The following is a 108,789-nucleotide window of genomic DNA, read 5'->3' on the forward strand; positions in this document are numbered from 1 at the left end:
GCGGGATTTTGAAGTTTTGAGCAGCAGAAAGTGTCTTCAACTGATATTGCTTGAGTTGGCAGTTTCAAAACTCGAAGATAGAGTTGAAGACAATTTGACATATCAGGTAGGAGAGAGGTTTCTTGAGAAAATGTTTCAGAAGACATTCATCTTACTGGAAACTAAGGAGATAGTAGTGGTAGAGGATGGAATGGTCGAGTATCCATTGGTCAGGAAAGTGAAATAGAGCAACCCAGGTCATATTCCCCTCTCCGGAAAGCTTGAAACACTGGTTTCCTGGGAAGCTGATAATGTCCCTGGGTAGGGCCAGCAAATGGGTAACAATTGCACCAACAAACACAAGGTGGCTCCGGCTTGGGTACATATTAGTGATGGTACATATTAGGTGATATTTGCAATTTAGTTAGAACTGCATTAATGACAGGAATTTGGTAGTTCGAGGGGTGGATACTACCTTTTGGAGTTCAACCTGAAGCTCCTGGTCGTATGGCTGTCTACCATGTATTTGGATGTTCGGACATAAGGGAGGGAAGCCAATTTCAGTTCTTCATCTAAGAATCAAAACCCAAAGGTGTAGGTAGTAATCTCTGAATAATTCCCAAAGACACAGGCTGGGTTAGATTAGGAAACTCAAAACACACATAGTTAAAACAGTGATCAGGAAGAGGGTTTTATTTTAATTAGGCATTGACACTAGATTCATGGGAGATATTCCCCAAGGATGGACTGCATCTGACTAAGCTAATGAAATGGGGAAGAGCAATTGAGAAGGAAGTGGAGTGCATGGAAACAAGTTAGAAGATAGAAATAAATGAGATAGCTATATCAATAAAGAATTTAGCAAACTTTAGCATGCATAAGGAATAAAGAGTGTAGAGGAGAAAATTGAATTGACCAGTTATAAGTAGGAAAAATACAAATAAAAAGGTGCTAATTATTTTATCAGATACTGATTTGTTGACTATCCCTACATACCCTTTGAGGACAGTTAAGAATCAACCACATTGATGTGGTTCCGGAATCACATGTAGGCCAGACCAAGTAAGGACAACAGAAGAGCATTAATAAACCAGGTGGATTTTTATGACAATCGACGATGGTTACCATTATTGAGAGTTTTATGTTACAGATTTTTCAAAAAATAATTACTTAATTGAATTTTAATTCCACCAGCTGCCCTGGTGGAGTGTATCCCAGAGCATTAGCCTGGGCCTATGGAATACTAGTCCAGTGATGATATTACCACTGCACCATGGTCTTCATCTGATATGTTGCCACATGTAAAAAAAAAAGGAAAATAAGTAATTATAAATATAAACAAAATTAAATAACATTCCATTGTGGTAATATTCATACTGTGCAAAATGAACTTGATGAAAATGTTGATTAAACAGCATTACCAGAAACTTGACTAAACTGTGCAAGACTGGAATGCAAATCTATCAGATTATAAGGGACAGACTAGGTAAGTGAGGAGGAGATGAGGCAAATTTGGTGAAGGAGAAAATATGTGGTAGAGATTACACAAAAATAGGTTTAGACAAAGTCAATGTTATTAGAGTGAAACGTTAAAGAAATTGGTGCATTAGTGGGGTTGTACTACAGATTCCATTAATAAGGGGAGGAAAAGGTAACCTGTAGATAGATATTGTTCTCAGGAATTTTGATTACAATCATGATCCCAGACCAGACCCCAACAGTGGCTAGGATACTGGACCAAAACCCCAAAATTTTAGTTTATTGGTAAAACTGCGGAAAGAATGATTTGCTCCAGGAGTGATTGATGAAGAAACAAGGCTTTGGTATTCATAAAACAAAACTTTATCATGAATAACTTATTTAATTTCACACCCGAAAATAATAGTCTACAATTGCCCCTTAAACAACAAGAAAAGGAACATACAGATCTCAATCTATCTTACTGAAGGATAATTGTGGACTCAGTGTCAGGCAGATCAGAATTCAACTCCTCTCTCTAGTTTCTCCACAAAACCTGCCCCTCTAAAGCCTTTCAAAATGTCTCTTTCCATTCCCTGGTTCCACCCAGCAATGATCTCATCTCCTCAAGCTCAAAAACAAATTATCTCTGCCGGCTGCTAAGCACATTAACTATCTAGAGACTTTTCCAGTCAGACCACAGTCCATTAGTCCCGACTGAAAAGCACATTCCTTTGTCAATGTCACCTTCTGACTGCTAAAAGCACCCAGGCTCCGCAAAACCGAATTCTGTTTTTTAAAAAAACATGACCGCTGCAGTCAAACACACTCTAACCCCAGGCTTTTAACCCTTAAACTGCCCAATACTTAGAACCCAATATTCTTAAAGTCGTCCGGTTGTCACATTTACTACCTCATTAATTGGGATGGGGAGGGAGTAAATAAAGAAGACAATAGGATCCTTAAAATGTTCACAAGATTCTTTCCTCAAGCAGCGTGCTCAAAGGTAATGGGATTTCATTTTATGAGTAATTAAACAATTGTTAGATGAATACATGTAGATGAGCAGCTTGGGGCTAGTGACCACAATATGATAAAGGCTGAAAATGTTAGTACAAGAACAAGAGAACCACACTGAATTAGGTCAGATTAGAGAAATACATGAACATAATAATTAAGAGCATGAGTAGGCAGTACAGCTTGTCGAGCCTCTCCGCAATTTAATATGATCTTGGGCTTCAACTCCATTTTCCCGCCTGTTCCATATATCCCTTAATTCCACATGCTACCAAAAATCTGTCAATTCCAACCTTAAATATGTTCAGCAATGGAGTGTCATGATCAGAAGACACAAAGGGAAATATATATGTCTATATCATCCTGGCTATTCAATGAATGTTTTTTTAAATGGACAAACGGCTGGACTGATAAAATGGCTGCAGCTGACTGCATGATGGCAGCTCTGGACGTTTCTGAGCAGTTTCAAAATGAACAAAGGACATGTCAAGCTTCTGGAATGATGCATTCCTTGCATTGCATAAACATTTCAGCCATGCCAACACAAAGGATAATAGACAATATGTCTGCACTAGCCAGCTTTAGACAAAGACAGAGCTATTTGTGACTCCTCAGGTGAGATTTTCTGGACATTTTTGCCGGTGGGATCTTCCAATCCTGCTGATGGCGACCCTCCACCACAGGTTCCCTGGTGCCCGAGAGCACAAACAACGGGAAACCCTGTTGACCGCGATGGGACTGGATGATCCCGCCACCGGCCAATGGGGGGTTGCCTCCATCACCACACAACATGCCATGGAGGGGGTTCAGAAAGTTCTGCCCCTCATCTCCAAAGTTGTGCTAATGGCTCTACAGTTACCTGCTCATCACACAATGCGTTTTAACAAGGGGCAAGGGGCATCCATCCTATCAAGCCCCTTCGGAATTTTGTAAGTTTCAATGTAATCACCTCTAATTCTTCTAAACTCCAGAGAATTTAAACTCACTTTACTGGACCTCTCATTATAGGGGCGATTTTCAGCCCGCAATCGCAGTCAGAGAGAAAGGGACATGGGTGGAAAATCTGGAGAGACTCGGGAAAACATGATTCTCTCTGGAGAGATCGTGTTTCCCTATTTTCCTTGTTGGCGATGTCACAAAGTTTACACCTACAAAGGGTGGGAACCTCATTTTAATGGATTTTAATGCATTTATATCTTATTAATGGACATCCCTGCCACATGATTTCTCCTCATTAGATATTCATACCTCACTGACGCAACGTCACCTTGGCAAGGTTTACCACTATATATGAGATATGATATTAAAAATAAACCTCAAACAAACACCGACCCATATAACTGTCATAAGTGCTGATCAAATGAAGGAATGTTAAATTGCTTTTGCACAATGTAATATGTAGCTTTTATTTTGCAACCAACAAATTTTTAATAGTTTAAAATATAGAGTAAAGGCACATTGCAATGCACATTTATTTTTCCGCTCTACTATGTGAAAAATGCATTTTGTCTTTAGTGTTCAATAATTTATTTTTAACTTTTCCTTTTCATTCATAGCGAGCTTCATTTATGAACAAATTTTTCTGATCAATTTCCCAATATTCCACATAGTATTTACATAGAATGACAATCGGAGCATAAAATATGACGGTTTCTTACATTGAACATCACTGAGTTCTAGATTGCTTATATTTTCCAATGGATGTATCCGTAAACTTAAACTGTCAGATTCAAGGTGCGTCATTACTTTTATCCTTTAGGGATCTGCAAAGGTCAACCCTAATTGTATTAGCCTCAGAAAAGTACATTTCTGTCAAAACATGAATTGGCTCTACAGTTCTCGAAAGTAACACTGACTATCTTGCCAAGTTACACAAATACAAAGTACCTCTATGTCTGAGATATAAGGTTATACTGGTGATTGCACTCATCAGAAGTGTGGGCTCATTGGCAGGGATCAAACTGTCAAATGGAAAACAGATGTATTTCCTCACACCTAGCAAAATGTTAAATAGTCCTTTGTGCGTGGGCTGTTATTTTCAACAAAACATTAGTTAAAAGGAGAAGTATTAAATATATGTTTTATTCAGCTTCATCAGTGACACTTATTCCTCATGAAGTCAGGAGTAACAAATCCGCTTTTGCATGCTTACCTGACTTAGCTTGGTCTCCTTGTCATCCTAGAAAGAAAGGAAACCTTGTCCATAGCATATTACAGCAAATGAAGTAGATCTGAAGTTTAGTCACAGCAGCAATTTGCATTTCTATAGCACATTTAACATTGTGAAACTTTCCATGGTGATTCACAGGAGAAATATCAACCCAAAATTTGACACTGAGCCATGTTACGAGGTATAAGGACAAATGATCAAAAGCTTGGTCAACGACTAAGGATTGAAGAGAGTCTTAATAGTAAGCATAGGAACAGAGACTTTTGGAAAGCAAATTCCAGAGCTTGGAGCCTATAAGCAGCTGAAGATGCATTTACCAATGGCATAACGTTGAAATCTTGAATGTGCAAGAAGCCAGAATTTGAAGAGCACTGAAGTCTTGATGGTTTGCAGGCATGGGAGAGGTTACAGAGATAGAGACATGAAAGCTCATGGAGGGACTTGAAAAGGAATTATCATGATTGTGTAGCAGCCACGTTGTACACAGCTAGATTCCACAGGCAGTAATGCGATCATCAAGATTTTCAAAAATATTCTTTCATTTGTGGGTGTTGCAGCCTCGGCCAGCATTTATTGGCCATCACTAATTGCCCTTGAGAAGATGGTGGTGAACAGCCTTTTTGAACCACTGCAGTCATTATGGTGCAAGTGGGGGCAGGTTTACCTCAGTTGGCTGGACAGTTGGTTTGTGATGTAGAGTGAGGCCAACATCGGCTGACGTTATTCATAAAGGCCCCGCCTTCTCAACCTTGCCCCTCGCCTGAGATGTGGTCATCCTCAGGGTAAATCAGCTCCCCTCTCCCCACCCCCACCCCAAAGGGGAAAGCAGCCTATGGCCATCTGGGACTATGGCAACTTTACTTATAACCACAGTGCTGTTAGGGAGGGAGTTCCAGCATTTTGACCCAGTGACAGTGAAGGAACGGCGATATAGTTCCAAGTCAGGATGGTGCATGGCTTGGATGGGAAATTGCAGCTGGCAGTGTTCCCTTGCGTCTGCTGCCTTTGTCCTTCCAGGTGATAGAGGTCATGAGTTTGGAAAGTACTATTGACGGAGCCTTGGTGAGTTGCTGAAATGCATCTTGAAGATGGTGGACACTGCCGCCAATGCGCATCAGTATGGAGAGAATGCATGATGAAGGTGGTGAATGGGGTGTCAATCAAATGTGTTGCTTTGTCCTGGATAGCACAGAGCTTCTCAAGTGTTTTTGGAGCTGCACTCATCCAGGCAAGTGGAGAGTATTCCATCACACTCCTGACTTGTGCCTTGTAGATGGTGAGCAGGACTTGGGGAGTCAGGAGGTGAGTTACTCTCTGCAGAATTCCCAGCCTCTGACCTACTTTTGTAGCCACAGTATTTATATGACTAGTGCAGTTCAGTTTCTGGTCAATGGTCACCCTCAGGATGTTGATAGTGGCGTATTCAGTAATGGTAATTGCATTGTAGGGAATATGGTCAGATCCTCTCTTGTTGCAGATGGTCATTGCCTGGTACTTGTGTGGCTCAAATGTTACTTGCCACAAATCAGTTCAAGCCTAAATATTGTCCAGATCTTGTTGTGTATGTACATGAGCTGCTTCAAGTGGGGTTACTGGGTTACGGGGATAGGGTGGAGGCATGAGCTTAAGTAGGGTGCTCTTTCCAACGGTTGGTGCAGACTCGATGGGCCAAATGGCCTCCTTCTGCACTGTAAATTCTATGATGTATGATCATTGGGCCAAGGACAAACCCCTGAATTAACTAGCTGAGGATAAATTTTAGCGAGGACACTTAAGAACCGTCTTACCTATCTTCGTCAGTGCCATGGGATTTTTTTGCATCCACAAACCGGACAAATTCATTTGATAACCTCGTCCAACCATGACACATTTAACTATTCTGCTCTCCCTCAGTACTATTTTGGAGCGGTCAGCCTTGATTATGTGCTCAAATGCCTGACATGGCCTGTGATCAAGAAATAACAATTTTCTCCCTTCCTAGTCTGTTAACAATTACTGGATAATGGTTCTGTGGCTATTGTCCACTCTGCAGTATAGTGCCCATTATTCACATCTGAATACAGCTGAAAATGGGGTGATCACAAAACTTAAAACATTTTAACTCCAGTGTCTAATCCACCACCTTTAAGTAACCCGTGACTGAAAATGACATCAAAAAAAGACTATACAAAACTGTTTACTGGACACATTCGTCAATTCCTTAGTAAGTTAAAAGAAAAAAATATTCAACACATGAGCTCAATACTCTTCGCAGTAGACACCCATGCATGATTTCAGAAAGGTTGGCTGGATAGCAAAAAGACTCAAACGCTGGTCAATCTTCCCTGCCCTAATTGAAGGGCAGTGAGGCCAGTTGTCATGTCCATAAGACCAGAAGACCATAAAACATAGGAGCAGAATTAGGCCATTTGGCCCATCAGATCTGCTCCGCCATTCAATCATGGCTGATGTGTTTCTCCTGCCTTTTACCCATAACCCCGATCCCCTTATTAATCAAGATCATACCTATCTCTGTACCTATTAAGATCAGCTCACTCAATGTTCACCAGAGACCAAATCTATGGCCAGAATTTTGAGCTGCTCGAGCAGGCATTTTCCTAATCCGGGAGCATGTGAAATTGTGCCAGAAGAGGTCAGGTATGCGTCCTGATGTCATTGTGCACTCAACTATTTTGATCGGAGGGTGTGCGCGAGAGTTGGGAGCACGCCCACTGACCATCAAGCAGGCAATGTAGCCCATGAAGAGGCCAACTGAATGTGATTTTATGTGACCCGTCTGCTTTTACAGTTGTCGTGCGGGCCGATTGGCTCGGCAGCCATTACATTTTAGCTTCAACCTCAGTCCAGGGCAGGATAAACTGTCCGGGCTGAAATAAAATGTGAAAAGGTGTCTGACGACTGAGGTCTGTATTTGAATGTGCTGCCAAAATGCGCTTTGCATAGTTTCTTCATCGCAATTTACTTTGTACAGGTTTGTAGCTCCCTGAGGCAGCTCCACAATGACTGCCCCCCTGAAGGAGCACAGTAGAAATGTCAGGTCGCACCCACCCTTTTCTCAGTGCCCGCCCTCCCCCGCAGCGCTGAATCTTTCCCAGCGCATCATCCACGCTGGCAGGCAGCCAGCCTAAAATCGTGCTCCAGGTGAAAGATTCAGGCTTATGAATCAGTGATTCAGTGAGTAATTTTGCACACCCATCAGAGGGAACTTATCATAGAATCATAGAAGTTTACAGCATGGAAACAGGCCCTTCGGCCCAACCAGTCCATGCCGCCCAGTGTTTACCATTAAGCTAGTCCCAGTTGCCCGCACTTGGCCCATAACCCTCTATACCCATCTTACCCATGTAACTATCTAAATGTTTTTTAAAAGACACAATTGTACTCGCCTCTACTACTACCTCTGGCAGCCCATTCCAGACACTAACTACCCTCTGAGTGAAGAAATTGCCCCTCTGGGCCCTTCTGAATCTCTCCCCTCTCACCTTAAACCTATGCCCTCTAGTTTTAGACTCCCCTACCTTTGGGAAAAGATGTTGACTATCTACCTTATCTATGCCCCTCATTATTTAATGAGTGAACTCTGCTCCATTCTGTGAAGTTACATACTAATGACCTATCAGTTGTTCATGGTCAATGATTGGCAGCCACTTGGCCAGTGTAAAGTTCCAGGTGAGTGACCACACGGAAGCGTTGACTAAGAAAACTCAATATTTATTTTACTTACTATGATACAATTCCTACTCCCTGAAAGGTCTCCCGCGTCTTTCCCACACTCGGGCCGGGGTATTTATGTCCCATTGTGCCCTTAGCTTAAGGATGTAGCTCCACCTCTTCATCTGGGAAGATCATATTCATTTGAGCAGTGATGATTCTGTCTGAACATAAGCGGATGAAGCATTTTCTTTCTGCAACACTCTCCACTTGCACACTTCAGCCAAGAATTGCAGAAATCAATTTATCTGGCTCCTACCATCAGTCCACCCTCAATCTCAGTCCTCTGGTCGGAAATTCCACGATTCCTGTTTTATTAGATGCTTATATTTGACATGGAGCTAAAAAAAGCTCTTACTTTTCCATGTATGAATATTTTCCATCATGTTACATGTCTGGGTTGTAACTGGTGGGAGGGATTGCCTTTTACTCAGGTTTTGAACACAGAATAAAACAACACGTTTGATCAGACATAGGGGGCGGGATTCTCCGTCGGTTGCGCCAGAATTGGGAAACACGATTGGGTGGAGAATTTGGCGTTGACCGAAAGTCGAGGTTGGCACTGGGCGCCAAACAGAATTCCATGTTCCGGTCCCTCAACAGCAGCGTGAATGTGTTCTACACACCACGTCAGCATGGGCGTGCAAATGGTACAGTAAAGGCCGTTGGCATATCAATAACGGGCCTGAACTGGCATTTTTCAGGCCTTCCACGATGCTCCACCTCCACCAGAAGGAATTACCGATAGTGAGGTTCTCTTGTGGTATTTCAAATCGGGAAACAGGTGCCATGGCTGCTGAGGGTGTGGGAGAGGATGCAATCAGTGTCCAACATTGCTATAGTGTGCTGACGGTTGTGCCACTGGCGGGGGAAGTAGCTGTGGCTAGGAGGTGAACAGTGGGGTCAAGGTGGCCGAGCACTGGCCGAGCACGGACCACCATTGCCGCAGCCTGTAAGGCAGCCATGCGGCTGCGCACACTGCTGACTGCACACTGGGAACTTAGCGCCACAGGTGGTATGTGTGGCCCGCCCCAAGCCACTTCCCCAGGTACCCTCTGGCTCCTGCCGACCCATCAGCAGTATAGGTGCCTCCAGCGCAACCAGTGCAATCATCTTGATTGGGATCAGGGTCGGGCATGCTTTGGAATTGCGCAAGTTCTACATGGTGCCAGTGCTAACCGATTAACAGGATCAGAATCACTCAGGGTCTGGCACCGCTTTCGTCCACATAGAACATTTCGCCCCGGCGCCAGAACTTAGTCCCTCAAACGGAGATCCCTGCCCAGGAACTCTGCTCAGCACACACCTGGACATTTCAATTTCACAACTACTTCAAGGTTCTTGGATGAGGCTCTAACAAAATGATATGATAAATCATGTTTGTTAGAAGTTAATCAAATGGGCAGGAAGAGAGTCTGAAGGTTAATGGAGAAACAAAATAGGTTTTCTTCAAAAGGTTAGAAATTCATCTTGGATATTCCTGCAGAATTTGAATGCACTGTTCTGTAAATCAATTAATACATTCTGCTGCCTGAGGATAATAGTCATCTAGGCAGGCAAAGCAATATATTACACCACATGTAAATGTTGGAATATCTGTATAATTCAGGCACTTACAACAGAATTAGAAATAATATCAGTTGCCATTACACAGTAACGTATTGGACTTAAACAATGTTTAAACTACCTGATCCAAGTTGAGGTTGTTTCCTCCACCCGTAATAGTCACAGGTTGGAATTCTCCCATCGTTACGATTCAATTTTCCCACCTGCAGCCATGGCAGTGGGTCTTGCAGCGGCGTGGGGTGGTTACAATGGGAAATCGCATTGATAATCGGCGGGAAGATAGATGCCCGTCACCAGTGAAAGGCGCGCGGCCAAGAAGCACGTGGCTGGCGAACCGGAGAATCCTACCCATAATCTCACGTGCATGCCCTGTTTCTTCTTTAATCACCTTTTCCACCATCCACCAAACATATTCTTAAAAGTAATAAACTCTCTGTTGCCACCCTAACTCTAGTATTGCTTTCTAAATCATCATAACTCTGGGTCTGAAAAAAACTATACCCCCCTCCACCTACAGTCCCATCACTGAAAACAGTGTTTGGGCCAGCGCTGCCCTATTCTGTCAGAGTGGGCAGCACGGTAGCACAGTGGTTAGCACAGTTGCTTCACAACTCCAGAGTCCCAGATTCAATTCACGACTTAGGTCACTGTCTGTGCGGAGTCTGCACGCTCTCCCCGTGTCTGCGTGGGTTTCCTCCCGGTGCTCCGGTTTCCTCCCACAGTCGAAAGATGTGCAGGTTAGGTGGATTGGCCATGCTAAATTGCCCTTAGTGTCCAAAACAAAGGTTAGGTGGGGTTACTGGGTTGCGGGGATAGGATGGAGGTGTGGGCTTCTGCACTATAAATTCTGCACTATAAATTCTATGAGGGGACCTCAAAACTGCGTTCAGTACTCCAACTATAGTTTTCATAGGGCTTTGTATTTAGATCACTATTGTACGTTGACATTTAGATTGTATGTTTCATGACATGTAAAACAATGTTTCATTTGTATGTTATGGTCTTTATACATTTAAAGAACTGCTTTCAATATCTTATGAATATAAACATCCTTTGCTCTTTCAACTCATTAAGCTATCCCCCATTCAAAGTATAATAACTTTCCTCTTACTAAAGTCTACTATCTCACATTTACGCGCATTGACTTCTATTTGCCACTTTTTGCCCATTCCATCATCTTATGAATATCCCCTTGCAACTTCCTTTGCTCTTCAGAATTATTATATCTCCTATTTTAACATTGTCTGTAAGTTTGCACATCAACTCCCTGTAGTCCAAATCAATATTATTGATGTAGACACTGAACTCAGGTCCGAACCCTGTGGGACCTCACTAACAGCCACACTGATAAATTGTTCTTGAATCCTACTTCTATTTCATTGCATCTAATCAGTTGTAAACCAATTTTATATCCACTTAATTTTCTTCCTGCAAAGTACTTTGTCAAAGCTTTTCTGAAAGCTGTCGTTATAATCCCCATGGAAATTGATAACTTTTAAGAAGATGTAACTTTCCCAGCAGCTGACGGAAATAATCACAGGACAAGATTTCATATTTTCAGAATTTTACTGTAACAAGCAAATTAAGCACTGACGAAACATTCCTTAGCCAGCAATAAAAACACTACTACGAAAAAGGTATTTTCACCCATTAACGAATTAAAACAACAAAAAGTCCGACACCATGGGCTGATTTCTCCATGTCATGACGCCAGAAATGTGAACCGCAATTGGGTGGGGAATCAGGCATCCGGCCAAAATCGAGCTTCGTGCCTGAATTGACGCCGGGCACGAACCTCGACTTTGACCACATGCCCAATTCTCCGCCCAATTGCGTACCTCGTTGGTGGCGAAAATCAGGTTTGCACCCCGCGCATGTGGGGGCATGCAAAACCAGCATTTGCGCGCATTTAAATATGATTGGACACAGTATGCTCTGCCTTTCCGCGAAGCTCCGCTCCGCTCAGGCGGAGATCACACGGGCATGGATTGCTTAAGTATTTACAAATGGGGACTGGTGCACCATGGCTGCAAGGGGAAATAGCGGAAGGCAAAAAAGCCCACTGAAAAACCCTTGGAAACTGAGTTGGGCTTACTGGGAGGTGGTTGCCCAGGCTGCGGGAAGTAGCTGGTAGTGACTTGGTGCCAAGTCCATGGACTTGGAGTGGTCCCCTCAGGATCGGAGTGGTCTGGCTCAGACCACCATTGCAGCATCTGTCTTTTAAATGCAACGCTTTGGTGCTGCTTACAGGCTCCTGGCTGCTCACACTGCTGACCGCTGTCTGTGTCCTTTAAATGCTCAGAAAACCACTGGTCATCTGGGAGCCTACCCAGTCTGCCCCTCTGGACACCCTCATACCCCAGCTGTATCATCATGGGTCAAGCTCAATCAGGAGTTCAACAGGTGTTGGCACTCCTCACATTGCAGAGGAAGCAGGGGATCAGCAGGGCTCATCCCAACCAGAGGACACCTGCACTGTAAGCTATGGAACCCTCTCTGGTTCTCTGCCCCTCTCAGGGCAGAGGCCTCACCAGTGACCCAACTCTCTGAATCACCAGATACCTCCTCCTGGTGAGACTGGCAGTGCTGACAGCTCTGCCACCACCTCCCAGGCAGTGTTCAGGAGGGCAGGCTTGAGTGTGCGGCCCACGCTGGGGAAGAGGGTATTTCTCCACTCCTCACTGGCATAGAGCTGTGGGTCCAGCTTGGGCTCCCAAACTCGTTGGGGGGGGGGGGGGCAGGTCTTCGCAACCCTGAATCAAACACCGGCCCCACCCATCCCTTTCTCAGAATGGTCTGATCCCCACCCCGCTCAAGCGCATCTCCTGCAAAAAAGCGACGTCCGCCTTCAAACTCCTCAAATGCGTGAACACACATTTAACCGGCCCATTCAACCCCCTCACATTCCACGTAACCAGTCTGGTTGGGGGGGGGGGCATCATGCCCCCTTCCGCTGCCGATCAGATATACCCCCTAATTTGGGCCAGCCGCCGACCCACGACATGCAACCTTCCAGGCCTTCACTCAGAAGTCAACCGATATTGATCTCTTCCTTACTGCGCCACACGCCCCACACCTTCCTTCTGGCAGCCCCCCACCTCACTTCCGCTCACTAACCCACCCAGCGCTGCCATAGTGGCCCCTGGCCAAGGCCTGCATTCACCCTTTCTCACTCCAGTTACCCTCTCCCCGCACCACTGGCCCAGTCGTCAACCCCTAAAGTGTATCAAACGGCACACTCACTGCCCCCTCCCCCGCCAAGATCTGCCCCGGAATAACCCCCACCAAACACTTTAGAAAACGCACCAAACTCTTCCAAAGTTCAATGTCTTCACACTCCTCCCAGTCCATTGTCCCTCATAAAATCCATCGCCTCCTCTTCAAAATAGAGCTCCTGCTTCTGGAAAGTCACCCACAGGCGGGCCGGATACAATCCCTCAAACTTCACTCCCTTTTTGAAGAGGGTTCCGTAATCTGATTAAATCTGGCCCTCCTTTTTGCCAGCCCCCAACCCAGGTCCTGGTACACCCACAGCACGTTCCCTTCACAGGTACATTTCTTGGTCTGCCTCACCCATCAAAGTATCTTCTCCTTGTCCAGAAAGCGATGCAACCGCACCACCAGTGGCCATTGATGGCTCGCCCACCTGCGGCCTCTTCCTCGGCGCCCTGTGCACTTGGTTCACCTCCAGGGGATGGATGAAGGCCCCCACCCCCACCAATTTCTCCAGCATCCTTGCCACATACATAGCATCCTCCGCATCTTCGATACCTTCAGGCATCCCACCAATCCTTAGATTTTGCCTCCTGGAGTGATTCGCCAGATCCTCCACCTTCTCCCCCAGCCTCTTCTGGGTCTCCCACATCAATCCACCTCTGCCACCAATGGGGTCAACTGTTCCTTGTGCTTCCCCACCACCTCCTCCACTTTCTGGATCGTCTGACCCCGGGACTCCAGTCTCTGCTCCACTCGCTCAATCTCAGCGGTTCCTTCACCTTGGTTAGGTCTTCTAGGACCCCTTTCCTCTGTTGTTGAAAGTTATTATTCAGGAACTCAACCAAATGTTCCGGTGACCACTGGGCAGGCAGCGCAGCCCCCTTGTCATCTGCCATCTTTTCCTGTGGCGCACCATGAAGACTCTCCTGCTCCAGCTGCCCTATCTTCCTTGCACCACTCCTTGTCCACAGGTCCATCCACCAACCACACCAGAGGAGTGTAACCTTCCCCAGGCACTCTTGTACCCTTTGCTCTCAAGTACCCTTTGAGCAAAGAAATGTGCCTTGACCAGGAGCCACCAAATGTGCAACCACTCACTCTATGGTGACCACCGGAAGTCACCATTTGCCTGTCCTGCCTTGCTTACAGCATTCTGCTTGGTGGTTAATGCAAAAACAGTCTTTCCCTCTGCTTGGCACAGCAGCAGCTTTTTCAGTCTTTTGCTCCAGGTCGGTATGTCTCTGTTCAGAGATACCAGCTGCCCCTGCAGAATTAATGCTATTAGTCCATTAGCTGAAGCCATACAGCTTATATATTTACATATAGAGAGGAATAATCTGAATGTTGGGCGTGATATAAAACAACATTGAAACAGTCAATGTCATATACCTTCAGGCCCTTTATCATCATCATCTTTATTACCTCGTCACTTGTTCTTTATCAATTTTGGAGTATGATAAGAATGCCAAATATGTATTTTTCAAACTTCTTCTTTCACATGGCTGGGTCCAGAGTAATAACTATAATTATACATCAAGGTGATCAAGCCAGGTTATTACGTCAGGAGTGGCAGTGTGTATCACTGTAAAACCTCCCTCATATTTATGAGTGGGACGTGTTCCATGGTCTGGTCTGGTCAGTCACACAGGAGTGGTAAACATTTTCCATTTGTTGTTCAAACCCAGAGATGCAGACATAATAAACTTCAGTAGTGACCCGGTTATGTCTTCCTTGAGATTCATAAACTGTTGAAAATTCCCTTTCCCAGGTTATACTATTTGACCACTCCATTTGATTACAGTATATATTTTATGCGTTATATATTTTTAGAGCTGGAACATGAAGAAAGCCCACATTTACAAATGCAGTTTTTTTTTTTGCATTAACAGTGCACCTCAATCAATATTTAGAAGTGACATTACTTGGTCGGGGGGGGGGGGGGGGGGGGGTTCACAGTGAAACTCTGGATGCTGCCAGACTTCCCGTTGAAGGAAGTTCAATCCAGCTGCCTGACACTCCCATTGATTTGATGTCAAATAATTAATTTTTTAAAAAACATATCTGAAAGTGATTTGAGGAATGCCAAAGCATTAACCAGTTCAATAAGTTGGATTGACAAAAGACAGAAACTGGATCAGTAGAAGGCTTGGAACAATGAATTATCTTTGTCTTTCTCTGCCTTTCTCAATACATTTGCTCACATAATATAACTGAGTGCATTTATCGTCAGAAATACTGAACCCTCACTTACCCTAAACCTCACACCCTCCTGAATTGTGGCTGTTACTGTATCTCGGTCTTCTCCTATACCCATTTCAATAGTGACTCACAAACACCTCTTCACATAAATCGGCTTGAAGCTTCACGTTATACCCAATACTACATTAGTTTTAATCACATTCAACCCGAAATTAAGCCTGGAGACCAAGACCCACACCTTGACATGAAAAGACTGCCGATTCTTGAACATAACATGGCAATAAAAAAACAGGGTTAAAAAAGATTTCGAAATGATACTATTTTACCAATGGTTTAATTTACAACGTTGTTGCAATAAAATTCAACATGGAAAAGGGGGGTTAAAATCAGCTAAACTTCAAATAGTTTCATAGCTTGAGAGTTATTTGCGTCACAGAAAGTATTGTTGTAACAAGTGATTCTGTACAGTCGCATAATCGTTAACTTTTTTCTGAGATGTCCTGTCAATGCAGTTGTTCATTTTTCCAAGCTTTCTTGGGACTGTAGCTCATTAGACAAAGCACTGACTCTGGGAGGGAGGAGGTGGAAACGTCACTGCTGACATTGAATCCTGCTCATGGGGTTTTAGCCTCTGCGAAATCCGCTGGGTGTCCATCAGTCCCCGAAGTCCTGCAGCTTCCTCTCCACCTGCATCAACCTTGTGGCATCAACTTGCCCCGTCTCCAAGACTGACACCTGGCCCCTTTCGAACCAGCCGCCCAGCCAGAGGGACTTCTCAGAGATCATTTAAAACGGTGCAAAGCCCTGGACCAGAGAGCAGACACACACAACACACACACACACCACTGGGAAACTCCAGCCTGCTAGCAAGACCCGCAAAGTGAGACTGAGGAGCAAGAGATGAAGGTGAGTGAGCTTTTCTGTGTGGTCTGTGTGATTCAGTGTTCGTGAGGGGTGGGATTCATTTAAACCGGCGAGAATGATTCTCTACTTGGATAGCGAGGATCTGGAGAGAACATGTACATCTGATGGCCCCACCACAGGAAGTTGGAGCAGTTCGTGACTGAAGAATAGTTTATTTAGACTGTACTTTAAAAAAAACGTTTTTCGTAGTTAAGTCAAAAAAGAGACGTTCTTTAAAATTATTTTGATAGAACAGTGTGGAAAGTAATGTGGTGTTTACTAAGCTTTATTCCTCCCCTCCCCCCCTTTTCTTGTGCAGGGTCTGGGGACTATCACAGCTGATGTACTCTTGCTATTCCTCCTCTCTTCAGTCTTCGTGCAGTCCAGGAGCGCCCCACAGGTACAGAGCTGATTGTTAAGAGTCATTGCAAATCAGTTCGTTCTCACCTTCACATTTCATATTCCAGTCTCTGCAAAAAAAAATTAAAAGCCAGAAAATATTGCTGACAAAGCTTCTGCTTCCTGTTTGGTTAGGATCGCTTCCAGAGACGGAACTGGACACCCCAGGCGATGTTATACTTAAAAGGCGCACGTAAGTTAACCTAACACTTCACCCCGGCTCAGTGTCCAGCACACCAGGCGGTGCTTTACTCGTCAATATTAGTTAAACGGGGATTGGGATGTTTCCATTTGTTCCTGATTTCTACCCTAAGGATAGACGGCGAGATGAGATCTAAAGAGATGAACAGGAACGTATTTATAACGACCTGGGTAATTGAGCGATTGCATCGTTCTAAATAACTGCTTCATATTGAATAATGCTGCACATTAGTCAGAGGGCGTCAGAATCGATGGTTTTGGTTTATGCAATTAGGTGAGGTGATCACATTGTTTCCAGAATACCTGATAAATGGGAATGTGCAGTTTATTAACTCTACCCTGCACACGCACTTATTTACAATAAATCCTTATCAACTTCCTGTAAGCAACCATTGATTTTAGGTCACTTTTGGGGGTGGGGGGGTGGCTGCCGAGTACAAATTGGGACTACGTCCCTGACCACAGTTGGAACGTAATTCATTGACTGTGAAGTGGTTTGGGGCCGGAAAGGCGCTATAAGAATTCAAGACTCGAGTTGCACTTATCTTCACTGAATGGGAAAGGGGGAAGGAAGCGGTGGGTGTGGGCGTCGGGTAACAGGGAGAGCCAAGTCTTCACGTTTCCCTGTAGCAATTACCCAGTCTAAACTCGTGGCTGTAGTAGAAGCTTTCACAAATCACAGAACCCACTGCTTTTTTTTCGCTGCCAATATCCCAGCCAGAGTCCCACTTGTGAGTTTGTAGAGACACACCAGGGAATGAGAACATGGAATTTCATTTCACACTTGCCTTCAATTATTCTTCCAGAGGGACGTCGTTTCATTGCGGACGATGGAAATGATGGAGACCTCTTTGAAAAAATAGATATTGGTAAGAGAATTGGTGTTTGTTCACGTTGGCAATGCAGTGACGCGGCTCACTATCCTTTCAATCCTGCAAGTGCATAATCGTTCTTGTTTTTCATCAGGAACCAGAAGCCAAAACACCAACCCATTAACCCTCTCAGAAGCAACGGCTATGCTCCTGGCGTCCAGCAGACGGGCACAAGAAGAAGGCAAGTGTTTCTGCAAATGACCTACAAGTTCATTTGTATAATGGATTATCACCAATTACAAAACTGTTGGATATATGAACATAGCAGGGAGAGGTGAGGCAAGACCAGTCGGTAATTCACTGGATTGTGTCATCTGATAATAATGATCATCTTATTAGTGTCACAAGTAGGCTTACACGGGCAGCAAGGTAGCACAGTGGTTAGCACTGTTGCTTCACAGCACCAGGGACCTGGGTTCGATTCCTGGCTTGGCTCACTGTCTGTACAGAGTCTGCACGTTCTCCCTGTGTGTGTGGGTTTCCTCCGGGTGCTCCGGTTTCCTCCCTCAAGTCCCGAAAGACATGCGTGTTAGATGAATTGGACATTCTGAATTCTCTCTCAGTGTACTCGAACAGGCGCCGGAGTGTAGCGAGTAGGGGCTTTTCACAGTTACTTCACTGCAGTGTTAATGTAAGCCTGCTTGTGACAATAATAAAAGATTCTTATTAACACTGCAATGAAGTTACTGTGAAAATCCCCTAGTCGCCACACTCTGTTGTCTGTTCAGGTACACAGAGGGAGAATTCAGAATGTCCAATTCACCTAACAAGCACGTCTTTTCGGACTCCTGTACTATGCTAGCCAACCTCTTCTAGGGAGATTCATTCCTGGAGAGTTTCCGTATCGTAACAAAGCCTGATTCTGTTTAATCACAGTCCAGTTCGTTACGGTGTCCCTACGAGAGTTATAAATTCTAAATTAAGTCATCAAATCTGATACTGAAATAATCCCATATTCTGCTCTTTATGAAATTAATTTAGTTAGAGACTCACTGCAGTGATCAGCCAAATGGGATCAAGTTTAAGTCAATGTTTGTAGCGGAGTGTATTTAATGTTCACTTAATGATGTGCTATGATTTAGAATTACTCCTGAACTTCAATATGTGAATTAGAATCATAGAACCATAGAATCCATACAGTGCAGAAGGAGGCCATTTGGCCCATCGAGTCTGCACCGACCCACTGAAAGAGCATCCTACCTATGCCAAATCCCCCGTCCTATCCCCATAACCTAGCCTGTACATCCTTGGACACTAAGGGTAATTTAGCATTGCCAATCCACCTAACCTGCACATCTTTGGACTGCAGGTGGAAACTGGAGCACCGGAGGATACCCACGCAGACGCAGAAAGAAAGTGCAAGCTCCACACATCACCCAGGCCAGAATTGAACCCAGGTCCCTGGCACGGTGAGGCAGCAGTGCCAACCACTGTGCCTCCATGCGCCAATAGAATTTCTGATAGAAATAGGTCTGTACGTCAACAAAAGACCCAACTAAGACCGTGTGAAACTGTGGAGTATATTCATCCATTCCACACTCCCAGATGGATCTGGAGAATTGCCCTAAAGGTTGCGATTCTTATCTCGACCCAGCATTCCCTACAAGTGGAGATCCATGTTTAGTTGATTTGGAGGGTTTCCCTAAAATACAGAGAGGTGGTGACTCATACTGAGATTTTGTCCCTCCACTGCCGATAGTCCTCCAGTGTTACACTTTCATATGTTCCCCGTGGTTCAGTACTGGGACCGCTGTTGTTTAGATATAAATGAATCACTTTGATTTGGGAGTATAGGGCACAATTACAAACCGGCTGCATTTGCTGCCAGTGTAATACAGGGGCCGCATTCATCAGATGTGCAATCCCTGTGTCATCACTGCCAGCAATGGCATTGGTAGCTGCCTGCATCAAAGAAAAGGACCATTTGTAATTTTGAGCAATGTAAAGATATTTAAACAAGAGCACCATCGATAAAATGTGGGTTGTTTTCACCGTGTTTAAAGATTCCAGTTTTCACAGACGTGCTGAGGGGTGGGGGCAGTGGGTGAAGTGGTGAGCACAGTTGCAAGTGGGGTCACCAGCAGCATCAACAAGTGTGTGGCGAGCGTCCAACGGGTGCACAATGATGATGTCAGTAGGCAATTGAACCTCTGGCCATGGCGTTGAGAGACTCCAGGAAATGGAGAGGGGTGATTAGAGGGGGAGAAGAACACCGAGTCTCATTATATGCGGATGACCTATTGTTATACGTGTCGGACCCAGCGGGGGGAATGATAGAGGTTATGCGAATTTTGAGGGGGTTCGGGGATTTCTCGGGGTATAGGCTAAACATGGGGAAGAGTGAATTATTTGTGATACATCCAGGGGACCAGAGTAGAGAGATAGAAGGCTTGCCTCTAAGGAAAGTGGAAAGAAACTTCCGATACCTGGGGATTCAGATCGCTAGGAGTTGGGGAACCTTGCACAGACTTAATCTGACACGGTTGGTAGAACAAATGGAGGAGGACTTCAAGAGGTGGGACATGCAGCCTCTATCGCTGGCGGGCAGGGTGCAAGCAATTAAGATGATGGTCCTCCCGAGGTTCTTATTTGTATTTCAATGTCTCCCTATACTAATCACTCAGACCTTTTTTAATAAAATAGACAGGAGCATCACGAGCTTCGTGTGGGCAGGGAAAGTTCCGAGAGTAAGGAGGGGGTTCCTTCAGCGTAGTAGGGACAGAGGAGGATTGGCACTACCGAACTTGGGCGATTACTATTGGGCCGCCAATGTGGCAATGATACGTAAATGGATGATGGAGGGTGAGGGAGCGGCGTGGGAAAGACTGGAGAGAAAGTCCTGTAAAGGGACGAGTTTAGAGGCGCTGGTGACGGCGCCGCTACCGATCTCACCTAAAAGATTTACCACGAACCCGGTGGTGGCGGCAACATTGAATATCTGGGGACAGTGGAGGCGACAGAGAGGGGTGCGGGGAGCCCTGGTGGGGTCCCCAATCAGGAACAACCATAGGTTCGCCCCAGGAAGAATGGATGGAGGATTTCAGAGCTGGTTCCAGTTGGGAATTAGGAGGGTGGGAGATTTATTTATAGATGGGACTTTTGCGAGCTTGGGAGCATTGGAGGAAAAGTATAAGTTGCCCCGGGGAAATTTCTTGAGATATATGCAGGTGAGGGCATTTACTAGACAACAGGTGAGGGAATTTCCTATTCTCCCGACACAGGGGATACAGGACAGGGTGCTTTCAGGGGTGTGGGTCGGAGAGGGCAAGGTGTCAGAGATTTACCGAGAGATGAGGGAAGAGGGGGAGGAGTCGGTGGGCGAACTAAAAGGAAAGTGGGAAGAAGAACTAGGGGAGGAGATAGAGGAGGGTATGTGGGTTGATGCCCTAAGCAGGGTAAATTCCTCTTCCTCATGCGCCAGGCTTAGCCTGATTCAATTTAAGGTGCTGCATAGAGCACACATAACGGGAGCAAGATTGAGCAGGTTCTTTGGAGTGGAGGACAAATGTGGGAGGTGTGGTGGGAGCCCGGCAAACCACGCACATATGTTTTGGGCATGCCCGGCACTGGAAGGGTATTGGAAGGGAGTGACGGGAGTGATTTCGCGGGTGGTGAAGGCCCGGGTCAAACCAGGCTGGGGGTTAGCTCTATTTGGAGTTGCGGAAGAGCCGGGAGTGCAGGAGGCGAAAGAGGCCGACGTTGTGGCCTTTGCGTCCCTAGTAGCCCGGCGCAGGATCCTACTCATGTGGAAGGAGGCGAAACCCCCCGGACTGGAGGCCTGGGTAAATGATATGGCGGGGTTCATTAAACTGGAGCAGATAAAGTTTGCCCTGAGAGGATCGGCTCAAGGGTTCACCAGGCGGTGGCAGCCATTTCTCGACTACCTAGGGGAACGTTAGAGGGAAGACAGATGACCAGCAGCAGCAACCCAGGGGGATGGGGGGGAGGGGGGGGGGTTAGTTTAGGTCAAAGATAAAGGGGTTTTGTTACTTGTGTATTGTTTAAAATTTCTGTATTGTTATTGTTGCGTTTGCTTTGTAAGAGGGGAAAAATTGTTGTTTGGGAAAAAATTTTCAATAAAACATTTATAAAAAAAAAAAAAATGATGATGTCAGTGGCACTATGCATGCGCCTATTGGCAGAGTGGGTGCCAACTTCCTGTTCTGGAGCTCATTGATTACGTCAGCAGCACTGACCTTTTCCAGTGCGGTGGCAGGATGGGATTCTCCGTTTCTGAGACTAAGTGTTGACGCCGACGCAGAATTTGTGGAGTTCCATGACAGCAAAACAGCCGCTGCACCTGGACTGATTCCACTAAGTCAAGGGGCTAAGACCGGCACCACGTGGAACACAATCGGTTTCAATTGGAAACGGTGCCAGATTCACGATTGACAGTCAGGAGGCTGACAAGCTGCAGCTGTAAATAAATACTTCACTCCCCACACACACCATCCCAGCCAACAAGATGGCAGCAAGACGCACGGCCACAAGATTCACCGACGCTGAGCTGGAGACTCTCTTGGACGTGGTGGCGGCGAGGTGGATGACCCTGTACCCCGGCCCGGGAAGGAGTCTGCTAGCCCGCCGACTCCATTCGCTGTGACTGGGCGCAGGTGGCAGAGGCGGCCAGGACCATGGGCAACATTATCCAGACTGGCCAGCAGTGCCAAATAAAACTGTACAACCTGCTCAGGGCGGCCAGGATGAGTGGGCAGCACTGTGCCCCTGGCACTAACCCCTGTCCCACACACCCATAACCTGACACCCCCCCCGCACCACATGCCGGCACCCATATCAGCTGCCATGGCTGGGTGCCCTGGCCACTGAGGCCACCAGCTACCCACCCCCTGGGATGCATGCGCCGGACTAACACTGGCATTTTCTGTTTCCCCCCCCCCAACCCCCACAGGAGAAGGCCGCGCACAATCGCTGGGAGCGGGAGAAGACAGGAAGGGGTCCGCCGGACCTGTGGCCTCTAACCGTGGCAGAGCAGAGCGCCCTGGATGTGGTCGGCGGCCCAGATGAAACGAAAGTCGCCGAGGTGGGGTTCGGCCGTGAGCAAGAAAGTGAGACCCCGCTTAGTTGCGGTTCCCCATGCCACATGTGTCAACCCCCCCACACCGCCCCAATCCTACACCACCTTCACCCTACACCACGCCCACCCCCGCACCCTACACCACCCCCACCCTCACCACCCCCCACCCACATGCTCACCTCCACCACGTGGTCTAATCAAGCATCTTGCTTTGTGTCTAGCAGGAGTTGCTGGAGATGGGGTGGGTCCATCTGGCATCGCCTGCCCCCAGCCAGTGCCACAGCCGGAGCCCGCCCCAGAGCAGAGCAGTGACGAAAGCAGCTTAGATTGCAGCCCTCCTCCCAAGACTCAGGAGACCCCCGGGCTCGGGTCTGAGGATGGCACTGATGTTCCGTCACAGCTGTCTCCAACACCCTCCCCCATCCCAGGGACACTCACCTCTGTTGGGCACTTTAGTGAAGAGGCTCCTGGGATATTAACTGGTGCGCACCACACAGCTGATCTGGTACAGCGGGTGGAGGTAGGAACACCTGAGGGGGCGGATGGTCGGAGGGCAGGCCGACACCAGGAACTAGCTGCCGTCCAGACAGATTTTGGGCTTCTGGAACGGACGGTCCCATCGATTGTGGAGATGCATTCGCAGAGCCAGGGGCCACATGAGGGGATGCCGGTGAGCATCCAGCACCTGCAGGCGCAGTTGAAGGAGTCCAACCGTGTTCAGCAGCAGGAGCTGATGCCGACCATGCGTGCCACCCAGGCCAACACCGCACGGGTGGCATCCGCGGTGGAGGCATTGGGGGCTATGGATCAGCCTGTCGAAAACCTGCGCTCACAGACCTGTCCCATGGAGTAGCCTGGGAGCCATTGGACACCCTGAGGGAGGGGGAGGTGATGGGGCCCATGCCAGTGACTCCTGCAGGGGACGTGCCAGAACTCCGCAGGACCTCGGACTCCCACCCCCTCCTGACCCTGGTGCATCTGCTGGGCAGTGGGCAGAACAGGGTGGCACCACACCACCTTGGGCAGCCGGGCCCATCCAGTCCTGGTCGCCCCAGAAGACGCCAGCCAATGGGGACCCAGGTCGTAGGGCGGGAGTCACAGCAGGCCACCTCCATTCCTGCTGTACTGTCTGGAGACAAACCTGGACATAATGTTCGGTCAGAAAATTAGATACCAGTTAAGTTGGCACGGGTGCAGGGCACAGTTTAGTTATGGGGCTAGGGCACGTATATGTATATATTTGTGCACATTAAACACCTGTTACCACTGTTACAAACTGCCTCGGTGCTCTGTCAGATGGGTGTGAGGCGTGAGCTGGTCTTGGCTGGTCAGAGAGAGTGAGGGGAAAATGGGCGCTCATTGTGGGTGGCCTGTGCTCCCCACCCTCCCACCCCCAACCATCCCCACCACCGTCACCCCAGGGGTCCGATGGGACCGTGTGATGGAATGGCCAGCTCGCACACTGGGACCACCCAGGTGGACGGTGGAAAATGTTACCTTGAGCAGGAGTCAGATGTTGTCATACGATGAGGAGCACCAGAGCTCATCGCAGAGCAGGTTGTCATCATCCTCTGTCCCATGGACCATACCCACTGTTACTGCCCATAACGCCATAGTGCGGCAGGTATGTATCACGGAGGGAGTTGTAGGTGGGGGGGATGGCCGGGGGTGGGGGGGGGGGGGGGGGGTGGGGGGGGATGCAGTGTCTGTGCCCCTGGCAAGTCTCCCTAGTTGGTGAATCTGGAGGTAATCAGAGCGTCCCGTGCATGTTGGCCCTGGCACACACGTCGTGTGACCTTCCGTGCTTGCCTGGGATCCAAGTCCTGCCCATCCTCCCCTTCCCCCGCATCCTCCTTATCGGACGAGGCCTGGTGTTCCTCCTCCAGCACATCAATCTTCTGCTGCGTGATGTTGTGGAGGACGCAGCAGGCCGCCATGTTGCAGGCGACCCTCTCGGAATCATACTGGAGGGCCCCTCCAGAGCGGACCAGGCACCTGAACTGCATCTTCAGGAGGCCGAAGCACCGCACGATCACACCCCTGGTCGCTGAATGGGAGTCATTATAGCGGGTCTCCGCATCGGTCTGTGGCCTCCGGATCGCTGTCATCAGCCACGGCCGCAGTGGATAACTCCTGTCACCCAGGAGCCAACCCTCCCAGCCAGGGGGGCATCTCGAATATGTCCAGAATCGACAAGTGTGCCAGGATGAAGGTGTCGTGCACACTGCCCAGGTATCGGGCACAGACGTGCATGATGCACAGCCGATGGCCACATATGAGCTGCACATTCATCGAGTGGACTTTCAGTTTGTATAGAACGGCCTGTCATCTGCAGATGCTCGTAGGGGGACATGCATCCCTTCGATCACCCCCTGGACCGGGGGCATCTTGCCGAAAGCGGCGAACCCCACTGATCAGGCATCCTGGTGGGCTCGGTCCACATTGAATTGGATGTATTGAGCTGCCTGAACATATCGGGCCTCCATGATGGCACGGAGCACCTGTGCACCGAGGACTGATCCCATACAGGTGCCCACTCGGTGCCTGGAAGGATCCCGTGGCGTAAAGCCTCAGGACAACCGTCACCTTGACGGCCACTGGGAGCAGGTGTCCTCCCGCATACCCCTGCGGTGCCAGGTGTGCTATCATCTGGCAGATATGTTGCGCTCTCTCTCTGCTCAGCCGGAGTCTTCGACAGCATGACTGTTCCGTCAGGTCCTCCAATGACGGCCGCTGCCCATACACACAGGGTCTCATGCAGCACCTCCTTGGCACTGATGCGCAATCAATTGCACTCAAGACGAAATGATTTCATAACTGAAGGCTTTAATCTACTAGAACCTGTTCCCCAGCAGCTTCGATACAGAAAGTGAAGGCTGCTGGGACGGCACCGTCTCTTATACTCCGCCTTCAGTGTGGAGCTACGTAATACCGCCAATGGTAGACTCCTGGGTCTAACCAATGGTCATCAGCCTCTCGGGTACCGCAATACCTGGTACTACCACAGGCACCTCTTCCTCCTCGGCCTGTTGGGCAGCTGGCTCTCCATCCTGGGTGGCTGCCGCCTGTTCCTCTGCAGCACGCTCTGCTGCAGCACGCTCCACTATTGCCCGCTCTGTTGCTGCAGCTTCCTCCTCCTCGAGCAGCATCCGCTCATACAGCCACAGGGCATCCCCCAGGGCTGCAGCGACAGCAGGAAAGCCACCATTGCTGGTTAAATTCCTATATCCATTGTCTGCAGGGGGTGAAAGGTCGATATGTTAACATGGTGCGTATCCCCGAGCCCAAACAGGTCCAACAGCCTACACGATGGCCCCAGTTGGCACTGCGGATTCTACCCTTATGTGTGTGTGTCCCCCCCCTCCCATCCCTGGCTCTGTCGATGCCCGGCACCATGGGGGCCTCTGGCCCTGGCGCCCTTCCCTGATGCCAGGGGTACAGTCGACTGGCTACTGTGGCCGTTGCCCTGAGTGGGCCACCAGCGGGTGGCGGTCGGGTGGAGGGGTATGATGGACGGTGGGGTGGGGGAGTCGGGGACCCATACGGCCGGTGTCACTCTGCAGAACCAGGGACCAAGATGGGTGGTCAGTGGGGTGCGCAGCAAAATGGCTGCTTTACAGGCTGCGGTACTAGTGGTCCATGACTGGACACTGTTCCTCCATCTCCCCCCACCTACCCCGGCCCTGCAGCGCCGCCCCAACCCGGCCAGAGTTTGGCCTGGCAGCCCACAGTCGCTGTTGTGTCGTACCTCCTCTCTCTCTCCCTCCTCAGCCACGAGGCCGGTTTCACAATTTTTTAAAGTACAAGTGAACCTCGCCGTCGGGAGCTCGGCCCCGAGGCTGGAAGAGAAGAATCGGAGAGGCCTCCGGAGAACACGGGGTCGGAGCAGCTAATGACATGCAAACGGTATTTACTGTACGTGTGTTCCGGAATGCATTGATGCTGCTGTCGAGGGGACGGAGAATTGCGATTTGGTGTTTAATCGCCGCCTGCCGTGATTTTGGCAACCAATTCTCCGCCCAATCACGATTTGTGATTTTGGCGTCAGCCACTGGAGAATCACGCCCATAGTGTTTCAAAATTTATAGATAACCTGAAACTTAAAGTACAGAAAATAGTAAGATGTGAGAATACCAATATCCGAAATAGGAGCAGGAGAAGGCCATTCGGCCCTTCAAGCCTGCTGTGTCATTCAGTAAGATCATGGCTGATCTAATTGTAACCATAACCCCACCATCCTGCCTAACCCGCGATAACCTTTCACCCATTTGTTAATCAAGAATTTATCTACCTCTGCCTTAAAAATATTCAAAGTCTTGGCTTCCACTGCCTTTTGAGGACGAGAGTTCCAGAGACTCACGACTGTCTGGGAGAAAAATGTCCTCTTCAGCTCCATCTTAAATGTGTTATCCCTTATTTCTAAACAGTGACTCACTAGTTCTAGATTCTCCCACAAGAGGGAATATCCTCTCCACACCCACCCTGTCAATACCCCTCAGGATCGTATGTGTAGTATTTATATATAGTCAAAGTCTACAAGAGGACACTGACATGCGAGTGGAATCAGAGTCACAGAGCACAGAAAAGGCCATTCAGCCCATCGGGTCTGCGCTAATCAAAAACAACCACCTACCTATTCTAACCCCATTTTCCAGCACTTGGTCCACCTTGCAAACCTTGGGATCACAAGTGCACATCTAAATACTTCTTAAATGTTCTGAGATTCTCTGCCTCCACCACCCATTCAGGCAAACTCCCACCACCCTCTGGCTGAAAAAGATTTTCTTCTCATCCCCTCTAAACCTCCTGCCCCTTACCTGTAATCTATGCACGATGGTCATTGGTCCCTCCACCATGGAAAAATGTTTCTTCCTGTCTACTCTATCTATGCCCCTCAAAATTTTATACATCTCAATCATGTACCCCTCAGTCTCCTCTGCTCCAAGGAAAACAACCCCTGTCTATCCAATACCTCTTCATAACTAAAACGTTCCAGCCCAGGCAACACCCTGGTAAATCCCCTCTGGACCCTTTCAAGCGCTATCACATCCTTCCTGTAATGTGGATTCCAGAACTACACACATTATTCTAGCTGTGGCCTAACCAACTTTTTAAATAGTTCCAGCATAACCTCCCTGCTCTTAATCTCTATGCCTCGACTAATAAAGGCAACTGTACCATATGCCTACTTAACCACTGTACTTACATGACATGGTACCTCAAGGATGAAATTCAATGAAGAGACATATGAAGTGATGCATGTTGATAGGAAGATTGAGGAAAGGCGATGCTACTTAAATGGCACCATTTTAAGGGAGATGGAAGAACAGAGAGCTGGGACTGTGTGCGCACAATTCTCTGACTGGAGTAGGATGGGCTAACAATGCAGTTGGTAAAAGCATATGGGACCTTGGGCTTTATTATAGAGGCAGATTACAAAAACCTGGAAATTATGCTAATTCTGAATAGAGCACTATTTTAGCCCCAGCTGGAGATTGTGCCCAATTCTGCGTGTAACACATTGGAAAGGATGGTGACAGCTGTGGAGAGGGTACAGAAAACGTTTAATTGGGTTAAAGATATGGGTTCAACAGCTACTTTTAAAAAGGGAAAAGGGAGGAAAAAAGATGTTGGGATATGGAGAAGGAGCCAGTGAATGGATTGACTGATTTTCTCATTAGAAGAAGCAGTCCATACCCTCCTTCAATGCTGTACTATTCCAGACTTTAATGTGCAGTCTTTCCCATCCCCAATTTGCTTTACTTCATTTGCTCTATTGCGAATACGTATGTTATATCTTTACTAAAATAATGTTTTTATCCGGCATGGGACATGGGGTTCGCAGGCTCTGCCAGCATTTATTGCCCATCCCTAATTGCCCTTTAGGGGGCGGTTAACAGTCAATCACATTTCTGTGGGGACTGGAGTCACATGTAGGCCAAACTAGGTAAGAACATTAGTGAACCAGATGGGTTTTTATGACAATCGACATTGGTTTCATGGTCATCATTAGATTTTTAATTCCAGATTTTTTATTGAAATCAAATTTCGCCATCTACAATGGCAGCATTTGAATCTGGGTCCCCAGAGCATTACTCTGGGTCTCCGGTTTACTAGTCTAGTGACAGTACCACTATGCCACACCTCTTGTAATCACAGCAATTTATTATTTTACGGGATTAATTAAAAAAAATCTTTTATAACTAGCAATCAAGAATATTCAAGGTTTCGGAGATGGTGATAAAATTCTGTTTGACAAAGTCAAGGTCAAGATCATTCAATTAAGCAACAAGGATACTGTTTACTTCCCAGTTGCGAGAGGGAAGAAATGTGAGGACGGACAGCCAATGAGAGGATCATGGGATGGTGGTTAGGGGATAAAGTTGGAGGCATGAGGCCTTCAGGTATGTTAAATTAGAATTGGCACCTTACTTTGCCTGTGCTAATTGAGTTGAACGCTGACTCATATAAATTGTTATTTATACGTAATTTTTTTAAATTACAGGTGAGAATGAGGAAAGTGCACAGCCGTATTTTTGGCAAGGAAACCCAAATTGGAGAAAATTACTCTTCTAAACTTTTGACTCACTTCTACAAACCTGGATTCCTCCAGCCACCGACTAGATTTCATCTATGTGCAATGTGACTCTGTAGCAAGTGGTTACACAGAAGTATGTTTGTAAGTTATTGATTATATTGTACATGGGAATGCATTATATCCTTTTCATAACCTGTTTGAAATGTAGAATTATTTAATGAATTAAAAGTCCTTTAGCTTCCTGAATGCTAATCTTTGCTGTTGAGTATTAGGACTTTCAAAATTACATTTCCAGTTCAAATTTACTTAAATTTGAATGTAGTATCTGGACTCAAAATAGAAAAAATAAATGACTTGGTTCCTCCTCAGGTGATCAGCATTTTTAATACTGTTTCAAATGACACAAATCATTGGTCAAAATATGGAACATGGTTTTGTACAATAAAGAAAACCTGACAACGTACACACAGACTACCATTGTGATACAGCTGCAGTACAAAAACTAAAATACGTGTACGGGTAGCTTTTAGAACAACCTATTTTTTGGCACGTTTCCTCACTGACAAACTAACTTCACAACTCTCTTTGCTGTGTAACATGTGTCCTTAGGCTAAAACTGCAAGTTTACATCAGCTGTTTAGCACAGGGCTAAATCGCTGGTTTTGAAAGCAGACCAAGGCAGGCCAGCAGCACGGTTCAATTCCCGTAACAGCCTCCCCGAACAGGCGCCGGAATGTGGCGACTAGGGGCTTTTCACAGTAACTTCATTGAAGCCTACTTGTGACAATAAGCGATTTTCATTTCATTTCATTTCATTTAATCCTTTCATGAACTCAAGATAATACATATGAACATTTGAAACTGGAGCAGGAATAGACCATTCTACTCATGACACAGTGGTTAGCACCGTTGCTTCACAGTGCCTGGGACCCGGATTCAATTCCAGCCTTGGGTGACTGTGGAGTTTGCACTTTCCCTCAGTGTCTGCATGGGTTTCCCCTGGGTGCTCCGGTTTCCTCCCACAGTCCAAAGATGTGCGAGTTAGTTGGATTGGCTATGCTAAATTGCCCCTTAGTGTCCAAAGATGTGCAAGTTAGATGGGGTCCTGGGGTTGCGGGTATAGGGTGGGATAAGTGGGCCTAAGTAGGATACCCTTTCAGAGGGTTGGTGCAACCTCAATGGGCTGAATGCCCTTGTTCTACACTATAGGAATTCTACTCAGCCCCTCGAGCCTGCTCTGCCATTCAATAAGATCATAGCTGATCTGATTGTGGCCTCAACTTTGTATTCCCACCCACCCTCTTTCTTTTGTTGCAAAAGCCTTTTGCAGTTGCTGCCGTTATTAGAAGCGTGAACACTTCTAGGACACAGGAAAAAGGGCACACGAGTTAAATGGCAAATCATCTGTTTTTGTTGTTGGCTGAGAGAGGAGTACTTTCAGGAAGTTAGGTAATTATTTTTAAGTGTTGGTTGGCCAGCTCCTCTGTCCTTGTTTGAGTTAGACATTGAATCCTGTACATGAAAATGAAATGAAAATCGCTTATTGTCACAAGGAGGCTTCAAATGAAGTTACTGTGTAAAGCCCCTAGTCGCCACATTCCGGCACCTGTTCGGGGAGGCTGGTACGGGAATTGAACCGTGCTGCTGGCCTGCCTTGGCCTGCTTTCAAAGCCAGCGATTTAGCCCAGTGTGCTAAACCAGCCCCTCATTGACCAGAAAGGGCAGATATAAGGCCCTTGGATCTACATTAGAGTGTTAGACTATGTGCCCATATCGCTCCAATGGAACGCGAACATAACAATCTCGAGAAGCACCTATTGATGCCCATAAAAAATGATCAAATACTCTTAACAACAGACATAACTGTGAAACATGCAATTAACATTGACATTATTCATAATAAACGCAACAGCTTCAATATTTCATGACACTTATTGCACAGTTGTGAGTTACATCTGTGAATCTTGTAATATAAACTAGTTATCCAGTTCAAGTCTTAAAGTCCTGTGCTTGGACTTAATAGTAGATAAACCAAATGGTTTCTGCATGTATGCTTAGTAACAGCAATATTGATTTAACTGGGGACTTTCGTGGCGGCTAAGGTATGAGTGGCGGTGTTTTTGGACCTTTTCCCCGGTTCACGGGTAGACTTTTTAATGGAAAAAGGTACAGGAGGGGTGGAAGAAGAGTTTGCTCCACCAGTGGATGAATTCATGGACCAGAAGTGGTTTTCGGCGAAAGGAGCTGTTGGAGCGAGAAATATTGCCTGCGGCATAGGGGAAGACGGCGGAGGGTAAGGGACCGGCTCTACCCTACCATCTCAGTGGTCTATGGAGCAGCTGGTGGACTTCTTGAACGAGGAGTTCACCCAGCAGAGAAAGGAAACTCTGGAGGACCTGGGCAGGATGGTGGATCCGATTAAGTGGGGATCGCCATGTAGAGATGAAGTTGGAGTCGCAAAGCCAGGTGATCCAGAAGGTGGAGGTTACGGTGGGGGAGCATGAAGAGCAGCTTACCTCATTGGCAGCTGAGATGGGGGTGATGAGAGAAACCCAATAGCGGCTTCAGGAGAAGGAGGAAGATCTGGGCAACCGGTCCCGGAGACAGAAACTGAGGATCGTGGGGCTGCCGGAGTGCAGTGAAGGAGCAGATGCTGTCTCGTATATGGCCAAGATGTTCGAGAAGTTGCTGGGGGAGGGCGTCTTTTATTGGCTCCTGGAGGTGGACTGGGCGCACAAGGCTTTGCTGAGGAAGCCGCAGAGTAACGAGCCGCCGAGGGCGATGGTGGAGTGGTCGCACCGGTTTCTGGACAAGGAGCGGATCCTGAGGTGGGCCAGGCAGACAAGGCGATGTGCCTGGGAGGGCAGTGAACTCCGACCATACGAGGACCTGAGTGCGGAGCTGGCCAAGAGTAGAGCGGGCTTTAATAAAGTGAAGGCTGCCCTCTTTAAGAAGGGGGTGAAATTTGGGATACTGGACCCGGCTTGCCTCTGGGTGACCAACAATAGCTGAGAATTTTACTTTGGGACGCTGGAGGAAGCGATGGACTTTTTGAGGGACAATGGACTGGCAGAAGATGAAGTACATTGAACTTTGGAGGAGGTGTTCTTTTATCTTTGGGGCCTTTGTCCTGTGTTTTTCTGTGGGAGATGGGTGGTTGCTCTTTTCTTTGTTTTGGGTTTTTGAATGTTGGTGTTGTTGTTTGCACCAGGGGTTTGAGCGGGGTGGAGGGGAATCAGTGGGGGATAGGATGCTAGGCGCCATGGGCGGGGGCTGCCAGACTTGCTGGGCGGGCTAGTTCATGGAAGGCGCAGTGGGGGGGGGGGGGGGGGGTGAACAGTTGGTTAGAGTGTGGACGGGGTTGGGATTGTTGTTTTGTGGGGGTGGGGGAACTGTTGACGGGGAAGGGGCTTTTGAATGTGGTATGAATAGGGTTGACAATGGTGGACATCCGAGGGCGGTCTGAGGGGGTGCGGGACGTGGGCTGATTGGCCGGGAGGAGGAGGTGGCGGCAAGGTGCTCCCCGACCAGGCTGATACATGGAATGTGAGAGGGCTGAATGGGCCAGTCAAGAGGGCTCACGTGTTCGCGCATCTGAGGAGCCTACAGACGGGTGTGGTATTTTACAGGAAACGCACCTGAAAGATGGGGACCAGGCTAGGCTCAGGAAATGGTGGATAGGGCAGGTATTTCACTCAGGAATGGATTTGAAGATGGGGGGGGGTAGCGGTCTTGATAAATAAACAGGTAGCTTTTGAAGTGGGGAGCAGTGGCAGAGGCTCAGGAAATGGGGTTGTTGAGGGAGCGGCAGAAACTCAAGATGGAATTTGGGCTGAACCGGTAAGGCGGTAGGGTAGTGGAGGAGAACTAAAGGAACTCTATGAATATGAGGAAAAGGCGGGTAGGATGTTGACACATCAATTGAGGAAGCAGGAGGCAGTGAGGGAGATTGGAAAGGTGAAGGATGGTGGGGGGAAGTAAACACGGTCCTGGACACGGTGGGGTGAATGGGGTGTTTGGGGATTTTTATAATTCTGTGTGAGTTTGGGCAGGGGTTTGTGGATTGGGTCCGGCTGTTGTACTGGGCACCGGTAGCGAGTGTGTAAATGAACTGGGTGAGTTCGGAATATTTCACGCTGCATCAGCGGAAGAGGCAGGGATGTCCACTATCCCCATAGCTCTTTGCTTTGGTACAGAGCCATAGGCAATTGCGCTGAGAGTGTCAAGGGACTGGCAGTGGATAGTACTCGGGGGGGGGGGGGGGGGGGGGGGGGCGCATAAGGCCTCGCTGTATGCGGACAATCTGCTGCTCTACATTTCAAACCCTTTGGAAGGTATTGGGGGAATTATGGGCATATTGGAGAGATTTGGGCGGTTTTCAGGATATAAATTGAATATGGGGAAAAGCGATTTAAGCAGGTGGGCGAAGAAGCGGCTGAGAGGGTTGTTGTTTAGAGTGGTGTGATCCAGAATCTTCCAATCTTTGCCCCCAAGGCTTTTATTAGGAGGGTGAATGCGCTGAGTTTGGGGTTTGTTTGGGTGAGTAAGGCCCTGCAGGTGAAGGAGGGGCTACTGGAACGGGGTCCGGTGGGTGGAGGGGGGTGGTTCCACCAACCAAATTTAATGAATTACTATTGAGTGACAAATATAGCCATGGTGAGGAAGTGGGTAGTGGGGAGGGGTCGGTATGGGAGCGGATGGAGGCAGTCTCTTGCAAACTCTTGAGTTTGGATGGAGCGTTCTGGGGGTGGCAACGGATAGGGATTGAGCGGTTTGGGGATCTATTCATTGGGGGCAACTTCTCGAGCTTGGAAGGGTTGGTGAAGGAGTTTGAGTTGCTTGCTGGGAATGGATTCCGGTATTTGCAGGTGAGGGAAGTTGTCTGAAAGCAGGTACCGTCCTTTCCTCACCTGCTGCCCCAGGGGCTGCAGGACAAGGTGGTGTCAAGAGCAGGGGTAGTGTGGTGGTATGTATTAGGGATATTACGGTACCCAGTGATGCCGAGAGGCTATTGGTGGACAGACACTGGGTCCTGAATGGATCTGCCGCCTACTGGCTCCACCCAGTAAGGCGGAGTATAAGAACCCGGGTTCTCCCAGCAGCTGCATTCTGTAACCGAGCTGCTGGGGAACAAGTCTGCGTAATAAAGCCATCGATTGACTTCATCTCTTCTCGCCTCGTTAGTGATTGATTGTGCTACAACTTTTTACACACACTTTAAAGGACTATGGAGTTCCGGAACGCCCCGGAGTGTCTGCGAATCAGCCCCCACGCGGCAAATTCAGCGGCCACTTTTAAACACTGGCTAGCGTGTTTTGAGGGATACCTCCGAATGGCCCCCAGCAGACCTACAGAAGACCAGAAAATGCAGGTCCTGCATTCCAGGGTGAGTTCGGAAATCTACACGCTCATGGAAGACGCGGAGGATTTCCTGACGGTGCTCACCATGCTGAGAGGGATCTACATTCGGCCCGTCAATCAGGTCTACGCACGCCACCAACTCGCGATGAGACGGCAAGTCCCCGGGAATCGCTGGACGAGGTCTACAGCGCACTGCTAATACTGGGAAGGAGCTGCAACTGCTCACCGTTGACGGCTAACGAATATACGGAACTCCTAATCCGGGATGCTTTCGTAGCAGGTATGACCTCATCCCAAATTCGCCAGCGACTGCTGGAAAGAGACTCACTGGAGCTCACGGAGGCACGGGCCCTTGCGGCCTCGCTCGATGTGGCATCGCAGAATGCCCGCGCTTATGCCCCCGACCGCACGGTAGCCCCTTGGGCTCCGTGGACCCCCGCCGCGACCGACTCCCCGGCACCCCCCATCCCGCCACAAGCCTGCGCGCGGCCAGAGCACCAGACCACCCGGGAGGGGCCCCACTGCTACCTTTGCGGGCAATCGAAACACCCCTGCAGCGCTGCCCGGCCCGCTCGGCCATCTGTAAAAGTTGCGGCACGAAGGGGCACTATTCAGCGGTGTGCCAGTCCCGGGGGGTTGCCGCAATCTCCGGGGGAGAACTGGGACCACAGACTCAACCCTCCCAACGATCCCTGTGTGGCCAACGGGTGCCGCCATTTTGGGTCCCGGACTCCATGCAGGGGGGATGGGCGCCGCCATCTTGTGCTTCGCCGGCCACGTGGGATTCATGGGCGCCACCATTTTGTCTTCCCCCAACCGCGTGTGATCCGTGGACGCCGCCATCGTGGCTGGCAGCCAAGGACCCCAACATGAACGTCCCCAACGGCAGAAAACGCCCCGATGCAGCAACCGCAACTGGCTTTGGTGACCCTGGACCAGTCGCGGCCCCAGACGCTCCAAACGGCAACGACAACGGTGGTGGTTAACGGGTGCGAAACACCATGCCTGATCGACTCTGGGAGCACGGAAAGTTTTATCCATCCGGATACGGTAAGACACTGTTTTCTTTCAATCCACCCGAGTACCCAAAAGATTTTTCTGGCAGCGGATTCCCATTCCGTAGAAATCAAAGGGTTCTGAATCGCGAACCTAATGGTGCAGGGGAGAGTTTAAGAATTACCGACTGTATGTCCTTCCCCACCTCTGCGCTCCCACTCTCCTGGGGTTAGATTTTCAGTGTAACCTTCAGAGTTTAACGTTCCAATTCGGCGGCCCTATACCCCCACTTATTATCTGCGGCCTCACGACCCTCAAGATTGAACCACCTTCCCTGTTTGCGAACCTCACCCCGGATTGCAAACCTGTCGCCACTAGGAGCAGACAGTACAGCGCCCAGGACCGAACATTTATCCGGTCAGAAGTCCAGCGGCTGCTGAAGGAAGGCATAATCCAGGCCAGCAATAGTCCCTGGAGAGCTCAGGTGGTCGTCGTAAAGACCGGGGAGAAGCAGAGGATGGTCATAGACCATAGTCAAACCATCAATAGGTACACGCAGCTGGATGCGTACCCTCTCCCCCGCATATCCAACATGGTCAATCGGATTGCACAGTACAAGGTCTTTTCCACCGTGGACCTGAAGTCTGCATATCACCAGCTCCCCATCCGCCTGAGCGACCGCAAGTACAGCCTTCGAAGCAGACGGGCGGCTCTACCACTTTTTAAGGGTTCCATTCGGCGTCACTAACGGAGTCTCGGTCTTCCAACGGGAGATGGACCGAATGGTTGACCAGCACGGTTTACGGGCCATGTTCCCATACCTCGACAACGTCACCACCTGCAGCCATGACCAACAGGACCACGACGCCAACCTCCGCAAATACCTCCAGACCGCTAACGTCTTGAACCTCACCTACAACAGGGAAAAATGTGTGTTTAGCACCGACCGTCTAGCCATCCTTGGCTACGTAGTGTGTAATGGAGTGATAGGCCCCGACCGTGAACGCATGCGCCCCCTTATGGAGTTCCCCCTCCCTCACTGTTCCAAAGCCCTGAAATGTTGCATGGGCTTTTTCTCTTATTATGCCCAGTGGGTCCCCAACTACGCAGACAAGGCCTGCCCGCTAATTCAGTCCACTACCTTCCCCATGTCGACAAAGGCCCGCCAGGCCTTCAGCCGCATCAAAGCGGATATCGCAAAGGCCACGATGCACGCAATCGACGAGTCCCTCCCCTTCCAAGTCGAGAGCGACGCATCCGACGTAGCTCTGCCGGCCACTCTCAACCAAGCGGGCAGACCCGTGTCCTTTTTCTCCCATACCCTCCATGCTTCAGAGATCCGCCACTTCTCAGTGGAAAAGGAAGCCCAGGCCATAGTTGAAGCTGTGCGGCATTGGAGGCATTACCTGGCCGGGAGGCGATTCACTCTCCTCACTGACCAACGGTCGGTAGCCTTCATGTTCGATAATGCTCAGCGGGGCAAGATCAAGAACGACACGATCTTGCGGTGGAGGAAAGAACTCTCCACATATGAGATCTTGTATCGTCCCGGAAAGCTGAATGAGCCGTCTGATGCCCTATCCCCGTGGCACATGTGCCAACGCACAAGTGGACCATCTCCGAACCCTCCACAAGGACCTCTGCCACCCGGGGGTCACTCGGTTCTACCACTTCGTGAAGACCTGCAATCTTCCCTACTCTGTGGATGAGGTCCGAACAGCCACCAGGAACTGCCAAATCTGCGCAGAGTGCAAGCCGCACTTTTTCAGGCCAGATAGAGCGCACCTGATAAAGGCCCTTTGAGCGCCTCAGTCTGGACTTCAAAGGCCCCCTCCCCTCCACCGATCGCAACACGTACTTCCTAAACGTGGTTGACGAATACTCCCATTTTCCTTTTGCCATCCCGTGCCCCAACATGACCGCGGCCACAGTCATTAAAGCCCTCTGCACCATCTTTACCCCGCCTACATCCATAGCGATAGGGGGTCCTCCTTCATGAGCGCCGAACAGCGTCAATTCCTGCTCAGCAAGGGCATCGCCTCGAGCAGGACGACCAGTTACAACTCCCTGGGGAACGGTCAGGTAGAGAGGGAGAACGGAATGGTCTGGAAGACTGTCCTACTGGCCCTATGGTCCAGAAGTCTCCCAGTTTCCTATTGGCAGGAAGTCCTCCCGGATGCCCTCCACTCCACCCGGTCGCTGCTGTGTACCACAACTAATCAAATGCCTCACGAGCGCCTCCTTGTCTTCCCTAGGAAGTCCTCCTCCGGAACGTCACTTCTGACCTGGCTGGCAGCCCCGGGACCCATCTTGCTCCGAAAGCATGTGCGGGCGCACAAATCGGACCCGTTGGTCGAGAGGGTTCATCTCCTCTATGGGAACCCTCAATACGCCTACATGGCATACCCTGACGGCTGACAGGACAAGGTCTTCCTGCGGGACCTGACGCCTGCCGGAGCTCCCCACACCCCCCACACCAATCACCCCCTCCCTCCCGCCGACGCGCCCCACAGCCGCTCCCTTCCCAGGTGGATCGGTCCTCCTCCCGTGCCCACCCAGGAGTAGTGAAACAGGAACAAACGTCGCGACGCTCCCAGAGACGACAGTGCCCGAGCCAGCGCCTTCACCACCACCGGGGCTGAGACGATCAGCAAGGACGCCCAGGGCACCTATTCGAATCTGCGTGACAAAGCAAGATCTGTAAATAAGTCAGTGGCCCAGTAAAAGCAGCATTGTAAATAGTTAACAGTTGATATTGATGCATAGCCACTGTGTTAATGGAATCCCAGTACCGACCTTGTAAACCCCTACCACCATGCGACCCACCACCCCGCCTTGTTCTTTTTTAACAAGGGGTGAATGTGGTGGAATGTATTAGGGGTATTACGGTACCCAGTGATGCCGAGAGGCTGTTGGTGGACAGACACTGGGTCCTGATTGGATTTGCCTCCTACAAGCTCCACCCATTAAGGCGGAGTATAAGAACCCGAGTTCTCCCAGCAGCCACATTCTGTAACCGAGCTGCTGGGGAACAAGTCTGCGTAATAAAGCCATCGATTGACTTCATCTCTTCTCGCCTCGTGAGTGATTGATTGTGCTACAGGTAGGTCAGGATAAAATGTCAGAAATTTACAAGGAGTTGATGGATTTGGAGCCCTGAAATGGGTAGTGAAACGTAAGTGGGAGGAAGTGTTGGGGAGGGTGGTGGAGGCTGGGGTGTGGGAGGAGGTTTTGAGGAGAGTAAATTAATCCTCGGCGTGCGCTAAGCTTAGCCTTATTCAGTTCAAGGTGGTTCACAGGGCACATATGACTGTGGCCAGGATGAGCAGGTTTTTTGAAGGGGTGGAGGATGGGTGTGGCCGTTGTGCGGGTGGGCCCACAAATCATGTCCATATGTATTGGGCTTGTCCGAAGTTTGGGGGAATCTATCAGGGGTTTGCTGACGTTACGACGGAGGTTTTGAAGGTGAAAGTGGTTTAGAGTCCAGAAGTGGCGATATTTGGAATGTCAGGAGACCCGGGAGTATAGGGGGCGAGAGAGGCCGATGTCTTGGCCTTTGCCTCTTTGGTAGCCCAGGGACGGATCTTATTAGAATGGAGGGACTCGGGGCCACCAAAACCGGGGTGTGGGGGGGGGGGGGGGGGGTGTGAGTGACCTGGCAGAGTTTCTTAGGCTGGAAAAGATAGAGTTCCCCATGAGAGGGTCTGTGGAGGGGTTTGACCGGAGATGGCAGCCGTTCATCAACTTCTTTGAGACAAGTTTAAGGTGTCAGCAGTGGGGAGAAGATGGGGATGGGAGGTAAAATGGGGAGGTGGGGGAGCGGGAGGCGGGATGTTAGGTATTTAGTGGATTTGGTTATTTGCAGCCCTGTTGGCTTATTTGTTTTGCGGTTGTGTTTGATGAGTAAATATATAAATGCCTCAATTAAATATTTTTCAAAAAAAATATTGATTTTAACTGATCAGTATTAAAGTTGCCAATGTCAGATTCAGCTAATGTTAGCAATCGTCATAAATCTGCTGGTGCAGATTCATACATGGTCTCCAAATTCTGATTCAGACCAGAGACACAGCTAATATAAATACGGAACAGGGTTCAGGAATTCCAAAACATTAATTTGCTGTCACTGAACGTTCTACGTCAATGTTATGGGAATCCATTAACTATAATTAAACTAAAAAAAAAAAATGAGGACACTTCAGTATAGCCAGCGGTGCTTTACAGTTCATTCAGGGTGTTCAAGTTGTTGTGCTAACATATACGTTTTACATGCATGTTGTAGTCTGGGCCTATGTATAATGATGGGAGAGGCTCCAACGTTGTTTCCATCAATTATGCTAAGCAGGAATCTCTTACCAGTCTTACTCCCTGCCATTAACGTGCATTGGAAGGATTTTGCAGGTTGATAGTCAGCCTGTTTGGCCACATTATGAATGAGCCTTTCTTAGCCATCAAGGCCAGAGGTGGGACTCGAACTCAGAGCTTCTGGTTCCGAGGCAAGAATGCTACCCACTGCACCACAAGACCTGTGCTCTTTACTGTGTAAAAACAGCAATGAGATGGAACTACTACATTGGCATATTAAATGATGCATGCAAATTAAATTGACAGTCAGTCATTGTGACTGCTTCTGTGCTGAAACCTGTATATGCAAAATAGATCAATTAATACTGCAAATATAGAACAGTGCCCATTAAGCACAGTCTGTGTGCACCATCTGTATGTTAATCTGATTCCTACTAAATCACCTTTGAATTTTTGTAGTCGGTCAAATTCCTCGAAATGGGAAACTACCAGCACCACTGATTACATGGCTCATTGAGATCCTTATTGTCATTTGCATTGCCCAAAAGTACAGTAGCGCATTTGAAATCAAACTTTGGAATAGGTACCTGGAGCTTTTGACTATCACTGAAGCTGAAGGCTAGGAATGTGTTCAAGACATCTGCCTCACTAACTCATGACTGAGTACATTTCACCTTTTACCCTTCACTGACAGACACGGTGATTTCACGATAATCTTCATTCTATACAAACCTGCATTGCAAGTGCAGGAAATGATTTCTTTGTTAAGTACATTTTACAGCAATAAAGCTTAGAATTGTCTTTCTGTTCAATGCTGACACAGGAGGATATAAGCAAGGGCTTTCAGGACTTTTTAGATGAAGACAATCGTCAGGAAACAGAAAGCTTCCTAACTCTACAGTTATTGGCACACAAACTAATCCAACTACTGGGTTATTTAATTTGTTTAAGCTAGATCTTGGAACTTAATTTACTTTAAACATGGTGGCTAACTATCCTGAATGTTAAGGGATTGTCCCTTATTTTGACCATTTGGGAAACTGATCCTGGGAATCTCCAAAGTTAGTTTGAGCGATTTGAGCATATCAGCAAGTGAGTGAGTCAGCGAACAGCGAGATCATGATATTGTGACTCAACAAGATAAATTATCAGTTTTAGTTGATTTTAACACCAACCCTGCCCCTTAGGGCAGCACAATGGCATAATGGTTAACACGGTTGCCTCAATGGCAGGAACTCGGGTTCAATTTCAGCTTTGCGTGACTATCTGTATGGAGGTTGCACGTTCTCCCAGTATCTGCATGCATGGGTTTCCTACAGGTGCTTCAGTTTCCTCCCACGGTCCGAAGATATGCAGGTGAGGTGGACTGGCTGTGTTAAAATTGCCCCTTAGTGTCCAAAAAGGTTAGGTGGGGTTATGGGGATATGGCAGAGAGTGGAACTGGGGAGGGGGGGGGGGGGGGGGGGTGCTCCTTTGGCGTATCGGTGCAGACTCAATGGACCAAATGGCCTCCTTCTGGACTATAGGGATTCGATGATTCATTATTATGATCTCAAGACCCCGACCCCACGTCACCTCTCATGTCAAAACCCTCCGAGTCTCATGTTTACCAAGCCACACTCTCCACCCCACACTCTATAGCCCCACGGTTAAGGTGTCCCTTATTTTATTTCCTAAGAGTTGGTCACACTGACCACATCAAATAGCAGCAGCATTATATGCTATTTAAGAAAATTAATTTGTAGCATTTAAGCAATAATTCTAAAAACAAGGGGCAATATTAAATGTATGTGATTGGGGGACACGTCCACCGGCTAAACAGTCTGCGTCGCCTCATTTTGGGAAGGCCCATTAGTCAGGCTCTGAACACGACAGCCCTAAAGTGGGCACACTCACACCTAATTGGCTCAGTGACCATCCTCCTGCGCAGCTAAATGCCCCCACAAAATTCTGCCCAATGTGTGGGAACTTCGTAAAGAAGATTGCATTGTGCAAGAGCTATTGGAAAAAGTTTTTGACAAAGCAGATAGCACACAGTTGATACATCATTCATGCAAGGTCTGTAAACACACCCTTTAGTACTTTTATGCGATGGTAAAGATCTTAACATTGAACACCGTCTTATTTCAGACACTGAACACATCATTAGATTTGCTCTACTGTGCAATATAGTACAGCCAAATTACACTAGTATAGTATTCTCTACATTCCTACATCACTTCTCCTGTGTTTCAAGAGAGTTGGTCGATTTATGCCAACAAGCAGCAAATTAGAGGATTTAGTAATAACTATATTGTGACTGACAAGAGGCAGATGAGTAACATCTTCATCCTATTATTCTGATTCCAGAGGGGAGAGGGCAATGTGCTAACTCACTGCAACATCCTGTCCTAAGTGTTGATTTTAAGATTCCTCACCTCTCCCAGATTGGTTTCAGCACTGGAGGCCACTCAGCCAGTCGTGTCCATGCCAGATCTCCGCAAGGATATCTGAGCGGGTCCCACTCCCCTTTCTTTTCCCCCATAGCCTTTTATTTTTTTCTTGAAAGGAGACACACACACAGCTTTTGGAGTTGAGGTGTATGATTTATCTGTTCTTCTGGTGACAGCTGGGTTGGAATGCTTTTTAAAAAATATCTCTGTCTGCAGGACCTGGATAGTCAAAATCAGCAGACAAGAGTTCAAAATTTAGGAAATTTGGATGGAGAGCACAAGAACAAGAGGGCGAGCGCAAGAGTGAGAACACCGCTCAGTGTTTTGCACCTTTAGAATCTCAGTTGCTAGTTTGGTTCTGTAGAAAACAACAGTTGTTTAAGCACACAAAGGGTAGCTTGCTGGTGTATGATGAGCTCTCCAGCTACCCAGTGTACAGTTCTGGTCGCCTCATTTTAGGAAGGATGTGGAAACTATGGAAAAGGTGCAAAGAAGATTTACCAGGATGTTGCCTGGAATGGAGAGTAGGTCTTACGAGGAAAGGTTGAGGGTGCTAGGCCTTTTCTCATTAGAACGGAGAAGGATGAGGGGCGACTTGATAGAGGTTTATAAGATGATCAGGGGAATAGATAGAGTAGACAGTCAGAGACTTTTTCCCCGGGTGGAACAAACCATTACAAGGGGACATAAATTTAAGGTGAAAGGTGGAAGATATAGGAGCGATATCAGAGGTAGGTTCTTTACCCAGAGAGTAGTGGGGGCATGGAATGCACTGCCTGTGGAAGTAGTTGAGTCGGAAACATTAGGGACCTTCAAGCAGCTATTAGATAGGTACATGGATTATGGTAAAATGATATAGTGTAGATTTATTTGTTCTTAAGGGCAGCACGGTAGCATTGTGGATAGCACAATTGCTTCACAGCTCCAGGGTCCCAGGTTCGATTCCGGCTTGGGTCACTGTCTGTGTGGAGTCTGCACGTCCTCCCCGTGTCTGCGTGGGTTTCCTCCGGGTGCTCCGGTTTCCTCCCACAGTCCAAAGATGTGCGGGTTAGGTGAATTGGCCAATGATAAATTGCCCTTAATGTCCAAAATTGCCCTTGGTGTTGGGTGGAGGTGTTGAGTTTGGGTAGGGTGCTCTTTCCAAGAGCCGGTGCAGACTCAAAGGGCCGAATGGCCTCCTTCTGCACTGTAAATTCAATGATAATCTATGATTAATCTAGGACAAAGGTTCGGCACAACATTGTGGGCCGAAGGGCCTGTTCTGTGCTGTATTTTCTATGTTCTATGTACCCAGTGACCCAAATATAGTCGTAGCTGGTGTATTCTGGTTGTAAATGGAATAGATTGTGGCTGGGAATTCCTCTCTCATCCAGGGTACTACTGTCCAAGTGATTATGCCTAATGGTTTGTCTCCTCCCAGTTGAGTACCCAGGTGATTGTCCGGATGCTTTGATAATGGGATAGGTGATGGGACCCTTTCAAGGCCAATGTTCTGGTGCAGCTTTGCACCCAGGTTATCTCAATTGCAATGGTTTTGGGATGTCGAATGTACGGTAATGCAAATATGCAGCCATCCTTGATTGATCCCAAGTCACTGGAATGTGGCTTTAGTCTATGTTTTATGAATTAGGGGTTTCCAGCCAGTAAATTCAAAAACATTTTTGATATAAAAGCATGATTTCACAAAACTATGTAAATGAATCATTTTGTTCTCTAAACTAATTGAATTATAAATTTGAAAAAGAGAATAAATTATCATAAAATCATGAGTTTGAAAGAAATAGGTTTAACAAAAGTAGAAATATACCACAATAAAAGCACTAGAACATAAATGACTTGTTGGACTGAAATACTTTACTTGGGTTTTTAAGAACAATTTGTCATTAACGTTTATCATTTTGTTTTGGTGACTTGTACAATACTGTTTTCCTACATTTTCTCACCAAGGTGAAATATATTTCACAACTTTCAAGTGGAAATGCCCCAGCTAGAGAATAATTCTTAAGTTTTTTTTAAAAAGTGCAAGGTTCTCATCTCCATGGACAGTAGTATCTGCAATATTATGAAGGAGCTCATTTCAAATGGGCTTTCCTCCTTTTGTTATCAGTGGTAAGAAGGATACGCACTATTTCACAAGAGTCCGCGAAAGAAACGTCACAGGGATAAACTCTTTGATGAGATCGGTAAAAGTGTATGGGCAGATGGCTTCCAATGAACAGGGTAACAAATACACCCCCATAGGTGATTAACAATATTAGCAAAGAATAAAAGCAGTGTTCTGCATCACAGGAGTACAAATTACAATCTTGTCACATTTTAGGAGGACCAGACATGTCAAAAAATATCAAGGTAAGCTCCAACCTCAACAATAAACATGTCAAATGCTGCAGGTCCTTTGTTGCATTGGGGACCAATGTCACTGTGTATACAATAACCAGAGGCAACATGGATTGAACCTGCCACTCTTACATCTGTTTTCCATCATAAAAGTATTACAACCATAAATCTCCCAAACGGTACAGTTAGCCATCTACTCAGTTATGGTATTCTTCATCTGACTGGTTCTTTCCAATAGGAATAGGACCAGGAAAAAAGGGTGCTTTAATGTTTCTTCGATCCTTTTCAGCCTCTTCATCCTCGTTGTACCGCTCATCGTCATCCTCCTCTTCATCGTCACTCTGATGTGGGCTTGAATGCAAGGACACAGAAGGGGATGGGGGCACTGATGCTGGTCTGGGATACTTGAAACCCTCAATCTGGTGTGAAAAAATTAGTTCATGGCGTTATTATTTTAAAAAGGTGAAGTCTACAGAAGAGTTTTTGTAATGTTGCCTTAAATATAAATTCAAATAAACACAACAGTACAAAACAGATGGACTTACCAATGGTGGTACAATTGCGTCCAATTGGAATTTTTCTGGAAAGGCTTTGCTGAGTGCAAGATGGCGGGCATACATGTAGTACTGAATATCAGAAGGAACAAAAAATTAATTAACTAATGCAAAATGTAGTAAATATTCTGAAACCTAATACCAGAGGTTATTTTAACACAAGACCCTGCTCCCATGCCCACATGTCTGTCCTTGGCCTGCTGCAATGTTCCAGTGGAGCTCAACGCAAACAGGAGGAACAACATCTCATCTTCTGATTAGGCACGCTACAGCCTTCCGGTCTCAACATAGAATTCAACAAATTTAGATGATTAGCTCTATCCCACCTCGACCCATTTGTTTTCATCCCATTTCATTTTAACTGTCTTTTACCATTTCCTTCTTTCTTGTCTTTCTTTATATATATTTACCCCAACCCATCTTATCCACCTTTCCTTACCCTTTCTCGCCATTGCTTCTCCTCCCTCCCACATCTACATAAGTCACAGTTTACCCTCTGATGTTTGTTTCTATGTTAAGCCTTTCACATCTTTTGTTCTCTCTGGGGACTGCCATTCACACTCTTTCCCCTTGGTTTCTGTGGCTATTAGCACCCAGTTTCTCTGGGTTCTGTGGCTATGACTCATCTTTCATTCTCACTCCACAGTATAAATATTTCCCACTTCCTATGTCTTTTAGCTTTGACAAACGGTAATCTGGACTCGAAACATTAGCTCTTTTCTCTCCCTACAGATTCTGCCAGACCTGCTGAGATTTTCCAGCATCTTCTCTTTGGTTTCAGATTCCAGTACCCTCAGTAATTTGCTTTTACCATTGGTGCTTGTACGTGTTGAGTTATCGTGTATCGAACTGAGCTATATTACCGGAACCGATGAGAATCTGAAAATATTTTACAAAAATCTCGCAGTAACAGGCAAGGTGGTAATGACTACCTTTGACATCAAGGCAGCATTTGATCGAGTATGGCATCAAGGAGCCCTAGCAAAATTGGAGTCAATGGGAATCGGGGGAGTATTCTCAGCTGGTTGGAGTCATACCTGGCACAAGGAAAGAAGGCTGTGGTTGTTAGAGGTCAGTCATTCTCAGTTCCAGGACATCACTGAAGGAGTTCTTCAGGGTAGTGTCCTGAGCCCAAACATCTCCAGCTGCTTTATCAATGACCTTCCTTTCATCAGAAGGTCAGAACACCACATGGACTGCAGCGGTTCAAGAAGGCAGCTCACCACCTCCCCAAGTGCAATTAGGGATGGGCAATCAATGCTGGCCTAGCCAGTGATGCCCATATCCCATGAAGTAATAAAAATAAACAAATTGGTGGGCTTCTAATGGATCAACTGTTTAGTTTTGAAAGCCGATTGATAAAGTTAGAAACATTTCAGAAGTTCAGAGTTATTTTTTTTCTCTTCCCAGCGTATTAGCTTCTTCATTCAGAAATTAAACCATCAAACCAATCTCCACTCCATTTTTGAACATGCCAGAGGAGCACTCCAACCTCCCCCCTCCAAGCTCAATAATGTCCCCTCCACTTTCCACAACCTTGAACTGATGTCCTGTGGTCTGGTATACCTGAAAGCATGATTTCAGATTTTCACTCTCCCTGTGCTCTTAAGAATTTTATCCACCTTACGAAACATCTCTTTTCAATATTATCAAGGCGTTTGTTGGGACTCTTCCCTCATATCAGGGATCCTCGACATTAATTGATGCCCCGGAGACAGTGATTAGTAATGTCAGCAGTGCTTCAGCTGTTGCCTGATCAGGACATCATACAACTTTGGCATAAATCCCTTGGGAAGTGAAGCAGTTATAAGATAACCAAATCCATTCAATTGGTCAACATTCATCTCTTTAAACTTTCCCATTGCCAAGTTATATCTCACCCGTGGAGATTCACTTGTCATTGATCAAATTGCAAAAAAGAGCACCCTTTTGAAGACCTCAGCTAAATCTCTGGACTTCATTATGCTCACTATTTTTGAATTTAGTTATCTGACAAGGAGACTACAATTTTCATTTATTTAAGCCACAGTGGCTTAGGAATATGTGGGCCCCCAATGAATACATTTCCATCTAATCTTCCTCCTCTACAATATCAGCGTTCCTTAAAGTTATCGCGTGCTTCTGTGTCTTGGGCCCGTCATTAATTTACATTAATATCCCAGGCAGGCATCAACTTCATTTTCTAAAGGAGTCTCTCTTGCTATATTTTGAACATATTTACACATTAGATTAAGGTTACTGCTTTCTTAGATTACCTGGGGTAGCACCGTCTCAGCAAAGTTTTGCAGCTGACCAGGCAAATGCTATTCTTGCTGAACCCATGTTGGTTAATCTTTATTATTTTCATACAGGAAGTCCTCCATTTTGTTTCTACTTATGAATCCCATTAGGCTTATGAATAATGTGCCTGGAGTTGAGGGGAATGGCTCTGTAACCCTCTTGAGCATGGGAATAATCTTTGCTCGTTTCCAATCTATCAGAAACCTCCCCAATTTTCGTCGACTCCCTTAGAATGATTTATAGTGATTCATTAATCTATTTTCCCTGTCCTCAAGTACCACGTGATCTATTAGTTTTCAATCACATCAGTTCATGCAAAATAACTGCATCACTGAAACCCCAAAGTAGCCCCATTGGCTGCCTGTACTTACTCTGGACAGGTATCTCCAGTCTAGTAGCTCCGAAAGCCTTTCAGTTCGATTTCTCTGGATAATTCTCTGGCGACGTGACTGCTTGCAGAATCCAAACATGAACTGGGTCAACTGATTGCAGGATTCATCTAGAGATCGGAATCTACGATCAACTATGTAAATCCCTGGACACAACGATAACACAAGAGTTAAAAGAAAGCACAAGATAAATGTAGTGTTCCTTGTGGGTGCAGCATTTCATTTATAGAATTTACCATAGGCTGTTGGATCTGCCACATGTTCCTGCATAAAACAACCAAAACCAGAGAGGTTGGTGGTCACACTGGGAATTCCCATCACTGTGCACTCGGCTACAAAAACAAACAGCATAGAACCATTAGGGTAACACACACTGTTTAATACTAGTCAAGATTTAAATATCTTACAAGCACATACTATGCAAGAAAAAAAAAAAAAACTTGCAGGTATATATGCTAAAGGGCACTTTCCTCCTTTTTACACTTCCACCGGTTAGCTCCCCAGCCACACAAATTTCCTCCCCAATCACCTGCAATTAATAAAAGTCTTTTTGTTTCCCCCAGAGAATGTTTCCCAGAGAAAGACCATCAGGGAGAACAGACAGACAGACATACATTACTCTGGAGTTCAGTGACAGACTTGTGTGGTTAAGTGCGGCAGCCATCTTACAGACTAGCTTCCACACACGAGACAACACATTGGCCATAATGCCAGGAGAGTTCACTGCTCTTCTGTGTGTCATGTGAGTGTCCCTTTAAGAGAGGTCATTTTGTCTTATCACAAGGCTTCAGTGATGTCATTTTGTGGGTGGTGCTGGGCTGTGGCTGTGAGGTCAGAGGGGGTTTCAGTTTGACTGCTGTGGACTCAAAAGGAGAAAGGAATGTTTTTCCCTGTATTTCTGTGTTTTCATTTTAAAGAGCTGTTCCAGTAAAGAGCACATTAGTTGTGTCTAACTTAAAAGATATAGCTGTTTTCCAGAAAGAGCTTGAACCTTCTGTTTGAGACTGGATCATAAGTCCAGGAATAGGACCAGTCCAGAACTAGTCAAGCGAGAATACAGTGTGCTGGGCCACGCCCTTAAAATTGGATTTTTGGTTTATTGGATTTTGTTATTGAATTGGAACAGTTAAGGGGGAATTCGTTAAGTGTTATACATAGATTACTGTAGCTATGTGGTGTCTTTATGTTTGTAATTGATAAAAATTCTTGCCGTATTTATATATATATATATTATATAAAATGTCTAGGAAGTGTGATGAATCACACCTGCAGCGAAGGCTTTTGAGCTCATCCTAGCCAAATTCAACATAAAAGGTTGTAGGTCAGGTGAACTTCATAATACACTTGGAGTTTCTAAACCCTGGCCAATAACATGTGACTAATGTAATGGGAATGTTAAATATCCACCTGAATCACAAGAGAGGCAGGGGGCTTCAGTTTACCATCTCACGCGCAAGGACCTTTGGAAGTGCAGTAAACTCTCTATGGTGGAGTGTCAAAGTTAGCAGGTCAAGTTTTGGACTGAGAACTGAAGACACAACTTTCTGATTCACAGGCAGCAGTACCACTAACGGAGCCAGGCAACCCAAGTATAAATGTGAAAATAAAGTTGATACAGATAGAATAAAAGAAAGTTTGAACGGTTGGAATAATCTACTACTTATAGTTCCGGAGTCAAAATACATTAGGGAGCTCAATATGAGGAGTGCTGGGCAAGTACAAGCAAAACAAGATTTGTTCGGATGACTGGCCCTTGACTTTGGTTGTGATCCCCGGAACATATTTTGTTAAGCTGGTTATTCACTAGGTGATTGTGATAAACCACGGTATTGCATTATATGGCATTGTATTGTATTGTGCATGCCTGGGCTTGTCCAGGCTGGCTCCGCCTGTGGCTCCTCTCCTCGGGCTTCTGTATAAAGGTGGCAAGTCTCCGTCTCCGACCCAGTTCGGGTCCAGAGGCAGGAGGCTTGATGTTTAGTGTATTAAAGCCTCAGTTACATTCATCACTCGTTGTGTGTTATTGATGGTGTATCAGTGATTACAAGGGATAATTATATATACACACACATATTCCACAATCTTTTTATTCATGGGATGTGAAGGGAGCTGGGATGGGAAAATGATACAAAGAAGAGCGAGATTGCTTACCTTGTAAGATTATTCATCCGATGACAGAAACCCTTCACACATCATTAGAAAACAATTAATCCTGATTGGATCTGGGCAACCTGCATCTTTTTGACCGTGACATAATTGGAATCACAATTCAGGGACAGGTTAAAATAGCTGTGTACCAGTTAATGTTTCACTACCATATAAACTGGGGCTTCTGCAGAGCAGCGCTGAATGTAGCCTGCCTATACCAGACAAGGTGGTCGAGTACAAAATGGGATTCAACGGTGTAAATAGGATGCAATTAGAAGAGCGATTGGGCAGTGCACCTTGCACCTTCACCTAGTTCAAGCAGAAAATGAGGATGAAAAGGCTTTCACCAATAGCCCTTTCCTTGTGAACATTAAGCACCACTGCACTCTAGAATAAAGAACAAAATGTGCTTCAAGCCAAATTCTCAGCTCCAGCCTTTGAAAGGCAGTTCTGAGGCAAGGTTGCAATTAGTAAACACTTCTCGCTCCCCTAATAACGTCATTTTCCCACTGCTAGGAGTAATTTCTGGCATTAATACTGTCCAGCCTACAGTCCTACCATTGGCTAGTTTTCCTACATAACAACGGTGACTACACTACAACAGTGATTGAATTTCAAAACGTACAGAGTTAAAGAAAAGTGCTATGTAAATGGAAGTTCATTCTCCACTTCCCCCTCAGTGAAATGGCTATTTAAACACTTTCTTCCTGTACTTATCTTCTGCTCAGGCTTTTCCAATCTTTGAAAAACAAAAACCTCTTAAGTGATTGAAGAGAAAAGAAACACAAGGGTGACACTTACCAGGAGTATATCCCCAAGGTTCATAATAAGATGGAAAAACACCAAGATGGCAACCTCGAACAAACTCTTCATAATCCATAGGCAAGAGGGGGCTGGTGGATGACAGAAACTCAGGATGGAAAACAATCTAGATAATCGAAAAGCAATAGGATTTTGAAACAACGCAATTATTTGCTTCAGAAAGTATTTCTGAAAATAGTCACACATGGCAGTAGGTTTAGAGGTACTTTTATATAGTGTCACAGCAATGTTAATGTCACAGTATTTCATCAGTTGGGTCCTGGACTGACTCAGAAAGACCTCCAGCTTCACATCACTTGAGGTTGACTACAACAGTGAAGTGCAGAGCAAGGGGCCAGAGACACATGAATCAATGCAAGAGATTTTGAAGAGAGAGCAAGATAGTTTTTTGAGGCTGTAAAATTAATTGTGAATTCCTGTGAAAGTAGAGTTTACAGCAGAAACTATGTCAATAGACCAGCTGTATTGGTAAACGGATGATGGAAAGGAGATCAAGGGGGCTATGGGAACAGAGTGTGTAAATAGCATTAGGACTTCTTGCTCACTTGAGGGCAAACATGGTCATGGATTTGAAAGGTCAAATGAACAGTGTGTGTGTTGTAACTTCAATGCACGACACCATTTAAAACTTACATGGATAAGAAGCAGCCCCCCCCCCATCCCCATTGACAATGGACAACGTTCAGCTGATCAGTTAGAAGGCAGGACTAGAAACTTTTGAATAATGCATGAATTTGAATGAGGTTTTTAAGATGAGCTGATGGTTTGAGAGTCACCGTTACAGGCATGTTCCAGTACTCAATCCCAAGCAGCACACACAACGAACAAGATTCTATAACACAGCTTTTTCTAAACTTTCCTGTTACATAACGCAAGTGGCACAAACGCCAACTCAATGGGATAACGTTAGACAGTGCAGACTCCATACAGACAATGACCCAAGCCAGGAATCAAACCTGGGACCCTGGAACTGTGAAGCACCAAGGCTACCCAGTGGAACTAGCAGGAGATGGCCAGAGACTCAAATAGGCAGTGTACCTACTGGACAGGATCTCACAACAGAAGCTGCTCAGGAGAGTCCAGGGCAGGTCAGTGCAGTGCTTGTGTTAGTTCTGTACAGAGCTCCAGAGTCTCTGGCCAACAGCCTACAAAGAAGCTTAACTCGGGAACAAAGCAGTATAAAGATGATTTCTTTCTTCACATATGATTTTGTCAATTATGCCATGTCCATGTGTGTTATATGCAGGGAAATACTGACAAATTAAATGAGTATTTTGAAAGAAAAGTGTGGGTTAAAAATTCCTTATTGAGGTTGAGACCCCAGAGTCAGTTATTAACTTAGAGCTGACTCCAAATTAAAAGACTACGGGCTGGATTCTTCAGCCTCGCCCGCCGCAAGAACGCCACGGGTGAGAGGCTGACCACAGTGAAATCCATTGACCTCGGGTGGGAATCGCTGGTCACCGGATGGATGCGGCTGGAAAATCCCGCCCTACACTTCCGTACTCGACTGTGATACCACATTAAAAACAAGTCAAAAGCCCATGAGTCTGTCAACATTCTGGTGTAGCATCTCCCAGGAGTAACCAGTGCAGAGTAAAACAAGCATTTTTTTGCGATGGCTCACGCCAACCTACATGTGGAAGATTGGAATTTCCGTTTGCATAAAGATGAAATGGCACAAAGGAACTGGCCGATGTCTGCATTGGATATATGCATTGCCCTCTCCTCGTTTGTGCCTGATTCAAGTGAGATTGTGAGGACCAAGCAGGCTCCCCTTTCAGATAAGTAAATGAGGCGTATGTCACGAAGGTCAGCTAGCATGGGTTGCAAAAGTTAACCAGATGTTTTTAAAACACTGTCCTATCCTATATTGGGTTCAATGACCTGTATCTGTGCCGTACATCCTATCCTTTGTAATTCAATCTATCTCTGTGTATTTACGTACTGGGAGGGCAATATTCAGGGCTGTTTTTGAGCAGTTAGTTTTTTCAAAGTCAATTTGGTTTTGCTAGTTTTCTGGGTTGGCAGATGTGATATAGTTGTTTCTGTTCAGAGATTGACAGCTGTAGAGTAACTGCACATTTAACTAATCCCCTGTATAAAACAAAGAACTGATTAATGACACCAAGCACGGATACGAGATAAACAGATTATTTTCTCCGCTGAGCCAAAGATTTAGAAAATTGTCAAATATTTGCTGATCCATATGCAAGAATTCAAATTACAAACCAGGTCAATTTATAATCTCATTATGGAATTAGTCATGTAGTATTTCTGAAAATGCCTAAATAATTTGAAGCTCAGTGGAAGCACAACACAACCAATAGCTGAAACTCCCTATTCCCTAATGCAACAATTCTAATCTAACTGAAAGGCCACAATGTTTAATTGCTCCTGTCCTGCAGAATCATGGTTGGATGAGTAAGAAACTAACAGTCCAGCCATCTGCATTCATTAAAACAACATGATGTGGAGATGCCGTCATTAAAACAACAGTTCACTTTTATTAAAATAATTAATATCCTTATTCCACCTCATTAAGATACCAATCACCTATTTTGGTTGCGTATTCAAATGTATCTCTTCCCCTCTACTGGGCACTTCACAGACTGAGGATTATACCACTGGATATTATAGTTATATTGACCTAACTCTAATGATACTTGTCCCAATCAATGGAGCCAAGAACATCACAATGAATGAATGGATATGATGTGTAAAGCAATGATGGGGAACACCAGCAGACAGCATGCTTGATCAAGTGTAAATACATTAACATTCGTAATAGCAGGATTAAAAAAACTTATTGCAGAAACTTTTTTGAGTCACGCTGAAAAAGTGATTAACCCTTTCTGAAAGGTGAACGTTGTGGGATGCTGAACTTTCTATATGTGGGTGGTGACTTCTTTTATAACACTACAGAAAACATCACTGTCCAATACAGAGTTTGGTCAGTTTCCCTGCCATTGGATTCAATATTCAGGCCTCTCCACCAGCAACATTTTCTATTTACTTCCTGCTGTTGGATAATGCCATTTCATTTTGAAGACATAGGGCGACAGGGTGGCACAGGGCTTAGCACTGCTGCTTCACAGCACGAGAACCCAGGTGCAATTCCGGCCTTGGGTGACTGCCTGTGTGGAGTTGCATGTTTTCTTCGTGTCTGCCAGAGTTTCCTCTGGGTGCTCCGATTTCCTCCCTCAGTCCGAATATGTGCGGGTTAGGTGGATTGACCATGCTAAATTGCCCCTTAGTGTCCAAAGATGTGCAGGTTAAGTGGGATTACGTATAGGGCAGGGAATGGGCCGCTCTTCCAGAGGGCCTGTGTAGACCCGCTGGGCCGAATGGCCTCCTTCCGCACTGTAGGGATTCTATGAAAAACAGAGGGCATCTGCTTTGTTGATATCCTAAAACAGCTTTTTGCCCACCAGGCTGCATTGAGCCATGAAACATCAAAACAAGGCTGATAAGCACTAACAAAAACAGAAAATACTGGACTCTCACAGCAGGTCTGACAGCGTCTGTGGAGATGCGAATCTGAGAAGCAAGCACAAATTGCAGGTTCAGTAATCGATGCATTCGCACCTGTGAGCAGAAAGTAAAGTGCATACCTTGACCCGGTCAGCCCGATTGTTGAACAGCCCAATTCGTCTGATGGTGCTGAGGATGGGGTCATTGCTGTCATCGAGCATGTTGTGCGTGGTCACCGGAGGCAGTGTTTGGCGCTGAGGTCGGTTAGAACAAAACTCTAATCAGTGGCTGCAGTAACAGAAATGCTAAACAATGGCTCAATGCAGCCTGGTGGGCAAAAAGCTGTTTTAGGATATCAACAAAGCAGATGGTAAATCGCATCTTAGAAGGACCCACCTCAACCTAAATCATGCCAAGACATTAGGATATCTCACTAGAATCAGCATTCAGAATATAAATTGACTCATTGATGGCGGCATCAACTCCAAATCATTAGCATCAAAAATGGTTCTAAACAGGAATGGCACTCATTTGCATTGAAGATGGAAATATATTCAAACAGTTTAGGATGGGACAAGTAGTAATATTTTATTTCTCCCTTCATTTTCAGAAAAAGTCCCCTTCTAGCACAGCTGAAATTTTCAAGACAGAACAACGGATTAATGTTTGATAACTTTACCCAAGGGTTAAAAAGTGGGTCTAAGGGAGGTGGTGGCACAGTGGTATTGTCGCTGGACTAGTAATCCAGAAACCCAGGATAATGATCTGAATCCCAGCACGGCAGATGATGGAATTTAAACTCAATAAAATATCTGGAATTAAAAGTCTAATGATGACTTGAAACCATTGTTGATTGCTGTAAAAACCCATCTGGTTCACTAAATGTCCTTTAGGGAAGGGAATCTGCCGTCCTTGCCTGGTCTGGCCTACGTGTGACTCCAGACCCACAGGTCTGCCCCTCAAGGGCAATTAGGAACGGGCAACAAATGCTGGCACAGCCTGCAAGCCCATATCCCATGAACAAATAAAAAAAAAGATAGAGCTGAGATGCAGATTAGTCATGATCTAATTGAATGGTGGAACAGGTTTACAGGGCTGAATGGCCTACACTTTGCAGGCGGAGTGCCTTTATTTAATCTAAATATGCAAAGTAGTGTAAATAATCAAAATATAGGCTTGATTAGTGCTTTGCGGTGTTAAAGGAAGGAACAATCAGAGCTGCAATTTTAAAACATTTATTTTAATGCATGTGCATTTGTTGCATTGATTAACTCAATATAAACTGCTGGATCTAAAATAATAGCCAAACCCCATCCATACGACTCTTCCTTTCCACTGAGAATATCCACTGAATAGGTCTCAAAAAAGGTATCAATTCCTCCCTTGAAAACTACAAATTATAAAAAGCCTTGCATTTATACAATGCCTTCATGACTCAAGGATGTTGCAGACACTTCAGCCAATGAATAACTTGTTAAAATAATGTTCAATCTGTATGCAGATGAAAAGATTATTCTACTCCTAAGTATACCTGAGTTGCATAGATGGCTCTTTTCATTATGGTCAAGTCATCGCGATCAAAGATCTTGTTCATATCTGGAGTTTCCCCTCTGAAAATATACAGAATAATTGGTTAAGAGCATTAAACCACCATGACAGAAATGGAACAGATCGAAGCCATTTTGGGGAACTGTTGCAATATAGCACAAAATTACCCAATCCCTATGTTTGTAATCTCTGGACAAAGAAAGATTTATGGCACAGAATAAGGCCATTTGACGCATCATGTCCACACGAGTTTAGTCACCTTTTTTGCAAATTATTAAAAGCATCTTCTGGTAATTGATCATATTCCTTTATAGGTTTCACAAAAGCTCACTGCAGAGCAGAAAAGACACACTAGTCTCTATTCATTAACATAATAATAATAATCTTTATTGTCACAAGTAGACGTACATTAACATTGAAATGAAGTTACTGTGAAAAGCCCCTAGTCGCCACATTCCGGCGCCTGTTCGGGTACACAAAGGGAGAATTCAGAATGTCCAAATGACCTAGCAGCACGCCTTTAGGGACTTGTGGGAAGAAAATGGAGCACCCGGGGGAAACCCATGCAGACACGTGGAGAATGTGCAGACAATGACCCAAGCCGGGAATCGAACTTGGGACCCTGGAGCTGTAAAGCAACAGTGCTAACCACTGTGCTACCGTACCGCCCATGATCTAATCCCAGTTTCCCCTACACAACATAAGCAAGTTTGAAAATGGCAATGACTGCAAATAAATCCGGCAATAGGTATTTGTAGATATAAAACGGTTCAATACAATTTGAAAACCTTCTCTCCCAACAGATGCTACCAGATCTGCAACGACATCTCCCTCCGTAACACTCTGGTCCATGTCTCCTTCATGCCCATAGAATCCCTATGGTGCAGAAGGACACCATTTGGCCCGTGGAGTCTGCACAAACCCTCCAAAAGAGCACCCTACCCATGTTCACTCCACCCCGCCTCTCCCCGTAACCACACCTAACCTGCACATCCCTGCACAATTAAGGGGTATTTTAGCATGGCCAATCCACTTACCTGCACATAGTTGGACTGTGGGAGAAAGGCAGAGCATCTGGAGGAAAGCCCGCAGATACGGGGAGAATGTACAAGCTCCACGAAGTCACCCAAGTCGGGAATTGAATCCAGGATGCAGCAGTGCTAACCACCGTGTCGCTCCCTTCATCCCTTTCACATGGAACCTTCTCATACAATCGCAGAAGAGGCAACATCTGCCCCTTTACCTCCTCCCTCCTCAACATTCAAGGCCCCAAACACTCCTTCCGGGTTAAGCAGCCTTTCACTTGCACCTCCTTCAATTTGGTCTACTATCTGCTGCTCCCAATTCAGTTTCCTCTAAATTGGGAGATTAAACGCAGACTGAGTGACTGCTTTGTGGAGCTCCTTCGCTCAGTCTGCAAGCATGACCCCAACCTTCCTTTTAACTCAGCACCTCTTAAACCAGTTTTTTAAAAACAATCCCATACATATAGTGCCTCAAACCAAACCCCTCCCCCACTACCTGTCTTTTGTTCTTAAAGTTGCAACTTTTTGTTGCAATCTCTTACAGCTCTAACACATTCTCCCTTTCAGTTCTGATGAAGAGTCAAAGGACTCAAAATGTTAACTCTGCTTTCTCTCCTAATAGATGCTGCCAGACCTGCTGAGTTTTTCCATCATCCTCTGTTCTTGCTGCAATACAACTTGCCCCAGCATTGCTCTATTCATTTGTACTACATGTTCAAAAGGAAAATTCCATTTATAGCAAAGAGTATTGAAAAGGATAATACATGTGTATTTTCAATTTTATGCTAAAGCAGTTGAGTAACTTACTTTAACAATGCTTCATAAAGTCGCTTTCCAAATTTCTCCTTGACTAAATGGGCAGTATCCCTGTGGGGGGAAATAATGAAATGAATTGTGGATGAGTGAGCATTGCCAGTACACAACAAAGTAGATAAGGCAAGGGAATTTATTGTACAGCCAGGACCAGTACGTAATGTTGGGCCACTGGGCTAGCTACATTCCACTTGCAAGTTGCTGATATTGATGGCTTTTAAGAAGCCCAATGGCTCCTTCAGGTGTAAAGGCATATGGGTAAATTTAAAGGTTTCAATCTAGTAAACAGCTCGAATTGACTAGTAGAGGTATCAGTGAATAAAGTTCAGGGGTCTTGGTCAGAAAAAATAGATATTTGCAAATAGTGCCTTCTCCATTTAATTCTCAGATCCATAATCCCATGTGAAGCTCTTGAACTCCTGTCCCTTTTAGTTCCACACTCAATTTAAGATTTGTAAATTTTGAGCATCAATTGGTCATTCCGACAAATGTCTGCCAACTGTGAAGTTGTTGAGAGAATACTTTATCCAACAATTTTGCTAAATTTGCTTTGAGGTCACTGTTTATCTATTAGGCTGCCCAACGCATCAGCCATGTGCAACTCAAGTGGGTGTGCAGGCTACCTAACTGGGGATAAGAGGGTGCGGACAATTACAACCAATGCAAATCCTGTCATCAAATATCCACTATCATTCTTTATAGTAGGACTCAATGGATTGTAAGCAGGAACGCAAATCCTTGGTTCACGGTCTTCTTTCCTTTGCTAAGAACATTGTAGTCTCAACAGCTTTCCTGATTGAGATCAGCAACTTTACCACAGATTAACAATGGAATTTGAGCTTTCCTGTGGCTCACTTTTATACTGATGGGTGATTTTAACAACTAAAGCACAGGGAAATAGATATATATCACACTGTATATATATTGCACTGTCCAAGTCAAATTAGCAAATTCCGGTCCAATAAGTCCTACTCTTGCACCTTCAATTAGGGATGATTGACAGCTCAGATTTGTACAAATCCCAGGAATCAACAAGGTGAGCCTGAGTTTGCATTATTCAAGTGCAACTAGAAGGTCATGGTACACACTTGTTTCTATGAAAAGGAGCTCAATGTCATTCCTAAACTGCTTCTAGATGGATTTCAATTGTGTTTTAAGTATTGTGCTGATTCAGTCTTGGTGCCATTTAGCTGCCATGCAAATGGCCAAATTAGGCCAAACAGTTTTTGCATTGGTCTCCATGTCTTATTCCCACAGGAGAGTGGAATGCATCATGTGGTCATAATGAACAGTGCACCGTTAACTGGGAGCTAATTACAAGGTTGGACATGGAGATCCAACAGAAGTTTCAGCTCATAGGCGATTGAGTCTGCTTATGGGAACTACCTTCTCATTGTGAAGATGTGACAAAAAAATCCAGGAAAAATCCGAACTGCAACATTCTACTCAACGTCTTTGGTGTCTAATCAATTATATTTTAAATATGGTTTTTACATGGCTGTGCCTTCAACTACCAAAGCTCTGGGTTTTTTTCCCTAATTGCCTCTACTTTTCTTCCTTCCTTCAAGACCACGTGTCCAAGACCAAGACCATGCGAGGGTTTCCTCCGGGTGCTCCAGTTGTTTCCTCCGGGTGCTCCAGTTTCCTCCCTCGGTCCAAAGATGTGCAGGCTAGGTGTATTGGTCACGCTAAATTGTCCCATAGTGTCCAAAAGGTTAGGTAGGATCATGGCGATAGGATGGGGATGTGGGCCTAGGTAGAATGCTCATTCCAAGGGGTTGCAGACTCGATGAGCCGAATGGCCTCCTTCCGCACTAAAGGAATTCTATGATTCTATTGATTCGAAAGCATCCTTTAAAATCAACCACTGTGTCTCTTTGTCCAAATCTTTGGCCATCGGCCCCAAGAACTCCTTATGTGGCTTGATGTCTCATTTTGCTTTATAATAATCCTGTGAAGCACCTTGGGATGTTTTGTTATGTTAAAGGTGCTACTTAAATTGAAGTTGTTGTGTGAAACAAAACTAAAGCTCGACAAAGTAATACCGAGATCATCGAGCAGCTGAACTGGATACCAGTAGTCAATAGGCAGATGATGGAATTTAGGAGTCTTGACCAACTTTTTCCAGCAGAAGAATTCATTAAATGTTCTACAGAAATATCATACAAGCTAAAGCAAAGCCTGGGTGGCTTAAAATCCAGCATATAGCCAACAGCAGAGGGGAGGGATGACATGCTGTCAAGCGAAATGGACCAGCTTTGACTTTCCATCTAACAACTGGGGAGAGGGATCAGGTTTGATATTTTTTCTCTGAACCAGCCAAGCCAATTGTGAATAATAACACTACTCAATCTTAATGCAGCATTTTCCAAGGAACCCATATTCAGGGAGAAATAGAAACCTACTAGCCAAGCCCTCAGCAGGGCAAGAAAATTAAGGAAATAAATTGTCAAACTTCTTGGAAGTTATTTTCCATCCTGCCAGCCCCATTTTCCGGTGTAGCGCGCCCCCGCCGACATGAGGATTCTCCGTTTCCACAGCTGCCAATGGCGTTTCCCATTGTAGGCCAACCCACACCATCGGGAAACGTGTGGGCGCACTTCCAGCAGGGCGGAGGATCCCACCAACGGAGAATCCCACAAATTATATTTTTAAAAATTTGTTCTTGGGATGCAGGCATCACTGGCTTGTTGCCCATCCCTAATTACCTTTGAACTGAATAGTTTTCTAGGGTCATTTCAGTGGGGGGGGGGGGGGGGGGGGGGGGGGGGCAGGTCAGGTAAGGGCAGCAGATTTCCTTCCCTGAAGAACATTTGTGAATCAGATGGATTTTTACAACAATCGGCAATGGTTTCATGGTCAACATTAGGCTTTTAATTCCAGTTTTTAAAAAAAAATTGCATTCAAATTTCGCCATCTGCCATGGTGCGATTTGAACCTGGAACAGCAGAGCATTATCCTGGGTCGCTGGATTACTAATCCAGTGACAATACCACAGAGCCACCATCTCCTTGCAGTACAGACAAGTCAAAGGAAACACTCGGAAGGCCAGTTGGAAAGTCTGCAGTGAGGGGCAGCCCAGAATCTCGGTGGAAAAGTCAAGGTAGAAGGCCAGATATCAATAATTGTGAGCAATAAAATATCACGTTTTTATCCCACTAAAGAAAGAGTGTGGTGTGGTTAGTCATTCTGCATGCAATATGAATGCATGGAATTATTATTTTGTTCAAACACGTGGTTTATTAAAAATATAGCAGCTTCTCAATTTTACCTTAATTTCCTCTTACCAGAGTGTCAATTCTTCCTGGTCACACGGTTGCGCATGGAAGGTTATGATATGTTTGGGAGAGCTGCCAAGTGTGAAGGACACAAAATTCACCAGTACCGATGCCGATTTGTAACAGCAGCCATGGAGTGGTGATGTGCTGATTCTTTGGTCATGATGGGAGTGTTGAATCGTTTATTTTTTGTAGGCCATTAAATGTGGACATAGTTTGGCAATTTATATAAATTTTGTGGTAATTATTTTGTATCAACTGTGTGACACAGGCAGGTTTCATTTGTGGTGCAAATGGCATATTAAAAAAAAGCATCTGCAAGTTTATTGCAGAGTTGCTATGGATACGTCTCAGGATGGTGATGGACACTGAGGGCACAGAGTTTGAATACTTTCCATCGATTGTCAGTGACTCGTAGGAGACTAGAACCAGTTGTGCTGCAATCTCACGCAACATTTATTTGCGCACAAGTTCAGTGACGCTATTACTGCAAAATGAAACTCTTCCTATTTTTATTGGAAGAATCGGCATTGAGCATTCAAGACAGGTATAAGCTGCGCAACCTAAAAGCAGTCTCAGCAAAGCATAGTGGCAGAGAGGCCATTCAACCCTTCGTGCCCGTGCTGGCTCTCTGCAATAGCAACTCATCAAGTACCATTCCTCCTCCTTTTCCCTACAGCCCTGCAAAACCTTTTGATGTTCAAATTATCTTATGAAAGCCACGATTAAATTCGCCCCCATCATACTCTTCGGGCAATGCATTCCAAATTCACTCATTGTGCTGAAGACACTTTTTTTGTTACCGTTGCTTCTTTTGCGTATCATCTCAAAGTTCTCGATACTTCCACCAATGGGAACAGTTTCTCCCATTCTACTATGCCCAGGCCCCTGGCAATTTTGAAAACCAGTAATAAAGTTATACCTCACAGCATCCCCAATTGCATCAGTTAAGACATTTGTTTTGCTTCCTGTCCCACTCCACAACCTTCCTTTCTCATGGCATTAATTGGTAATCACTTATGGATGGCTGCCAAGTTTAGGATGCTTTCGCGTTGCAGGCCCACAGCCTAGAGAATAGGATTCAGGCTGCGCAGGCTTGCTTTACTTCAGACCATTAAAGAGAGACTTTCATTCCATCAATCTGGGTTGCTCTTGAACCAGTGAACAAGTATCCAACTTAATACACCACCCCTGGCAGCACGGTGGCACAGTGGTTAGCACTGCCGCCTCACAGCACCAAGCATCCGGGTTTGCTTCCAGCCTTAGATTACTGTCGATGGGGAGTTTGTACGCTCTCCCAGTGTGGGTTTCGTCCGGGTGCTCCAGTTTCCTCCCACAGCCAAAAAAAGTGCAGGTTAGGTGGATTGGCCATGCTAAATTGCCCTTTTGTGTTCAAAAGGTTAGGTGGTGTTACGGGTTAGGGCATGAGCATCGGCCTAGGTAGGGTGCTCTTTCAGAGGGTTGCTGTTGATCTGATGAGCCAAATGGCCTTCTTCTGCACTGCAGGGATTTTATATACTTCCTCCACTGATATCCATTCCAATTTGTTATGTTAAGAACAACTATGAAGTGGCAGCATGGTGGCGCAGTGGGTTAGCCCTGCTGCCTCACGGCGCCAAGGTCCCAGGTTCGATCCCAGCTCTGGGTCACTGTCCGTGTGGAGTTTGCACGTTCTCCCAGTGTTTGCGTGGGTTTCGCCCCCACAACCCAAAAGATGTGCAGGGTAGGTGGATTGGCCACGCTAAATTACCCCTTAATTGGAAAAAAATGAATTGGATATTCTAAATTTAAATTTAAAAAGCAAAAAAAAAAGAACTATGAATCAGTATATGAATCAATATACAGCCTTGAAAATTGAATAAAGTTGCAAGCGGAATGATTTAGTTTAGTAAAGTTGGAAATCTCTCGAGGGCACCATGCTGACAGACTGTGTGCCAAGTTCTCAAGTGCTACAGAGAATTCAAAATCACAACAGAAAAGATCGATATACCATAGCTGTTTTCTGACTGCCTGCCCCTTCAGTGTTTCAACATTAAAGTTGTGTGTTTTTGCCGGCATTATGAAAAACACCACAACTGTTACATCACTCTTGTGAACCTAGCAAAGAGAGGGAAACACTGCATTTAAAATTAACATTCTCCACACACACGCACACAAAAAAAATCCTTCTACGGTATGATAGTCACATTATTTGAATCGCTCACTGTCCATTTATCAAATGCTAGTATTTTCAGTGACCATCATCTGCCATGTAGTTCAATAATAATAGACAATACAATGTTACACATTTTTAAAACATGCTCAAATGCAGAGGAAGGTTCAATAATATTGGAGGGAACAATTAACTTTGATGAAGCCCTCACTTGCTGAGGTAACCTTTTAAAAAAAACCTTCATTGGAAAATAAGTAACTTGCAATTAGAAGTGGTTTTCATGATCTCAAGCTGATCACTGCAAAGCATTTTACAGCAGTTTCTCCCCTCAAGTGTAATAAGGTTGTGGGTTCCCCATCAATAGAAGTTGCACACAGGTTGAGATTTTCTGGTCCCACCCACTGCCAGCATCTTCCGGTCCCAAAGGTCAGTGGACTTTTGGCTGGCCTGCTGCGTTGCCTTGTGGTGGGACCCCGCCAAAATGAGGTGGGAAAACCCCCACCATTGTGTTAGATCATAAGACATAGGAACAGAATTGGGCCACACGGCCGATCGAGTCTGCTCCGCCATTCAGTCATGGCTGATATTTTTCTCATCCCCATTCTCCTGACTCCACCCCATAACCCCTGGTTAATCAAGAACCTACCTATCTCTGTCTTAAAGACACTCAGTGATTTGGCCTTCACAGCCTTCGGCGGCAAAGAGTTCCACAGATTCACCAACCTCTGGCTGAAGAAATTTGTCCTCATCTCGGTTTTAAAGGATCGCCCCTTTAGTCTGAGATTGTGTCCTCGGCTTCTAGTTTTTCCTACAAGTAGAAACATCCTCTCCACGTCCACTCTATCCAGGCCTCGCAGTATTGTGCAAGTTTCAATAAGTTCCCCCCCTCATCTTTCTAAACTCCAACGAGTACAGGCCCAGAGACCTCAACCATTCCTCATACGACATGCTCTTCATTCTAGGGATCATTCTTGTGAACGTCCTCTGGACCCTTTTCAAGACCGGCGCATCCTTCCTTAGATACAGGACCTAAAACTGCTCACAATACTCCAAATGGGGTCTGACCAGAGCCTCGGAAGTACATCCCTGCTCTTGTACTCTTAGCCCTCTTGACATGAATGCGAACATTGCATTTGCCTTCCTAACTGTCGACTGAGCCTGCACGTTAACCTCAAGAGAATCTTGAACAAGTACTCCCAAGTCCCAAATCTCCTCAGCTATCGCTTTTAGAACCCTGGAGTGTAGTCCATCCAGTCCAGGTGACATATCCATATTCAGACCTTTCAATTTCCCAGAATATTGTCCTTAGTAATGCCACTGCACTCTCCTCTGCCCCGATTCTCCTGGAGCTCTGGCATCCCACTGGTGTCTGCCACCGTGAAGACTGATGCAAAGTAACTATTCAGTTCATCTGCCATTTCTTTGTTTCTTATTACTTCTCCAGCCACATTTTTCTGTGGTCCAATGTCTATTTCAGCCTCTCTCTGACCTTTTATATATTGAAAAATTCTCTTCCTATCTTCCTTTATATTACTAGCTAGCTTGCACTCATATTTCATCTTCCCCCCCCCTCTTATTGCTTTTTTAGTTGTCCTCTGCTCACTTTTAAAGGCTTCCCAATCTTCTGGCTTCCCAATAATCCTCACCACTTTGAATGCTTTTTCTTTTGTTTTTATGCTATCCTGGACTTCCCTCGTCAGCCATGATTGCCTGGTCCTCCTCTTAGCATGTTTTTTCCTTCTTGGGATGAATTTCTGTTATGCCTCCCGAATAACCCCCAAAACCTCCTGCCATTGCTGTTCCACTGTCTTCCCTGCTAGGCTCCTTTTCCAATCAACTCTGGCCAGCTTCTCCCTCATGTCTTTGTAGTTATTCTTATTTAATTGTAATACCATTACATCTGATTGCAGCTTCTCCCTCTCAAACGTCAGGGTAAATTCTATCATATTGTGGTCACTGCTCCCTAAGGGTTCCTTCACCTTAAGTTCCCTAATCAAGTCTGCCTCATTATACATCACCAAATCCCGAATTGCCTGTTCCCTAGTAGGCTCTGTCACAAGCTGTTCCAAAAAACATCTCTTAGACATTCCACAAATTCCTTTTCTTCAGATCCACGACCAACCTGATTTTCCCAGTCCATCTGCATATTGAAGTCCCCCATGATTATTGTACTATTGCCTTTTTTACATGCCTTTTTTATCTCCAGATTTATTTTCTGCCCCACATCCTGACTACTGCTAGGGGGCTTGTACATAATTCCCATCAGGGTCTTTTTACCTTTGCGATTCCTCAACTCTATCAACAGAGATTCTATGCTTTCTGATCCTATATCGCTCCTTGCTATCGATTTAACTTCATTCCTTACGAACGCAACCCCGCCCCCTTTGCCCATCTGCCTGTCCTTTCGATAGAACACATATCCTTGTATTTTAGATCCCAGCCCTGATCCCCTTGCTGCCACGTATCTGTGATGCCCACAACATCGTACCGGCCAATTTGAATGTGCTCAACAAGCTCATTTGCTTTGTTCCACACACTGCGTGCATTTAGGTACAACACCCTCAGTCCTGCATTGATCACCTCCCTTTTCACACTTGTCACCTTTTCTGCTCTGCCTGAGGGTGATGTTGTTCTCTATTTCCCCTTCGGTTATTTCACCTTCTAAGCTAATGCTCTGCTTCCCACCCCCCTGCCATACTAGTTTAAATCCTCCCGAGTGACTCTAGCAAACCTCCCGGCCAGGATATTGGTGCCCCTCCAGTTTAGATGCAACCAGTTCTTCTTGTACAGGTCACACCTGCCCCGGAACTCTCTTTCACGTCCACAGAAGCACCCATCCGTGCCCCTTACTATAGAGTCCCCTATAACTATCGCTCTTCTGCACTTTGCCCTCCCCTGCTGAGCAACAGAGGCAGTTGTGGTGCCACTGTTCTGGCTGCTGTTGTTTTCCCCTGATAGGTTATCCCCCCCCAACAGCATCCAAAACGGCATACCTGTTGGGAGAGGGGGACAACCACAGGGGATTCCTGCACTGACTGCCTGCCCTTTTTAGCGGTTACCCATCTGTCTGCCTGCACCTTGGGTGTGACCATGTCTCTATACCTCCTATCTATGACGCTTTCCGCCACCTGCATGCTCCTAAGTGCTTCCAACTGCTGCTCTAACCAAATCACTCGGTTTGGGAGCAACTGCCATTGGTTAGACTTCCTGTAGACGTACTCAACTGGAACGCTGGAAGCATCACGGATCTGCCACATCTCAGTTAGAGCACTACACCCCGCTGAGTGACATTTATGCACAAGTTAATTAATTCAATATAAATATTAAATTGTATTAGATTAAGTTACAATTAACTATATGGCCCTGGCGCTAGATTTTTATTGTAAAATTAAATGCTAAATACTAATCTCTGCCCTCAGGTTTAGTTACTCCTCCACCTAGTTAAACATTCCCCATTGACTTATTACCCCATGGTAAAGGTTCTAAAACCATGATAAATTCAAACATACCTTCACTTTTAGATTCTATAAAGTAGGTTCATCATATAGCAAATCTTGAAAAATTAATGAATAGAACATAGTAAATTTAAAAAATAAAGTACCAAACCTTTTTTTTTCCCAATTAAGAGGCAATTTAGCGTGGCCAATCCACCTACTCTGCACATCTTTGGGTTGTGGGGGTGAGACCGACGCAGACACAGGGAGAATGTGCAAACTCCACACAGACAGTGACCTGGGGCTGGGACTGAACCCGGGTTCTCGACAGCGTAAGGCAGCAGTGCTAACCACTGTGCCGCCCACAAACAAAAAGGTTAAACCAAATTGGAGATTCATGGCAACCAGAATGATGTTCAAATTGAAAATGGATCTTATATAATGCCAGAATATAACCCCCAGTCTAATCTGATACTATTGTCACTGAAGATGGTAGGGCATGTTGAGAGAACAGACACCATGCTGTCCTTATGCCGCACACATTTTGACCCCCTCGACCAAAATTCAAGATCAAAAATCTATCTAACTCTGCCCTAAAGATACTCAATAGCCCAGCCTCCATTTCCCTCTGGGGAAGACTAATGAGCTTCTGAAACAATTCTCTTCATCTCTTTCTTAAATAGGAGACATCTTGGGCGCAATTCTCCGATTGCGGGACAGAGTGTCCGCGCCGTCATGACCGCGTCGCGTTTCACAACGGCGCGAAACGGGCGCGGGCAGTAGCGATTCTATCCCCCACAGGGGGCCAGCAGGGCGCTGGAGCGGTTCATGCCGCTCAAAGCCTTACTTCCTGGCGCGCACTGGGGGTGGCGCCAACCCACGCATGGGCAGTGGCCTTACTGAACGGTCCGGCCCCGACACAACATGGCGCGGGGGTTCTGGGGCTGGCCGTGCAACAAAGTAGGCCCGGGGAGGGGAGGGGGGAGAAAAGAGGCCGGCCCGCCGATTGGGGGGTCCCGATCGCGGGCCAGACCCCATCGGAGGACCCCCCCAGGGACGGAGCACCCCCCCCCACAGGCCGCTCCCCAACTCTCCGCGTAGAGTTCCCGCCAGCAGCGACCAGGTGTGGACGGCGCTGGCAGGACTCTGCTTTTTTCGCGCGGCTGCTCGACTCATCCGGGCCAGAGAATCGTCGGCCCTGCCTCATACAGCGGCCCGCGACCGGTGCCGCGCCAAACGCGCCGGCGCAAATGGCGCCGATTCTCTAAACCTCTGAGAATCGGGGCGGCATGGCGCGGTTGCGGCGATTCTCCGGCCCGGCGCGGGGCTGGGAGAATCGCGCCCCACATTTTAAAAATTGTTACCCTCTGAATTCTAGTCTCTCCCACAATTGGAAATAATCCACTCGGTCAAGTCCCCTCATTCGTTTCAATAAAATCACCTCGCACTCTTCTAAACTCGAATGGATACAGGCCCAACCTGTCCAACATTTCCCCACAAGATAACCCCATCATCCCATGTGTCAGCGCCCATGTGTCAGCGAAGTTAATCTGTTCTGAACTGCTTCCAATGTAGTTATTTCCTTCCTTAAATTAGGAGATCAAAACTGTAGAATACTCTAGATGTTATCCCACCAGTGTCCTGCATAGCTGTAGCAGAATATCCCTACTTTTATGTTCCATTTCCTTTGTAATAAATGTCAGCATTCCATTTGCCTTCCTAATCACTTGCTGTACCTGCTTACTATTTTGTGATTCATGTACCAGGATACCTAGATCCCTCTCTACTGCAAAATCTCTATTTAAATAATCTATTGCTGTTCCATTCTTCCTGCCAAAGTGGAAATTACATTTTATCACATTATACTTCATCTACCACATTTTTTCCCACTTAACCAATTTGTATCCTTTGCAATCCCCTCATGTCCTCTCCTATCTATCTTTATGTCAGCAGCAAATTTAGTATATTGAGCAATCATACATCTGGTCCCTTCGTCCAAATTATTGATAAAGATAATAAATATTTGAGGCCCCAGCACAAATCCCTGTGGCTCTTAACTCATTACATCTCATCAACTTAAAAAGGACCTATTTATCCCTACCCTTTTCCTCTAAACTAACCAATCCTCTATCCATGCTAATACATTACCCCCTAACAAGGAGCTCTGTGCTGTAACCTTTGATATGGCACTTTGACAAATGCTTCCTGGAATTTCAAGTACACCACATCTACAGATCCGCTTTCATCTGCATTGATTGGAACCTCTTCAAAAGAACTCTGATAAATTAGTCAGTCACTATTTCCAATTAGTCAAGCAAACTTTTCTCTTCAAGAAAATGAAAATTAGAACTGGAATGCTTTGCTACGAAATAGCTTCTGAGGAATAGATTGGCAAAATTTTAAAAATAATTTGCTGTCGACTTGAAAAGCAAGGAATTAAGAGGATAAAGGGAAACGGCAGAGAAAAGGGATTAGAACAGAAAGCTCTAGTTAAAAATAGGCAGCATACGTATGGTGATATCCTATCGGTTGGTCACCACTGGTTGAATTAATCTGCAGATTAAATGCAAGTCAATAAAATCACAAACTGTTTTTGACAGCCAATACTATAAACGATAGTATCCAACACAAAATTTACATACTTTTCTGAAATCCTCAACCATCTGATGAAACCATCAGCTGTGCACGGAACAAAATTTATTTGTGACAGCTCATTACAAACTATGGCAAGTATTAGGTATTCTCAAGAAGACATAGAGCGGGGTTTCCTGGTTGCTTGAAAGTCAACCCCTTGTGGCGGCTTCCCAGGCGACAGGAGGGGCAAGCCAGACAAAAGCCCAAAGACTTTGGTGGTACCAGAAAATTCTGCAGTGGCCAATGGCTTGCCACATCCTCCGCGGGAGAGCCCGCTGCAAAGGGGCCAGAAAAATCCCGGCCTTAATCTGGGAACGTTAGGATTTTAGTGCAAAATAAACCTGACAGACCTTTGTAGCTTGTTGCATTCTTACCCGGAGGAGGAAGTTTAACCTTGACAAAGCTTCTATGAATAAGTCAGCTCCTTTATTTGTAAATTCATATCTGCCAGCAGTGAAGAAGAAGAGAGTCTTTTCCAAATTGAAATCCAGGTGGCTAGAATCAAACAGATTTATTTAAAAAGGTTCAATTAGCCCTGGCAAAAGTATTTCAACTACTCTCCACTTTACAAAATGCAGTTGAAAGATGTTTAGATATCCTCCATTTATAAGTGTTCACAGAGATGTTTGGGGACTATATCAGGGATATAACAAGGGGACTATGGTCACAGCGAGCATAGGCTGCAAATTTTGACTTTGCATATCTTTCCGTTAGGCAATGTTTTTACAAGGACTTGGATTGTTTTGGGTGCAGAAATTCTATAAATGAATGCATTGTTTCATAAAGTCTAACAAAGCACTAAAAGTAATTTGCAGTAAATGGAATTTTTTGCATCACAATAGCCTAATAAAGAATTTCTTTTCAGAATTGATTGCACACTGTAAACATAGACAATCCTACCTCTGAAGCAAGCAAAAAAAAAAAAAAAAAAAAAAAATCTCACTCGCAGTACAGCAAGAGGGATGAAGCTGTGCAGAAATGGTTACTTTAAATGGAAGGAACCACAAAGAACTTATGGACCAAGCCACTGACAATAAGAAAGCGGGAGAAGCATTACTTTGGTTTTATTTATTAATTCATTCATGAATTGCGGGCATCACTGGCTATTGTCCATCCCTAATTTCCTTTGAGAAGGTGGTGGTGAGCTGCCTTCTTGAAACACTGCAGTCCCGGAGGTGTAGGTACACGCACAGTGCTGTTAGAGAGGGGTTCCAGGATTTTGACCCAGTGACAGTGCAGGAACAACACTACTGTTCCAAGCTAGGAAGGTGGTCAGAAACGAAGCATGGTTTAAAAGATTCCAGTTTTGTACATGGAATGTTGAATCAGCGAGTCCATCATGTTAGGAGTGGAGTTTATGACCGATTAGGACACAGCTCGTCATTACGGCTAATAAAGCTTTCAACGGTTGAGAAAAATGGCCTTGGACCAGTGATCTAAAGACACCTTCTACTGGTTACGTAAATTCCAGCATTGTGGCACAATACATTAAACAAAGAAAGATGAAAAAGCAGCAGATGATACCCGTAGAAATGGCCCCGAATAAATTCCTGGATCCGAGACTTGTACAAGGCATGCAGGTTCTGAAATTCATGCATAGCAGAGAACTTCTTGATATTTAAGCCATTGGGTGTGACTACATCTAGAACAAAAAAGAATAATGAAAATTAAGAATTGTAGTGATGCCTTTTGAGTTTCAGTTTTTAAAGCAACAAACAATTAAAATTAAAACAGGAGATTTTTATTAATCCTTTTCTCTTTATATACCTATAGAAACTTTGTCAGTTTTTACATTCTCTGCTAGTTAACTTTCACATTGCATCCCTTGGTCTGCCTTTGCTGAATTTTAAACTGTTCCCAATCCTCAAGACTATTGCTTTTTCTTGTTAATTTGTATGCCTCTTATTTGAATCTAACACTGTGGTTTGGCCACAGTTCCCGTTCTATTCTTGTGCCAAATAGAAATAAACAACTTTTGAAGTTCACCTATTCGTTCCTTGAATACCTGCCTTTGCCTGTCCACTATCCATCCTTTCAGTAATGTTTCCTAGTCCGACATAGTCAGTTCATGCCTCATACCATCATAGTTACCTTTATTGAGCTTCAGGAACTTGGTCTCAGAATCAACTACCTCACTATTCCCCTTGATAAAGAATTCTACCATAGTATGGCCACTCAACCTCAAGGGTCCTCTCACAACTAGATTGCCAACTAATCCTTTCTCATTGCCCATTACCCAGTCCATGATGGCCTGCTACCTTGTTGGTTCCTCAACATACTAGTTCAGAAAACCATCCCGTATACATTCCAGAAATTCCTCCTCTATTGTACTGTAACTAATTTGAGTCACTCAATCTATATGCAGGTTAACTCACTTTATCACATGCATCTCAGATTTCCTGTCTAATGCTATTCCCAACATGACCACTGGTGGTCTGTATACAACCCCTACGAATGTTTCATTTGAGTGTGCTGGTGGCTACCAAGAGACAAGGCGATCATTAAATCATCGGAGAGGGCGCAAAGAAGAATATTGAGAAATGATCCCCAATATATAGACTTCTTAACCTTGAATGGGAAGGTATTCAAAGTGATTTTACAAAAACACCAGAGACGGCCAACTGAATGGAAAAGGGAAATACAGACCTACTTTAAATTAATTCTGACAGGAGAACAAGGAGCGCACAGATTCTGACTAATAAAATCTTATGGATTTTGGACAAGTCTCAGGCAGTCATTCACACAGAATGCTCAATACAATACATGCAACGATTGCCCAGATAACGGTACAGCCCAAAATTTCCAAAATGATTGAGAACCAGTTGGATGTAATGAGAGGAGATTAGTGCATCCATTGAGTGTGACCTGAAGATGGGACAAATGGCCTTTGTCATGTGATTATCCAATCGCTCAGCCCCAAATATAAACCTAAGCACTCCACAATCACTGCAACAATGCCAGATATAAACAACAGTTAGCAAGGTAGCACTCTGGAAAATGTTGTCATCATACGATTTCTAAGTAACAGTCCCCTATGCGAACTGAAGTGTGATATATATGCAATACAATACACAGTGCCTTCCTGCAACAGTTCTAATCTACTTTCTGGATACACAAATAGCATGTAACAAATGAACTTCTAACTCAGAAAACGCTCAGTGAGAATGCTGCAGTGAAAAGCAAATAATCTCCACAAGCTGAATGGAACACCTATTAAACAAGGTAGTATTGGTGGTGTCACAGTGGTTAGCACTGCTGTCTCACAGCACCAAGGACCTGGGTTTAATTCTGACCAAAAATGTGCAGGTTAGTTGGGGTTATGGGGGTAGGGCAGGGGAGTGGGCCTAGGTAGAGTGGTCTTTCACACTGTTGGTGCAGACTTGATGGGCCGAATGGCCTCCTCCTGCATTGTAAGAATTCTATGAAAATGGTAGGATAACCAATTGTAAAGGTGCCTGCATGCAGATTCCACAGTAAAGTGTACAGGATTATGAAATTTGATTGCAATAGACTATGAATAATTTGGTTTATTACTTATTTTTCTCTAGGAGTACGAAAGAGCTAAAAAGCCATTAATTTAGTTCTAATTTAAGTTACAAATCACATTGTTAACTGGTACTCTTTCACTACAGAAATGCTGCAGTACTCACTGGTCATGAGTAATTTAAAATGGCATGATGATGAAGTATACACTTGCCCAGTGAAGATGTTAAGAGTAGATATATTTCAGTGACAGTGTTAAAATATACTTAATGTTTGTACCTGCTAAAGGGTCAGTTCTCCTAGTCCAGAAGAACTCCCCCACTCAATTAAGATTTGTTAGGGTTGTTCCTCAACTCAAGTACACTTGTTGATTACGTTTGGCAAATGATGGCCAAACAAACTTTTATTTCAGAATGGCAGATCGAGCAGCAGTGATCTTCAAAACAGTATTGGTCTGTTGAGCTGCAGAGCTAACAGGGGAGCTTGCTTAGACCAGTGTAAACCTTGCCTGGTTTTCTCTTTATCATGTTTTCTGCTTCAACAGCAGTGATGGCAGAGACAGTCGCAAACACATGTGCGCAGTGGGCGCTGGCTCGCTCCATGCAATAGCGATGATAAATCTGTCTTTCCCCCGCTTCCTTGTCAACATTGAACTGGGGGGAAAAAATGGGAAAGAATGAGTTTTCCTCCAGTAGTTCAATAATACGTTACAACTCAAGCCCTTCCACTGAGGAGATACACATTTGAAATTCAAGACCAAAGAGCAATTCTTGATAGATAACCTGCATTTACAATTCTGAAGCCATTATGCCTTACAATGAGGCTTGACAAGCTAACATTTACTTGAAGATCAGATGTCTTAACGAGGGTTTTCCGGACTGTAAAAAAGGTCAACAGGGCCCAAAAGGCCAGCAATAAAGCACATTTGTTGTGCGTTGCAGTTTAATCATTAAACTACATTGATAGGCAGATCCCCAAAGGCAGAAGCACTTCATTAATGTCAAGTTCAAAGCATCGCGCAACAAAATCCTTCATTCCAGTGAGCTGCTGAGGGGAAAGGTACATTTTAAAGTGCCCAATGGTCTCCTGAACATTTTACTTTTGGAGAGGGACATTTCTCTGCCCTTACATTTTTAAAAAATAGCTTGCATTTAAACAGCTTGCTTTTCAGAAGACAGAAATGGAGCAACATAGATCGAGCAGGTCTACAAAATGTTTTTAATAGCAAAACCTGTCATTAGAAGAATCCAACCAAGCTACTTGCAACTGTTGAAGACCAATTTTGTCAACTTCACGCCACTTTGTAATAACCTTTTGAATAAATTCACGTTACAAATCACATTGTTAACTGGTACTCTTTCACTATAGAAAGGCTGCAGTACCCACTGGTCAATGGTAATTTAAAATTTAGTAACACAACACATGCATCCAGACTGGAGACCATGTGAACATGTTTCGGATTTGTAACGAGGACAGGATTTTGTGGTCCTGCCCGCAACGGTAATCACCGCCGATTGGACCGATAATTTGTCGGACCCGCAAAAGTTTCCTCGACTTCGGGCTGGATTTCCGGACTTGTGGGGCTGGAAAATCCTGCCCAGATTGTTACACATTATACAAATTCCTCTCCCACCCCAACATTCACAGTCTGTTGGTGGTGAGGAGGGTGGTGACTAAACGTACATGGTATAAATATTTTTATCTGCCATTTACTGAGTTATAAAACTCATGCTGGTCAGAGTCCATTCATTCTTCACCTTAATCGGTACTCTAGCTCTTCTCAACTCGAGTGTCCTGCACTATGGGTTTTGCTCTCTCAATTAAAACATGACATTATTTATTATTATAAAAGTGATGGAAGATTTTTTTCCATTTGAGGTTGATTGGAGTCTGGAACAAACCTCCCGAGAGGCAGGTTCGATCAAGGTATTTAAAAGAGAATTTGATTGTTATCTGAAAGGAAAGAAATGTACATGGTTCCAGGGAACGAATGAGCCAGTGAAAACCTGATGGGCCGAACTACCTCATTCTGCACTGTAACGATTCGGAGGAAGGAATGATGGGTGGGTGGGGGAAAGGCAGAGAAAAAAGTAACACTCTCTGCATGTGTAGGAAGTATCTACTTTCTGGGGAATAGGGACAGGAAAGGGCATTCAATCATTTGAGCCATCTCCACAATTCAATAAAATCATGGCTGATCTGTACCTCAACTCCATTTACATGCCTTTGATCCACATCTTTTGATGCCATTATCCAAGAAAAATGTATTCATTACAGTCCTAATAATTTCATTAAATCACCCCCATCTCCCTCAGCATCTCTGGTTCAAGGGAGGTTGAAAAAAAAGCAAGATTTTGACTATCATCAACATGTGTACAAGTGGGTCCTGATTTTGCTCCCGAGTGGCTTTGCTCTAAATTAAAGTTACGCCCAATTTATTTTGATTCACTACCAGAGAAAATTAATTTCTCTACAACTATCCTATCATATCCTTTTAATATTTGAAGGAACTCAGTTAGGTCACCCCATAATCCTCTGATACACAGAGGTGCTGATCAAATACCAGACACAACCAAACACACGCACTGTGGAACAGTTCAATTTGGTGTTTTGAAAACCATTTAACTGCCGTGTTGCACATTCTACACATTTTTGCAGAGCTGTGTTTCGTTCAATGAGACACATCTTTATTTAAAATCCAGTTTATCACTTGCTCTAAAACAACGCCAGTTCTATTGAAGACAATTAGTCAATCTGCCATGGTGTTGCACATGGGGAGAGGCGATATGTAGTTGCAAGCTAAATGAATCTTGGCTGGGTGGAGTTCTGGCAACTCTTTTTTTGTTGCAAAGTAGCTCATGTCAACATGCTTGCACACCTAATTTGCCAACATACCACAAGGCCAGTGAAAAGATCCTTGGCTTTGCAATAACTCCACCCATTCCCCACAGCAGCAGCACTTTCTCACCTTCTCAGAATTCTTACAGGGTGAAGAGTGGGCTACTGCTGAATGACTTTTGTTTATAAAAGAGTTTGCCACTCTTTTTTAAGCCTTGGATGTTGGTTCTCTGCAAAGCACCCACATATGCGCACACCATCACACATAACATCTGAGATGACACGAGAGGTGAACACATTTCCATCTTAGGTTCAGCCAAAGATCAAAAAACACTAACTACGCAGAATGTACAACTATATATGTAAGGAGTTAGGTTTTATATTTGTTGCATTAATGCTTTAAATTTTTTTTATTTTACCCAATTAATTTTCCAATGAAGGGGCAATTTAGCGTGGCCAATCCACCTACCCTGCACATCTCTGGGTTGTGGGGCGAAACCTACGCAAACACGGAGAGAATGCGCAAACTCCACACGGACAGTGACCCAGGGCTGGGATCAAACCTGGGACCTCGGTGCCGTGAGGTAGCAATGCTAACCACTGTGCCACCTTATTGTTGCATTGAATGTTAATACAAAAACAGGCTTAAGATGCATACAGCTGATATGTCTGTCAAAACTGCGATTAAGGGGTCATAAAAGTGAGGTGTTGCTTGATCTTGCAGGGAGATTGTTCTGCTGAGAGAAGCATTTACTTGCTTACAGATAGATTGCCAATAGGATATTATTTTGGTGGTCCTTGGGGTGTAGATAATTTATGAAAGATATTGGGCGGGATTCTCCCGCAAATCGGCGGGATGGCCCGACGCCGGAGTAAAAAGCGACGTGAACCACTCAGGCGTCGGGCCGACCGAAAGTTGCGGAATCCTCCGCACTTCCGGGAGCTAGACCAGCGGCAGAGGCAACCGGTGCCGAACGGCCGGCGTGGTCCCACACATGCCGGCGTGTTCTGGCGCATGCGCAGGGGGGGTGGGGGAGTCTCTTCTCGGAGCCCTACAGAGGCCGTCAGGGAAGAAAGGAGTGCCCCCACGGCACAGGCCCGCCCGCAGATCGGTGGGCCCCGCCATGGCTGGTGCAGGATCCCCCCGCCGGATCCCCCCACGCCTTCCCGAAGACCGCATCAGCCGGCCTACCAGCCAGGTCGCGCCGTGTGGGACCATGTCCATTTCACGCCGGCGGGACTAGCCGAAAACGGACGGCCGCTCGGCCCATCGGGGCCCGGAGAATAGCCGGGGGGTGGGGGCCGCTCCAACGGTCCCTGCCCGAAAACTGGCACCGGAGAATACAGCAGCCAGCGTCGGAGTGGGATTCACGCCACCCCCCGGGGATTCTCCGACCCACCGTGGGGGGTCGGAGAATCCCGCCCATTATATTTGGTCCTGGCTAGCCAGGTCATGGGTCATCTTGTGAGAGGAGACAGATGATGTAGTCAGGAGAGGAGTCAGGTCGGACTGTCGTTTCAGTTTGTCATAGGATTTTAGACTGACAAGGAGTGTCTTTCAGGTTGCTCCGAAGGGGTTCTCTCCATGGATTCGGCACAGAGAAAACTAAACCTGATTGTTTCGCATTTGAACTATATTGGTTTGCTCAACTGAATATATAGTGGCAGGTGTGGGGAGTAAGTTAAAGTTCTGCCTTTTACTTAAAAAGTGTTGGACATGTTGTTAATGTGGTCAACTCTGTTTAAATTAAAGTTTTTTTTTACACAAAAGATATCTCTTGATCAGTATTATCACACCTGTGGTGCAGTCACCTTTCCTCTCAGTTTTACAAACTGCAAATAGTTGGGTCCTCATCCAGGATCCCAACACAGAAAAATGCTATTCAGCCAAACAAGTCTACACTGGTTTATGATTCACTCAAGTCTCCTCCCATGCTCCCTCTTTCCAACTATCTGCATAAACCTTTGTTCCCTTATCCCTGTGACTATACACCTCAATTATTTCCCATAGTATTGAGCATCACATTCTCTGGGCAAAGAAGTTCCCCCAAATCCCCCATTTGATTTCTTGGTAACTGTTTGACGGCCTCTATTATTGCTCTTCCCAAAATATGTGTCTACTTTATCAAAACCTTTCAGAATTTTAACAGCTGCTATTAGTTCACCCTACAGCCTTCTTTCTCTTCAAGGCAAAAGAGGCCCAGCATGTTCATCTTTTCCTGATGGTTACAACCTTGGGAGTACTATACATGCAAATCCTTATTGCATCCCCTCCAGTGTCTCTATATCCTGCTTTGTAATAGAGTGACCAGAACCATGCAAAATACACAAGTTTAGCATAACACTGCTATCTTTCAATTCTCTTGCTCCAAAAATAAATGATGGCCTTATGGATCTTTGCCATAAATTTGTGATTTATGCATTGGCAATCCCAGGATCCTTGGCACCTTTACCGCACTTAAGATTCTAATTTAAGTAATACATAGTCTAATTTTAATTAAAATTAACCAAATAATTATTGATGGTGATATTAATTTGCCAATTATATACCCATTCACTTGTGTCACCTTGTAATTTGTAGCAGCCCTCCTCAGTACGGATTGTCTCTCCTAACTTGACGTTAGCCACAAATTCAGATATTGGTGTTTTTGACTCCAAAGTCTAAATAGTTAATACATATTAATTGTGAACAACAGCGGTCCCAACATTGGTACTTTTGGAACCCTATTTCCTACCACTCTGAATACATATCCTTTACCCTTACTTTCATCCAGTCAGCTATCCATTTTGCTATGTTCCTTGGCTCCACCATGTTCTGGCATTTTTGGAATAGCTCGATCTATTCATTAGTCCATTCTGTATTATTGGCCATCCCTCACTAGTGAGGAAAATGTGTCTTCCAGGTGTCCAAAGATGGCTATGAGGCAGATTCATGATATGTAGATTTTAATGGCATGTACAAATTTTATTGTCATGCGGGATATCTGGCCATGTTGGATTGGATTGTTTATTGTCACGTGTACCGAGTACTGAGCGAGCAGCTCAAACAGATCATTTAGTACATGAAAAGAAAATACAAAATAGAGCAACACAAGGTCCACAATGTAAATACATAGACACCGGCATCAGGTGAAGCATACAGGAGTGTAGTATTAATCAGGTCTGTCCATCAGAGGCTCATTTAGGAGTCTGGTAACAGCAGGGAAGATGCTGTTTTTGAATCTGTTAGTGTGTGTTCTCAGACTTTTGTATCTCCTGCCCGATGGAAGAAGTTGGAAGTGTGAGTAAGCCAGGTGGGAGGGGTCTTTGATTATGCTGCCTGCTTTCCCCAGGCAGCGAGAGGTGTAGATGGAGTCAATGGATGGGAGGCAGGTTTGTGTGATGGACTGGGCTGTGTTCACGACTCTGTGGTTTCTTACGGTCCTGGCCCGAGCAGTTACCATACCAGGCTGTGATGCAGCCAGATAGGATGCTTTCTGTGGCGCATCTGTAAAAGTTGGCAAGAGTCAGTATGGACATGCTGAATATCCTTAGTTTCCTGAGCAGGTATAGGCGCTGTTGTGCTTTCTTGGTGGTAGCGTTGACGGGGGTGGACCAGGACAGAGTTTTGGAGATGTGCACCCCTAGGAATTTGAAACTGTTAACCATCTCCACCTCGGCCCCGTTGATGCAGACAGGGGTGTGTACAGTACTTTGCTTCCTGAAGTCAATGACCAGCCCTTTAGTTTTGCTGACATTGAGGGATAGATTGTTGTCGTTGCACCACTCCACTAGATTCTCTATCTCCCTCCTGTATTCTGACTCGTCGTTATTCGAGATCCGACCCACTATGACCATGTCGCCAGCAAACTCTAGATGGGAGTGGAACAAATGTTGCCACGCAGTCGTGTGTGTACAGAGAGGATAGTAGGGGGCTAAGTACACAGCCTAGAAAGGGCCCGGTATGGAGGATTATTTTGTTGTTTATTCTTACTGATTGTGGTCTGTGGATCAGAAAGTCAAGGATCCAGTTGCAGAGTGAGGAGCCAAGGCCTAGGTTTTGGAGCTTTGATATGAGCTTGGCTGGGATTATAGTGTTGAAGAACTGTAGTCAATAAATAGGAGTCTGATGTAGGAGTCCTTTTTGTCGAGATGTTCTAGGGATACGTGTAGGGCCAGGGAGATGGCGTCTGGTGTGGATCGGTTGCAGCGGTATGCGAACTATAGTGGATCTAGGTGTTCTGGAAGTATGGAGTTGATGCGCTTCATGATCAACCTCTCGAAGTACTTCATTACGATTGATGTCAGGGCCACCGGACGGTAGTCACTGAGGCATGTTGCTTGGTTCTTCTTTGGCACTGGTATGATCGTGGTGTTCTTGAAGCAGGTGGGGCCTCGCAGTGGAGTAGGGACAGGTTAAAGATGTCCGCGAACACATCTGCGAGCTGGTCCACGCAGGCTCCAAGTACATGACCAGGGATCCCATCCGGACCTGTCGCATTCGGAGGGTTCACTTTCAGGAAGGCCGATCTGACTTCGGAAAATGTAACGGTGGGTATGGGTGTGTTTTGGGCTGCTGAGGCACTTAACAGCAGATCGATGGTTTCCTGCTCGAACCGAGCATAGAATGCATGGAGTTAATCAGGGAGGGATGCGCTGCTGCCAGAGATACTGCTCGGCTTCGCTTTGTAGCCCGTTATGTTGTTTAGGCGTAGCCACAACCAATGAGAGTCTGTAACGCTAGTCTGTGACTCTAGCTTGGTCCGATATTCTCCCTTGACATCCCGGATGGCTTTGCAGAGGCCGTACCTAGATTTTTTATGTCGGTCAGGGTCGCCTGACTTGAACGCCTCAGACCTGTCCTTCAGTAGGGAGTCAATCTCCCAATTAAACCATGGTTTCTGGTTGGGGAACGTACATATTGCTTTCTTTGGCACGCAGTCGTCCACACATTTGCTGATGAAGTCTGGGACGGTGGTGGATTACTCATTTTGGTTGGTCGCTGAGTTCTTAAATATGGACCAGTCCACTGTCTCTAAGCAGTCACATAGGAGCTTGTCTGTTTCTTCGGACCAGCACTGCACGACCTTCTTAGCCGGGTTTTCCTGCTTAAGTTTCTGCTTGTATGCCGGGAGAAGGAACACCGTCTTATGGTCTGATTTCCCAAAGTGCGGTCGGGGGATGGAACGGTAGGCGTCCTTGATTTCGGAGTAGCAGTGGTCAAGAATGTAGTTGCCCCTAGTGGGACAGGAGATGTGCTGGTAGAATTTTGGCAGTACTTTCTCTCTCGAGGTTGGCCTTGTTGAAGGCCCCAGCCATGATGAACGAGGCCTCCAGGTGTTCAGTTTCGTTCTTGTTCATAACGGTTCATTTCTTCCAGCACCTTCTTCACTTCTGCCTGGGGTGGGATGTAGACCGCTGAGATAATGGCTGAAGTGAGTTCACGCGGAAGTGAGCGGCACTTCATGGTCAGGTATTCCAGGTCCAGGGAGCAGTAGGTCGCCAGGGTCGTCACATCCGAGCAGCAGGAGGAGTTAACGAGGAGGCAAACCCCTCCACCCTTTGCTTTGCCTGATGATGCGGTGCGGTCTGCCCGCTGAATTGAGAAGCCTTCAGGTTATATGGCACAGTCCGTGAGGCAGAAGTGAGCCATGTCTCTGTGAAACAGAGCACACAGCAGTCTTTTACTTCCCTTTGAGAGGCAAGTCTGGCGCTAAGTTCACCCAGCTTATTTTTGATCGCTTAGACATTTGCCAGGAGTATGCTGGGGAGAGGAGTCTTGACACCACGTTGCTTCAGTCTCACCTGCAGGCCGCCGCGTTTCCCTTGCTTCCTCCGTCGGAGGCTACGGCTGTGGCTGGATGGTCCAGGAATCCAATGGGAGAAGTCTGACCTTGTGGAAGGTAGGTGGTTGCGTCTGGCGGGGGCCTTGGCGCTGATTACATTTCCGGGGTTGCGTCCGGCCCCGCGGTCAAGGGGTGTGTTATCGGTTCAGGTTATAGTGTGTTTTTTCCGCTGACTTCGCTTTTCCTCTTAATTGTTCGAGTTGTCAAAATGCCAGGATCAGTCCCACAGACTTTGCTACCACCTGGTTTGGTCCAGGGCAATTGCCTCCCAGGGCTTGATGTCAATAACACATTATTTTTACATGAGCCCATCCTTGAAGCGCTTATTCTATCCTCCGCTGGTACATCTGCCCTGACCGAGCTGGGAGAAGCTGACCTGCTTTAGGAGTCTGATATTGGGCCTTCAAACTATGTGACCAAATCAACAAAGTTGATGGTGGATGATCATAGCCTTGATGCTCGTGAGAGGACACCGATGTTGGTGCGTCTGTCCTCCCATTTTAATATTAAGATCTTCTCAGGCAGCATTGAAGGTACAACTGCAGATCTTTGAGATGCCTCCTTTACATTGTCCATGTTTCATCACTGTACAGTAAGGAAGGGATCACAACAGCATGATAGATCATGAGCTTGTTTTCAGTTTGATGTTGTGATCTTCAAACACTCAGCTTCCGGGATTGAACCTGGGACCTTGGCACCGTGAGGCAGCAGGGCTAACCCACTGCGCCACCGTGCAGCCCTGGGCTTGGTCTTAATTTTTGACTGGAGTCACTAAGATTAAATAGTTTGCCGTTCATTTAGTAAATAAGCTGCACTCCAGCAGGGAGCTGGTCTCTAGTCAGAGCATGGCAACAAGGAAGACAAGTTGAGGTGATAAAACAACCTGGTTTGACTCCTGTTTTAATCTCAAATGTTAACCTCAAACCCGATCTCAATAGCCAAAAGACCTTTTGATAAGGTACCACACAATAGGTTGTATTACATCTGATATATTACCCTCATCGATTCTCGTTGGTCAAGCAAGATTTTCCTTTATGGAATCCATTGTAACTATTCATTTTTGAACTCTAGATTTTTTTCCAGTAATGATCCTATTAGGATTCCTTGCATTGATGTTAAGCTGGCTGATTGATTGCTCCCTTAACATATTCTCCGTTTTTTAAAATATCAATATGTTAGCTATTCTGCACCCCACTGCACCTCCAACACTGCACCTCCTAACAAATTATTAAAAATATGTAATAGCGTCTCCATCTTTCCTTAGATTCTTTTGAGTGCATGGATGCAATCTATCCAGACTAATCATTTAATATTTTTTGTTTTCTTTTAAATACTGTTTTATCACTTCTAACCTCCTCTTCGCTATTGCTGCCTGTGATTTTATCAGAGTCAATCCTGACTTCCCTTTCTAAAACAAAACATCAGTACAATGCATCACTTGGTTTTATGTTCCTTGATAATTGAACTTCATGACTCTGTTTTGCCTTCCTATTTGTTTTTCTGACTTCTCTTAGTGTTTTTATATGTTCCCTTGAATTGCTCTGCCCTGTTGCCCATGTAATTGGTGTATGCCCCTGTACTTACTCTCAATTTTGCCCTCGTGTCTTTATTCATCCTGAACATCCCAGAGTTTCATTTGTTCTTGTTTCGTCAACAGAATAGATTTTTCCTGAACTCTGCTGAAAACTGTTTTTAATGTTTTCTCTTGCAGTTTTATATCATGTTGTGCCAATATTATTGTCCATTTTATTATTTAAATGGTAATAGATTGGGAATTATTGTACACCAGTCACTGAAAACAAACATGCAGGTGCAGCAAGCAGTTGAGAAAGTAATTGGTATGTTGGCCCCCATTTGAGTACATGAGCAAGGATGTCTTACTGCAAATGTACGGAGCCTTGTTGAGACCACACCTGGGGTATTGTGAACAGTTTTGGTCTCCATAGCTAAGAAAGGTAAAGGGAAAGTCCAGCGAAGGTTCACCAGAGGGATTCCTGGGTTGGCAGGATTATTAAATGAGGAGCGATTGGGTCAACTAGGCCTGCATTCACTAGAATTTAGAAGAATGAGAGGGGATCTAATGGAAACGTATAAAATTCGGACAGGGCTGATCCGACTGGGTGCAGGGATGTTGTTTCCTCTGGCAGGAGGGTCTAGAACAAGGGGTCACAGTCTCAGGATACATGGTTGGCCATTTAGGACTGAGATGAGGTGAAATTTCTTAATTCAGAGGGTGCTGAACCTGTGGAATCCTCTACCACTGAAGGCGGTGGACACCACGTCACTTAATATATTTAAGGAAGAAATAGATTTCTAGACATTGAAGATGTCAAGAGGTATGGGGCGAGTGTGAGTAGTGTGTTAAGATAGAGGATCAGCAGTGATCATACTGAATGGCAGCGCAGGCTCATGGGGCCAAAGGGCCTACCCCTGTTCCCATTTTCTATGTTTCTGCATTTTAATTTAACTCCTTCCATTTGATGCTTAACAGGTCTTCCTCCCTGTTCCTATCTCTATCATTTATTCTAACATATTACAACCAGAGTTCAATTCCTGTCCAGCACCTAGGCACTAATGGACAACACACTCTTTGGGACTCTTGTTCGTGCCAAATTACAGAATCTTCTGTCATTATTACATTTCTGTTTGGCTTTCCAGCCACTAAGCTCATACCTCACAGCCACTGCCTTCTAAACTAAAGCCTGCATTGTGGCTCTTTTCCCTGATGTCTTTCTCCTTGTCCTTAAATGGTAACGAGAACATATTGTACTTCTGAGGAGAGGTGAAGAATGAAGAATGATCGATCCTGAATAAGTCCCTGCTATTCAGCCCTTTAAAACAGCCACATCTTCCCACTTCCTGCACTTGGGGTGTGATTGTATTCTGGATAAAACTGCAAAGAAATTCCATCCCCTCGACTGCCTCTAATTCACATCCCAGCCTAATGACTGGAGCTGGAGTGATCCAAAGCAGAGACATTTTTGACAGGTATGGGAATTTGGGTCGCAGCCTTGGGAATTCAGGGAATTTAGCACATGCAAACTCTCAAATACCACAGTGCTAGAACACGCCTTCCCTGCCCTCTATATTCTTTTCTCTTTATTTGTTTATCAATAGCCCGGATTAAAATAGATGGGACAGCTTTTGTTGAAGAAAACAAATCACATTACCGAAACTAATAAACCTGTTAACAGATTCACCTTTCATTTAGTGTTACCTGGTGAATTAATTAGTCAGTTAACAAGCTCACCTTATCAAGTAGATTGTAAAAGTCAACATTGCCAGCACAAAGGTACCTGCCCAGCAGTGTGGCGTGAGTGGTGAAGATTGTTGCTATGGGATACTGTCGGATTCTGCACAGTATCAGTCCCACTCCTGCCTGCCACTCATGAAACTGGGCAATGAGGTTTGGCCCGTCAGGAAACTGATCTGCAAGCTGGAGAAACAATATAATCTTAAACATGCACAGGAAATATTACAAACAGATAAAATAGTAGGCACGAGACATAAACAATTATAACTGATAATGGAGTGAGAGTTAGTAACCCGTTAAACATGCAGGTGCCAAGGTAAGTGTTCACACATTTAACAACCAAAATATTAAAAAGGAGGAAGCTTCATACAATTACCAAGCTAACAAATACATAATTCCATTTCAAATTATATATTTTAATCCCAAGATCTGGTGCCACTCAGACTTCCTCATGGATTCTGAATTCTCAGCTCCTCCCGATCCACTCGATCATATACTGTGCACTGAGGCAGACCTCAGACCTGACTGGATGCCAGCCAACACAGCAAACCCCTCCAAGTCACTCACCATCATGACTTGGAAATATATTGCCATTCCTTCACGGTCGCTGGGTCAACACCCTGGAATTCCTGCACCAACAGCACAGTGCATGCACCTACACCTCAGGACTGCAGAGGTTCAAGGAGGCAACACATCACCACCTTCTCAAGGGCAATTATGGATGGGCAATAAATGCTGGCCTAGCCAGCGATGCTCACATCATGTGAGTGAACTTGTTTTTTTAAAATTGACAAGAGGCTTTACATTGGATTACAAATGCCTGGTTGCAATGGTATTGCTTGCACTAAAAAACGTGCTAGAGCTCCATTTGCCAGGATCTGACCCGAATTAGATGGATTTGGAGCTGGTCTTTGCATATAGCAGCAACAGGAGTAAGCCATTCAGCCTCTTAAGAATTTCCCACTATTTAGTGAAATCTTGGCTGATCATTAGCTCATACTTGCCAGCCTTTGCTCCATGCCAGTGAAATGTTCTTTCCAGAGATTTATACTTGGATCTCAGGTGAACAAGATGGATTCTGACACAGTCAGAATGGGATCACCCAGCAGCCTTTGCAGTAGCAGAAATCTAACTTTTGACGGGAACAGATTAAGGATGAGTCCACTCATTCCGCTGTTCTGCAAAATGTATTTTAACCCAAACTTAAAAGAAGCACCTCAACAGGCCAGTGTAACATTTCTTTCATTTCCTCCCCAAAAGGGTTGGGTAATGTAATTAACAATCAAAGACATTTTGCATCATGGACACATATTTGGCAGGGAGGGAGCTAAACTCAATTCCTGTTTGGAGAGGAGGCAAAGGGGAAAGGAGATATTAGAGGATGTTCTGAAATCAGATGTTTGGAACATTCTACATCATTTCACAACATTTCCTCATAACAAGAATCTCAGAAACATGTAAAACCCGAAGCATGGCGGGAATTGCAATGTGGCATTTTAAAAAAAAAAATCAATATACCTCTTTCAAAAACATGGCAGTTAAGGACCCAAAAATTACAGCATCATTTGATTCACTGTCAAAATGGGGGATGCCAATGTAGCAGGTATCCCAGAATTCTGCTTTCCATCTGTCCAGGTTCCAAGCTGCTGCACCAATATCAAATAGCAGCACATACGGATTACCTTCAATCAGCCACCTGCCAAAACAAACCTGGAAACAGAGATTGCATGAGTTAGGGTGAAATCCTTTGAATTGTGTTAGGATCCAGGACAAGAACTCAATTTTGTAATTTGTAAAATTGAGGAAATGTTACTGCACCACAGGAGTGATAACACTGAACAATAGGCACATGTTAAAACAAACTTTAATTTAAACAATGAATTAGCCACATTAACAACAGAAGAATAGTGTGACAGTTAACAATTCTTAAATAAAACATAAACTTTAACTGACTTCCTAAACTTATCTCTTTGTTCCAAATTAAGCAAACAAATAGTTTAAATACCACTCATGAATAAAATTAACAACCAGGTGTCTGCTTGCTTTTCTCGGTGCAAAATCTTTGGAGGGGGATCAAAACTGAAACACTTCAGATTAAGTTCTACAAGAACTAATTTTGCAGACAGCCCTGGCTCCTTGCCTTAATTACATCATCTGTACCCAAAGCATAAAGGTATTTTCTGTCTCCTCCCTCAAGATGTCCCATGACTGTTCAGCCAGTACCAAATACCATACCCCTCACACCCCAGTTGTCCTTTACGCATAAAACGATATTCCACTTCACCGCAGAATCAATGCTTTCCTCACTTTTATGACCCCTGAATCACAGACACATTGGCCGGGATTCTCCAATCCCGCGGCAGAGTGTCCGTCGCGTTTTACGACAGCATGAGCGGGCCACTCCCACGACTAATTCTGGCCCCTCCAGGGGGCCAGCACGGCACTGGAGCGGTTTGCGCCGCTCCAGCTGCAGACATACACACAGTTAAGGCACACCAGAACCCCGCATGGGTAAATGAAGGCAGGGACAGCCCCCCACAAAAGCCACAGGAGTGTTACAACTGTGGACAGTTTGCACGAGAGTGCAATGCCCCACAAAAGCAACAGAGAGCCCAGCAGACAGGCACTCTAAATAAAACCAGGACAAAGCCAATACATAGCGTTAGCACCCGTTCAGATCAGATGGAGCTGAACGGAACGGACTGACGGTGTTCGGGCTCCCCCAGTTGTGTCTGCGACACCCTTTGGGATAGGTCCGGCCGACCAGTAGTTGCAGCAAAGATACGGGGACAGCCCATGGTGTTTCTCTGGGACACAGGAGGGTCCCGCACCACAATCAATTCCTTCACCATGTTTCAAAAGGACACGTGGCCCACTACAGCCACCATCACCCTCCGCGGTTTCACAGGCCACTCACAGCAGGGACACATCACAGCCCCTGTCCCCATTCAGATTGGCAATATAACGACAAAGCACCCCATAGTTTTAGTCGACCTGCCCCACACAGAACACATTTTAGGCATAGATTTTATGAATTCCCACAATCTGTCCTTCGATCCAGTCAATCAATGTGTTTTGAGAATGGCAAAATCTGCAGGAGCCCCTGCAACGCTCACAATAGGAGAATATGCAAACAGGATTAGCACAGTAGGCAAATTTTGGTTTGACCCGACCACAATTAGTACAGACAAGCAGGTTAGTGCAGTTCTGCAGAAGCACAGGACGGCATTCGCGACCCACAAACACGACTGTGGCCGGATGACTGGTTCCGTTCAAATCACAGGACCTGACCCTAGACCCCAAAAGCAATACAGATTTCCCCAAGAGGCAGAGGGAGAAATCGCAAAAGTTATCGACAGCTTATTAGAGCAGGGCGTACTCAGATCAGTAGCCTCCACTAATAACGCCCCGATTTGGCCAGTGAGAAACCCGATGGATCATGGTGACTGACCATCGATTACCGGGAACTCAACAAAGTCAGCCCCGCAGCAGCCCCCACGGTAGCCACAAGTCCAGAGACCATGCTCAACCAGGACTCAACTCAATACTTGACGGTTTTGGATATCAGTAATGGATTCTGGTCCATTCCATTGGCAAAAGCGTGCCAATACAAATTTGCCTTCACTTTTAAAAATCAGCAGTACACGTGGACATGCCTTCCACAAGGATTCCACCACTCCCCCTCCATTTTCCACCGACAGCTGGCAAATGGTTTGTCAAAATTTTCTCGCCCCGAATGTCTGGTCCAGTATGTGGACGACCTATTACTGCAGACAGACACCAAGGCAGAGCGCATCGAGCTTCTATCCAAACTCCTAGCACTCCTACAAGAAATTGGGTGTAAAGCAAACCCCAAAAAGGCCCAGATTTTGGAAAACAAGGTGATATATTTGGGTACAATTATCACATGTGGTAAACGCGAGATCGAGCATAAAAGGATTGACTCGATTGCCAAATTGTACCTTCCCCAGAACGTTTCAGCCCTCCGGTCGTTTTTAAGACTGGTTGGCTACTGCCGAAACCATATTGACGGCTTCGCCAGCAAGGCAGCACCCCTCTCGGAACTCCTAAAGAAAGGAACCCCCTGGGAATGGCTTCCGCAGCATACGGATGCTGTAGACTCTTTGAAAAGAGCACTCAAAGCAGCCCCCGCACTACAAGTTCCAGACCCGCTTTCCCCCTATGCTATAGAGGTAGCAAGCACAGACCGCCCCTTTCGGTCGTGCTCCTTCAGGAACGGCACGAACAGTTAAGGCCCAGTTAAGGCCTCCAGAGTCTTAGATGCTATGGAGCAGGGATTTTCAGCCTGTGAAAGGCACCTGCTTGCAGTTCTTTGGGCAGTACAATATTTTTCATACATAACCGGACTGAACCCCATCACAATCCTGACGGAACACACCCCCACCCAACTTTTATTGGATGGACGACTTAAGGACGGTACAGTCAGTCAAATAAGAGCAGCCAGATGGACCCTTCTTTTGCAGGGACGGGACATCACTGTTAAAAGGACCAAGACCCACACTTTCTTAGCAGATAACCTACAGTACCCAGGCACCCCCCCACGAATGTGAAATCATCTCAACGCACCACAACACAGGCCCTTTTATTGTGAAAACACCCCCCAGAAAGATAGGTAGTTCACCCCAGAGTCCCAAGCACTCAGACACATGCGAACCCATAAGAATATATGTGGATGGATCTGCCACAATATTACAAGGGAAGCGCATAACAGGATGCGGCATTTATGTCGAGGGCGCGCCCTGGAACAAATCGCAATAAAACTTCCAGGACACTTAGACACGCAGGCGGCAGAACTAGCAGCTGTGGCGTACATTGTAGAACACCCAGATTCCTTCCCCAGCCCAGCAGACATATACTCAGACAGCCTCTATGTCTGCAACAGCCTTAGAGAGTTCCTACCCCTGTGGAAAGCAAGAGGATTTGTTTCCGCAGACAGAACACCCCTCCCCTCAGCCCCATTGCTCCGTCACATTTTAGAAAAAGCACAGGGCAGGACTTTTGGAATAGTTAAAGTTCGTAGTCACCATCGTTCCTCCCCCCCCCCCTGGAAATATAAAAGCCGACGCACTGGCAAAAGCAGGTACCAGGCACGGATATGTTTGGACGCCCCCCCCCCCCCGAGAGCGCAACAGTGAATGCAGTTCAGGTCTCACTGACTAATAGAGGATTTAGTACAGGCCCAGAAGCAGGACAGCAATCTCAGGGAGATTTTAAAAGGAAGATTCCCAGCACCCTATGATAGATGTAAAAATACTCTGACCACACATGACACTGGTGTTAAAAGACACCCTTTATGTGGTTCCTGAATAGACAGGAATCAGCTCATTTGTTTGTTCCATGACGGTCATGGACATCAGGGAATTGATCCCACTACAGCCCACCTCAGGCAGCTCTGTTGGTGGCCGAGGTTAAAAGAAGACGTAACGCACTACGTTGAGAATTGCCTTATCTGTGCCCAGAACAATCCGGACAGATACGCCAAGAAAGCTCAACTTAGTCACACCCGCCCCGTTAATGGCCCCTGGACTAACCTCGATTGATTTTATAGGACCATTGCCCCCTTGCACGAATAAAGTATGTACTCATTGTGATAGACACGTTTACAAAATGGGTAGAGGCATTCCCATCCAGAACAAACACGGCAAAGACCACAGCCAAGATCTTAACCCACCACATCTTTATGAGATGGGGACTCCCCCGCAGCATTGAATCCAATCAAGGTTCCCATTTTACGGGACGTGTCATGAAGAACGTCCTCATGGTATTTGGCATTACCCAAAAATTCCACATCGCATACCACCTCCAGTCGAGTGGTATTGTGGAGCGCATGAATCGGACCCTAAAAGCTACCCTCCGAAAAATGGTCCAGCAAAACAACACCACTTGGGATTTAGTCCTCCCTTTTGTGCTGATGTTTTTGAGAAATACGGTTTCAACATCTACAGGTTACACCCCACACACCCTCATGACTGGACGTCCCATGAAAGGCACAGAATTTTTATGAGGATTAGATTTGACCAGCCCCGAAGTGACAGCCCTCACACACGTGAAAGCAGTAGAACAACTGGTAGAGAATGTTAAAATGGCTCAGCTAGCAGCCGCGTTACAATTAGGCACACAAAAGAAACAGAGCAAGGCCTGTTTCGATAAGACAGTACATGCAACTGAGTTCAATGTAGGACAGCAAGTCATGCTCTCCATATACAACCCCAGCACATTCCTGTCACCTAAATATTCGGGTCCATACTCCATTGCGGACAAAGTAAGCCCCTCAGTCTACAAAATTAAGTACCCCAATGGAAAGACTGCGTGGTTCCATATTAACCAGCTTAAGGCATATGGACCACAGTCGAACCCCACACACTACGTCATGCTCGACGCAGCAGACCATGCCCCACCCACAGCCAACGTAACCCTACTCTCCCCCAACACGTCCAACCCAGCCACGGACTCAACCCCGATCTATACACTCCGCCCCGGAACGCCCACAGACTGCAGCAGTAGCGACAGCGACTGTGACACTGACAATAGCCACAGCACGTCACCTGCTATCCCCATACATCAGGCCCCACACCCAGCGAATCCGAACACGATTCGAGTGATCCCTTCATCATCACTTTCCTAAACAAACCCCAACACCGACCACCGACTTACGATTACGACCCCGACTCCGTCCCCACAGAACTAGACACCACCCTTTGGCACCGCGGCAACTCATTCAGGCTCGTCCGGAACGACGAGATGGATCCCAAATCGCACCATGCAGCCCGATCAGCTCTGATACATTCCAGAGTATGGCATCCGGGAGTAGATGACGACTTTGAGTCTGACTCCCAAAGCGAGAACCCCTTTACGGCCCTGTTCGCAACAGACAACTGAGGTGTCCAGATGATGTTTTAAAAAGGAACCGCTTGGGAGAAAACGGTGTCCTTTCTGATGGAACCTGCAGCATGTTGTTTAATGTTGTCTGTAGTGGTATTGGTAAATGTTTCTAAGATCGGAATTTTTTTTTCCACAGCCCCATGCCTTATTTTTCGGCCGAAACCTCCGAGAACTTGCCTGCACGCTCATCGGCAGAAACCGCTGAGAGCTTGCCAGACCACCGTTCATAACTGCCCTTCTGGTTAAAGGTAGAACCAATACGGCAACCCCCACGATGACTACATTTTTGCCCGTTCTTGTCAGTTGCTCAGGCAGTGGAGAAACGGTATTGGCCCTGCCTGGGACCCCCCCCTCTGGTCAGCTACGCTTGGGTAGAGCACACACGGCATTGGTCGCCGTCCTACCCGAGGATTCCATCCAAATCTTACCCGTCGCGGCCCATACGCACCTCATTTCGACAATTTTGGTTCAAAAAGTTGTTTTGTTTTGTTTCAGGCGATCCTTAGGTTGCCAACCCTATGCTATTTACATCCTCAAACATTTGGATGGTAAATCGCACAGCCTGCGAGATGGCTCGCACTGTTTCAGTATTTTTAAGTGTGTCTTGTCCTGAATATTCGGTTTAAAAAAGAAATGAGGGAGTCACACATGGTGACAAATTGTAAAGGGAGAATTGGCACTGAAGGACAGACATACGAACAGACGAGATATTAAACCAAGATAGTAACAGACACTTTGCTTGATCCCACAGAACTCCAGAAGCTCCAGCGAAGAGAAGAGAAGAAAAAGAAGAACCATGAGGACATCCTCCGTGTTGCTTATCACCCTAATGAACATTTGGTTGCGCGCGAACGCGAACCCCCTGACCCCAAACACCCCCCCCCCAGCCGTTAATGATTCACTTCCCCATAGCACCCAGAGCCCAGTCACAAGCGACACCACACCATCTTGGTGTGACAGGTTTATAACCTGGTACTCCCTGTCCTACTTAATTAGAATCCCTACTAGTATTGGCGATACTCTGCTGCATCGTGCAGAATATCCACATGAGGAAATGGAGGAGAGCCTACCGCGCTAGCACCCCAGTATACAGAATGAGAGCCCCTATTTTCGTTTTTCACCAGACCCCCGCGATCTATAATAAAGGACATTCGTTTGCGTTCCTTTTGTGAATAACGAAATGTGTTTCATGAGCGACTGTACAATCCTCAGCTTGACTGCCAAGCCAGGAACAATGTGAACAATGCGGTCATGATTTTGTGTGTATTGTTTAAGAAGTTAATATGATTGAATGTTTGAGTGAGTGTAGTTTATTGAGGACAGTTAGAGCTACCGTTTTTTTATTTTGTAATGCATGTCTCTGTTTTGACATTGCACCAGTTAGAATTGTCAGTTAAAATTTTCTTGCATAGTTAGGGTCAGTGTAGAGGCCATAGAAGAGTGCTCGCCGGGTCAGGGAGTGAAGACAACGCAGTTATGTGATCCTTCACGCTTCGCATTAGGATCACAAGGAGGGAGTGTGGCCACCCGAGTTGGCCACCTCCTGACTTAAAATGGAGAACCGCAAAGGCTGAAGGGAAATTCAGCCAACACAGGCAAAGGCTAGCAAATACAGAAATCATGTATATTGGAACCTGCAAAACAACCAGACAGCATCAAAACCAGCAGCCATCTGCATAGTAATGTAGCAGCCATCTACATTGTAATGTGTGATTCCCGGGCACAATGGCAACAGTTAAGGTAAACAAAGCCAAGCCAGACTCCTCGGCGCCAGCAGGAGCCAAGACAAAGGAAGGCCAACGGACACTTAGGACCGCCCAGCGATCAGGGAACTGCTCCAGCTTTGGAGAAATCGATCCAAGTGATCGGAAAGTAGTCCAATCACTTGGAACCAGGTACGGGGTCCGCCCCGAAGGGCGGGAAGCCCCTGGGGACTGTAAAGTAAAGCCCCCAAGTTCAAATCGTCCTTCTTGACAGGGTCACTCAGCAACGCGAAGCAACCCGAGAGTGAACTGTCCAGCGGCCGCCAAACAAGTAAGTCTCAAGTTAACGCTCGCTACGAGATAGGCGCTCCTAGCTACCAGTCCATACCAGCTTTTGAATCCTGCAGACTCAGGACCTGAACGAAAGGCCATTTGTTCCCCTGACCTGGTGGGCCAGTCCGAAGCTAAGTATAGGCCTGTTAGTTATAGAAATAGCCTAGAAAGTAGAGTTTATGCACGAGTAGTGATTTACTGTGTATAATAAATGTGCTTTGATTTGAATCTTACTAATTGGAGTGTTGAGTTATTGATCATTACTTGAACTTGAACCTCGTGGCGGTATCATAAAGATACCTGGCGACTCTAGAGCAAAGGTTATAAAACTGAGCCAATTGAACCAACCAAAAGTTAGCAATAATTGGTCCATGGGACGTGGGTGTCGCTCGCTGGGCCAGCGTTTATTGGCCATCCCGGAGGGTATTTAAGAATCAACCACATTGCTGTGGGTCTGGAGTTACATGCGGGCCAGGTCAGGCAAGGATGACAGATTTCTTTCCCTAAAGGGCATTAGTGAATCAGATGGGATTTTACAACAATCAACAATGGTTTCATGGTCAGCTTTAGACTTTTAATTCTAAATTTTTTTTCTTGAATTCAAATTTCACCATCTGCAATGGTAGTACCCAGAGAATGACTTTGGATTACTAGCCCAGCGACAAACCACTACACCAATGCCTCCCCTTTGCAACTGTGATTACACTTCAGAAGTACTTAATTGGCTGGACAGCACTTTAGGATGTTAGGAAAGGTGCTAATTAAATGTAGGCCTTCTTTTCTTTCTATTTGAAAGGAATTAGGAGTAGCCAGAAGATAGGATCAAATTCCAAAAGATAGAAATTGCACTGCAGTTTGTGCACATCTTCCAATAGTTAAATGAGCTGAATTAATGGTCACTAAACACACAGAGAGATAGTGTCCCTTACCTGAAATCCTCGATGTTTCATAGAATCCATTGCCTTTTTAATGGCTGGGTTGCTTGGCTCACACACTTCCACTTGCGTCTTCACGTTATGTTCATAATAAGGACCAATCAGCACATAGTTTTCTCCCCATTCATCTGCAGTGACTTTCGCCTTTGTCTGGATTACAGTGCAGATACCTCCGACTAAAAGAAAGAATTAAAAACCCCTGCAGTATGCGATTTGAATACATCAATGCCGGAGCATTCAAGTATATCCAAATTACTATGCATCCAAATTACTTGTTGAAATAGTTCATAATTGTACTCATTCTTTCTCTGATATGGCCATGTTAAAATTGCCTTTGCCTATAGAAACTTCAAATAATTCCCTGGCAGTTAATGGAGTTGGACACTGATAAAAGGTGCAATTTAAATATAGGCTTTCATCCTTATTTATCTGCACTGCAGATCTCAATAGCAGAGATGACAATAGTGCTCCTATTGTTTTTGGATCAGAATAAAAGTTCTGCATGCAGCATTTTAATATTTTTCATATCCAAAGGTGCATCAGCACGAGTGTGCCAGTTTGAGGAAATGAGGGGACATAAAACCTTGTTCAAGCTGATGGGGACTCCTGCCATGCCCAAAATGAAAGTTTCAGGAAACAATTGGCATTGTTGGTGATGTAAGCAATGGGACAGAGTCATCTATCCAACATATTGGCGCTAAGCTTTACTGGGAGTACGGCTGCACTACTGGGAGTACTGCTACTATGGTTCTCAATGTTCACATTTACTGAATCTTCACACAACTCCACTGGTTTCCTCCGCCCAGCAAACCAACTTCAAATGGTGACCTACAAACTCCTTCCGTGGCTTCGCTCCATCAGGTTTGTGTGTTTTGCACACAGCTCCCACTCTTCCAACATCTTCGACACTCCGAAGCAACGCATTCTCCAACCCTCTGCTCTCTTTGCTACTGGCAGCTCTTCATGACCACTGACACCATTCAATGGAGTGCCCACCCTTGTTACCCACAACTTGTCCACCTTCAAAAACCTCCCCAAAAGATGGTTTGTGATGCAGAGCGAGGCCAGCAGCGTAGGTTCAATTCCCATACCGGCTGAGGTTATTCATGAAGGCCCCACCTTCTCAACTTTGCCCCTCGCCCGAGGTGTGGTGACCCTCAGGTTAAATAACTACCAGTCAGCTCTCCCCCTCAAAAGGGGAAACAGCCTATGGCAGTCATTTTCAAAGTCAGCGTTGTGTTAGGAGAATCGGGGACCATAGGTCGCAGCGTTTCTGACTGCGGGACGAAGTGCACTCCAACTGCGACCAGTCTCTTAAAATGCTGGCCATGACCAGCTTTCAGAATGCCAGACATCCTGCGCATGCGTGCCACCTCAACAGTGTGCAGCCCTGGAGCCCAGCAAGGCAGAATGCCTCCTCCGGACATCAGCGTGCTGACCCCGGAGCAGATGGAGTCTTCTCTCCAGAAGTGGCGGAAGAGAACAGGTCATGTGCCCCATATACTGACGTCACGTGCTGTGGGCGCGAGAGGATTCCTCCATTTTGTTGCTGCCAGCAATGCTGGTGAGAGCTCCAGGGCCTCTGGTGCACAACTCATGAAGAAGCTGAAAACTTAAGAACAAAGTAGCATAGAGATGATTTGTTGAGGTATGGATTTATTAATTGTACCACTGCAAATCTGGATGCAAGGTTCATGGGTGTTATATGCAGGGACGTACTGGCAAATTAAAGATTAAAACCCTCAAAACTTCAAAGGCATTTCAATACTAAGCATGGCAAGTTTGAGGACAATACTCTTGATTTTTTTTGCATGCAGTAAGATCTTAAATCATCCGCTGAAGTCCTTCGCAGAAATGTAAGCAAGTGAAATCATGAGGACCAAGCAGGCTCACCCGTCACATTAAAGGAAGCGAAAATGACGGATTGTGAACGTATGGGCCGTGAATGATGAGCAGAGAGGGTCGGCCGGCATGGGCCGTGAAGGATGGCCGGTTGGTAAAACTGGGTCCCGGGTAAAGAAGTTGAAAAACACTGGCCTATGGTCATCTGGGACTTTGGCGACTTTGCACTTACGCAAGGTTGGAAAAATCACCCCAATATAAAATTAGAAAATTGAAAACATTGGATTTGTGTCCAGAGGGGAAAAAAAGTCACTCCTGGAGCAAGCAGTCAGCCATTTGCAGCAGTTTGGTGCCCTCTGTCTGCACAAGAGAAAAACACCTGATATTACAGCTGGATTGATCTTTTAATTTTCAGATCACACTTGCATTCATTGCAGCCAGTTAGCAGTTCCCGGCTCCCATCACAGTTGCAGACACAAATTAACAGTATGTTCTGCAGATCGGAAAGGAACAAGGGGAAAATCAATGGGTGGTAGCAAAGACCCGAATGCAAAGCAGTTCAAGCTGCGAAAGGTACCGTTTTTCAAAGTGTCACATTGCATTGATCTCCCAATTCCCAGTGTTCAGGACCAGTCATGCAAACTCTGACCTGTATTGTTCCCTCATTTCTTTGATGCTCCTGCATCTCAATGCTTCCGTCCTTGGCCTCAGTCTTGGCTGTTCCCCCTTCATTCTATGGGGACTTATTCACTAGCCCATCAGTTCTATTCCCAGTTCTCGTCAGAATACTTGTCCGTGGTTGCACTGGCCTTCTACTGTCACTAATATTCCAATCTGAACTGTTAACACATCAGTTGAACAGCCTGAGGACTGTTACTACGATCTCCTGTGCTCTGATCCCCATCTGCCACTGAGAAAGTCCGGCTGGTTGCCAACTCTGCCTTAGGACAGTTGCAATCCCTCACCTGCTTCGCGCCCTCCCCCCATTAAGTTCTGACCTTCATTGTTGGAAACTGCCCCAGTAGTTCCCTCATCTTGTTTAATCGCCATTTGCCTGCTGGAGTTCATGCCTGGATGTGTGCACCTTCAAAGAAACTCATAATCCAGGACAAACCAGCCTGCTTGATTGTCCACCACTGATGCATAGTGACAGCAGCGTGTACCATCTACATGATCCACTGCACTAACTCAGGCTCCATCGACGGCACCTTCCAAACTTGCGACCTCTGCCACCTAGAAAGACAAGGGCAGCAGGTGCATGGGAACATCACCACCGACAAGTTCCCCTCCAAGTAACACACCACCACCTTGGAAATATAATTGCAGTTTTTCCACTGTCACCAGTGAAAATCCTACAACTTCCTCCCTAGCAGAAGTGGGTGTATCCACACCACATGGGAGTGCAGTAGTTGAAAGTGGCAGTTTAACAGCCACGTATTACCACCATTACCAACAAGGGCATTTATGGATGGATAGGCTGGCCTCGTCTGTGATGCTCAAATCGCGCAAATGAATTAAAATACTTGAGCAGCTGCAGAGACTTATCCAAGTTTCAATCAGCTACCTCAATGATGGTGCAATCACCACTCCTCGTCACTGATCCATGTATCAACTACATGCCTCATGTGGTCCTGATTTTCTAGTTTGCATTCCATTGTAATCTGCTGGGCTCCTGTAGTTTAAAAAAAAACTATGCTCCTCCACTCACCTCCCAGGTCACCTATACAAACATCTCCTGAATATCTCTTTTGAATTAGAGCCCGGTGTTTCCAGCAGTATACTTTGTTTTATCACCACAACTGCTTCTCTTCCAGTACAAGTGTCGCATCGATTGAGTTTCATCAGGAACTTGGTCACAACAAATCTGGGGTCACTTCTGAACTCTAGGGGCGCGATTCTCCGAGCCCCGCGCCGGGCCGGAGAATCGGCGCAACCGCGACAGGCCGCCCCGACGCGCGATTCTCCGAGGTGCGGAGAATCGGCGCCATTTGCGCCAGTGCGTTTGGCGCGGCGACGGTCGCGGGCCGCTGTCCGCAGCCGGGCCGCCGATTCTCCGGCCCAGATGGGCTGAGTGGCTGCGCGGAAACAGAGTCCCGCTGGCGCCGTCCACCCCTGGTCGCTGCCGGCGGGAACTCTGCGCGAAGGGTCAGGGGGGTGGCATGTTGGGGGGGGGCTCCGTCCCCGGGTGGGCCTCCGATGGGGTCTGGCCCACGATCGGCGGGCCGGCCTCCTTCTCCAACCCCCCCCCCCCCCCCCCCCCGGGCCTACTTTGTTGTCCGGCCGGCCCCTGAACCCCCACGCCATGTTGCGTAGGGGCCGGCGCGCTGAAGAAGTCCCCCGCGCATGTGCGGGTTGGCACCGCCCAACTGCGCATGCACGGGTTGGCGCGGCACCCTTTTGGCCCGGCAAGGGAGGCTGGAGCGTCATGAACTGCACCAGCACCATGCTGGCCCCTTCTGGAATAGTTTGTCCCCGCTCCAGTTTCACGCCGTCGTGAAACGCGACGGCATTCACGACAGCGCGAACACTTAAGTCTCCATTTTGGAGAATCGTGCCCTATGTTTTTTTTTTAAATTTATCCTCTCCGGAGATGTGGGTGTCACCAGCTGGGCCAGCATTTGTTTGGCCATCCGTAACCACATTATTGTGGATCCAGAGTCACATATAGGCCAGAACAGTCAAGGACGGCAGATTTCCTTCCCTAAAAAGGACATTAGCGAACCAGATAGATTTTTACAACATCGGTCAATGGTAGTTACATGGTCATTATTACTTATACAAACTTTCAATTCCAGATTTGTTAATTGAATTTAAATTCCACCAGCTGCCATGGAAGCTGGTAGACAGTAGTTAGCACAGTGGTTAGCACTGCTGCCTCACAGCACCTGGGAGCCGGGTTTAATTCTGATCTTGGGTGACTGTCTGTGTGGAGTTTGCACGTTCTTCCTGCGTCTGCATGGATTTCCTCCAGGTCCTCCAGTTTCCCCCCACAGTCCAAAGATTAGGTGGATTGGCTATGCTAAAATTGCCCCCAAGTGTCCAAAAGATGTGCAGTGGGGTTACGAGGATAGGGTAGGGGAGTGGGCTTGGTAGGGTGCCCTTTCAGAAGTTTGGTGCAGACTCGATGGGCTGATTCGCCTCCTTCTGCCCTGTAGGGATTCTATGATCTGAACCAGTGTCTTGGGTCTTTGGATTACTAATCCAGTGGCATTACCAATACAACACCAAATACTCCTGACACAGACAAGGCTTTTAGGTTTTAGTTTACAAGGCAAAGGTGCTTCCAATTGTTAACTCAACAAAACATAGCTAAGAATCTCAATGGCATATTATAAAATAGAATCAACTTAAAAAGACTCATTGCCAATCTAGACAATTTATTTTTGGACTCTTGTAGAAGAGTCATGGACTCAAAATGTTAACTCTTCACGTATGCTACCAAACCTGCTGCATTTTTCCAGCATTTTCTGTTTTCATTTAATTCACTAGTGTAGAACAAGGCCATTCGGCCCATCACATCTGCACCAACTCTTTGAAAGAACACCCGAACCAGGTTCCACCACCCCCCACCCCCCGGAAACCCCATTTAATCCGTATATCCCTGGACACTGAGTGGAAATTTATCATGGCCATTCCACCTAACCTGCACATCTTTGGGTTGTGGGAGAAAAGCAGAGCACCCTGAGAAACCCACGCAGACACGGGGAGAAAGGTGCAAACTCCAGTCACCCGAGGCTGGAGTCCCAGGTGCTGTGGGCAGTGGTGCTAACCACTGTATTTGGGGGTGGGGGGGGGGGGGTGTGGGTGGGGGGGGGGTGTGTGGGTGGGGGGGGGGGTGTGTGGGGGTGTGGGTGGGGGTGTGTGTGGGTGGGGTGGGGGTGTGTGGGTGGGGGGGGGGTGTGTGGGTGGGGGGGGGGGGTGGGGGGGGGGCTGCTGGGGTTTGAGTCATGTTTATTTTGCAGCAATTTGTTAGTCCCCAGCCCAAGGAAGTTTGGATTTTTCAAAATGGAAGTTAATAGGTTGTTCATTAAGTGCATCAAGAGAACAGATTACAAATCAGCCATGATACAATTGAATAGCAGATGTACCAGATGCTGCAGAGATTAAATAAATGGTCTACTCCTGTTCCAATGACAATGATTTGCTTCATGATATTTAAACACAGTAAAATAAAAGGACAAACACTTCCTTAGATAGGCTAACCAGTGGGAGAGGATTAGATGTCTTGGGGGCAGTTCCAGATTTTGTGTACCCTGTTCTTCTAGCACATTAACCTAATCCACATGACTTTGGTAAGGCCACATTTGGAGTACTGTGTACAGTTCTGGTCGCCTCATTTTAGGAAGGATGTGGAAGCTTTGGAAAAGGTGCAAAGAAGATTTACCAGGATGTTGCCTGGAATGGAGAGTAGGTCTTACGAGGAAAGGTTGAGGGTGCTAGGCCTTTTCTCATTAGAATGGAGAAGGATGAGGGGCGACTTGATAGAGGTTTATAAGATGATCAGGGGAATAGATAGACAGTCAGAGACTTTTTCCCCGGGTGGAACAAACCATTACAAGGGGACATAAATTTAAGGTGAAAGGTGGAAGATATAGGAGGGATATCAGAGGTAGGTTCTTTACCCAGAGAGTAGTGGGGGCATGGAATGCACTGCCTGTGGAAGTAGTTGAGTCGGAAACATTAGGGACCTTCAAGCAGCTATTGGATAGGTACATGGATTACGGTAAAATGATACAGTGTAGATTTATTTGTTCTTAAGGGCAGCACGGTAGCATTGTGGATAGCACAATGCTTCACAGCTCCAGTGTCCCAGGTTCGATTCCGGCTTGGGTCACTGTCTGTGCGGAGTCTGCACGTCCTCCCCGTGTCTGCGTGGGTTTCCTCCGGGTGCTCCGGTTTCCTCCCACAGTCCAAAGATGTGCAGGTTAGGTGAATTGGCCAATGATAAATTGCCCTTAATGTCCAAAATTGCCCTTGGTGTTGGGTGGAGGTGTTGAGTTTGGGTAGGGTGCTCTTTCCAGGAGCCGGTGCAGACTCGAAGGGCCGAATGGCCTCCTTCTGCACTGTAAATTCAATGATAATCTATGATTAATCTAGGACAAAGGTTCGGCACAACATAGTGGGCTGAAGGGCCTGTTCTGTGCTGTATTTTCTATGTTCTATGACAAATTCTACATAACTCAAAAGTAGAGAAATGCCAAGCAACTTCTCCCAGCTAACAAATCAATCGTGTTTTCTAAAATCAAACTGGCAGCTCCAGCTACTCTTCCAAATGTCAACAGGCCAGGAGTTAATGAGTAACTTGGGAGGTCAAAGGTCCAGAGAGCTGATAACACACACACAGATTGGCAGGGAGGGAAATTAAAAGGTTAATTCGCCAGTTATTCACTTCTGAGAACGAGAGAGGCCCATCAAGCTTTCTTTTAAAAACATCCGACATTAAATTCGCATCTTAAAATCCTCATCTTAAAATGCTCTTAACGGTCTGGACATATCGGGGATGTTCCAGGGTTTCCGAAACCGATCACTGACCTTTGTTGGTGACTTCCCAGGAAATCTCAAAGAACATTAAATTTTCCACGGGCAGTGTGTCATCTTCCCAGGGTGGGAATCCGCTTAAAGAGGTCACCGAAAGTGACCTGACCAGCGGCATTTCTGTTTTTTTTTGGGGGGGGGGGGGTGAAATCCCTTAAGGTTGCAAAAAACAAAAACTACAAGAGTTGACTTTCTTTGCCCTGCGGCAGTCGGTTGAGTTAAGACTGGTTTTCTGCTCCAGTGAACAATGCCCTCAAGCACTGGTCTTTAACTTTTGTTGGGGGGGGGGGGGCAGGTTCGTCAGGTCGAATCAGGCAGACGGAATTTGCCAGGTGGTGGAGGAAGGGTCCTCACGGAAGAAAGCTCCCAACAGCAAAGATATGTCTTTATCACGTGAGTGTCCCAATGTCCTGCCCATTTGCCGTGAGCAACACAATCCTCTCCCCAATTCAGGCTGTGCAACTCGAAGTGGGTCAAACCCCAGGCACCTTTTTTTTATTTGCTTTTCCATATTGGTTAACAACTTGGATGAATTATCAATAGTGAACTTTGTTTTATTTACTTTGTGCATAACTTAAGCGAGATCAAACAAACAAGTTCTCTATAAATTCTCTTGCAAATTATAGTCTACGTTTAAAATGAATCCCAGGTCTCCAGCAAGGTTTCAGATGTGCAGAATTACATACAATTGCAGGTTATCTTTTTAAACCAAGTCTGTAAATTTTAAAAAAACTATCTTTTACTATTTTAATATTATTCTTATTACTTGCAGCACGGTAGCATTGTGGATAGCACAATTGTTTCACAGCTCCAGGGTCCCAGGTTCGATTCCGGCTTGGGTCACTGTCTGTGCGGAGTCTGCACATCCTCCCCGTGTGTGCGTGGGTTTCCTCCGGGTGCTCCGGTTTCCTCCCACAGTCCAAAGATGTGCAGGTTAGGTGGATTGGCTGTGATAAATTGCCCTTGGTGTCCAAAATTGCCCTTAGTGTTGGGTGGGGTTACTGGGTTATGGGAATAGGGTGGAGGTGTTGACCTTGGGTAGGGTGCTCTTTCCAAATGGCCTCCTTCTGCACTGTAAATTCTATGATAATCTATGACTTCTCGTTTCTCTTCAAAAATGCCCTCAGTGCCTTCAGGACAGGGATGTGCAACAACAACTTGCATTCATGTAGTATTTTTCATGCAATAATATGTCCCAAGGTGCTTCACACGAGCGTTATCTAGCCAAGTTTGACAGGAAGCCACATGAGATGTTAAAGCATTAATCAAATTTAGGATTGCCAACCCTCCAGGTGTCATGACATACAGACAGGCAGCTAATGAACACAGAGAACAGGACATGACCAAAGAGCAGTGTGGTATTATCAGGTATTACAGTACCCAAGAGGCCGAAGACCATTGGTTAAACCTAGGGGTTTACCATTGGCTGTTGGTATGTAGCTCTGCCTTGACAGGCAGGGTATAAGAACCGGTGCCGTCCCAGCAGCCTTCACTTTCTGTACCGAAGCTGCTGGGGAACAGTTCTAGTCAGTTAAAGCCTTCGGTTATGTTACAACCTCGTCTTTGAGTATAATTGATCGTGCATCAAGCAGGCAGGACACTCGGGTAGTATCTCACTATAAAAGGCACGAGGCACTCACACTATGCCTCTTTCCACTGATGAACATCTACAGAGTGAGTCAGGGTGTATGTACAGTATCACACCTCCGGCACGTGGCTAAGAGCTAGTCTGGTTCAGTCAGACAGAGTAATCACACTTAGGTTAGCAGAGAGTCACACTCATAGAGAACTGTGCTACTGGTTCAATAAATCAGATTGAACTAATTTCAAGGTCTGGAGTATCTTTTGGTTAAAGCTGCATCCAGTTGCAGCCTGTGTTATCCCAGAGTACATAACACATCACCAGGATTGGCCTGGAGTCTCCGGGAATTGAAGATCAATCTCACTGCTATGTGCGACCCTGGAGACGGATAATCAGGACATTTGTAGGTCAACAACCTACAGCAGGCCATATGTTCGAGTTGGCTTCGGCCACCACCCAAACCCTTCCCACCCCCACACAAATCACCCCCCCATTTCCGTCCTTCCAATCCCCTCCCCACCACAATAAACCACTTGTGCGGCTAACAATGCCCCAGGAGAAGTTGTCCCACCGCTGTCGAGAGAGGGCCGAGACTGGCGGTGGCGTGCTAGACATCAGAACCTCACCACCTTCAAGGAACGTGCTCTGGAGGTTACCGGGATGGCTGAGGACAGAGCGGTCACCAACATGGCACTCGGCGCATGCAGCAGAGGTGAGAATCCACTGGGCCCCACCCAGATGGACTGTCAAACGTGAGTTGTTAATGCCAGACAGACTGACCCATCCCTCCCACTGATCTCATGTTCATTTTCCCGCAGGACCTTCAGCCAATACCACCGGCTCATCCGGGGTGGTTCCCCCCCCCCAGTCACTGTGTCACAGCTATCATCCCCACCCTCAACCAGCACAGAGGCACGCACCTCAGTGGTCAATGTTAGTGGCCAGGCTTCTCAGGCACTTTCTGGTGAACACCACACACTTGCAGATACACATCAAGCAGAGGCTGTAGCCCAGGCGAGATAGCAGTCGGAGGTCTGCTGGATCCAAGGACCCAGCTGGGTCCCAGTCAGATGCTGAGCCCCTGGAACAGGTTTACCTGGAGCTGATGCAGATGTTAGGATGCGGCCGTGATATTCAAAGGGAGATGACAGCGACACTCCAGCAGGTCCATAGCTGATTGGAGGAGTCCCAGAGGCTATGGGCGCAGAGGATAGCGCCGGCAATGCGTGGCACCAAGGCCAACACTGCTAGGGTGGCGACCACAGTGGAGAGCGTGATGCATAACACGGCAGCATGAGCGGAGGTGTCCAAGGCATGGTACAGTCAGTGACAGCCATGGCTGAGAGCTTTGGTAGACTAACTGACTTGCTGGGGGACATAACCCAGTACCAGACAGACCTTGCTGAGGTGCTACGGGACATGGCCAGGTCCGAGATGGGAATGGCCGAGGCGCTGAGGAGCATATCCCAGTCGCAGGTGGACATTGCCGAGGCACTGCAGAGCATGTCCCAGTCACTGAGGAGCGTCGCCAAGTGCGTCGACACCATGGTGCAGACATTGGGGAGTCGCCAGGCCTGGCAGGGCTAGACAATGCAGGGGCAACCAGGGCTCAATCCAGCTGCCCTTCCATTCCGAGGTGAACACCAGGACCCTATGGGTACCGACCATGAGGAGGGGGCGCTGGGTGATAATCCGGACCGTGTCTCACAGTCAGCACCTGGGACACGGTGGCATGGCTGTGCATGTGCCGCCGGCAGGTGCACCTGTACCCTTTGGCCCCTGTGAATTTGGCGGAGGCAAGCGGAGAATCCCGCCCTAAGTGTTGCCGCCAATGCAGACTTTGTGGACTTTCCCGACAGCAAAACAGGCGCTGCACCTGGACTGATTCCTTACTGTGGAGGGGCTAGCACTGGCGACGCGTGGAACACAATCGATTCCAAAGAAAAACGGTGTGGATTTGCCGGATCCATGATTGACACTCACGAGGCTGACAAGCTACAGCACACTCAGCCCAGGCAACAAGGTGGCACTGGTTGTGCTGCAGTGCGTCCATACAGCTGATGGGTCAGCTAGGGCCAGAGGGCACCTGAGGGGCTTGCCTGGGGGGGGGACGGGGGGGACACCTATACAACCCGCGGCCCTAAATTCACAATGGGCTGTTAGCGGTATGCGCAGCTGCATGGCTGGCTTTCCGGCTGCGGCAATGGTAGTCCGTCCACCTAGACCCCACAGCCCACCTCCTGGCCGTGGCAGAAGCCCCCTGGCCAGCAGCACAGCTGTCAGCAAACTATGGCGATGTTGAACACTTTCCATAACCTCTCTCTCTCCCTCAGCAGCCACCACACTAGCTTCACAATTATTAAAAGCACAAGTGAACCGCGCCGTCGGGAACTCGGTCCATCGGAGGAGGAGAATGGCAGAGGCCACGGAGAACACCAGGTTGAGCTCACTAATGATATGCAAATGGTGTTTACTGTACGTGCATTTTGGAACACATTGACGCTGTCGTCGAGGTGATGGAAAATCGCCATTTACTGTCAAATGGGCACCTGTCACGATTTCGGCGTTGGCACCGATTTTCCACACGATCACGTTTCACGATTTCGGCGTCAGCCAACCGAGAATCCGCCCACTTTTTTTCCCTCAGCCAACAACATTAAACAAGTTTATCTGAGAATTAATTACAACTCAGTGAATCTTGCTGTGTGAAAGTGGACTTCTCATTGTCTGGAGGTTGCAAGGGAGGCAGCAAAGGCATGAGGGGGGCTTTCAATGGCCCCGCCTCCCCCACTTCTCCTTGCCCACCCTCCTCAACCTTCCTGATGCTGGGACCCTTGGTCAAGCACTAGGTGTCTAACCCCCACCCCCCAGCTGGATTTGTTTTCTGGAATTCCGCCAGAGGGATCAAAGGCCACAGGACATGGTAAGCAGCGAGCTGCCTCCACCTCTGATGTGCATCCTGGGGAAACCTAGACGCAGCAGTACAGCAAGGAAGGCTAAGCACGTCGAGGATCACTGAGAGGGCACTGGGGAAGGGGGGTATGTAGGGGGTAATGAGGGGAGTGTGCATTCGTGGGTGGAGGAGGGGAGATTTGTGGGTGGGGGGAGAGAGGGGAGGTGGTGGGGTAGGGAGGGAGGGTGGTGAGAGTGGGGCAGTGGTGTACAGTTGTCCGAGACAAATGTAAAAACCCTGACCAAAACCAGTACGACACCTCTGGCTCTTTGGTCTGCGATCCGGCTAGACCCCCATCCCCCCAGACATGGGGTCCTGCCACCGCCACCCCCCTCCTCCCACCCCCCACCCACCCAACACGCCCCGCCATGCACATCCGGCCGCAGTTGGGGGGGAAGCTCTGCTCACCGGACCACACACGCTGCACCCCAGACACCTGAATAAAGCGTTGCGATATTCTGGCAATGGCCTTCAGCTACACGGTAAGAGGCCTCTGTGGTCAGTGGGAGTTATGGGTGGTAGGTGGGGCAGGCAGGCAGGGACTAGGGTGTCCCCAGAATGGGTACATACGATCCAGGGGTTGGTATGGAGGACCCACACACGGTTGCCCCTCACCACCCCCTCCCCAGCCCTGATACTGCAAAACCCCCATAGCGGTCCACCCCAATTGAGGAGCCCCTTAAAAGATACCTTTGAACGTTTTTCTCTTTACCGGGTAGAATAATATTGAGAATGCCGTAAAAAGCTGTTTGGCTGACAGTCAAACATCAATTAAGTGAGTTCTGAGTCTTTTTGCTTTACAATTGGCGTAGGAAGGCATGTGTGTCACAAGGATGGATGTGTCAGTCAAATGATGGCTGAAGCACGCGGGGGGGCAAGTCATGTGATGAAGCCTCTAGGAATACATTTAATCACAGTTGGCAACCCTCGAAGCTTACTCAAGGGTTGGAAAGAGAGAGCGAGTGATCAAGACGTTTACAAAGGAATTGATTGCAAAGCTCAGGGCCCAAACAGCTTGGCTTCCTAGGCATGGCTAACGAGGCTGGAGCGATTGAACTAGGTGATGTGCAAGAGGCTAGAATTGAAGGAGCACAGAGATCTTAAGCGCATTGTAGGGCTGGAAGAGTTTGCAGAGATAGAGAGGGACACAGCCACGGAGGGACTTAAAAGCAAGAATGAGAATTTTAAAACTGAAAGGTTTCTGAATCAAAGGTCAAGATAGGTCAATAAGAACAGGGGCACAGGGTAAATGGGACTGGGTGCAAGTTAGGATTTAAAAAATTAATTTACAGGATTTGGGTGTCGCTGGTTAGGCCAGCAATTTTTGTCTATCCCTAATTGCCCTTGGAGTGGCTTGCTGGGCCCTTTCAGATTGCATTTAAGAGCCAACCACATTTGCTGTGGGCCTGGACTCGCATGTAGGCTGGACAACGAGAGTGGATTTCCTTTCCTGAAAGGCATTAATTAATCAGATGTTTTTTACGAGAATGGTTTCATGGTCATCATTAGACTTATTGAATTCAAATTTCACCATTAGCACTGGTGGGATTCGAACCAGGCAGTCGCCAGAGCGTTACTCTGCACCTCTGGATGAGTAGTCCAATAACATGAGAATATCATTAATGCCACCAGCTCCTTAGAATAAGGGCAATAGAGACTTAGATGAGCTCACATCGATGGAGCATGGAGTTCATTGCAATGATCAATCTAAAGAAAAGAGATATGTAGGTAGTGGGTTTTAGCAGCAATTCAGTCGGGTTACCCACTGTTAAGACAGTGCCTGCCCACTGTTGGAATGTACATTGGTGGACAGTATTGAGCCCCTCACTGTTGAATACATTTGTCAACAGCCATTGTGCAGTATTCCATATAAGGAACAGTCACTTTGTGAGGGAGCTGTCATGTTCAGCACACTGAGATAACATGTCCTGAAACTGGATGCAGCTTTAACTGAAAGATACTCCAGACCTTGAAGTTAGTTCAATTTGATTTATTGAACCTGTCACACAGTTAGCAGTTCTCTGTGAGTTCGACTCTCTGCTAACCTAAGTGTGATTACTCTGTCTGACTGAACCAGACTAGCTCTTAGCCACGTGCTGGAGGTGTGTGGTAGTCTGTGTAGAGGTATTACGCTACCTGGTAATGCTGGAACACCATTGGTAGATATTGTATGTTTCCTATTGGTCAAGCTGTATGGTAGCTCCGCCCTGCAAGGCGGGGTATAAGAGCCCGTGCTGCCCCAGAGCCTTCATTCCGTACCTGAGCTGCTGGAGGAAACATCTCGCTTATCAAAGCCTTCAGTTGGACTACAACCACGCTTTAGTGGTCATTGATCGTGCATCAAGGTGTTATGTGATA

The 108,789-nt window shown here is 46.3% G+C and overlaps 2 protein-coding genes across 2 annotated transcripts; one reads left to right on the forward strand and one right to left on the reverse strand.

The window, feature by feature from the left end:
• Nucleotides 1–15,767: 15,767 nt before the first annotated feature.
• spx (spexin hormone) lies at nt 15,768–29,628 on the forward strand. Its single transcript, XM_072471774.1, has 6 exons — nt 15,768–16,222; nt 16,539–16,619; nt 16,754–16,811; nt 17,626–17,688; nt 17,786–17,872; nt 29,232–29,628. The coding sequence occupies exons 1-6, from the start codon at nt 16,217–16,219 to the stop codon at nt 29,300–29,302; spliced, it is 366 nt and encodes a 121-aa protein (XP_072327875.1). The 5' UTR covers nt 15,768–16,216; the 3' UTR covers nt 29,303–29,628.
• Nucleotides 29,629–44,192: 14,564 nt separating this feature from the next.
• gys2 (glycogen synthase 2) lies at nt 44,193–102,182 on the reverse strand. The gene is made up of 16 exons (XM_072471775.1): nt 101,894–102,182; nt 94,514–94,695; nt 86,164–86,355; nt 84,643–84,828; nt 73,238–73,382; nt 70,771–70,888; nt 69,621–69,741; nt 63,017–63,123; nt 57,743–57,802; nt 55,894–55,972; nt 54,503–54,616; nt 50,868–50,994; nt 48,155–48,250; nt 47,901–48,064; nt 45,241–45,321; nt 44,193–45,114 (listed from the first exon to the last, which is right to left on the reverse strand). Exons 1-16 carry the CDS (start codon nt 102,012–102,014, stop codon nt 44,893–44,895), a joined length of 2,115 nt encoding a protein of 704 aa, XP_072327876.1. The 5' UTR covers nt 102,015–102,182; the 3' UTR covers nt 44,193–44,892.
• Between the last annotated feature and the right edge of the window lie 6,607 nt (nt 102,183–108,789).

Source organism: Scyliorhinus torazame, chromosome 13 (genome assembly GCF_047496885.1).
Source record: "Scyliorhinus torazame isolate Kashiwa2021f chromosome 13, sScyTor2.1, whole genome shotgun sequence".
Classification (NCBI taxonomy): domain Eukaryota; kingdom Metazoa; phylum Chordata; class Chondrichthyes; order Carcharhiniformes; family Scyliorhinidae; genus Scyliorhinus; species Scyliorhinus torazame.

Coding starts and splice junctions, on each gene's coding strand:
- spx (XM_072471774.1), top strand. Junction 16,620..16,753: donor AGTCCAGGAGCGCCCCACAG/GTACAGAGCTGA, acceptor CTGTTTGGTTAG/GATCGCTTCCAGAGACGGAA. Junction 16,812..17,625: donor GTTATACTTAAAAGGCGCAC/GTAAGTTAACCT, acceptor TTATTCTTCCAG/AGGGACGTCGTTTCATTGCG.
- gys2 (XM_072471775.1), bottom strand. CDS start 102,014: ATGCCGCTGGTCAGGTCACTTTCGGTGACCTCTTTAAGCGGATTCCCA. Junction 69,742..70,770: donor ATTCGGGGCCATTTCTACGG/GTATCATCTGCT, acceptor GTTTGATTCTAG/CCACCTGGATTTCAATTTGG. Junction 45,322..47,900: donor ACTGGAGATACCTGTCCAGA/GTAAGTACAGGC, acceptor TCTGATATTCAG/TACTACATGTATGCCCGCCA.